General features: G+C 44.6%; 4 protein-coding genes across 5 annotated transcripts; all 4 read left to right on the plus strand.

Moving 5' to 3' along the window:
- The first annotated feature begins 259 nt into the window (after window positions 1-259).
- Window positions 260-101,164, plus strand: tiam1b (TIAM Rac1 associated GEF 1b). 2 transcript variants are annotated; one of them, XM_084328232.1, is made up of 27 exons: window positions 260-400; window positions 51,097-51,204; window positions 52,507-53,440; window positions 54,577-55,039; window positions 55,475-55,647; window positions 56,250-56,474; window positions 58,435-58,620; window positions 62,179-62,325; window positions 63,125-63,199; window positions 63,676-63,846; window positions 66,980-67,084; window positions 67,646-67,727; window positions 69,389-69,475; window positions 72,373-72,585; window positions 75,637-75,737; window positions 89,197-89,391; window positions 90,146-90,214; window positions 90,599-90,724; window positions 91,409-91,517; window positions 92,380-92,559; window positions 93,504-93,622; window positions 94,133-94,241; window positions 94,833-94,891; window positions 95,492-95,597; window positions 96,307-96,394; window positions 97,382-97,554; window positions 99,289-101,164. In XM_084328232.1, the coding sequence occupies exons 3-27, from the start codon at window positions 52,517-52,519 to the stop codon at window positions 99,843-99,845; spliced, it is 4,842 nt and encodes a 1,613-aa protein (XP_084184358.1). In that variant the 5' UTR covers window positions 260-400; window positions 51,097-51,204; window positions 52,507-52,516; the 3' UTR covers window positions 99,846-101,164. The 2 variants fall into 2 exon arrangements, with proteins under 2 accessions (XP_084184358.1, XP_084184357.1); XM_084328231.1 differs by lacking the exon at window positions 260-400 and adding an exon at window positions 24,265-24,404.
- A 27,365-nt stretch (window positions 101,165-128,529) lies between these two features.
- On the plus strand, window positions 128,530-131,263 carry LOC311225215 (tuftelin-interacting protein 11-like; the record flags this gene model as incomplete). Its single annotated transcript, XM_084310425.1, has 2 exons — window positions 128,530-130,617; window positions 130,898-131,263. The coding sequence occupies 2 exons, from the start codon at window positions 128,530-128,532 to the stop codon at window positions 131,261-131,263; spliced, it is 2,454 nt and encodes an 817-aa protein (XP_084166551.1).
- Window positions 131,264-136,374: 5,111 nt separating this feature from the next.
- LOC311225224 (tuftelin-interacting protein 11-like) lies at window positions 136,375-138,906 on the plus strand (the record flags this gene model as incomplete). Its single annotated transcript, XM_084310436.1, has 1 exon — window positions 136,375-138,906. One exon carries the CDS (start codon window positions 136,375-136,377, stop codon window positions 138,904-138,906), a length of 2,532 nt encoding a protein of 843 aa, XP_084166562.1.
- Window positions 138,907-142,165: 3,259 nt separating this feature from the next.
- cldn8.2 (claudin 8.2) lies at window positions 142,166-143,936 on the plus strand. Its single transcript, XM_084328320.1, has one exon. The coding sequence runs from the start codon at window positions 142,225-142,227 to the stop codon at window positions 143,140-143,142; it is 918 nt and encodes a 305-aa protein (XP_084184446.1). The 5' UTR covers window positions 142,166-142,224; the 3' UTR covers window positions 143,143-143,936.
- The last annotated feature ends 243 nt before the right edge of the window (window positions 143,937-144,179 follow it).

Below are 144,179 nucleotides of genomic sequence, written 5' to 3' on the forward strand. Positions count from 1 at the left end.
GGTATATATAGTACTGTTACATTTGTGACATATGATATGCAAATATACAGTACTGTTACCCATAGGTCCTGACAGAGTACATATTACATTATATGAAATTTTACTATACACACACTATGCCCACTTGCACTGTCCATCCAAAACGGTATAGGTGGTGGAGCTGATTGGCTCGCGCCCTAAATAAGTGGCTCCATTCCCGCGCGCTCCGCCCCTCCCTCCCTCCCCGCGCAGCGGCGTGGAACACAACATGGACCGTGTGGACAGACCTCGAGCAGCGGCTGGATTCGTATGCAGACAGTGATGCAATGCACAACAACAACAACTGCGTGTAAAAAATGATTTCATTAATATTATCCGGACAGCGGGAACGGTCTTCTTCTGAAGAAGAACGCAATGACGGGTACGTACGAAGAAAACGATGCGATGTCATTATTATTATTATTAGCTCGATGTTTTCATTCACCCCCCCCTGGGTCCTAGTGCCGTCTGACCGCTCTACCGCGTCCATCATCAATCAGTCAGACAACAAGTTCACAGCGAGGGTCGCACTGTGTGACATTTCAAACTGTCAACATAACGGTAAACGTTACGTTATTGTTATCCTATTATTTATATACATGGAGCACCGGGCAGTGGAAGCTAGCTACTGATGATGACACTGAGTGTCGTCTGTCACAGCCTGTGTCATCAATGATGAGGCCTATTTTCTTTTATTATTATTATTAATAAATGTTTTACTAGTAATGGACATCATGTAATTGACACGACTATAGCAGCCGTGGTGTGTGTTTGTGTTGACGTTATTATTAATCCAGGCAAAGATAACGTGGCCCGCACATCTGATCATTTGATTTTACTAGGCATCATGTCAGTTCTGCACATTGGCTAAACCAGACAGTCGGGCGTGATGATAACCTGTCACCTTACCGAGACTGTCTACTCTGCACTACGGTGAACTGGACCGTGTTTGTACCGGAGAGTTGTCCTGTCTGTGTGCAGTAGGCCTGCTAGTGCTACACTTGATCTCATCGCAGTCCACGATCGAACGAATAATATCGACGGTGTGTAACCTTGTCGTTTGAGCGATGCCCAGTATAGTCATCATCCCGACGTCCAGACACAGTGCAGGTGTTGCTCATCTGTGCAGTGTTGCATTATGTATTGTGGCCTATACACTAAAATGACCTTGCTGGAGCATCCTTTTTTTTACAGCATCACTACTATATTGGATCTTATGGTCTGCTTGTCATATGGTCATATCTGCTGGTGATGATACTATTCAGATAGGCCTATAAAACCCATTGATTAACAGGTAGGTAATGGGGTGACCTTGTATCTTGTAAGGTTTAGGATGATATATTCAAAGAAGTGACAGTGACAGCGTATGGAGTATGCTCTCTAGTCTAGTGCACTGGGGGCTGGGGGACCCCCAGGAGTCATTGAGGAGGTTTCAGGGGCAGGGGTCCCCGGAAAAATGGGGAATTGTAATCTTATTCACAAGCTATATAGCCCAGCGAGAGACTATACTGCATAAGAGAGACTGTTCTGATCGTTTCACTTTCTCCACCGTTGCTCCTCAGCTGCAATACAGACAGTCGAGTGGAATTCGAGACGTAATCGTATGAGCAACAAATGAGAAAAAGTATTTCTGAGAGGGGAGTCCCTGGGACAAAACAGTCTTTATATCTTGGGGTGCTCGACATGAAAACTGTTTGAGAACCACTGCTCCACTGCATCTCTATTAAAAAGTAACAGCAGGCATCACATTCTGTAAATGCTAGTGTAAACTATGGATTAGTCCGTCGCAGTCAACCAGCACCTGCTAACGGGACGGACCCTTTAGCTCCGCCGGTTAGTGTGGCTGCCTGTGGATCCTATGGTCACACAGGTTAATGTCTCTCGGTTACACTAGCTAGCGACAGCAATGTTGTTGTTTTTTTGCCAGAAGAACAACAATGCAAGATAACCAGCAGCCTCTCAAGACTTCAGGTGTCAGGTGGTCGTCCAGAGTACTGTAATGTCTACAGTGTAAAACGGTCGGCAGCAGCTAGACGAGCGATGAGTCATGTTCAATGGTGAATTGTAGTAGTAGAGTACGCTGTACATATTAGGGTGTTGTCTGACGGTGCATGTTTGGAATTACTAGGAACACAACACTGGTGTGAAAATAAGACCGACATGTTGCAATAGGTGGGCAGTATGGGCGCTGCACGTAGTTCAACAGGTTTAGCCGAACTCGTCTTTGCAGCTGCATGGTAGTCACGACGTCACGTGGCCTTGTTCTCAGCACCACTAGAATATTGTTGGACCTCAGATGTGTCATATTGTACTGTTTTATAGGCAAGGGTGTTTCTGGCCTATAGACTGTGAGTTAACTCGACTGAATTCGTACAAACCGCATCCTGCAACAGGTTTGCCTCGAGCACGGACGACCCGGCGCTCTGATGACGTGTCCCCGGGGCTGTAAACTGAGCCCACCTGTGTGACATGCCCATACAGAAAGCTCTCTCGCTCTTTCCCTACCCCCTCTCGCGCTCTCTCTCTCTCTCTCTCTCTCCCTCCTCTCTTTCTCTCTCTCTCTTTCTTTCTTCCTCTTCCTCTGTCTCCCCCCTATTCTCGCTCTCTTTATTTCTTTCTGCCTCTCCCCCTATTCTCTCTCTGTTTTGCTCTCTCCCCTCCCTTTCTTTCGCTGTCCCTTCCCCTCTTCTATCTTTCTCTGTTTCTCTGTCTCTCCCTCCTCTCTCTGTCTCTCTATCTCTCTCTGCCCCCCCCCCCCACACACCTCTATTTTGGTGATCAGGTTGGGACTAGCCAGGCTTCTCTTTGGCTTGTCTTCGTGCCAATTTCACTCCTTCAGAAGGCTTTCTCAGAGTCGACAAACTTCAATGTATAGACCAACTCTCGAGGCGATACAGGGACTCTCTTAACCACACATAAAAGAATGTCTGCACATTCATATGGTGATTTGTTTGGCTTTCTGCACAATACACAACTTTGTTCTTTCTGTGTGTCGAGGCATGTACTACGAAACATACACGAATGTTTGAAATGCACATAATTAAGACCCTTAAAAGTGCTCTCTGTGGATTATTCATACCCATCCCACACTTGCATAACTGTTTATTCATTTGCAAAGTGATGCCAAGTAAATACTGCAGGCGGTCTACTGTTTTGCTAAGTGGCAAGTAAATAGCGCGCGTACTGTCTCTGGTACGGCGTTTGCACTGGCGGTTTAAACACTGGGCAAAGCGAAAGACAAGTGACTTAGTGTGACCGCTGTTTGCTTTGATACGTTCTCTCTCTGGAAGGGGCGAAAGGCCTTCTTCTGAATACAATTAGGTGGAGTTTAGAAGGTAACGTTCGAGATGTCGTCTTTAAATAGAAATGTCTGCCTCGCCACGTTGACGAATAGTCTTAGTTTTATCTCACCATGCTGGCCAGTCGGTCGGCCTGCGTGAGCTTTTCTACATTATAGGGTAATTAGCCCAAGTCTGTGCATTTACATTTAGCTGATGCTTTTATCCAAAGCGACTTACAAGTTCTGTACAACAAGTCAGCAGGAAGGGTACAACATCTGCATACATTTCTTCACCATGGTCCATTGTATTAACTAAGAGTGTCAAAATTACTACTGAAATGAAATTTAAACTCTATTTTTTTTTATGTTGATCTGACCCTTATCTACACAAAGCCCTGTAACGGGAGACAAGCAGCCATATTATGTTCCAGTGGCCTTCTCCGTCCTGACAGTCATGCTGAATGCAGTCCGTACCGGCTAATTGCCAAATCTGTCTTGTGAGAATGATCTGCTACCCCCCCCCCCCCTCCCCCCACACACACACAGAACAAGCAATTTCTTACATCAGAGGAAGGGGAGAACCTTTTGCACTGCTGCTATATGCAAGAAGTAGGCATTATCGAATCGCTTCTCACAGCATGCCCATTCACAAATGGATAATCGCATCACGTCTACAGAACTGGTGGTCTTCATGGGCACACATGGCCATACATGGTCCAGAGATCAAGTCGCCTTTGTCCGCTCCCCCCAGCCGGCCCAAGTTGATGGATGAAGCGCAGGCAGCCCGTCGTTTACATCCACGTTCTATTGAGTTTTGAGTCTTCCACTGTGTCTCCATTATGGCCTACCATCGATGTGCTGATGATGTACAGTCCCTGGACGACTGCAGGCGAAATGAATGTCACATTGTTCTCTACAATCGCCCACGTTACATATACATGTGTCGACGGAGACGGTATCGGCTGGTTTACAACGAGGGAGCAATGCGTATTCAAGTTCAAAGAGCCCGGTCTGCTCCGCAGGTGATTCACAGAGCAGCCTTTGTCTGTATCTCCTAATAATGCAATTACAATGCTATCTTGCTTGCATTTAAAATAGCCCAGTGTGACTCACACAGTGACTATGTCCCATAAACCAGCAAGGTTATTATAGTTAACTAAAACTTACATGAAAATTAAAACGACAGTATGTGTAAAATGCAATTGACCCAAGAGTCGCCCTCTCTTATCTCCCCCACCCACCCAACCCCCTCCAATGTACAGTTTATACCCTTTTGGATGTATACATTTTTTAATGATCTCTTTTAAAAACACTATTTGTATGCCTTGTATTGTCATAAATGTCTTGATGAATTGAAAATGGAGGATCCTTATGTAAACAAGACGAAAGTATTTTTCTGGTCTGCATCCTCTTAGCAGTTTTTTTTTAAATTTTTTTATCCAATTTTTCTCCCAATTTTCAATTTTTCTCCCATCCCAATTTCGTATATCCAATTCTTCCCTGTCTTGAACGTTGCTAGACTATGCCTCCCACAGGTCGGTTGTAGTGAGGACAGAAGCCTTGCATCACGTGTCCCCTCCGGTACACAAGGAGGCAGCCTGTCGCATCTTTTCACCGCAGCAGCTCGAGCTCTCAGTGGCGAGGAGTAACGTGTGGGAGGCTCACGCTGCCCTCGACACTTCCTGCTTCCGTCGCACCGGCGTCACCAAACCGACTTGTAGGAGTCGCTGTCCACAACGTCAAATCCCCACCCACCGGCTTTCCCACCCTCTAACACTTGCCAATTGTGTTAGTATGAACGACCGGCCAGCCGGTAGAAACGCCGAGAGCTGGGCTCGAACCCAGCGTCTCCTGCGTTAGAGACGAGCGCCTTGCCCACTGCACCAATCAGCCGCCCTTAGCAGTTGTTTTTTGTATTGAGCCGTACTGTAGTGTATTGTACCCATTCTGCAATCTGTTAATAGAGTTTTCAATCAATCAATTAAACAGAGGAAAGCTAAGCTTGCGATAGGAAGATCCAGCAAACTAAATGTTGTGACTGGAGGGTCAAGAAAAGAAGGCAGAGCCTGATATGGGTCAATTAACCTCTTCGAGTTCAAGTTTCTTTAATAGTTGTCATACAGAAGTACAGAATACTTTCATACAAAATGCTTCTTACTGTTACGCTCCAGAGACTGTGCTAGACAAGATAGTATCAAATAACATAGTATAGCATGTAATTTAGAAGAAGAAAATGAGGTCAGTGTTCGGTATAGACATATGTACAATGTTCTGAGTTACCATATAATATACAATACTATGCAGTGTACTAATGTACAGTACTATATAGTGCAAAGCAGAAATGGGATGAGGTACAATTTAGGTACAATTTACAGTAAGGTGTACGAGTTGTAGTGCAATCCTTCATCAATAAATATAAAGTGTGGGGAGTGGGTGCTACAGTGTGTTTGTTTAAAGTGGGTGTGTGCTATAAGTGTGTGGAGTGGGTGCTACAGTGTGTTTGTTTAAAGGGGAACTATCTTATAAATGGCCTTTTTGAGTGTTTAGCATTGTTTCCTAGCTATGTGAACTTATATTAATATGATCTATGTCTCAAAATTCTCATATTGGCGCATTCTTCCAATTCTCCTCTCACAATATTCACCCTCACTGAACTGAGTCGTTTGAAAATGTGCCTATATGTGATGTCATATAGTCACTGCTGCATGTTAATGTTGAGATAGACGACGACGCTCCGCAGTGGTTTAGGTGCCGCCCTGCAGCCCAGGCTCAAAACAGCTCGAAATCTTGAGGTAGAAAAATGCTGTTTTTGAGGACTTGATTAGAAATACAAAACAATGAATAAAAAAAATATATATATTACAGAGGTGTTCCATAGACTCACAGGAATTGTGTAAAAGTGCCCAAATAGTGAAAGAAATAGTAAAATAGTTCCCCTTTAAAGTGAGTGTGTGCGTGTGGATGTGTGTGCTATGTGCGTTTGGTGGTTGTTGTTGTGTAGTGTTCATTCATTGTTCGTTTAGCAGCCTGATGGCCTGGGGATAGAAGCTTCTTCTGAGTCTTTCTGTGCTCCCCTTGAGACTCCGGTATCGCTTGCCTGACCGCAGCAGTTCAAAGAGGCAGTTGTTCGGGTGACTGGAGTCTTTAATGATTATCTTAGCCTTGCCCTTGCAACGCTTGTTGTAAATGTTCTGGAGGGTGGGGAGCCCCCCTCCAATTGTGCGTTCGGCTGAACGTGTCACTCTTTGTAGTCTGCTTTGGTCTTGTGCAGTGCTATTCCCAAACCAGGAGGTGATGTTGCCGGTCAAGATGCTCTCTATTGTACATGAGTAGAAGTTCTTAAGGATCTTCTGACTGACTTGGAACTTCCTTAGGCGCCTGAGGAAGTAGAGGCGTTGTCGTGCCTTCTTCACAACACTGTCAATGTGTGTGGTCCATGTCAAGTCCTCGGATATGTAGGCTCCGAGGTACTTAAAGCTGTTGACTCTCTCAACCGGTGCCCCGTCGATGCTGAGGGGGCTGTAGTCCTTGACCCCCGACCTCCTGAAGTCCACAATCATCTCCTTTGTTTTGCTGACGTTCAGGGAGAGGCTGTTTTCCTGGCACCATCCCGCCAGGACCTTGACCTCTTCCAGGTAGGCCCTCTCGTCGTTGGCAGAGATCAGGCCCACCACCACTGTGTCGTCAGCAAATTTGATGATTGTATTGCTACTCCGCTGAGCCACACAGTCGTGTGTGTACAGGGAGTAGAGGAGGGGACTCAGAACACAGCCCTGGGGGGCCCCTATGTTGAGGGTGATGGATGAGGAGGTGCAGTTGCCTGCTCTCACCACCTGGGGTCTGCCAGTCAGGAAGTCCAAGACCCACTGGCAGAGGTCATAGTTCAAGCCCAGGTCCCTGAGCTTGGCTATGAGTATGGAGGGGACTATGGTATTGAATGCCGAGCTGTAGTCGATGAATAGCATTCTCGGGTTGCCATGGAGCCTATCCTAGTGTTGCCATGTAGGTGGAGCCTGTCCGAGGACATTATGCATTCGTTAGTGTCTGTGTGTGGGTGAGTGAGTGTGTCAATTCGCTCAATATCTTGTTAATGTTTACGTTGTGCAAATCCGGAAGGTCTCAAGGAATATATTCTGGTGTCTGCCAGGGATGATTGATTGATTGATCTACTAGATCTTCCCCCCCTAGTAGATAATACGTTTGAATCCTCAGTCCAGTTACAAACAACATACGCAGGCAAGTATGTGAACAATGGCGCTTGCGTTGCAGTCGATTGTCTACGCGTATGCATTGTTTAAATCTAGTATATCTTACCCTTAAAGGTGCTATAGATAGGGCGGCCGCGTAGCGCAGCGGACTAAGCGTCTGTCTACCACCACAGAGCCAGCTGTGGTGCCTCTGGCTTGGCCGACCGTCCATACTAACACAATTGGCAGTGTTAGCGGGTGGGAAGCCGGCGTGGGTGGGTCCTGGTCGTTGTAAACAGCGACTCCTACAGTTCGGTCGGGGCGCCTGCACAGCAAGGGAAGGATCTGGGAGAGGTAGTGTGACCTTCCACACCTTACACTCTCCCAGTGAGAGTCCGCGCTGCCAGGTGAAAAGAAGCGGTGGGCTGGCTACACATGTGTCGGAGGAAGCATGTGATAGTCTCCGACTCTCCGCCCTCCCAGACTGACGGTAGGGGGTAGAGTGTGCAACAACCAGGAAGGGGATTGGGAATTGGCATAACGACTAATATTGGGATGGGAGAAAAACGGAAAAAAGAAGGGGGAAAAAAAGAGTAAAAAAAATAAAAGTGCTATAGATAAAAATGTTATAGAGTAATGCATTTAATTTTTTTTAAATAATAATAATAATACATCTACAGAGCTTTTAGAAAGTTCTGGAAAATAAGATTGATTAACATGTTTCATGAATCCCCTCCCTACTTCCCATTTCCCCACGTGGAATGCACCTGGGGATAAATTACATGCTGGTGCTCTATTGCGACATCTAGCCTAGTTGCTGAATGTTATCTATAGCACCTTTTAATTAGAATAATAATAGAACTTGAGAAAAAAAGAAACTAAACTGAAACTAAATTGTGTATTTCAAAAGATAGGGAAAATGTCTTTAGTTTTAGTCTTTTTCAATTTAGTCAAATGTGTCGACACCGCAAGCTAGAGGAGATAATAATAATAATAATAATAATAATAATAATAATAATAATAATAATAATAATAATAATAATAATAATAATAATAATAATAATAATAATAATAATAATAGCTTCATTTTATATAGCGCCTTTCAAAAGACCCAAGTGGTGCATGCTGTTTATTTAGACTGGGATGTCTACAAAACTGTATGAGTCAATTGCCTTAAAAAGGTGTAGTGTTTGTATTACACGATACCTTTTCTTAACTTATTAAATCTTGCTCTTGGCATACTATGTACCCTATATTACTACAACAAATAGCTACTAAAATTAAACAAAATAAAAGCTCAACTAAAACTAAACATTTTCAAACAACTAAACTGAAGCTAGCAAACCCATTCTGGAAAACTAAAACCAAGCTGAATAAAAAAATAAAATAAAGAATGACAAATACGAAACAATAAGATAACTAACCACTGCCACCTTTTCCCGCTTTTAGCATGCAGGCCTTTAACTATGGTCAGTATAGGCTGTAGTGGATTCATGCTGGCAGGACAGTAATCTGGGAGGACATCTACTGTAAAGGCTTGCTTATAGAGTTCTTCCCAGAGTGCCTCCCTGTAGAGAGACTGCCATGCATTCCACCAGATTTAGGTTGGAGCATGTAATGTGAGAAAAGCCTGGTTGTATTTCAGTAACCTTAGGAAGTGATGACAAAGCGCTGAGTGCTTGTGTGCTCCCAGTTATGTATACTAGGGGTGTAACGGTACACAGAAGCCACGGTTTTGGGGTCACAATTCGATAGGAGTTCGGTATAATGGGGAAAAAAGCAACAAAAATCCCAAATGTATAAGCCTAGATTTCTTTTAATACATTTTGAACTGACAGTAGTACAAGTTATACTTAGTTCCACCTTATTGATTGATTGATTTTGAAAATGTTATTAACAGGGGCGGCTGGGTGGCGCAGTGGACAAGGCGCTCGTCACCAACGCAAGAGACACTGGTATCGAATCCAGCTGTCAGCGTTGCTTCCGGCTTGGCCGGCCGTCATACTGGCTCGATTGGCAGAGTCAGCGGGAGGGAAGCCGGTGGGTGGGTCTGGGTCGTTGTGGACAGCGACTCCTACAGTTCGGTCGGGGCGCCTGCACAGCGAGGGAAGGTGGATCTAAGAGAGGTAGTGTGACCTTCCACACGTTACACTCTCTCAGTGAGAGTCTGCGCTGCCAGGTGAAAAGAAGTGGTGGGCTGGCTGTACATGTGTCGGAGGAAGCATGTGATGGTCTCCGCTCTCCCAGACCGACGGTAGGGGGTAGAGTGCTCAACGACCAGGAAGGGGATTGGGAATTGGCATGCATAACGACTAACATTGGGAGGGGAGAAAAACGGAAAAAGAAGGGGGGAAAAGATAATAATTTTTTTTAAACTTTTTTTTTAATGTTATTAACAGATTGCAGAATGGCATGACATACAGATAGACAGTACTGCTACATCTATACATTTATGACATATCAGATTTACAAATACAGTACTGTTTGTGATACAAAAAGCATCTAAAAAAGAGTATATACATTTGACGTAGAAACTGTACATTGGAGGAGGTGGGGTGGGGGGGAATATCGACGAAGCCTTACTTGGTCCCAAGAAGAGGGTCTCGTGTATTATTGGGTTAGGACATTTACTGTACATTGGAGGGGGTTGGGTTAGGACATTTACAGGGGCCAGTTTCGACCTAGGATACTGGTGTTACTCTGTGTTCAGGCATCCACCAAGTAAATTACTTGCCCACCGCCCCCAGTGTATGCTTTTTAAGTTTCACTTTCACTTCTAGAGTCGATTTAACTTCACGCGAAGCAGAGAACTCTAGAGATGGGACGACATGTTACACAACAATCTATCCATATTTCTAGGGGTGCACCGATATATCGGTCGGGTATCGGTATCGGCCGATAAGTGCCTTGTTGACTGTTATCGGCCTATCGGCCGATAAGCTCAAATGTGCCGATAGCAGTCGCCGATAACTAACCATCCATTTGTGTAGCGTCAAGACAAAAAAAAATAATTCACTCGCGACCTACCTGCACAACGCCCGCCGTCTGCCCCACACACACACAAGCTACTGCATCAAAGTTACTATTTATGATTAACAAGGCATTCGTTTTGTGGCATTAACGTTATATAGTTAGTGTTACACGGACAATAACATCAGCATATTATTATTACCCATAGCAGCAAGGCATTACTCCGAGTCCGTTCATAGCCGGGAGGCAGACGACTAACGTTACTGGTGAAAATGTGATTTACGTTGGAATACTCCTTTGCCAACTTGCTGTACTTTGCTTGCAGGTCTGCAGCCATTATTACTGGATTAAGAATAGCCCCAACTTTAGCCAACGTAACGTTATGGCTAAACCTTTAACATTAGTTAACCCTAGCTTTCGGTTAGCTGTTCAATGCTAATGTAATAACACAACCAAGCGAATCCATCAGAGCTCCCCATCAACACCGCTCTGTCGGGAGGATGGCATTTAAGAAAGTATCTGCTGTTAAAATGACACAAACATTCGTTTTGTGGCATTAACGTTATTATAGTTAGTTACACGTTCAATTACATCAGCATAGTATTTACCCGAAGATAGCAAGCAAGCCGTGCATAGCTCGGTTACATTCCGTTGCTCATTCCGTACCCAACTACACATTCTGCAATCTGTTAATAAAGTTTTCAACCAGACAAATGTATAGAAAGGCTTTGTTTTATTATAACATGTGTTGCAGTAAAATCATTGTGTCTCGTTTGGCCATCCTGTGGAGCGCGCTGGTCGGCGGGCACTGCCGGGCAGCTAACTGATTAGCTTGTTGTGGTTCTGAGTTTGACTCGCATTCTCACAAGCAGATCAATGGCGGCATGCCCCGAAGTAGAAAAATGAATATTCGCTTGGTGGTAAGCAGGAGGTGGGTGCTAGCGGTGTGGCGTAATTGGCCGAATCGACTGTCAATCAAAATGGGTCCATTGCATTGGTTGAAAGCTCTGGTTGAGAGAATAGTATCCCGCTGCAGGCCGCCAGAATGGTTCCATTGCATTGGTTGAAAGCTCTGGTTGAGAAAATAGTATCCCTCTGCAGGCCGCCAGACGATACTGGGAGAGGGATCAGTGATACCATAAACATATTTCTTGATGTTTCCTTTTTTAAGTAAGTAAAGAGGCCTACAAATACAAACACACATACAAATATACAGTAGTTTCATTAAAAAATTTTAAAAAAAATAAAAAAAAAAATTAAAAAAAAAATTAAAAAAAAATATTAAAAAAAATTAAAAATACTTATTTTTTGCCACAATTATCGGTATCGGTATCGGTATCGGCCGATTGTGTTAGTTGAACAATCGGTATCGGTATCGGTGGCCAATTTTCATATCGGTGCACCCCTACATATTTCAGATTTTAACACAGCAGCAGCTCGACTCAGAGGACCAGTCCAGACCAGCAAAAGTATATTCAACGTTAAAGATCAAAGTATTATACCGAACCGTGACTATAGCTCATCAAAATGGAAATTAATTGGCCTAGGTCCTGTATTGTGTGGCCTAGGCCTATTCAACACGTACACGTCCACACCAATAGTGCTTTAGAAGATCTCTCCATCCACACGACAATGTAAAAACGCTTCCATGAAATGACCCGATGGCGTGGGAGGCTGCAGGGAGCTCTCTGTGGTCCTTATTGCAGAGATAATACTACATACGTGGGGATGGGGGCATTAGTCATGATATCAGTGTTTTCCATAAGGTTCGGTTTCAGGAGTTTTCAAAAGGGTCTGGTTTCATTGACCTAAAATACAAACCGTATAGAAAAAGCTACAGTTTCAAAAATACCCATGTATGTGTGGACTAGGCCTTAGGACTAGTCTTAGAAACAAACAAACAAACAAACAAACTGAATGCTCCACCAGAAATAGTCAAGTTGCCAGAGTAGTCGAGTAATTAGTGTTGGACTCTAGACCACCTAGCAAATCAAGTCCGAGTCAAGACTAAGACCAGAGTGAATGAAAGACCAAGACTTTGAGGGGGGAGAGACCCGAGTCAGGACCAAGACCAGACCAATGCGAGTCCAATTCAAAGTCATGACTGTATTATTTAGGAATTTTTGTAAAATTCAAATGGATTACAAAAGTGGGCAGAATGAATCGCCTTACCGCTGCTAAATTAAGATGAGTCACATCACACACTGATGTTATGATACAGTATGGAATAACCTGTATGATGATATAGTATGCTAGAGTATGCAGTTTTTTCTACCCATCACAAATTACTGAAGAAAGTCTCTAACATGACTGCAAAATGCTAAAATAAGAATGAATTACAAAAATAATTCATCGGTAGACTGGTTTCCAGTACTATGACAATATGAGTATTATTGACTTGTGCTGGAAAGTGCCCCTCGGGTTTGTGGTCCTCAAGGCAAAGTGATTTCAGACACTCTGTTCCAATTACAGTGCGCTACTATGCTTAGTGAGTGGCCATGGTGCTGTGGTGCAGCTTTGGTACTTGCTCTCTATTAGGTCTGTCCCCGACTAAGGATTTGTATAGTCGACTTTGATTGGCCAAAATGTGCCGATCGTCGACTGGTAGTCGACTACCCCCCTGAATGCAAAAAAAATAAATGATTCATGGAATCATTTGATCATTCCATTTGGACTGTGGGGGGTGCTTAATGTCTGAAGGAGTCGACTGAAGGCTTCTTGTCCTGTGCGAAAGCATGCAATTGGTCCACTGATGGATACATCTTTTTTTTATCTACTTTTTCTCCCCATTTTTCTATTTTTCTCCCGTCCCCAATTCCGCATTGTCCAATTCTACCCTCCCCTGTCTCGAACGTTGTTAGGCCATGCCTCCCACAAGCCGGATGCAATATGGACAAAGCCTTGCATCACGTGTCCCCTCCGGTACTCGAGGAGGCAGCCGTCGCATCTTTTCACCTGCACAGCGCGATCTCTCAGCGGCGAGGGTCTGCGTGGGAGGGACACGCCGCCCTCATCGCTTCCTGATTCTACTGCGCAGGCGCACCAACCGGCCTGTAGGAGTCGCTGTCCACAACGTCCGATCCCCACCCACCAGCTTCCCACCCCCTAATACTGCCAATTGTATTAGTATGAACGACCAGCCAAGCTGGTAGCAACGCAGAGAGCTGGGCTCGAACCCAGCATCTCCTGCATTAGTGGCGAGCGCCTTGCCCACTGCGCCACCTAGTCGCCCTGATGGATACATCTTGATATTTGTCTAGTGTGTTCATTAGATGGGTGAAATCCTCTTTCAGTGCCTCTGTGCCCGTTTTTTTAGGCAGTTAGCCTCTCCGGTATGCGCGCCATTAGCGTTAGCCACGCTTCTAGTTTCTAGGTCTCTTTGCTTTTGGAAAGAATGATTTAAAAATATATATATATTATCCTTTTTTTTGTGTGCATTCGACTAAGAGGTTGGCAGTCGACTACGGCTCCTTTCGATCGATTAGTCGACTATTCGACTAGTCGAGGTCAGCCCTACTCTATATAATGGTCATGGGGGTTAGGAGAAACTGGGCAGATGAGCAAATAAAAGCCATATCAAACATGGATGGAACTCAAATTAATAGAATGGCCATTACCATTCAAATCCACATTCTTGATTGGTCATGTTACTGGTGCACCTTAACATGGCTTCCATATATAGAATGTTTGGTACGTTGTCATAGAGATTGTTGTGTTGGTTTGACGATTGCGACTAGAAAGCTGATGTGTTGCCATGGCAAAGGTATCATTTGGATTTGGATGAACAGTTCAGTGGCACGCATTTGTGATGAGCATTCCATGTCCACTCCACGCATTAGCCTAAATCATGCTCCTTCCCATGACAACATCCCCTGGTGGCCTGGTGTATCAAACGGAACAGAGCCATTTATTCCCGGGGTTTGGCCAGGTTGGATAGTGTGGACGCCTTGTTGTGGCCACCTTTATCATCGTGAGTCATAAGCCACTGACACTCTAGAACTCTTTAGTAAACTTGCTGTCCAAACCCTGGTAATAAATAGCTCTGGTGCACCATGGGAGATTACCATGAAACACCAGGAAGTGTATTTTCCATGTACAGTATATTCTAGTTCTGTGATATCAAAGCTCAGTTCCTCTGTGTGCCGGGAAACTCACAGGAACTCATGACCAGCTGTCAGAAATGGCACAGGGCGATGATCATCTGGCTCACATGGCTGATGGAGCCTTGTGGTTTGGATGAATAATAGATACTAAGTGCTATAAACCGCTGCTGGGGTTATGACTCACTGTGGGGAGGCTGGAGTTTGGCTCAACTTCACAGTTCCAAATATGATGAGCGTGAACTACTTTGGTTGATGTTAAATTTGGCATGGTTGATGTTAAATTTGGCATCGGAGATGGTTTTTAATTCCTAGCCCCTGAAAACAGAGGGATGCCTGTTCACAACCCCCTGAATGGTCCAGTAAACAGAATGATGGATTTTGGCACCAAAGAACAATTTAAATTTTTCACTATTTAGTAGTAGTATTTCTATTGAGTCATCACACATAATGCAATATGCATAATCATCTCGTCGGTCTTTGATTCTGAGACTGAAAAGGTACAGGCTGAAGCATAATGCTTATACTGTATATGCCTGTCCTATATTCTTATTAAATTAAGCCTCCAAAACAGAAACAAAAAATTACAAAATAAAGATTATTCACTTTTGTAACATTCAAAAATAGCTATACAAACCATTTTTTGGAAAACCAAAAGCGAATTACTCATTCTTAAATGTATTTATTGATATCAGCATTGTTCCACAAGTTTACCCCAGCAATCCAAATACATCTCCTTTTAAGACCTTTCTTAGCTTTTTGAACAGTACATTTACAAACGTCTCTCAAATCATATTTTCTTTCCTGTATTGAAAAAAACCTTTGCACACAGTCTGGGAGTAACTTTGCTTTAGCTCTGTACATTATTTGCATTATTTTATAATAAACCAAATCATTACATTTCATAACATGATACTTTATAAACAGTGGACTTGTGTGGTCATAGTAATCGGCCTTATAAATAGATCATCAACCTTTATTCTCTGAGGTACAATTGAGGGTGGGCTCAATTGAGAACTAATTTAAACTGCCCATAGGTCAATAGAGATCTGATGTAAACTGCCCATAGGTCAATAGAGATCTGATGTAAACTGCCCATAGGTCAATAGAGATCTGATGTAAACTGCCCATAGGTCAATAGAGATCTGATGTAAACTGCCCATAGGTCAATACTAGAGATCTGATGTAAACTGCCCATAGGTCAGAAGAGAACTGATTTAAACTGCCCATAGGTCAGAAGAGAACTGATTTAAACTGCCCATAGGTCAGAAGAGAACTGATTTAAACTGCCCATAGGTCAGAAGAGAACTGATTTAAACTGCCCATAGGTCAGAAGAGAACTGATTTAAACTGCCCATAGGTCAGAAGAGAACTGATTTAAACTGCCCATAGGTCAGAAGAGAACTGATTTTTAGTTTGTGCTGAAGATCGTTCCAAGAAGTTGGTGTAACTCAAATAAAAGGATGACTTTCAGTTCAGAGTGTGCTCAGGGTACCAAGGGGAAGATAAAAGCATGTTCAAGATTGTGAATATGGAAATCTAGGCTATTTGATATACTGTAAATATATAATGATGTAAATATGATAATCCGGGCTATTTGTAGTCTATATTTTTAGCAACCTCCCAAAATCATCTTGCGAGCCCCTGGGGGTCCGGAGCCCTTGGTTGAGCACCACTGATTTAGGTCGCTTTCACACTAGAGCTGTTTGGTCCGGACTATCGGACCAGAATAGACGAGCGCCCTTTTCGACCGCGTGACAATGACATTGTTCATAAAGTTTGGTGCGCCTGACAAATTTCTGTGTGAATGCAGACAAACCAAATGATGAATGCAACAATGTTGCAACTTCACCACCAGACCCGCACAGAGTCCACCAAAACTATATGTGAAAGCACCCAGCTTTGAAAGATGCTAGGTTTTAATGCTATAGTATAGTTAGCCTAAATGTGTGCATAAACCAGGGTAGGAAACTAACTTTTCATATAGGGGCATTTTAGCTCCTGAGAACTGATTATGGGGAGCATTTTGTTTCAGCATTTATTCATCCTGTTTTATTCTTGTTCTTCATTTATATGTTCTTATTTGTCACCCTTGATTTATTTTAGGCTATAGGGGCCTATATTTTGTGAAGTGCTTATTAACACCTGATTAGAAAGGTGTGATACAAATACATTTGTTTATGAATATTATTATTATTATTATTATTAGGCCCCTCTACTGCGTGCAGCCAGTCTTAAAGGAACACGCCAACATTTTGGGAAATTAGCTTATCGTCTTCTCCAGAGAGAGAGAGAGAGAGAGAGACAAGAAGATGGATACCAGTTTCCTCTCTGTGTTCAGTAGAAAGCTATCTGGCTGCACGTTAGCCTAGCTTAGCACAATGAATGGAAGCGGGAGAGGTTGGACAATGCCTAGGCTAACCGGTCATGTCCGCTTCCATTCATTGTGCTAAGCTAGGCTAACGTGCAGCCAGATAGCTTTCTACTGAACACACAGAGAGGGAACTGGTATCTATCTTCTTGTCTCTCTCTTTGAAGGAGATGGTAAGCTAATTTCCCAAAATGCTGGCGTGTTCCTTTAACCAGTTGAGTGCATTTCAGCTTTATCTGCACACATTCTAAGCGATTTTACTAAGTGATTTTAGGTTGTACCGCTGGCTTTGATGTTGTATTTGGAGGGACAGCCCGCTACTGGAAACCATGGATGATCCACTAATGATCTCTACCAGCCCAGGGTCAGTCAGCCCAGGGTCAGTCAGTCCAGGGTCAGTCAGCCCAGGGTCAGTCAGCCCAGGGTCAGTCAGTCCAGGGTCAGTCAGCTCAGGGTCAGTCAGCCCAGAGTCAGTCAGCCCAGAGTCGGTCAGCTCAGGGTCAACCTCTGTGATGATCTCTACCAGCCCAGGGTCAGTCAGCCCAGGGTCAGTCAGCCCAGGGTCAGTCAGTCCAGGGTCAGTCAGCCCAGGGTCAACCTCGGTGCCTCGCTGCTTTCATGTCTCGTGTAACAGTTGCATTTTCCCCTTCAAGATATCGGTGGTACAGAGTGTTCCTTCTCAGCACACAGTGCATCATCTGTCTTTTTGAAGGACGGTGAGGAGCGATGACACATGTTTTGTTTTCATAATATAAACACTTGAGCCCTTGTGGCTGAAGATGTTCCCTTCAAAGCTGTCCACGACTCATGAAAGGCTCTTGTACGTTTTCCTCAGTATTGTGTACAAGGTTCCCCCTTGTTCAATAATGAAATATGCCCTATTGAGATGAAAGCCTCTGCTAAATATAACTTGTGCAGCCTGCTAGCTTTTCCTCCAGCGCTTTCAGAAGAATCCTAACCAGCTGGCAGTTACTGCAGTTACCTGTATGGGGACTATGTTGAGATAGAAGCAGTGCAGAAAACTCCATACATGTTAATTGGGAACTTGATTATGTTAAGACAACTAAAGCTTGTTGGTTGAAGCTGGAGGAGACTGATGATAATATAGCTCCTCCATATAGCTATGGCTCCACTACATTGGTTTGAGATATACAAGATAGGGCTGGGCGATTACTCGTTTAAAAGATTTTGGCTTCCCACGCTCATGAAAACAAGATAAAGAAGAAGACAAAGGGATTATTGTGCCGCATGCCGCGTTGCTCTCATCCTTTACAGCGGTGCGCTCTGCCCTCCACCAAGCCCAAACAGTAGTTTCTCCTGTTATTTTGAAACATCTTTGGTAACTTGTAGAAGATGACCGAAAGGCAGGCTTCTGGTCGACGAGAAGGAAGGTCAAACAAATTCAGTCGTCGTCATATGATGCTCTCAAATCAATGAGTAATCGTGTTTAATAATCAGGATTTCTTTGAAGCCTGATGAAAAGGACTTTTCTTTGGACTGCTTGATAACGGTGCAAATTACTTTCCTATTTATTTCCCCCACTTCATATGTGTCATGTCATTGTGATAAGATACGGTACACTAGTGAATGTCAGATATGACGTGAGTGAGATCAACGCGGCACGGGCCAAGCAAAGCAGTGTTTTCGTCACATAGATAATAATAATAATAATTAACTTGATAAAGTAAAATTGGATACAGCCGAATAACACCACAGCTCGAGTCGAGGTGACTCAAGGATGACCGACTAGCTTTAAAAGCGAAAGTAAATAAAAACATATGGTACAACTGCAGGGTTGATGCAGTTTTATTCCATAAAAACACGATGCAGGTGCAGATAACGCTCTGTTGCATTTGCTTGGAAAAAGTTGAGACATTTGTATTGCCGTGCAGTGAGTGAGTTGTGCTTGATTTCCATCACAGGGCCAGTTGAATTTATAAACTAATTCAGTCTGGGGGCTGGATGAAAACCTTGAGTTTGACACATGTGGCCTAAACCGATGTGTTCACTCTTGAGGTAGAGCCATGTCCTGTAGACCCAAGGAGGCCAAGGAGGGTTTTAAACTGTACTTGATCAACCTCTACTTTTGCACTCGTCCACATTGTCATTGCTACAGCATGAACATGGGTGATGTTGGACGTCGGCCGAAAGGCGCCCACACACACTGTAATTTTGGCCGCGCGTTTGGCTGCCGTGTGTCGTCACACTGGGCGCTACGAGGCCGCGTCCCACGTCAGACGACACGCATCATTTGATCTTGGCTTCCACTTCAACCGCTGGCCCGGCACACGTTCACACGCACATCATATAGAAATGACTTCCATCTGCTCTCGTGTGATCTAGTTCGCTCACCGCGCAGCTCCGCTGTTTCTCCCCCGAGCAGCGGCTGTCGTGGTCAAAGAGTTAGCCTGCGTCTCGGAAGACGCATTAAAAAAAGCCTGTTCACTGGCATGCCATGGAATTACTCACGTCTGGGATGGGAACTAAAGATGGCCAAGATCGCACAGTGTGAAGGGGGGGCTTCTCAACTCTATACTTTAATCATAAATAGTATTGTTTCGGTGTAGGTCTAATCAGTGTTGTAGTACTCCGGTCCGAGTCCTAGACTGATTTTCATGACTCGTGACTCGACTTGGACTTGAGCACTGATGACTCGGACTTGGACTTGGACTCGAGCATTGACTGCATTGACGAGGACTCGGACTTAATTAATAATAAATACAGTTATTTATAATTTAAAAAGAAAAGTGTAATGGACCCTAATCATTTGGGCTTAAGATATTGATGGCTAGTGCATTTGTTTGGCTATTGTGTCACAAAGTAAATAAACTCCCTTTGAAATGGTGACCGCTGTGTCATTTTATGTTTAATGTAGACCTTTTTTTTATTTGTATGTCAGCTCTTTGACTGCCAGAGTGGAGTGGACTCCTCAACTTCGATGACTCGGACTACTAGGGTAATGGTGACTCAGACTTGGACTCGGACTCCAACACTGGGAACTCGAGACTCGGCTCGGACTCGAGATTTAGTGCCTCTACTACAACACTGGGTCTAATTTATTAGATCAGTGGATTTAACAATTGCTCTGTACTGTAGCACGCCTAAATGTAATGGTCCAATTTTGGATTTATTAAGTTGTGATCTTTTTACATCCAGAGTGGCCTAACTGTACTTAGGTTACTTCACAAAAGACAAATTAAAGAGTGGTATTACTAAAGAAAGAAAGAAAGAAAGAAAGGCGTGTGAAAATAATGTGTGAACTCTGCGCATTACCTGGCAAAACAAACCGCTGACTAGAGGGTGATTGGCGGTGATTTGCAACACGTTGTGACACGTTGGCGGCGGCGGTCATAGATCTGTAACCGTAGACTCACCCTGACAACTTCCTCTGAGCAGTATCGAACGGCACGTCAAAGTCTTGGATGTCCATTTCAATCGACCTCCGAACGGAGCGGAGGATGGGCTGTTATTTAGTGGCGGTGTGCTGGTGATGACAAAGCAGGGCATGGTGCAGTAGTATAGCTCCATGTGAGTGGGATGCATTTTTTAAATGCCTGTGGTTGGAGCAGACACAGATTCAGCATTATGCAGCATTTCATTGATGGGCGTATTTACTGTCACTGGCTAAACGGGCCGTCCTCCGTCGATATTCTCAAACCAGAGAGACAAATGAAGAGATCTCAACCTAAAGCTTGAACCAACGGAGGTTTCTTTAAATGTCTCTTAAGTATTTCTTTAAGTAAATTGCTCGCTTTTGTTTATATTCACATCTCCACCAAAATAGAGTTTTCTGTTGTTGTTATTGTTCTATAGTCTACAAGCTGAATACATGTCTAGACGGTTTCAACTGCAACACAAACATTCATAATTCTCAAATTGATTTGCGCAATCGGCGTACCTGTGTGAGAGCCGGTTCAGTCGGTTGATAAGGGCTCTGATTATTACATCTGGTTTGCAGAGCAGACGGTCTTTCCTTTGAAAAATCCATTGGCTTGGTTTCAGTTTGTAGGGGGTCACAGTCTTGGCTTCAGACGAAGTCACTGAGAAGGAGCTAGGCCGACCACAATGCTGAGTCCTTTTTATTTCTGGTCATCATTGTAATCACAAAGTCTAGACATGGGGGTTTTGCTGTTTCGACCTCTGCACTCTTTAAAGATAGACTGAGCTCAGTGTGTGTCTGTCTCTCTCTCTCTCTCTCTCTCTCTCTCTCTCTCTCTCTCTCTCTCTCTCTCTCTCTCTCTCTCTCTCTCTCTCTCTCTCTCTCTCTCTCTCCCTCTCACCCTCTCACCCTCTCTCTCTCTCTCTCTCTCCCTCTCTCACCCTCTCTCTCACCCTCTCTCTCTCTCTCTCTCTCTCTCTCTCTCTCTCTCTCTCTCTCTCTCTCTCTCTCTCTCTCTCTCTCTCTCTCTCACCCTCTCTACTCTCTCTCTACTCTCTCTTCTGCTGTTTTGTTATCAGGGAATCAGGCCTGGAGCTTGTTTTAGTGCTGGTATGTATGCAAAGCTGCTTCTGGAGCACATGACCGAGGCTGTACTAGTGCTCGGCTGAGCAAGCCCTGCTGTACCCCAGGTCCTGTGTCCTCCCCACCTCCTCTCTTCCCTGCTGTACCCCAGGTCCTGTGTCCTCCCACCTCCTCTCTTCCCTGCTGTACCCCAGGTCCTGTGTCCTTCCCACCTCCTCTCTTCCCCGCTGTACCCCAGGTCCTGTGTCCTCCCCACCTCCTCTCTTCCCTGCTGTACCCCAGGTCCTGTGTCCTCCCCACCTCCTCTCTTCCCTGCTGTACCCAGGTCCTGTGTCCTCCCCACCTCCTCTCTTCCCTGCTGTACCCCAGGTCCTGTGTCCTCCCCACCTCCTCTCTTCCCCGCTGTACCCCAGGTCCTGTGTCCTCCCCACCTCCTCTCTTCCCTGCTGTACCCCAGGTCCTGTGTCCCTCCCCTCCCCTCTCTTCCCGCTGTACCCCAGGTCCTGTGTCCTCCCCACCTCCTCTCTTCCCTGCTGTACCCCAGGTCCTGTGTCCTCCCCACCTCCTCTCTTCCCGCTGTACCCAGGTCCTGTGTCCTCCCCACACTCCTCTCTTCCCTGCTGTACCCCAGGTCCTGTGCCCTCTCCTCCCCTCCCACCTCCTCTCTTCCCTGCTGTACCCAGGTCCTGTGCCCTCCCCTCCCCACCTCCTCTCTTCTCTGCTGTACCCCAGGTCCTGTGTCCTCCCCACCTCCTCTCTTCCCTGCTGTACCCCTGGTCCTGTGCCCTCTCCTCCCCTCCCCACCTCCTCTCTTCCCTGCTGTCCCCAGGTCCTGTGCCCTCCCCTCCCCACCTCCTCTCTTCTCCGCTGTACCCCAGGTCCTGTGCCCTCCCCTCCCCACCTCCTCTGCTGTACCCCTGGTCCTGTGCCCTCCCTCCCCACCTCCTCTCTTCCCCGCTGTACCCAGGTCCTGTGCCCTCCCCTCCCCTCCCCACCTCCTCTCTTCCCTGCTGTACCCCAGGTCCTGTGTCCTCCCCCACCTCCTCTCTTCCCTGCTGTACCCCAGGTCCTGTGCCCTCCCCTCCCCTCCCCACCTCCTCTCTTCCCCGCTGTACCCCAGGTCCTGTGCCCTCCCCTCCCCTCCCCACCTCCTCTCTTCCCTGCTGTACCCCAGGTGCTGTGTCCTCCCCTCCCCACCTCCTCTCTTCCCTGCTGTACCCCAGGTGCTGTGTCCTCCCCTCCCCACCTCCTCTCTCTCTGCTGTACCCCAGGTCCCTGTGCCCTCCCCTCCCCACCTCCTCCTCTTCTCTGCTGTACCCCAGGTCCTGTGCCCTCCCCACCTCCTCTCTTCCCCGCTGTACCCCAGGTCCTGTGCCCTCCCCTCCCCACCTCCTCTCTTCTCTGCTGTACCCCAGGTCCTGTGCCCTCCCCTCCCCACCTCCTCTCTTCCCCGCTGTACCCCAGGTGCTGTGCCCTCCCCTACCCACCTCCTCTCTTCCCCGCTGTACCCCAGGTCCTGTGCCCTCCCCTCCCCACCTCCTCTCTTCTCTGCTGTACCCCAGGTCCTGTACCCTCCCCACCTCCTCTCTTCTCTGCTGTACCCCTGGTCCTGTGCCCTCTCCTCCCCTCCCCCACCTCCTCCCTTGTCTGCTGTACCCCAGGTCCTGTGCCCTCCCCTCCCTACCTCCTCTCTTCTCGCTGTACCCCAGGTCCTGTGCCCTCCCCTCCCTACCTCCTCTCTTCTCTGCTGTACCCCTGGTCCTGTGCCCTCTCCTCCCCTCCCCCACCTCCTCCCTTGTCTGCTGTACCCCAGGTCCTGTGCCCTCCCCTCCCTACCTCCTCTCTTCTCTGCTGTGACCCCAGGTCCTGTGCCCCCCCCCCCGCCTCCTCTCTTGCCTGCAGCCCTCCGCTCTGCCATTTCATCATCTCCAAATGGATCCGACCCGGAGACTGTCATTGCTGACGCGATGGCCACACGACATCACCGGTGCTATGACAACAATGCTCCAGCCTCTCAGCCATTCACAGGTCTATTTTGGATCCCAGTTGATTTGAATGTACCGAATTATGCGCGCGCACACACACACACACACACACACACACACACACACACACACACACACACACACACACACACACACACACACACACACACACACACACACACACACACACACACACACACACACACACACACACACACACACACACACACACACACACACCACATTACAAACAACATTACCTCCCTGCTTTAATTGCTTTTGATGTGGTGAGAGCATTTTGAATTTTTTACAACGCTGTTTATTATAAATGCTGTTCTTTTAAAACTACAAAGAAAAACTGAGATGATCATTAAACCTGCCCCCCCCCCCCCCCCCCCCCTATTCATTTTTGGAATCCAGTGATGTTTAGGCCACTATTGATCCTGCTAATTTTATCAGGAGAAAACCCAAGAGACAGACGGGCACCTTGAGTCTGAATGCTGAGGGAGATTGTGTCATTGATCGTATCCTTTTTTTTCCCCCTCCTTAAAGGTGCGTGTGCAGTAGAAGGGAGGGTGAAAGGTGCGTGTGCGCGCCGGTAGCAGGGAGGGGTGTGAGATCTTAGTGTAAATTTGATGCTTCTCGTGGGGGGGGGGAGTGGAGAGAGGGGGAGAGAGAGAGAGGCAATTAAAGAGGAGACAGGGGAGGGAACAGACATTCCTGCTGGCAGTCAGTTTTTAGCAAAGGGGGGTGGAATTAGAGAACGGGAGGAGCAGAGAGTGAGTGTGAGAAGGAGGGAGGAGGGGGAGGAGGAGGGGGGTTACAAACAGGCACACCCCCTTTCTCGCTCACAGTTCCTGAACTCATCCTCACACAGGAGTCTGTTCTGCTGTTGACTTGCAAAGAGAGGGGGAAATATCAGGAAGACTCACTCGCATGGAGCATGACATTTCCCTCGCAGTGATGTTGGAATATCTCTGGATCGTCCGCAGAAAGAGGTGACACACTCTCTCTGGGCTGTAACAGGCGAGGTAAGCTTCCCGGTGCTGCTACTGGGCATTCAGTCTCCTGTTGTTGTAAACCTTGTGTACTGGGCGGTGTGTGCTCAAAGAGATACCAGAGGCAAATGGCTGTTGAGTTTCAGACCCGTTTCCCTCCTAAGAAAAAAGAGGTGTTAAAAGAGACCAGTTGCAGTTTGACCTTTTGTTCTCTTATCCAAATAAAGGCTAACCTGGCAGTGTAGCAATTGTGGATGTGTTTTGTGTTCAAGGTAAGGCAGGCTACTGGAAGCTCCCCCTCTAAAATCTGTAAAGGTGTCTCTCTCTCGTGCAGGATTGATCAGGGATTCAAGGGCTTTTGAACACAACCGACCATTCATTCTGTGTTTTTCTGGCTGCTTCCCTGTTATTATTATTATTTCATTCATTCGATTTCATTTTTTGTGTATCTATAAATCCCTGTCTCTTCACGGACAGGCCATGATGTGTGTGTCTCTTGTTACCGTTCAGGTCATTTATCTTTTACCTGTTGTTCTGTGCCCCATGCAACAACTTTACCTACAACTGCAGACAATACGCTATTGTCTCCCCCTCTCCATTCACTGGCAGACGGCAACAATACGGCTTGTGTCTGTATCATTGTAATGACAAAGCAGAGGTGGCTGTGGGTTTTGTGATGCTGGGAAAGAAAGAAAGAGAGATGATGAATTGCAAATAGGCAAGCTGGTCAAAGTCAAGGAGAATTCCCAGAGCGTGTCCTGGAGGGGGGGGGGGGGGGGGGTGCTTTTTTGGTGTGTGTGAGTTCATTTAAAATCGGGTCTTTGTGTTGGAGCCCCGTGTGTGAGTGCTGTGTTGCGGTGAGCGGGGCGAGAGTTGGTAATCTGGTGTCATAGTTATGGAAATCCGTTGACCGTCCTCTGCTCACACGGGACTGAGGGGTCAGGTTTTTACATCTGGACAATACGCCTGTCACGAGCAGGAGAGAGAAAAGCCAGCGTGAAAAGATTCCCTTTTTGTTTTAGTTGTTTCTCCACTGGGTGATATGAAGTCATGATGTGTGCAAGAGTGGGAGTTTTACATCCCCCAGGTTCATTCATTTGATTGAACGCAGTATTCTCCCCGAGAAGGCTGTATTTATTTAGGCTGTATATTCTCACCGGCTGTCGTAAGCTCGCTTTTGTGATCGAAAGCACTTGTGTTAACAAAGGTTTTTATTGTAGTTTTTATTTAATGACCTCTGTAGTTCACTTGGGATCATGTGGTCTTTCAGATAGCTTCAGTAACTTGTTGTAGAAGTTACACACAGGGGGGTGTTTTTGTAGCCTATTGCATAATGTTACTGACTTATCAGTAGGGTTGGGCATCGTTTGGATTTGCATCGTTTGGATTTGAACGATTCCGGTTCCGATTCTCCATTTCGATTCCTGTTCTAAACGATTCTCGATTCCGATTTTTTTCATACTACCACCATTGTCAGTTGACTTGATGATACAGTTTAATTTGTTGCTGTACTGTAACTAGGGTATCCATTAACAAAGTATATATATATATTTTTTTTTAAGAATCGAAATGCAAATATGTTACTTCCGTTCTGAGTTAGGAACCGGTTCCTATTAGAACCGGTTCTCGGTGCCCCAACCCTACTTATCAGTGTAATATTTAATAATATAATAATATTTTCATTATAATTAAGCCTAGGCCTAACCTACATGATGTAAATTTTTTCACCCTCAGCATAGCTAAACCTAGCGCTCTGGACAAAATGATGATTTATGAGAGGAGCAATGACCCTCAACCCATAGAGGAGGGCAGGGCACACAAACAGATGCACTGTAGTCTGTCTGTAGTCTTTTGATCTGTCCTTGGAGGCTTCTGGGGGGGGGGGGGGGGGGGGACCATGTGGCCTGACATTACATAAGCACATTAATCATTGTAATCACTTGTGTTGCAAGGACTAGTCTGCGTGCACATTTGTTTTGTTTTTGCCATTGCAACGTGTCTTGCCCCAATGCTAATGAGCGGTACTGTGCAGGAGGGAGAGCTCGGAGAAGGACGGTGGTGTGAATTGAACTTGGAATGCCTTTGGCTTGTGGACAGAAAGGAGGTGTCAGCACTCAGTCTGACACCGAGGTTGGTGGTGTTGACGCTCCATCTGCACAATAATGACTACGGCTGTGGCAGGGGAGGGGATGGAGGCGGCCACTCCCGCTCTCCTGGAGCCCTGGAATGCATGTGACCGCCGGGCACGTTTATAATGTTAACACTCGCGGTCAATGGATTGTCGTCATTTTGTCAACGGAGCGATCCAACCAGTTAGAGTTGGCCTACAATGGATTTGGATGGTCTAGTATCTGGCGATGTGGTGACATGAAGATCATTATGTTGGAGAAGAAGTTAGGTCACCTTTTCTTTTTTCCCTGGCTGGAGAAAAAAAATCCTGAATTTGGGGAAGTGCATGAATAATATCGTCACCTTTTTATTTTGAGCTAATTATAAGAGTTAGTTTTATGCAGGTGATATTAGGATAAATCGCGTGGTGGACAGAACAAACTTTGTTTTTGCCATTTTATGCTAGTTTATTGTCAGAAGGATGTAATTGCGCATTAGTTTATTTTGTGGATTTGAGTTTATTATACTGTGAATTTCTCCAGGTGGCCAGCAGTAGCAACCCCTCCTCTCTACCCCTTGAAACCCAATCCACATATTATCGGATTAAAAAAAAAAGTGTAAAGAAAGTGAGTACCCTGTAGGGCTGAAACTAACAACAATGTTTTAAATTATCTTTATTAGCATTTTTCACGGCTTTTTCTGGCCACGCAGGACCGATAGAGGAGAGAGGGAGAACGGGAGGAGAAGCAGGGAGGACATGCGGCAAATGGCCACTGGGAATCGAACCCGGGGCGACCGCTTCGCGATTCAGCGCGCTATATGGTGTGCTACTGGAGCACCCCAACTAACAACAATGTTGATATTTGATTAATCTTTAGATTATTGAAACCTTTAACCAAACCGAAAAAACAACATATTATTCCTCGTGTTGTACAGTGCTCTTTCAAACAACTTGCAAATTGGCGGTTATAAAACAAAAAGCAAACTTAAATGTATCTTTGCAAAAAAACAAAAACCCTGTCTTCAGTTTAAAAGGAGTGGTTTAAATAATAATTAAGAAAATCACAACACAATTGAAAGTGTTAACAGTAGGGGTGGGGGAAAAAATTGATACGTAGTAGTATCGTGATAGTTTGCGTGGCGATACTGTATCGATACAGGGACGCCAAGTATCGATATTTAATTATTCATAAAAATAAAATTCTTGTTCATTGTTCATTTCAATACCTGTAATAGTACAGTAGTCCACACACACATGTGCATTCAGTTAAGTTGGAATATGACTGTAATACAAACAGTTCAGTTTGTCAGGTACATGCAACACAGATTACAGTGTTTACATCTGTCTGCTTGAGAAAATACCATGTTCTGCAATAAAAATTATTGAAGTGAGATGAACAGACTGAACTTTATTTTATTAGATAAAACATGTTGACAAAGTTTTACTTTGCAGTTGAAAAAAGGTAATAAATGAAATCTGATCAAAATAAAAAAAAATCCGCAATAGCCTACTTAGCGTATCGCAATATATTTTGTATCGCGATACTATCGTATTGTGACGCACGTATCGTGACGCAAGTATTGCGATAGTATAGTATCGTGAGGTCTCTGGCGATTCCCACCCCTAGTTAACAGGCTTTATCATATCTGTGTCACCACATTTTTGTTAATCGTGGTACACAGTTCTGTCTATTAATGATCAAAACAAAATATAATCGACTGGATGCTCTAGTCTAGCGTGTGATCTTTTTTTTTTCAATATTTTTATTGCCGTTTTTCGTTTATACATACATACATACATACATACATACATACATACATACATACAGACAATAACACAGGACAAAAAAACACATTTCAACCCCCTCCCTTCCCTAATTATAATTTAAATTGACATTCACGTAAACATACTATAATAACAAAAACGAATACAGTCAAATGAATTATAAGAAATCATAAAAAAATAATTTTTTTTTTTTAAAAACCCTCTTCGGCTTCTCAGCGTGTGATCTTTTTCATACCAAAGCAGATATTGTGACGTATTGTTTATATCTAACTAAAAGTCCTCCTGAATATGGTTTCATTTCTCCGGCCCTACAGGTTACCGTTTATTGTCATCACGAGTCGTGTCCAGCGAGCCGTACATTGGCGGTGTGACAGGTGGTGTGACATCACACATCAGGGTGTGGATCAAACTCTTCCGTTGTGTTTCTGGCAGTGACACGACAAACAATGACTAACACGGATGGAATTGTCCTGTAGGACAGAGGGATACTGAGATGCAGGGCACTGATCCGATAACCACACCTGTGTGCACTTAAATGAACCCTCGCCCTAACGCCCATAGTTCTGTGTCAAGCGAACCGAACAATAACATTGTAAACAAATGTCACACAGTCATGTCGTCGGGGGAACCCTCGCATCACGGCACACACATGTGCCTGTATGTGGACCGTGAGAGGCTTAAAATGGCTGACAGCGTGATCTGAACCAGGTGGATAAAGTAATGATTTTATCCAGATTCTACATTTATGAATCTAGCTACTAAATGAGGAGACTGAGAAATGACCGATAAAGGAATATAGCGAGGGCGATCGGTTACAGTCGTTGAACGGGGATCCCCCATTACGGCTGGGCATGCTCCAGTCCCGTCTCCGCTGTGAAAATAGCTGCTCTATCTCTGAAAACGTTGGAGCACATTTCAAAACAGTCGTTATTTGGGTATACTGACGATTGAACCCCATTGTCACTAAATCATTGAACACTTTGTTGTTTTTTGTGTGTGCCCACAAGCAACTGTGTCATGATGTGATCGTATGGCCATATTTATATCAGGGCTTTCACCTCTTCGTTGGACCACGTCTGTCCATGAGAAAACATTTTACGCCTGCCCAACTCCCATGTTGATTCCCAGTACGCCATAAAAGTGTCCACTCACCTTCAACCCACAATGCACTGTTTTTTGGTTCACTTCCCGTATTTGGGTGGGATCACGTTCTCACCACAAACCGCCCGCACCAGACCGCGTCAATACTTTTACCAACTAACTTGCATTTTTCCGCGATCTGATTGGCCACTGACGTTTCTGGTCATGTGACATCTGCGCCAATCGTGTGACGCCTGTTTCTATCACTGGTTAAGCTTAGGCACTCTTTCAAAGTTGGTTATGGTTAGAGTTTGTCTTAGAGCAGAGCGATAGAACACCAGCCCTGATTCCAAACTCTAACCTTAACCAACTTCGAAAGAGTCGCCTAAGCTTAACCAGCGATATAACTAGGCGTTAGGTAGTTTGCAGGCTGTTAGAGGCGGAAATAGGCGCAGAAAAAGGCGTCACGCGATTGGCGCACATGTCACATGACCAGAAACGTCAGTGGCCAATCAGAACGCGGAACTGGAAGTTTGTTGGTAAAAGTATAGACGCCACCAGACCACCTCTTCAGCAGTCCCGGGCTCCCGGCCCAGTTGTTTTTGTACGATTGCCGTGTTCACACACATGCCCAAACTAATCGCATCCAAGAGGGTTAAAACGAATCGGGGGTTTGATTCAACCAAAACGAGGCAGGTGTGAAAGCGCCCGAGAGTCTCTCCCTCCCAAAATGCCTACCCCCCCCCCCCCCCCCCCAAATGAAACGGCCTCCGTTCAAACGTACCCTCACCGTTTGCAGCTGAAAATGTGACTTGTCATCATAGAGCACGGGTGGTCATTTTAACCGCAGGGCGGTGGAAATTAGTAGCCCGTATCGGAAGACTCTCTGCCTCTCGGAGCGAGCACACTTATTCCTTCCCGGCTCTGTGTAGTCATGTGTGACGGGATCCGGTCTGCTCACGCTCCGGTGCACGAGGCTAGACGCGGCGGGGAGCCCGGGAGCTCCTCGGAGCGCCGAGGTGGCGTTCGGGGACGGGTCCGTACGGTCGGCTCCATCTACACATGTGATATTTCGAGTCTCTTAACTAATCTCCTCGACGGATTTGAGCGGGTGTTTCGCTGATGACGAGAACAGATGGTGGTCAGAGGAGGTTGTTCTTTTGGAAACTCAGGGAGTCATTATGGAAAACTTGTTCTCACACGAAGGATATTGCGGCTACGGTCAGGTGACCGTGAGTTTTATATAGGAAAATACTCCTGTGTTTCCCATCTCACTCTTCTAGGAGGAGGAGGTCTGCGAGGATTAGGGGTTTAATCCTTTGTGCAGAACGACTTTGCATCGGCCACCCAGAACCTTGCAACCTGTTTACTCCTCACATTAATATTGGAGTTCAGAACAGATGACGTCTTTGACCCAGATGTGTTTTTTTTTTCTTTTTTGAGTGGAGCCTTGATTGTGTTCGTCTTTTTCTTTTTGTGTGTTTGTGGCGTTACGTAAAGAGAACACACTTCAGTTGGAGGCGTTCGCTGACCTGGAAGCAATCGATTTGCCTCACAGTGGAAGAAGCTCCTGGCTGAGCCGCGCGGACGTTTTATGAATGCGTCTGTCCCCTCACTGTCCCTGGCATTGTGTCTGTCCCGCTGCCAGCGACGGGGACGTCCGGAGACCAGTCAGCTGTCACGGCTGAGACGGGTCGGTGAATGGCTCAGTCAGCAGCGTCTTGGCCTCTGGTCTAAAAACATCAACACCGACTCAAGGCCTTTATACCAATCTCTTTGACGGCTGGAGCTGACAGAATAAAGGAAGGGGTTCTGCTGCTACACGACCAACTACCTCCATTTTAAGGGATTTGAATTTGTATAAAGGCTCACACACATTGGACAGGGCAACACACCCCCCCACACACACACACTCCATTATGAGATTGAATGGGTGAGAGGAGGACAGTCAACCTATTCACGCAGAGCACTGGCATGAGACGGCCTGTATCGTAATGTCCAAAATATGGTTCCCTCGCACACTTGCCTTGGTTTTGGCTAAAGCATTTGCAAGCAGGGCCACAAGGGAAGGGTACGGGGTTCATGTGGATTCAGACACATGGCAGTTCAATAAGACACACTACAAATACTACAGATATAGGCTATAAGGTGATGTGAGAGCCAGCTGTTAAGTTATATCTCACAGGTTTTGATAAAACGTCTATCTCTATGGATCGAGAGGCCTTTCAACTCTACAATGTTCTTATGCTTTATGGATGCCTCTAAGGCATTCGATAGAATAAACCATAACATACTGTTCCATAAACTGTCCCAAAGAGGGGTTCCTAAGGTCATAGTTAGGATCTTAGCATTTTGGTATGCCCATCAGCTTACACAAGTTAAATGGGGTAACTCAATGTCGGCTCATTTTAATGTGGGTAATGGAGTAAGACAAGGCAGGATTTTGTCTCCCTTCCTGTTCAATGTATATATGGATGACCTCTCCAGTCTCCACTAAACTTAGGGAATGCAAGACTGGATGTATGGTGGGGGAGAGCCTTATCAACCATCTGATTTATGCTGATGACTTAGTCATACTGTCCCCCTATAGTGCTGGTTTACAGCAACTGCTTAAAATCGGCTCTGTGTATGGTATACAACATGATATCAAATTCAACCCTAAAAATAGTGTTGTTATGATAGTGAAAACTAAGGAGGACCAGAAGCAAAAGTTTCCCTCCTTCTTGCTGTCCGACTGTGCTCTAGATGTGGTGAAGAGTATGCGATATTTGGGTCACAATATCACTGATGACATGTGTGATGATGTTGATGTGCAGCGCCAGTGCTGCAAACTATATGCACAGGCCAATATGTTGGCTCGAAGATTTTATATGTGTACAGACCATGTGAAAATAAGCCTGTTCAGACGAGCCTACTGTACTCCATTTATACTGCACACCTCTGGTGTAACTATAGCACAGCAAACATTTTAAAACTGCAGGTAGCATATAATGATGCATTTAGGATCCTCCTTAAGCTCCCAAGACGGACTAGTGCAAGCCATTTGTTTGTGACTACAAATGTCCCCACCTTCCATGCTCTGTTGAGGAACCTGATGTTTAAATTTATGTGTCTTTTATTAGAGTCTAAAAACAAGATAATAGGTGCCATTAGTTATGTTAAACGAAGTGATACATGGTACTCCTCTGAATCAGAATTGTGGAAACATTGGAACCGATGCCTTTATGTATTTTAATCTATGTTGTTGGCCTTGTTGCTTTTGTTATTGTATTCTTGTTGGTGTTTTGTATATGTGTAATATGGACCTTGAGTCTGAAAAATAAAGTCTTCATCATATGGCCACACAGATATCATATCGGATAAACCATCTTAACAGTCATGCTCAACGCCATTTGTGCAACTGCAGAGCACTGGAAGCTGTTGGAGGATCTGTTGGCACTGTTGAATTGGTCAGGTTTATCACAAAGGGGCAACTTATTTGAAGTATATTTGCTTCTGTAGCGTGTGTAATGTATTCATGGCAGGGTTAGAAATAAATTTTTCCCCCATGGCTTTTTTAAATTAATTGGCTTAATTTATTTTAATTTCGAAAAACTACACTACCCAACGGATTCTAGCTTCCTGCAAGCAAATTACTTGTGTATGAATTTCTTTTATTTCTCTGGATTATATTCCACAAAACTGAACGTTATTGCCTGGCATATATTGGAGCTCAGTTAGTTTGTATACTATGTTTGATAACGTAATGTTAATGTCTGTTAATGTTAACTGATTTTCGAGGCCATTTGGTCCAATTTCGAGGGCATTTTGCCCCAAGCCCCCGTTAATTTTGAACACTGATTCATGGGTATGTTGCATATAATTTGCTGTAGGCATGCTGTCCAAAAAGCAACAATTCATCACAAAAACACAGCGGTTTATCTCGAATGAGATCCCAGCCACGGAAATACATCAAGTCGCAGCCCATTTACGTCAAGAGGAAATTGCCAATTGAGTGTCTTTGAAGTGTGCTTGGATGTGGACCGATACATTGTAAGACATGACGGAATGTGAGGCATGTGAAGACGGACTAATGTCGATGCCTTGTGTGGCCTGGGAGGGTCAGAGGAGACCCTTCCTCAGACAGTGACGGTCACAGGCTACGACACGGGTCACCCGGACACATTCTCTGGTGAAGGTGGTCGTGATGTTCTGCAGCGGTCGCAGAGTGTGGCCTCTTTTCGCGAGAGACGTTTTGTTGGCACGACTCTTTGCGTCCACGTCGTCGTCACCAGATGGACACCTCTGTGTCATAACCGTGGTGTATTGATGCAGAGTTTCTAAACCATCCCAGCTGTTGTTGATGTCGTCTATGATTAGGCGCCGGTGAGATGAAATGGCTTAAAAGTAAAACATAACTTTTTTCCTTTTTATCACAGTTTTTGAAGGCGTCTGCCTATTCCGAGTGACTTGATCAAAGGTTGGTAAAATGACTTTGTAAAGCGGGGATTTCGTAAAGGAATAATAAAAGACGAAAGAAAACAGGGATCTCTTTGTTCAGGCACATCCAGCGTTCTCAAAGGTGACAAGAAGACGCAGCTCCGCCATTTATCTCGTTGACAAAATAATGGGGATTCAGTCGTAGCTTAAACCCGCTCTCTTCACATGTGTTGTCAGCAGCTCTTTCATCTGAACAAGAGATGCTTGTCGGGAGGCTCTCGCACGGGGGTGAAGACGTCCCTGCCCGGCTTACCAAAACAGAAGAAGGAAACTTGTTTGGGCCTATTCTGTAAATGCTTTACCAAGTTTTAGGGACGCCTTTTGTTGTTGTTGTTTTGTTGCTGTAGAAATCCCCCCACTCGTCACTCAAGCTGGACGTGCCCCCCCCCCCCCCCCCCCCCCATCCCCCCGCGGCCTTTATCCACCTAGCCTTTTGTCTCGCCACAGAGGTGTCTGTCTCGTCTGTGCTTCCCATTAGCAGTCATTTAAGGACTTCAAAGGTTGCCCCGTGAGAAGCGAAGGCACTGGGTGTGCCCGGTGTGCTTAAGGAACTGGGTGTGTGTGTGTGTGTGTGTGTGTGTGTGTGTCCTTTCCTACTGTGACTGTCTGCGTTAGTCCCGGAGGTATGGTAGTATGGTCATGGTACGCTTTACTCCCCAAAGGAACTCAGCCCCAGTGTCTGCTGCGTACATTACAGCGAGCGCTCCCACTGTAATGGAGTCTTTTCAACAGAGCATCACACATTAGAAGTGAGATTCCAAGTCATCCGGATCCCTTCCTTTCCACATCCCGTCTCGGTGGCATTTTGCACAGATGACGTGGTGCATGATGCGGAAATCACACTCGGCCTGATACATCTCTGCCCAAAGAGGAAGTAAACTAACCTATACTCATATTATTTTCCCTTAACATGTTGAATATATAATATTATATTATTGCCCCCCCCCCCCCCTATATTACATAGTCTCTTTTATAAATAGGAATAGAAAATTTCACAGCGTCTGTGCAGCCTTGTTTATTGTTTATCCACGGTGTCCATGGAAACGGCAATGAAAGAACGCAGCCATAAAGAAGGTATGGTTTCCTTGCTCAGAAAAGGTAGTCTGTTTACTTTTCTGATGGCTACATCACAGCGTGACTCGTAAATGTTCAGACGAACTTAATTCTCGGTTATTTGCGGTTGTCTCTAAGATACACCCAATTCAACGTTTTAACCACATTTTCTTTAAAACTAATTTGATCGCAGATGTCTGCCGTTGGTACGGTTATAAGGCACTTGGGGCGCAGAGCTGTTTTGCGGCCTGTGACGTACAGGCGTAGACTAGAGGCAGCTCTGCGCCGTAGGAGTGTGACACAATAAATGTGTTTAGATGGATAACAGATTTTGGGTTCATTTACATGTCCAAAGGAATAATGAGAACAATATTGACGCCTAGGATCAAATTAATTAAAGACCCTCATTTGAATATTCAAGTTGATAAGACAAAAGCGACGGATGACAGAAACGCCGACAGATGGTTTGTAGACGTATAGAATGAACACGCCATGTTGACCTACGAGACCTGCAGCATCTGCTGGCTGCTTGCCATGCACACAGCTCCCATCTGAGGCCCAGCCTCTGGCCATCGCTCACAGCAGTGCAGCGTAAGGAAGAGAGGGATCAACTAAGCCTTCCAGAATAGGGCTAAAGACCACATATGCCGTTACTCCACGCCGCAGGGTATAAATCAATACACTTTTGTCAGGCATGGGGAAAAAGAAAAACACATAGCGTTTCTTACCTCAATTCAAAGTGGTATTCCTTAACCTCATGAATCTATTTTTATTGATTTTACTTCCATTTCCTCCAGTATGACGCCGAAATAGAAAACCTAGTCCATCACAATGTAGACATGTATGCAGCCGAAACGTATAAGATATTCCTTTATTGATCCACTTGGGGGAAATTCAGGCATCATAGCAGCATGCATGGGGGAGGGGGAGGAGGAGGGGTGGGGGGGGGTACAGGTATGGGCAGGGTAAATAGTAGAAGACATAATACAGGCAATACAATTATATTACGGTAGAAGAGTAAGGAGAGTAGATGCATTCAACAAGCAGGTAAATAACTAGCTATATGTTAGACAGGTAGTCAGAAAGTGTGATCAAATTAAGTTGTGGTGTGTACTCCTCTTGGTATCTATCTGACATTTAAGTCGTCCGCCCCATCACCTCAGGATGCTGAAGGCTTTTGTAATTGCACAGAATTACCAAAACATTTCAGAAACGAATTGGCTAGGGGCACGTTTCATCAAAAGTCTCCGTCTGTACTAGCTCACGCATTCAAAAACGTATTTGCCTAAAACTTCAGATGAATCGCTAAACTACTAGAGACTACCTTGGGACAACTGCACAGGTTTTAGTTGACTTGAAGATTATTTTAGTTGAGTTAGTTTATCCTTTTTGAATGATTCTGCTGCTGTACGAGTTACTACTAGAAAACAAAACAAACGTAAAACAATATTCACAGATGCAGTATAGTAGCCCTGTTGCTTTTAATTTACACTAGATGCAAAGAGGTCATTTCATATTTTACATACATTTTCCCAAGACAACAATATGGGAGAGAGCAATTTTACAGAGGCCTCACACCAATTCTATCAGCACTTTGTATTCATGCAGGAGGGCTCTGTGTGAGTGTATCCATCTCTCTCTGTGGCACACAGCCACCTGGGCCTTTGGCAGCGGGGTCAAGCGGGTCACAGCGCCAGTCATATCCGTGATACTTCTGGAACATGAAATCAATTCTGCACTGCATGAAAATCACTCCGTGGCTAGCTAGACCTGACTGACGGGTGAGTGAGACTCCACCTCACCTCAGTGTTAATAGCTGCTATGTGTGTAGGCTCCTATAGCCTAGAAAGAGACGGCTTGAAATAACAAGAGGACGCGTTGTCCTCGACTAAACACAGGCCGGTGTGCTACGGATTATGTTGAAAAGCAACAACACACACGTGTTTCATTAATAAGGAAAACACATCCTGTTATCGTTTCAACACGTCTCGTTTTGAGAGTGTAGCACGGAGAGAAGAAAACATGGCTCCCAATGGGGGGGACTGTATTTAGTGTTATGATGTCATCAGTCCTCCTAATCTATCCCACAATGCAATGCGTCTAACATCCTCTTTTGATCTTGACAAGTGTTGGCGCTAACATTAGCTACCAGAGATTTGAGCTAATGTCAGCTACCATTAATGTTGCAGATAACGCTAGCTACCGTTAATCAAAGACCGTCATGAGAGGATGTTAGAAGCCTTGCATTGTGGGGTAGATTAGCAATGACATCATAATATGGTACAGTCCCCCATTGGTTAGAATGATACATCAATCAAGGGTAGAGTGTATATTATTGAAGGATTATACTTATTGATAGAAAATACTTTCATATACTATCTTTGTGGTTTCGTTTCATCCTGTGCGAACGGGACAAATGGAAAAAAGCATTTAAGCTTCATAAAACATTTGAAACTCCCGTTGAGCTCAAATACTGTGCTTGTATCAGTCATTTTGTGAAGATGTCATCGTTCAATAGTTTAAACAAAGTGTAAACAAAGCCAGTGGCAGACGGCGCCATACTTCAATGCCAGATGGTGCTTTTAACTTTAAAGTAAAAGAAACAAAGAGGAAAGTCATTTTTTTTTTTTTACTTTTTTTACTTCTAGAGATTCCAGTTTTCTCTTAACTCATTCAACGCCATAGCCAGCGCCCATCTCTGCTCTTTAGCGCCACCTTTCCATTGCCTATTTTCACGACATTTCACAATCTTTGCGGATCTATTGTATATTATAGCTATGGAGAAAATAGTCCCGCTCATTTGACAGACACTATTTGTAGTCCAATATGTAAAAAAGAGTTTAATTTTCTTCATTTGCATGTTATCCCGTGGTGAATATTGTATAGTTTCAGAGTGATCCGGGCTAATTCCTGGAAGCTGAGTTATGGAGCGTTATATGCATTTTGCGAAAGTCGTTTGCGTTGCTCGCCTGGACACGATATTATTTCCAAATCAAAGGTATATAATAGGTATTATGTTTCATCATGAAGGCATCAAAGGGGGGGGTTGTTTTGTGATGCTCTGATCGTCAGCAACGGCATACGTTTTGAATACTAAATATGTTGATCGTTGCGATCTATGTGAAATCATTGTAGGATCAAAGTAGGATTGATGTCATATAGTCCTTACCTTTGCTAGGAGTTATTCCAAAATTAATATTCCAATTAATCTAATTGGTCTGATCGCGATTTCCAGTATTGATGTCCATCGGGTCCCTGACATGAAATGGCACAAAATATGCATCAAGTGTGCTGGACGCATTCCAAGTTGCTCGAATGAAGCGTTTCACTTGCCCGGGTCCAAATTCTCCGCCCGGGCCATATAAAATTTAACTGGTAGGCGATACTGCCACCTAGCAGGATTCGGCCGGCATTGCACTCTCGAGGTCTCAGAATGAGTTCCAATGATAACACTGAGGTCCGTGAGAGTGTATAGAATATGAAAATCGGAAAAAAGTGAAAACGTTCTAATAACGAGTATACTCGTTGAACCGCTGGCGGCCAATAACGAGTATACTTGTGATTGGCGCAGAAAGTGTTAAAAGAACACGCCAACATTTTGGGAAATTGGCTTACAGTCTTCTCCAGAGGGATACAAGAAGATAGATACCAGTTTTCTCTGTGTTCAGTAGAAAGCTATCTGGCTGCTTAGCACAATGAATGGAAGCGGACATGACCGGTTAGCCTTCGGAGAGGTGTTAGTTGGACAATGCCTAGGCTAACCGGTCATGTCTGCTTCCATTCATTGTGCTAAGCTAGGCTAACATGCAGCCAGATAGCTTTCTACTGAACGCACAGAGAGGAAACTGGTATATCTTCTTGTCTCTCTCTGGAGAAGACTGTAAGCTAATTTCCCAAAATGTTGGCGTGTTCCTTTTAAGAGAAGGACACAGGCTTAATGGGTTTTTAATAGAATCACATATTGAGATGTGGTGTGCAGTAAATGGATGGACACTGGCAGCAGGTGTGTGATATTGGTGCTCTATGCAAGACTTTTTATTTTCATAAATCATGTATTAGCATATGAATTCAGTTTTGGGGGGAATCAATTAAACATGCAGACCACGTTCAGTCTGTTTAGGTAGCGGCAGTATTTGTCCAATTGCCACACTGAATCTTCGAAGGTTGAATTATGAATGACGGCATAATGAATGCCATGAATCCAGGCTAGATGGGTTAAATGCATCAGTGGCTACAGAATATTCGACTGGCCTCTCGCTTCATATTCCATTCTATGCCAGCACTCGGCTCGAAGTCATTCAAGGCAACTTGCAGCTCTTTCGTTACCATTGAAGGCCCTATCCAGCTGTTTCGTATTCAAGGTTTCTACGGTTACAGATCAAATACAGAGGAATAATGTCTTTAGCCAGAGACGGTTGTCCCTGACTACTAGCCTAAAGGACAGGAGGACAGGAGAAACTTTATTTTTTCCCTTTTTTCTTTTTAAGATTCATTCAGTGAATAAGCACCCATTCCAAATTAATGCCATTCTGGAGTAACATCATTTTTTCTTTTTCTCTCCCTTTCCCCCCTTTTTTCATTTGAAAGAGTGCAAAAAATGTTTATGTTAATATGAAAATTCCCATAGAACCCATATCGAGATTTTCACACTTTAAAGCAGAACATGGGTCATGAGAACTGAATATAAACTAGGCTACTCTCTCTCGCACACACAACCAGAGAGAGAGAGAGAGACTTTATACTGGTGAGGAAATGCGAATTGTCAACAACCCAGGTAAATTGAGTTTGAGTACTCTCCTCTCCATGGTAACCCACCCCCTCCACACAGCTAACTGTGTTATTATCTCTAGAATCTGGAGTGTTCAGATTACAGGGTTTTGTGTTGGAGCTTGTAACTAGTTGGCCCATGCATTCTTGCCTTTCGCCAGGGTAGTTAAGAGGTGACAGGAATGTCCGTAGGATCCTATACAATAAGTGTCACAATCGCAAATAAAGATTGTGGTAAACCGTATTATCTTTTTGTTGTCGCTGTTGTCATCTGATAATATACCTCAGATTTTTTGCCTTAGTTCTCTTATTTGTTTTCAGTGCAAGGATATGCATGGGGGGATTGGGGGGGGTGGGGTTGAATTTACAATTCTATATCTTTTCATGAAGAATTCTGGTATGTGAGGCCAGGTGTTTCATTCTCTCCGTAAAGCCTCCCGTATTGAAAATCCATAAGTCAGATTTTGGCTGCAGGGCAAGAATCTCCTGATTTCCTCTTGATGGGAGAAGCGCCTTGACATTTTCTGTCCCTGGGGATGTGGAGGCCTGCAAAGGCCAGGTGGGGGTTTGGAACATATTTGCCCAGCTCCTGTTCCTACAGGCCCAAGTATTTGTCAAATATAAGCTGGGCTTCTTTAAGTGGTCTTTAATAACAAAGGGCCTTAAATCTTCCTGTCACATAGTTCCAGGATGAGCAAATCCTGCTGCACATGGAATGGAAGTCTGGAGAAATTACATAACCCCCCCCACCCCCCCATTCTATGATGACGTTTTTCTAGCCGCCGTCTTCAAACGGAAGAAATTCTTAGTCCTATCTAGGACCTTTGTCGAGGAATTTATTGGTTGATTCTTTATCGCCGAATCTGTAAAATGTGAGTTTTCCCACATGCAGTAATGCAGAAGGACCTCGTTAAAACTAGTGCTCTCACCAGATAATATGCTTTTTTTGTGTGGAAATAACTCATTCCGCCTCGGAGAAAACCATGAAAATACACTAATTGACAAACAAAGCCTCGGTTGACTAAGGGTGTGTGTGTGCTGCGCCGTGTTTCGTGTTCTGTTCTGTATTAAAAGCCTAGTGTACATCATCGCACAGCTTCCTGGCCACCATCCAAGGCAAAGATGTCATCTCATGCACTGCAGGCCTGGTCACACCAGTCGCATCCAAAACATAAAGGCTTATATAGGCCTCCTGTACTGATGCAGTCGCAATCCAAAACACAAAGGCCTATGTAGGCCATCTATACAGTTGGCAGCTGGCATCTCCGGACGGTTCAAGCTTGTGAACCCTTGTGTTTGGTTTGGGCGCTGGCTGGGGCCCAGGGGGGTAGCTCCACTGAACTTCCAGCACATCAAACACGGGTCCTGGGGGACATTCCATCACTTTCTCCAGGTGCTGCTCGTCCTGTTACTGATGGGGTTCTTCTAACCCGAGAAAGGGCCTCGGAACACGGTGCTGGAAAAGCTTGTTTGGGGTGGAGTTCTTCTAACGGGTGGGAACGATGTGGAAACATTGAAATATACATAGAATAGAATAGGTAGAGCCTGAGGTGTAGGCGCCAGCAGTAGGCTAGCTGGTCCGCATCCCTTTCCATTCATTTGTTTTGCATCTTCTTCACCGACTCTGGAGAAGATGGTAAGCGCATTTTCCCATAATACTAGCGTGTTCCTTTAATTTAACCCTTTCACTACCACACTACAGAAGGTTAAACCCTTTACTATCACACTACCGACGGTACTCACTTTTTTTAAATATTTTTTTTTAAATCCTCTCTTTCTCCGTTTTTTCTCGCCGTCCCAATTTAGTCGTTGTGCCAAAATTCCGCCCCTCCCCTGCCTGGTTGTTGTGCGCATGGTTGCCTACTGGTCGGTACAAGGGAACCCTGAAGTCATCCGCACGCTTCCTCCGACACGCGCGGCGACAGCCAGTGACTCTTTTTTCACCTGGCAGCGAGGACTCTCATTGGTGAAGCGTAACGCGTGGGAGGTCACGCTGCCTTCATCAAGTCCTGTCTACGATGAGCAAGCGCCCAGACCTGACCTGTAGGCGTCGCTGTCCACAACGCCAGATTCCCACCCATGACTTGCCCTCCCCCTAACTCAGCCAAACGAGTTAGTATGACGATCAGCCCAAGCCAAGGCAATGCTGACTCCGGGAGTCGAGACCGCAGCCTCTTACATTGGTGACGAGCGCAATCTCTGCTACGCCACCTGACCGCCCTCGATACTCACTTTCTTTACAGTTTTTGTTTTTATCTGATATGTGGATTGGATTTCAGTGGGTAGAGGGGAGCGGTTGCTACTGCAGGCTACACCTCAGGCTCTGCCAAGACAGGTCTGGAGAAATTCACACTAAGTTACTAAACTCCAACCCACACGTCAGACCAAAACAAAATAATTAAACGAAGCGCAATACCAAGCGGGGCTCTTTTTGGTTGCTGTTTGACACGACGCTGGAAAAGCTTGTTTGGGGTGGAGTTCTAACGGGTGGGAACGATTTGGAAACATTGAAATATGCAGTACATGGAATAGAATAGAATGGAATGGAAATACTTTATTCATCCCGAGGGAAATTTGGCACTACAGATCGCTCACAGTAAACATTTAGGTAGTCAAAAACAAAAGTCACGAATAAGAATAAAATTCACAGCGCAGGTGATTGATTGAATGAAAATTGTATTAACAGATTGCAGAATGGATACAATACAGTACGGCTCAATACACACAATTGTTAAGGGGATGCAGACCAGAGAGAGACTTTCGTCTTTATACATTCAGGGTCCCCCATTTTCAATTCATAATGAATTGTAAGTAAGGGTGCCATTAGCACCGTGCAATCCATTCTTTGTGGATCTAGCCCTTGGTCCGGGATATACATTTTCTATGTTATGTATATACATTCTAATATAAAATATACAGAAATATACAGTAAGTTAGTGTACAGTAAAACGTGTGGAATTGTACAGTGTCGATTTTAAGAGTAAAGTAAAAGTCCAGGAAGATTTGATAGTACTGTAACCCTGTGCTCAGTGATGCAGTGAGGCACAGTGATGCGTTGTAGAGTCTGATGGCTGTCGGAATGAAGGACTTCCTGAGCCGTTCAGTGTTGCATCTTGGGAGTCTTAGTCTAACCACTCTAGACATGCCTGCATCTCTTCAGTCTGGGCCGCTGTCCTCCCTGCGCCGCGGCCTCCTGGACTTTATGTTGCAGTGTTTGTCGTTCTCTTATCGTTCACGCGTCCTCTCCCTCAACCTCACTGTTCAAACCATGTCTACGTCTCCTACAGCTGCCATTTCAAGACTAATGAGAAATATCTTCAATAGCTTTAATAGCACACTAACACGCACACACACACACACACCTACGCACGCACGCACACACACACGCACGCACGCACGCACGCACGCACGCACGCACGCACGCACGCACGCACACACACACACACACACACACACACACACACACACACACACACACACACACACACACACACACACACACACACACACACACACACACACACACACACCTTTTTCATGTCTGCTTCCCCTGTCTGCCATTTCAGATTGTCATGTAGTAGGTCCAAAATGCTAATCCTGTCATGTCAAATATCTTCAATAGCTTTAATAGCACACTAATGCACACACACCCCTTTTCCACCCCTCTAGTTAATATAATAATTGCCTATTGATCATTTAGCAAACTTAACATTGTAATCTTAGCAGTGGCGTGGGATCAGCTGAATATGAGCACTTCATTTGTTATGCAATGTTACCTAACGTTGGCTAATGGGAGCCCCGGCTGACTGTGAAGCAGCACCCAGATGCCACAGCTGAGGCTACAGCTTCGCTAATCTGACCCCAACAATAATAAAGCTATTCTTCTTCTCTCAGAAGAACTGTGGGTGGCTGGAATTCACCGTGGTTGTGTATTTCATTAAGGGTTTGTAATGGATGACTTGTCTCTCCCAGCCCCGCAGCTATGCGTCTTGACGCAGCCTCAGTCTGTACTGTGTCCTCCTGGAGGGGCGACGGGGAAACACCTCCGCTCTCTCACTCTGTCACGTTACCAACAGCTTTTCTACAATCACTCATTTGACCTTTTGCGCTTCTCCAGAGTCGTACAAGAAGATGGATAGCAATTTCCTCTTGTGTGTTCAGCAGAAAGCTATCCGGCTCAGCTGCAAGATAGCCTAGCTTAGCACAAATGAATGGAAGTGGATACTTAAAACTCCAGGAGAGGTGTTTTTTGCTAGGCTAGCTGGTCCGTATCCCCTTCCATTAATTTGTTTTGCATCTTCTTCACCGACTCTGGAGAAGATGGTGAGCGTATTTACCATAATACTAACGTGTTCCTTTTAAGGGAGATGGTTTAAGAGATAACAATTCATAGTATTTGATTGTAGATATATTAGTCTGCAAACAACAGGTGGTTATAATCAAATAACAGGTACAGGTTGTTTAGAGTTTTAGTTTTGTTGTTTCAATAATCTTTAGATTAATCAACTATCAAAATTGTTTTTAGTTGCAGCCCTGGCTACAGGGTACTCACTTTCTTTACAGTTTTTGTTTCTATCTGATAATATCAGAAAATTGTGTGGATTGGATTTCAGTGGGTAGAGGGGAGTGGTTGCTACTGCTGGCTACACCTCAGGCTCTGCTAAGACAGGTATGGAGAAATTCACACTGTAGTAAGTTACTAAACTCCAACCCACACATCGGACCAAAACAAAATAATTAAACAAAGCGCAATACCAAGCAGGGCTCTTTTTCCTAGAGGTTGCTGTTTGATGGCATTACAGATTATACCTTTCACTGGTGGTATGGTTACTGCAATTAGCATAATGTTTATGGCTCATTTTCATTGTTTACCCAAACCAAGCTGTGTGGTATATCATCTATAGAATTAGAGCTCTTAGTACAAATAGGCCTACTTAACATGTAAAGAATCGGAAAAACCTAAAAATCTGAATTTGTATGTCAAATAATTTGTAAGTTTATTTGGATCCCCATTAACCACAGCAGTGCTGTGGCTATTCTTCCTGGGGTCCATGACACGTAAAATACAGTTACAGACTTTATACACTCACAACATTCACATGGCATACCTGTTAAACAACAATAAATACTCCTTATCAAATTCATAATACAATACAACAATACATACTCCTAATCAATTCATAATACAACAATACCTATTCATAATTATTTCATTATACAATACAGCATAATATACTATTTAGCTTTTACATACATTATCTATGTTCATATCAACCAATTATACAATCTTCTAATAATATATCCATATCAGACACATACCTTTACATCTACGTATTTCCCTATCTCTTTATCAGACACATACATTTTCATTTACGTACACACTATCTATTAGGAAATGTCAATTTCTTTGGTTGAAAATGTTGTTTTACCAAGATTCTGAACTGACATTTACTATTCTCCTGCTTAACATGTCTGGGAAGAGAGTTCCATTCCTGCATACCACGGAACATGACAGTTCGCTTCATTGCATTCGACCTCACTTTTGGAAGTGTAAAACCTCGTGCAGAAGCATGTCTGGTGGAATGGTTGTGTCTGTCAAGACTTATAGATAAATTGTTATATAAAATTGAGGGGATCTTTGTAACAAGAATATTCCTAGTGAATACAAGGAGTGAGCAGATTAACTTATGTTTGACAAGTAACCAAGTTAAACAACTGTGCATCGCTGTGACATTAGTTCTGTACTCACAGCGAAGCGCTATACGTGCTGCTTTGTTTTGTACCATTTGCAATTTTTTTCAGTTTATTCGTTGTTACATTCGACCATACTGCAGGACAATAGTCATGATTTGACAAAACCAGAGCCTGAATGACCAGTTTGATAGAATTTTGTGGTAACAAATGAGCACATCTTTTAACAACAGAAATCCCTCTTCCCATTTATTATTATATTGTTTATGGTGTGACCATGACAATTTACTGTCTAATGTTACTCCTAGGAGTTTAGTCTCCTGGACTTGATTAATTACCACATCACTTATCAAAAGTTTCAAGACTGGGTTCGAGTATGGTTTGAACAGAAAATGATGCTACTTGTCTTTGATATGTTTAGAACTAGTTTGTTATTTTTTATCCATTCCATTACTGATTGCAACTCTGCCTTTAGGACCGTATTTTATTCATTGGCTGTAGAGGCTGATGTGTAAATCGTTGAATCATCCGCATTAGGGGTGTAACGATGCGACCTCACAACGATTCGATTACGATCATTCAGGTAACGATTCAATGCATCATGAAATCTCTTCATTTGACCACGATTCGATACATTTTCGATACATTTTCTATCAGTTAATTCCCCAAAAAATTTTGAATACACAAATGTGGCTGGGGGAACTGATTCACTCAGCATGAATGGACTATAGGTCAATAAAAACAACACACCAAAAAAAACATAATTTTTTTTTAAGATTTTTTGTATTTTGATTCATTTAGATTATAATCTATTATAATTAGTGATGTCCGATATTATCGGCCGATATCGGCATTAAAATGTGATATCGGAAAATATCGGTATCTGTTTTCAAAAAAAATTTAAAATTAAAAATTTTACATTTCTATAACCTTTATTTACCCAGGCAAGCAAGTAAGAACAAATTCTGATTTTATTTATTGTCAAAAGTATGCATAATGTTGTGTTAATTCCACAACAAGAGTATGTAATGTTAATTACTTGAAATTATTCCATTTTTTGGGGGGGGAAACCCTGCATATATCGGTATCGGTTGATATCGGTATCGGAAATTAAGAGTTGGACAATATCGGTATCGGTAAAAAAGCCAATATTGAGCATCCCTAATTATAATCGATTCTAACATTCAAATCGATGCATCGATTCTAACATATTCAAATCGATGCATCGATTCGAACACATTAGAAATTGATTAGATTTGTTTCCGGTTTGCTAAATAAGTTTGAATCCAAGATAATGCAGATAAGGAGAAACCGTAACATTCAAGTTTAAGTAAGAATTTGTGATCAATGATGTCGAATGCTGCAGTAAAATCAAGCAAGACGGCGCCAACCATTTTCTTTTTATCTATCTTTTTCAGCCAATCATCCGTCATTTGGGTTAAAGCAGTCGCTGTTGAATGTCCTTCACGATATGCATGTTGAAAAACAGTGGTTAATGTGTTCAAAGAAAAATAGCATTTAATCTGTTCACTTACTATTCTTTCCATCAGTTTACTTAAAACTGGCAGTAAACTTATGGGACGACTATTAGATCCTGAGAATGGCAATTTCAAATTTTTTGGCAGTGGTATTACTTTGGCAGTTTTCCACTGTTGCGGATACAAACATTCACTAAAGTATTGATTTATAATATGACAGTAATATGTATGTATCGTTTCAAGATTCAAGAGTTTATTCATCACACATACCAGGGCATATAGTGAAATGTGGTTGGCCATGCCCGCTACGATTGTGCAATAAAACAATCATAATAATAATAAAAAGAGAACTAGAATAGACATGGTAAATAGACATGTTAATGAATCGCCTCAAGGCACTGGATCCTATGTACACTCCTATACAATGTGCAGTTTTTCTTCTATGTCCCTATGCTATACTTGCTGTTACTAACTATAGTATGCAACAATCACAACTAAGTTATTTTCTTAAAGTGTCCTTTTCTTGTGTGTTTAAAGTGACCTATGGTGCGTTTGTGTACGTGCGAGTGCAGAGTGTTGTGTTGTGTATGTGTGTGTTCATGTGTGCTTGTGTATGGAGACTGGAGAGATCATTGTTCTGATGGCCTGAGGGAAGAAGCTGCTCTCTCTGTCCTTGTTGCGTGTATACGGAGGTGCTTGCCTGACTGCAGCAGCTTGAACAGGCTGTTGTTGGGGTGGTGACTGAGAACAGGCTGTTGTTGGGGTGGTGACTGAGTCCTTCATTATTCCATTATTCTGCAGGCTCTGGATTTGCACCGTATAACCACCTGTAGAGTGGTAGTGGTGCAATACCCGTAGTCCATTCTGCTGAGCGCACTACTCTCTGTAGGGCCTTCCTATCCTGGGCCGTGCTGTTTCCAAACCAGGCAGTGATGTTCCCAATCAGAATGTTCTCTACAGCCCCGGAATAGAAGGAGTGGAGTATCTTCCCTGATACTCTGAACTTCCCTAATTATCTCAGGTGGTAGAGGCACTGTTTCGCCTTTTTCACCACAGTGTCTATGTGAGTTGACCATGTCAGGTCCTCTGTGATGTGGACTCCCAGGTACTTACTTAAAGCGGCTGACACTGTCTACGATAGCCCCATTTATCCACAATGGCTTGTGTGTCCCCTGCTGTATTCTCCTAAAATCCACGATCAGCTCCTTGGTTTTACTGGTTGGTCCAGGATCTGATGCACTGTGTTCATACTATAGGCTCGTCCAGGATCTGATTCACTGTGTTCATACTACTATAGGCTGGTCCGGGATCTGATGCATTGTGTTCATACTATAGGCTGATCCAGGATCTGATTCACTGTGTTCATACTATAGGCTGGTCCAGGATCTGATGCATTGTGTTCATACTATAGGCTGATCCAGGATCTGATTCACTGTGTTCATACTATAGGCTGGTTCGGGATCTGATGCATTGTGTTCATACTATAGGCTGATCCAGGATCTGATTCACTGTGTTCATACTATAGGCTGGTCCGGGATCTGATGCACTGTATTCATACTATAGGCTGGTCCAGGATCTGATGCACTGGGACACGTTTCTCTCTTCTTCATTCATTAATAAAGTCACTGCACCCCCAGTACTGCAGCTTTAAAAATAGCCCAATTTAAGGTTAGGAGTATAACTTAAAGAGAGAGAGGGTGGAAGACGCAACAAAACATAGTCTAATGGGATTGGCATCACCACATCTTTCTTTGTGGTTATTGATTGAGATGTCGGGGGGGGGGGGGTAAATGAGGCTCTAGCGTTTAATTTTTATGATTTATTTAGCATAATTCGAACATGATCTCGCAGCATTAAAACGAGGGGTAACGAGCATCATATGAATGAGGTTCGACCCATGTAGCACACACTGTGTCATCTGTGAAGTCTCCCTTCTTTTGAATACTATATTACACTATATCAGACCCACTGAGTGTCACAGCGCTGCGACACTCTAAAGCTATTATCTTTACTCAACGTTAACTTAATCCACATCAACCGTCAGAGCCAGAGTTTCTCATACTAGAGATGTGTTTATCTGCGTTCACCGTGTCTCTTAAAGCCTCATATAGGACTCTTGCTGAGTGGTAGTTGGGGCCTATAACACACGGCACACGTGGTTCTTATCTCAGCGGTGGCATATTCAACCATGACAGTTTCCCCTCACATTTTGGAAATCTGCAGAAAAAGGGCAATTGTCCCAGCAGGGGAGATGGGGGATGAAAGAGGGGGGGGGGGGCACAAACACAAGCCTGGAAGCATCCTTTTCCTGTTCTGTCTCTGTCTGGCAGCCTTTCGTAAGGTTTGCAGAGTGTGTTGTGATGAGTGCAGTGGCATTTGTATTATTACTGCCGTCTCTGAACCCCTTTATCCTTCAACTGTGTCAACTCTGTTAAATTATAATAATCATAATTTGCAGAGCGTGCAATTAGTGAACTAAATCATAGGCTACATACACATAATTGTTATATCTTTTATTATCTTATTGTGATCATAAATCAAAAACTAAATCATTGTGAGGCACGTGAACCCAACCTGAGCCTCAGAAGATACATACTTTGGAGTTTGGATAGTAAATGTGTTTGTAAACAAAACCACAGGTCCCGGCCTGCCACTGTAATCAACAACAACAGCCTCCTAGCTTCTAAATGTGCTCATTCACTCGTGGGCAGGAGAGAGCAGGGGGGGGGGGGGGTTATTTCCCCCCACATCTTTCACGACTACATAGTGCGCCTTTAATTCAGAATTGAGGTTCTTTTGGCAGCCAGCCCGTGCAGAACCTGCGAGGGGCTGATGATGACTGATGAGTGTGGGTGGGAAGGAGAGCAAACACGGAGCAGAAATAGCGGGTCAGCTCCAGCTTATGCAAGGCCTCTCTTTAGGGTAAGCTTGACTGCATGCAGCGGCAGCGGCGGAGGCAGAGCTGGGTTCCCACTTGTCTGCTCCGTCTACATGCGAACACCCACTGAGTGCCCCCCAAAGGGTCTGTCCTGAAAGGAGGGGAGAGCGCGCCAGAAGGAGGAACAACAGTGACTGTGTCGCGTTATCCTCCGTCCCATCTGTTTTAACTGTCCCAGGCGTCATGGAACAGGACGTTCTTTTTATTTTTTTTGTTGAGTTGCACGGGTCTGTAAGGCCCAAGGGCAGACGGAAGTGGTCCCAAATGTGCAATAAAGAGTGAAGTTGTGAACCTCACTTGTGGGAGGAAGTGGATGAGGAACAACAACAACAACAACAACAACAACAACAACAACAACAACAACAACAGCAAGGCGACACAGAGGAGTTGATGTTGTTCACTTCAGCTCTAAATAACTCCAGCTCACTCAGGCTTTGTGTTCACTGTCACGGTGCGCTGCTCCTCGTCCTTCCCTCGCCTCCACCTCACTTGACCCGACTTCCTCGTGGGTGGATCACTTCCTCTGTCACTGTTCGCCCAGCTGGCTTGATCAGAGCTGTCTGTTTTTGTGGAGGTGTGGGGGGGGTGTCAGTGATCGGAGGAAGCACCGTCCATAAAGCAGGCCTGTGTTACATTAGCTCCACTCCTCTGCTTTCCTTATATAACCGAAGGTTACCGCTTACCGCTCAGGCACTTCACAGCCATCCTCTCTGACGGGCCTCGAACCCTCGCTCACGTGACCGGGACACTTAAATGTCATTCCGACGCGTGAAGACGATCCAATTCAGATAGCGAGAGAGGTGGAGTTTCAGCTCAGGTGTGAGTTTACTCCCAGGGGGCTGTTATTACTATGTGGTTTCACTGACTTCTGCACTTTTTGAGGCAACATCACTGGTGACCACACTCCACTGGGGCTTTTACCCACAGAGAGATAATTCATTTAGGTCTGATGTAAAGAAGGGATTGATACTCGGGCTGATATCGCTTTACGGTAAACAGGTTTGCGGGCGAGGGCGGCTGTTTACAGGAAGGAAAGCATATTTCAGCTATCGCATGTCCCTCGCCCGGGGGGGGGGCGGCGTACACGTTGTAAGATTTCAGTGCTTATTCAGTTCAGTAGATCGTAAGAACCGAGGCAGGCATACCATACTATACATCAGTAAGGTAGGCTACAGCACAGAACCTACTGCAGACTGCAATCTGTAACAATCTGTCTTTCATTGTTTATCATCTATCATAGAATGAACAATGTCATTAAAGGTCAAGAGATGGAAACTTCAGGGGAAAAGTGCTCACTAACATCACTAACGTCTTTTTCCTTTTTTTTCTTCTTTTTATTTTTAGAGCTTTGTGGATAGTGCCAGAAGCCCCAGGACCATACTGTCTGAAGAACCAGGTCGTACCACAACCAATGACATTCACAATGGGAGTTAAATTAGTATTACTCTGCCCGTAAGTTGATGTTCACTTAGGTCTTTAAGTTGATGTTCAGTTAGGTCTTTAAGTTGATGTTCAGTTAGGTCTTTAAGTTGATGCTCAGTTAGGTATTTAAGTTGATGTTCAGTTTGTTCTTTAACTTGATGTTCAGTTAGGTCCTTAAGTTGATGTTCAGTTGGGTCTTTAAGTTGATGTTCAGTTAGGTCTTTAAGTTGATGTTCAGTTAGGTCTTTAAGTTGATGTTCAGTTAGGTCTTTAAGTTGATGTTCAGTTAGGTCTTTAAGTTGATGTTCAGTTAGGTCTTTAAGTTGATGTTCAGTTAGGTCTTTAAGTTGATGTTCAGTTAGGTCTTCAAGTTGATGTTCAGTTAGGTCTTTAAGTTGATGTTCAGTTAGGTCTTTAAGTTGATGTTCAGTTCAGTTAGGTATTTAAGTTGATGTTCAGTTAGGTCTTTAAGTTGATGTTCAGTTAGGTCCTTAAGTTGATGTTCAGTTAGGTCTTTAAGTTGATGTTCAGTTAGGTCTTTAAGTTGATGTTCAGTTAGGCCTTTAAGTTGATGTTCAGTTAGGTCTTTAAGTTGATGTTCAGTTAGGTCTTCAAGTTGATGTTCAGTTAGGTCTTTAAGTTGATGCTCAGTTAGGTCTTTAAGTTGATGCTCAGTTAGGTCTTTAAGTTGATGTTCAGTTAGGTCTTTAAGTTGATGTTCAGTTTGTTATTTAAGTTGATGTTCAGTTAGGTCTTTAAGTTGATGTTCAGTTAGGTCTTCAAGTTGATGTTCAGTTAGGTCTTTAAGTTGATGTTCAGTTAGGTCTTTAAGTTGATGTTCAGTTAGGTCTTTAAGTTGATGTTCAGTTAGGTCTTCAAGTTGATGTTCAGTTAGGTCTTTAAGTTGATGTTCAGTTAGGTCTTTAAGTTGATGTTCAGTTAGGTCTTTAAGTTGATGTTCAGTTAGGTCTTTAAGTTGATGTTCAGTTAGGTCTTTAAGTTGATGTTCAGTTAGGTCTTTAAGTTGATGTTCAGTTAGGTCTTCAAGTTGATGTTCAGTTAGGTCTTTACGTTGATGTTCAGGTAGGTCTTTAAGTTGATGTTCAGTTAGGTCTTTAAGTTGATGTTCAGTTAGGTCTTTAAGTTAATGTTCAGTTAGGTCTTTAAGTTGATGTTCAGTTAGGTCTTTAAGTTGATGTTCAGTTAGGTCTTTAAGTTGATGTTCAGTTAGGGTATTTCCCCTCATACATTTTCCACACTTCTTGTGGTGTTTGTATATTTGCACAAGGTTATTTGTGAGGTTAGTAAGGTGTCTCTTCTTCTCTCTTTCAGCCTCTGAATCATGGGAAATGTTGAGAGCCAGAACGGGGACCATGCCCTCTACGGTAACGAACATGGCCATTTGTCGCGGAAGCACATGTCCCGCTCTCTTCGCATCTCCAACAAGCAGCAGTCCAGACGCTCTCGACACGCTTCGTCCGGGAAGATAGAGCACCGGAACTCTGAGACGAGCACGCGCTCCAGCAGCACGCCCAGCATCCCACAATCGCTGGCCGACAACGGCCTGGAGCCCTTCAACGAGACTGATGTCCTCTCTGACTTTGGCAGCCCCATATGGGTGGACCGAATGGCCATGAACCTGCGGCCCGTGTCCTTCCACCATGACCTGGCCAATCCCTCGGTACACGTGGACGCCGTGCATAGAACTTTAGCGGGCCCCGTCGGCCAGGGAGCGCAGGACCGAGTGTACACCGGCAAGGTGACCTACCTCCAGAAGACCAGAGACGGCCCCAGGGAGACGGGCGGCTTCAAGAAGAAGAGGTCCAAGTCCGCCGACATGTGGCGAGAGGACAGCCTGGAGTTCTCCATGTCCGACCTCAGCCAGGAGCACCTGACCAGCACCGAGGAGATCATCGATGCGGCGGACGAGAGGGACTTCGTCGACGGCCTGCTACAGTCCAGCCCCCAGGGTCTGGAGGTGCTGGACGCCGTCGACAGGGCCAACTCCCTGGACGAGATCTACAGCCAGAAGAGCCCCCCGCGAAGGCAACCGCACGGCCGCTACGCCAAATGGCACGACGCCAACCGGGCCGCCAGAGAGGGCACGGACGACAAGATGCTCTCGCCCTCGGAGGAGGACGGCGGCAACACCTACAGTGCATACACACTCCCCTGCCGGCGCTCCCACTGCCTGTCTGAGGGCCTGACCAATCACCAAGCTACCATGTGCACCAGTATGCAGGGCAGACGGGCACAGACTATTCAGGTAGGAGGAATAGTCACTCACTTCACACTCCAATTCGTTTTTTTTTAACCGCACCACTTTGACTGTAATCAGGTGGCCCCCGTCTCACCTAAATCACATCAGGGGTTTGGTGTTTTGTTTGAGCCTATTTACTCCCACAGGCTTTAAAACGAACATTGTAGACACATCCATGTTACGCCTGCTCGGTATTCTCCCGAGGTTTGAAATGCGCCGAGCGTACGTCACGGCTGCTTTGTGGTCTGCATCAGCAGCAACATTTTTATTGGGCAGAGGGTACGAAAAGCTGCCCGGAATCCTAATGCACTCTAGCGACATCCACTTCAATAAGACCATCTCCAAAGACCTGCCCCCCCCCCACCCCCCTACTGTGCCTGAGCTAGTTCTAGCGCTGCATTCTCAGCCCAGATAATAAGCTCCAGAAACAGATTAAACGTAGCAAAAGAAAAGCATGCTCCTTGTGCCAGGGGAGCAATGTTCTGTTTCCTGGTGGATCTGTTGTTTTTCTTGGGAGGGAGACAGAGGGGGGGGGGGGGGGGGGGCTTAAAGTCACTCCCTGTTTGAAATGCCTCACCCTTTTGTTATGATAATGAGCGGAGGCCTGTGGAAAAGAGTAACAGTAAAATGTGTACGGTGGCCCTGTCACTGTGGGGCACCGTCGGCTGAATGGAGCTGTGGAGCGCATGATTCGGTCATGTGACCCCCTGACGGAGATACCGGGGCTTGGTGTAACCTCCTTCCTCTCCCAGGCGCCCCCTGCCCCGAGCCTGCAAGAGAGGGCATACCCCTCGGTGCCACGGGAAGGGCAGGCTGTCCTCGCGTCAGGGTAATCACTCTGCTGTGAATAATTAATTGTAAGCAGAACCACCCAGATTAGACAACCTAATGGACACGGTGCGTAGGCTACAGTAGGCCCAGTGTTGAAAACATGTTTACTTTACCAGCATGGCCGTCTCCTCTTCAGCTACAGAGGCGGTGTGGTCTTTACTCAAGGTAGGGGGCGTTATTATCCGTTTGTTGTTTTCATCTTGTTGTGACGTTGAGGCCTTCGGTCTTGTTGCCTGTTTCACCCGTCTTTGTGTCCCGGCCGCGTTTGCCTGTTTCACCCCTGTCTTTGTGTCCCGGCCGCGGCCACGCAGGATGTCACGGCGGGCGAGGGCAGCGAGTACGAGGACAGCGGCATCGACGGGGTGACGGCGGAGGCGGAGCACCAGTCCCGGCGCTACAAGACCATGTCGGCGTCCTTCTCAGTGTGCTCGGCGGCCGGCAGGAGCATGTTCGCCGAGAGCGACAGCGGCAGCAGCAGCGGGGGCGGCGTCAGCGTCAGCGAGTGCGTCCAGGGCGTCTACGAGAACTTCCGCCAGGAGCTGGAGATGAGCTCCTGCCAGACGGAGAGCCTGGAGGAGGCGGGCTCGGCCCTGAGCGACGAGCAGAGCACCCTGAGCTCCGCCTACCAGTCGGACCCGCTGCTCAACGTCGCCCAGGGGACCGTCCGCAAGGCCGGCAGGCTCGCCGTCAAGAACTTCCTGGTTCACAAGAAGAACAAGAAGGTGGAGTCGGCCACTCGCCGCAAGTGGAAGAGTTACTGGGTTTCCTTGAAAGGTTCGTCCTGCCCTGAATCTCTCCATGGTGTTTACATTTCTCACTTTCCGCCATAATCATAGCATCATGACATCCTGCTTTTATTTCTTGTGGTGGTGTTTGTTTTTCTAGGAAATTTCATTTTAAAATACATTCTTTTAATTCGGGCCTAATACAAGCTTCAGTGATGATTCTGTTGCCACTCGACAGAAGCCTGAAATCGAGTCAGTTCTCAGGAAGTGATACATCCGTCCTTGTGAATTCAGCCACGCTGCACTTCTTGGCGTCGGCCACTGGAGAGCAGAATTAAATCGATCAATAAAATAAACTTTTTTTTTCTCCATATATTTTTCAATCTCATAATTTTATGAGAGATGGGAGCAAACAAGCACTTGCTGAATTGAACATAATTATTTTCTTTTAACAATAAATACCGGTTTGGTTTTGGTTTGCCAGGTTGCACGCTGTTCTTCTATGAGACTGATGGCCGTTCGGTGATCGACCACAACAGTATTCCAAAGCACGCCATCTGGGCAGAGAACAGCATCGTCCAGGCCGTCCCCGAACATCCCAAAAAGGACTTTGTCTTCTGTCTCAGCAACTCCCTGGGAGACGCTTTTCTCTTCCAGGTAAGATAATGTCTCACTTCCCACCTTACTTACCCAATACGGAAATTAACCGTAGTTAACGATTAACGATGGTATTACTGGAGTACTGGAAGTAGAGATTTACCACAGAAATATTGTTGTGATTCACTGTAGTGTTTCTGTAGTGGAATATTATAGGAATGTGCTGTGAATTGCTGTAGTGTTCCTATGGATTTTACATGTTTCTATAGTGTTCTCTAGACTATACTATAGTAATTGGTGGAGTGGAAAAACAAACAGGAATCCTATAGTTTTACTCCAGTTCCTCTTCACATGGGTCGTTACATTTCATTACCTTGTAAAACATGAAGTTGCCTTATACTTTCTATCCTGGTACTTCCTTTTACGGACTCTGTTGAACCGGGTCCTGATTTGTTTACTGTAGCTTGTGGTAAAAAAAAGAAGAAGAAGAAAACCACTCAATAAAACGCCTCCACAAAGCAGACGAAAGCCAGCTGTTTTTTGGGGAAACGCGGAAGCGTCTGCAAGCCAGGGCCCTCTTTTTTTATTGAGTGGTCGAGACCCCTCTCGCCTGTCGACCGTTAACCTCTGAACCCTGACCCCCCCCCCCCTCACCCCTGCAGACGAGCAGCCAGACGGAGCTGGAGAACTGGATCACGGCGGTGCACTCGGCCTGCGCCACCACCGTGGCCCGCCAGCACCACCGCGACGACACGGTCCGGCTGCTCCGCGCGGAGATCAAGAAGCTGGAGCAGAAGATCGACATGGACGAGAAGATGAAGAAGATGGGCGACATGCAGCTGGCCGCCGTCACGGACACCAAGAAGAGGAAGACCATCCTGGATCAGGTACTGAGTACTGATGGTTAATTTTCTCTCCCCCTCCGTCTCCCTCCTTCCCCTGGGGTGGCCCGTCGGGAGTCCAGAGCTCGTACATATAGAACTCCAGAGAACACGATCTACACTCCGTGGTCGGGTCACATGACCGTGTGAACTTCACTACGTGTCGAGAGGAGAACTGGCCTCGCCGCTCCTAGTCGGAGTTTTGTGTGCAGGCCCAGCGTTCTTTGCAGTAGCAGACTACTGTATCCCCATCCTCCCGCCCCCCGCCCCCACGTTTCGTTCCAAGCGCTCATCAGCAACCAGCATTATGGCAAGGACTCTGGTGTGTTGGCAGTCTGTTCTAGGAGTGGGCTCTGGCTTTTCTGTTTGAAATTCAGTTTTGTAAAAAAAAAAAAACATGTAGGTGGGGTATTTTAAGAAAGACATCTACTGGCTGGTTCTCATGCCGCTAGCTTAAAGGTCCCACTCTGCAGTCCAAATGTAAACAAAATGGTAGCCCCAGCACCCCGGAGCCAAAACATGGGATAGGAGGAAATCATCGTAATACTAGGACCGTAAGAAGTAACGTGGCCGCTTATTCACATGAAATTTGAGGCTGTAAATGTTACCATTTACCAACCAACATTGGTAATGTTTGTAAATATTGGAATAAAGTGATGGTTCCATGCAGTTTATTTTCCTTCTACATGTTGAACTTGGGTGTGAAAATAGGTGCCCAAAAACCATACATGGCCATTATGAATTCGGGATCGTTTTAAAAGTAGAAGTAGTAGAAAGCTTTATTGTCATTGCACAATACAGTACAACGAGATTGGTTCGTGCAGCACCTAAAATAACGATACCTGCATACCCACTCTACCACACAACACATCCCTGATGTACCTCTAGACACACTACCATACATACATTTGTTGTACCCATACACACCACACATTCATGTACCCACTCATATCCTCTGCTACATACAGTATGCACTTATTCACAGGAACATTAAAAAGGTTTAAAAAAAGAATTGCAAAATCATCACAGTAGAAAAGAATTATTGCACATTGGCGGAAAGTATTGCAGGTGAGGTAGATGTGGTGGCAATCGGGGGGGAGAGGTGATTGTTCAGGATCGTTTTAAAAGTGAAGATGAAGGACAACCGGGAGCAGAGCGGAGTCTCACTGGTGCTCCTGTAGCCGTCGCCCGCCAGAGGCCGCTATTATCAGTGAGCGCCTCAGGTTCGCTCGTTTGTCTTTGTGGAACCATCACGCGGTTGCCAGCGGTACACCAGCTTGGTAATCGCTCAATTAATTGCAACGCTCATATTGTTTTTTTTAATAGGGCTTTTCATAAAAGGGAGATCAAATGCTTTTGTTCCCGGCGGTTCTGCTGGGGCGGTCCGTTTTGCCGGTGTCGGGTTTCATTATTGTGCGGCGCTGAATGGAAGTATAGGCTCTGCTCCTTTAGAAAATCCCAAACGCTCCCATCCCCTGTCTGCCAGTGGAATGCGCAGTATTGTTTCTTTGTCGTCTCTGGGCTACTTGGCAGTGATGCAGAGCCCTCCGCCTGGCTAGCCTCTGCAGGCCGCCTCGTCCAAGAGACCAGGGCAGAACCGTGACTGGGAGGGGAGGCGGGAGGGGGGGGGGGGGGGGGGGGACGCCCCAATGAATAAACACAATGTCCCGCTCTGCTGCCCCTGGCTGTAAACACCAAACCATTAGGCACAGAGTGCAGGTCAGCAGCACTCGAGGCATGATGCTGGAGATGGAGCTTCTGAGAACAGATCTTGACCAGAAGGTCACAAAACAAAAGGGTATTGTCTGTCAGAGAGAGAGGCAGAGAGAGAGAGAGAGGGAGGGAGAGAGAGAGAGACGCACTCACCTGATCCCGTGATATCAGCTTTTAACAACCTGCTCCTGCGTGGTCTTGAATGACTGGTGAACTGGACGTGTCGCTGTGTGCGTGTGTCCCCCTCCAACAGATCTTCTTGTGGGAGCAGAACCTGGAGCAGTTTCACATGGATCTGTTCCGGTTCAGGTGTTACCTGGCCAGCCTGCAGGGTGGAGAGCTGCCCAACCCCAAGCGGCTGCTGGCCTTCGCCTCGCGGCCCACCAAGCTGGCCATGGGCCGCCTGGGCATATTCTCCGTCTCCTCCTTCCACGCGCTGGTAACTATAAACCCCCCGGTCGTGTTCACAGATGTCCTCGTTTCTATTACACGGACACTATTTTTGCATTCCCTTTTTTTTTCTTTTTATTATGCTAAGCCGTTTACACGCGCCATCTTTTAAATGGATTCTGAGGTATTGTTTTGTATTTTGACTCCTAATTTGGATTTGCTCTCAAAATAAGCATGAGGGGTTTTTGTAATCATGTGTGTGTGTGTGTGTGTGTGTGTGTCTTTCTTTCTTTCTGTCCTTAACCACTGCATTTCTTATGCAATTGATCTATCTCAAACCCCGCCTTCTTTTCTTGATCCTCCAAGAAAAGGGAAGCAACAGTTTTGGAAGTTAAAAAAAAGAGGGCGGGTTTGAGACTGGTCAATTTGAAGTTTGAGCCAGAGATCAACGGTGCAGATTAAAGTCAAAGTTTTAGACATTGATAAGGACCAAGATGGCGGCCGAACACAATTTTTTTTTTTTTTTTTTTTTTTTACAAACACAAATAGGCAGTTGATGACAAGGCCCATGTGGCTTCATCTGTGATAGACCACACATATATTAATAATCACAACATAAAATAAATGTAACTTTAAATTTTTAATATCCAGCTTCTCTCTTATATACTCTTAATACCCGGATTCTGAATCTCAAATTGTTCAAATTGAAAGGTGCTGCATCACCTCTCTTAGCCACTGAGTCCAGCTCGGTGCGTGAGGAGACTTCAGTGAAGAAGGATCAATCTCAGGATCAATCACACATTTTGTTATCTGGAGTTTAGTTCCATAGAGATTCATTGAACAGATTTCTGATGGTGGGACGGTACAGTAGGTGAGGATGCAAGCTATGATATTGTAACAACTCTCCTCAGTGTACCTGGTATTCTCACAAAGATTATATATAAAAAAAAAAATTATACATTTGTTTATTGACGTTTAACATTCTTCAAATACAGGCGGTCAGGTGGCGTAGCGGAGATTGTGCTTGTCACCAATGCAAGAGGCTGTGGTCTCGACTCCCGGAGAGTCAGCATTGCCTTGGCTCGGGCTGATCGCTATACTAACTCGTTTGGCTGAGTTAGGGGGAGGGGAGCCGTGGGTGGGTCCTGGGCGTTGTGGACAGTGACCCCTACAGTTCGGTCGGGGCGCCTGCTCAGCGAAGGTAGGATCTGGTGAGAGGTAGTGCGGCCTCCCACACGTTACACTCTCCCAGTGAGAATCTGTGCGGCCAGGCTGGCTGCCGGCTGGCTGCACATGCGTCGGAGGAAAGCATTTGACAGTCTCCGGCCTCTCGGACCAACAGTAGGGGAAAGTGCGCAACAACCAGGAAGAGGTTGGGAATTGGCATAACGACTAACAGTGGGATGGGAGAAAAATCGAAAAAAGAAGGAGGGGGAAAAAGATAATAAAAAAAAAAAACATTCTTCAAAGACAATGAACAGAAAATGTAAACAAACACTCCCGCCCTCCCCCATCCCACCACCCCCCACTGCCCCAGCTCAATCACCCTCCCCACCCAAGACCCCCCCACCCCAACCCCAGGACACCCACCCCCCCAAAACATGAAAAGATAGATAGATTCTGGAGGCCCAGGGCCACGTTGTAGCGCAGCCTGGAGTCTGTTTGTGGAGCTGGCCTCCTCCACAGGGTAACATTTGTTTGATTTGGAGTGCAGTGTTGGCGGATCAATATGGTCCTTTTTCTCACCACCTACGCTGTGCTGCAGAGCAGGTGGGTGTTCTAGCACCCAGACAGCAGGAAGCGATGATTAACAAAAGAGATCTTTGCCATGAATTCTCTCTCTTTATCGGCTCTGCTTGCTGTGCTCAACCTGAATCTCTCTCTCTCTCTCTCTCTCAATCTCTCTGTTTGTGTCTCTTTTTCTCCTCTCTTACAGTCTTTCTGCTTCATCTCTCTCTGTCCGCATCTCACCATATCTCTTTCTCTCTCTCCCTTTTTCTCTTTCCCCTCTTTCTCTCAATCTCTGTCTGTCTTTTTCCTCTCCTTTAAAGTCTCCCTTTCTCTGTTTGACTGCATCTCACGTTCTCTCTGAAATTCCCTCTCTCTCTATCTCTCTTTATCTCTCTGTCTCTTTATCTCTGTCTCTTTATCTCTATCTTTATCTCTATCTAAGATAATATATTCCTTTATTGATCCCATTGGGGGAATTCAGGAATCTCTCGTTCTCTCTCCTCTCTCGTTCTCTCTCCTCTCTCTCGTTCTCTCCTCTGTTTCTCTCTCTCTCTCTCTTTCTCTCTTTCTCTCTCTCTTTCTTTCTCTCTCTCTCTCTCCACCATGTATATCAGCAGTATAGCCTGCAGGGCTCAGGTTTGGTTTAGAACATATTACTTGATGTGGAAAGAGGTCTCTGTCAGTCTTTCATTATCCCACCTTATTATCCCACCTTCTCCCGTATTCATTGGCCTTCAAAGACATCTCATTCATCCTCACCCACTAATGGCTGGCCCTCCTACATGCAGCGCGTAACACAACACCTCTTTATCCCAACAAGTACCTGGGACCAAGAACCATGTGAGTCCGTTTGACGTTTTCAGAGGAACAACGTCTTCAAACTTTGTTATCTAAAGATGGTATTGATGGTATAAGAGTATTGTGTACATTCATAGTTAAAGACAAGTAGAGGTTCTACTCCGAGTACTTTCTGGTGATATCAGAAATGGAATTTCAAAATGGACATATATGGTTCTTCAGCGCAAGGGTTCAATTCATAATTTTTATATTGTGTATCTCCTCTGTTTGGAGTCAGTTGTGTTGTGTCATGTCTGTATGTATGCGTCTGTGGCTGTAGTGTGGGTGTAAGCCCAAGACAAATGTCCCAGCTGATGGGACAATAAAGTTACTCTTGACTCTTGACTCTGATCATACCAGTGCAACATCCATATTTTACTCTATATTCGGCGCACATATGGGAAACATGTTGAGGATAATAATGACTATAAACACAGGAGGCCTCTGTAGTTTTACATGAAGCAACGTGTCACTATGTCCTGCGTGTGTCCTGCTTGTGTCTCATTTCTACTCATTCATTAATCTTTATTTAACCAGGTTAAGACCCATTGAGATTAAAATCTCTTTTCCAAGAGCGACCTGGCCAAGAATGGCAGCAATACATTAGTTTCATACAGAACACACACACACACACACACACACACGCACACACGCACACACACACACACACACACACACACACACACACACACACACACACACACACACACACACATAAAAAACGGATCAGCTCAAAAGTACTTTACAATAAAAGTGCAGGGAATCCATGTGATCCTATTTCAATTAAAACAATTACAAACATCAATAGAGTCAGTGTCTATAGCTTTCACCATGCCTTTAAATGCATTAAGAGTGGCTAGATCCTGAAGTTTAAGTTCATTAACAGTGATTTGATTCTGGAGTTTAAGTTCATTCCATACAGATGGTGCAGAAAACACCACTTCCTTCCTAATTCAGTCCGAACTCTAGGAACAGTCATAAGTATAGTGTCCTGAGATACTAAGTATAGTGTCTAACGCTGTGGGAATGTTCTCTACAGGTGGCGGCGCGCACCGAGAGCGGGGTGAGGCGACGTACACAGGCCATGTCGCGCTCCTCCAGCAAGCGCAAGAGCAGGTTCTCCTCCCTCTGGGTGCTGGACACCAACTCCAAGAAGAAGACCAAAGCCCACCCCAGTATCAACCAGGTCGGCTCTACTCTCATCACAGATGCACATAACTGACACATTTTGGACTTGTTATTAGAACTGTTAGATTAGAGCTTTGTGGCTTTCGCACTATTCTTAAGAAGCCTGATTTTTGTTTTGTATCGACATCCGAGTTGTTATGAATTGGGGGAAGGTATTTGAGTCCAACCCTGAAAAGCACTGTCACACCGTTGGGTGTTCTTAGCAATGCTAGTGGAAGCCAATGGGATATGAAGCATGTCTAAAACAGAATCACAAGTTTGCATCTTTCAAAAAGCCTCTTAACCCTTTCACTGCCACACGACAGAAGGTTAACCCTTTACTATAACACAACCGACGGCGATGCTCCATCATTAGCATCATTAGCTCCGCGGATGCTAATGATGGAGCATCGCCGTCGGTTGTGTGATAGTAAAGGGCTAACCTGTATTGTTACAGTGAAAGGGTTAACCGGCTGTCGTGTGGCAGTGAAAGGGTTAACTGTTTCACAACACTAGCTATCTATACAGACACGCTTCACACTCCATTAACCTCTACTAGCGTGGCTGACGAATGCTAATACTTTCTATTTCCAATATCTCAAAAACCAAAACAAGAGTGCGAGTGCTTTTCGGACGGACTGAGACGAGCCTCTGGGAACGGACGACGTATCCTTCTAAGTTTCAAAAGAAATTAATGGAAACCCCTCAAGCGCAGGAGAAACATTCTCCTTTTTAATGCATATTCCTCTGTTCTCCGTTAGCCTCTCCCCCCTCTGCGTTTACATTTCCATACTGAATGCCGTTCTGTTCTCACATAGGTCTTTGCTGATGGAGAGGAGCCAGTGAAAAAGCCCCTGGATGGCGAATACATGGACCCTGCCAAGGAAACCACGGTAAATGGCCATCATTCATTCTCAGAGTTTGGCAGTGAGTTGATACTTAGGGGCGAGTCAAAGCACAGATAGTACTTAAAAACATATTTGGCCAACGTCGATGTCAGTGAAATATTGGACCACCTTGTGTCCTGACTTTGTAGCGGAGGCTCTGAGGTTATTGCCGTGGTAGTGGTTGGATATGCTGGAGGTATTTGCTAGTGTTCTTTCTTTCTCCTTTATGTAAAAGTGCAGTCAGGAGCTACAGTATCTGAGTAGGACATGGGTACTTTGATGATAGCAGTGGTGAAATTATATAAGTATGCTGGTAGAATTATCATTCACTCATTCATATGATGTAATACGTCATAGGATAATCATTTTAATATAAAACTGACCTATACATGCTTTTCTTTTTGTAAAATTGAATAACGCCGATGATTGAATCTTCTACCCCCGAGATAACAGCCTGAAATCTAATTTCCTTTTTGTTAAAGATAAGTGACGATGGAACAGTGAAAAGCATTCCACAGCACAACGCCGACTCTGAGATCTGGGTCCCCGGCCGCCTCACTCCTTCCTGGGTCTGTCTGCCAAATGACCAGCCTATACTGACCACCATCCAGCCAGGGGAGTCCACGCTCTACGTCCTGGAAACCATCTGCAAGGTAACGGACCTGGCTACTGATCTGACCCACAGCGTCCATTTCACTCCACAGAAATCATTTATAACTGACATTACCTGCTCCAAAGAGATGTTTATGGGAAGATTCGGGATATTTAGAACCCTATCCTAGTGACATATACACATATATACTATACATATATATTGTAGTGGTTAAAATTCAGAGAGCGCTGGAATAAAGACTAAAAACTGAGGCTGATAGTCTTAAGTAAAAGTATAGTTTATTAAATGTTTACTGCAGGGCGGCTAGGTGGTGCAGTGGGCAAGGCGCTCACCACAAATGCAGGAGACGCTGGGTTCGAGCCCAGCTCTCCGCATTGCTATCAGCTTGGCTGGTCGTTCATACTAATACAATTGGTAGTATTAGGGGGTGGGAAGCTGATGGGTGGGGATCGGACGTTGTGGACAGCGACTCCTACAGGTCGGTTGGTGCGCCTGCACAGCAGAATCAGGAAGCGACGGGGGCGGCGTGCCCTCCAAAAACGCAGACCCACGACGCTGAGAGATCGCGCTGTGCAGGTGAAAAGATGCGACTGCTGCTTCCTTGAGTACCGGAGGGGACACGTGATGTAAGGCTTAGTCCACATTGCAGCCGGCTTGTGGGAGGCATGGCCTAACAGAGTTCGAGACAGGGAAGGGTAGAATTGGACGATACGAAATTGGGATGGGAGAAAAATAGAAAATGGGAGAAAAAGTAGATAAAAAAATAAAAAAAAATTTACTGCAGTAAAGAGCACATCCCTAACACAGAGTACACATAGGTAGTCTGTCCAGGGACATGCTGCCCACAGATCACAATACAACACGTTGTATACCCCATTTCTCCCATGTACATATGCCGGGTGCACAACTTAACCGAACAGAATGGCCTTCACCTTTTGACAAATGGAGTGGGATGAAACAAATACCAACATGGAGCAGGATGTTTCTAAGCAATGTCATTGTCCCCTTACCCAAAACCTGCAGACATGACAGGAATAAGCAATGTCATCGTCCCCTTACCCAAAACATGCAGACATGATGGGAATAAGCAATGTCATCATTGCTTTACCATTACCTTGCAGAAATGCCAGGAAGTGATTTGTTGACTAGGCCTGGAGACTAGAGAATACTGTCATTTAAGATGACTAAGCGTAAATTGAAAGAAAGGGTAAGAGAAATTAAATTGGCTATTACAATATATATTATATATATACATGCATACACATAATATATATATATATACTATACTATATATATATATATATATATATATATATATATATATATATATATATATATATATATATATATATATATACTATACATAAACACATTATATGATACATACACATACCAAGCTCCCTCATATAGGACATTGGGGGGAGGAGGATGTACTGTGTTTTGGTTTCTGAGAAATTGGTACCTAAATCTTAGTGTCAATTTAAATCTAAGTCAATGAGGTATGGAATCATTTCTCTTGATATTGCATTTAAACCATTCCATTTATAAGCTCAACGAATAGCAAGAATCGGTAATAAAATACTTTTTGAAGGCGCTATTTTTGTCATACACCCATTTACCTGCACCAGTGTTGCTAACAATTTCTCCCAAATAAACCAAAAAAACACTGGGGAGAAAATATTTAAGGGGCGCTGGCCAGTGATGAATAGAACATGCTTCTACTGAACATTCCCTTAACCCTTTCACTACCACACTACGGTTAACCGTCTGTAGTGTGGTAGTGAAAGGGTTAACCTTCTGCAGTGTGGTTGTGAAAGGGTTAACCCTTTGGTAGTGTGGTAGTGAAAGGGTTAAAAAATTACATTTTGAAAGGGAGAATCGCCATGTGGTCCATTACTGGCCTGATTACAAGCGAGCATAATGGATATAATGGTCCTTCTACTGTGTCTGCCCTTTCAAGCTTAGAATAGTGTGATTGCACTTCAGCATTATAGTCCATGAAATGTCAGGTTTTCTTAATTAACCAGGTGTGAAATGGCAGAGAGACATAATTAGTTGAGTCAGTTACTCTGGAACAGCGGTTCTCAAACTACGGGTCGCGACCCAAAGTGGGGTCGTGGGTAGGTGAAAGTGGGGTCGCACATTGGCAAGTAAAAAATTTAAAATATATATATCGATATTTTTTTTCTTTTTTTATATATGTTCTGGCAACATATTTTGGCTAAATATGCCTCGTTTTATAATAACTGGACTTTGGAGAAGTCTTTATTCGGCATGCAAGCAGACACACACATGCGATGGGCGGCACACACACAGGAACACACACACACATGCAATTAGTTGGGTCGCCGATGCGATTGAGTCTCTGCACTTGACCCATCCCGTCGTCAAGGGCAACCGGGAGCAGATAGGGGCGTCGGTGTTGGTACCTGGGTACCTGGCAACACGGAAACCTGGTCCCCAAGCGGGAATCGAACCCTGGACCTTCTAGCTGTGAGGCGACAGTGTTAACCACTACACCACCGTGCCGCATGTTATTGATAACATAGTGCTGTAATACAATTTTCTAATAAATATGCATGATCAAGTTCAACAACGTGTGCTTTTATTTTGATATTCCTTAATTCCATGTTGAAATTACGTGATGTCGCCCAAAAAACTCCTAAATAAAATGGTCATGGTATAAAAAAAAAATTGAGAACCCCTGCTCTGGAAGGTTCTAACGTTGAAGAGACCGTTCTATAGGGCGTGAGAACATCTGCCTTTTTCACTTGGACTTTTGATACAGTGAAACAGAACCACATTTTATAGCAGAGTTTTTAATGTGGAAGAGAGGGGGGCACTTCGGCATTCTGTAACCCCTCCCGTACCCCCCGTACAGAATGCCGAAGTGCCCCCCTCACTTCCACGTTAAAAACTCTGCTATTAAAATGTGGTTCTGCTTCAAGAACCGACGTAGTCAAAACAACAGGCAGAATGTTTTTTTAAATGAAACATATGGGGATGAATTAGTCATCTGCTCGTCATTCGTTGTGATCCGAGAAGATGACGACGAATCAGGCGGATTATCCCGGTTTGTGTCGCCATCTGAAACACGTTTACTTAAGTTAATAAAATGACTGTAAAGATGCTTTCAAGTTAATAACCCGTTTCATCTCCTCCACCCCCCATAGGCCCACCACTTGGACCCCACCAAACTCTATCTTCGGCTCAAGTTCCTCATCGACAACCAAGTGCAATTCTACATCCCTAAGCCAGAAGAGGACGTGTGCGACTTGGTACGATTTATCTCCCCTCTCACTCTTCTCACTCTTCAGCATAATAAACACTCACTCCAAAAACGTAGGGGCCTTGTGTAATAATCTCCCCAGGTGGATTTGATATGGGAGCCACATTGCAAAACATGTGTGAGGAATCACGAGAGCGAGAGCACCGTGGGCTGTAAATCCCAGATGATGGCGTGAAGCGTCACGTTATGAATTATTAACAGGCTTGTATTTTTGTCCATTCACTTCCATATGTTTTCCGCAGAGGGATGGCTTGGTTTATTTACCAGCGTCTTCATCAAAGCAGCCCCCCTACCAGGCAAACACCTGTAATGAATCTAGATTTGTATTATTTTTCATTAGACAGGTCACTATCCTGCATAGAGTATTTAGAGGTTTATCATAATACCTATCCTGTAAGTATCCTATACATTGTCCTTGAATACGGAATATACAGAATATACTTGCTCCCTTTCCTTTGCTGGTAACGCACCCACCAGAATATGAACAAGTTAAAGCTGTTGTTAAAGTTTGATTTTTAATAATAAATTAATGTTGTTTTTTTCTTTGCAGCTTTACAAAGAAATTGAGGTCTGCTCCAAAATCACAAAAGTTATCCAGTTTGACCGTGATGAATCCTGCATGATTGGATACGGTATGAGCCATTTTCATGTTTCATTTAGCTTTCTGTATTAACACTTTCAGCGCCAGCAGTGGGCGCACGATTTAGTGCTTGAATGCCCAGCATCCACTTCAATGTTAGCGTTAATAACGCCTAATCTATGTTTTAAATTATGGCTAACTTCAATGTTGCTTATCAATGACTCATTTTCCAGTCAACATTGTCGAAGCGGATTGTTTTTTTATCGGTTCATTTCCGTTTTATAGCATTTTGAAAAGCCCTCGTTTTCAAGGAAAATAAAAAAGATTCTGTGATAAACGCCCTGTACTGGAATATTCTAAACGTTGTCATTTTTCGGCCTATTTATTTGTATTTGTAAATCTGGTATGTCATAAATGTCTAGATGTAACAGTACTGTCTATCTGTATGTCATGTATGTTATATATGTTATGATGTATTGAAAATGGGGGACCCTGATGTAAACAAGACGAAAGTCTTTCTCTGGTCTGCATCCCCTTAACAACTGTGTGTATTGAGCTGTACTGTATTGTACCCATTCTGCAATCTGTTAATAAAATGTTCAATCAATCAATCAAATAACAACCGGTAACCTCACTGTGCTTCTTAAACAATGATTGGTGTAAATCGTGTCGGTGCCCGCGGCTTTACATATTCGAGGTAACATCATACATGTACATAGATCAAAATGTACAATGATAAGTTCGTTTTTGCGCGACGGACACCGACACAGAGAGCACTCAGCCTCTGAACCCCCCTCCGCGATTTATATTTTGTTTTACAATGGGTCATGACAAACCAATTACATAATCCAACATTGTGTAAACAACTAACATATTCCAGGTGAGTATCTTTTGTGAATGAGTCGTTATGACGAAATTAATACATCCATTCATAAAGATTATTGTCCGCCATCTTGGTTTCATTCGGAAAAGACGAACGGCGGATTCATTCGGAAAAAAAGTTATTCGTTTGTGGGCGGGTTCTGGGGTCACGTGGAGTGTGTTATACTAAATAACAACCGGCAACTTCACTGTTTCAGCCATCAGAATCAAGAAATGTGCATGCCATTGTATAAGTAAGGGATAATGTATAGCTACGAGGTCATTGTCGCAAAATAATTGACCGACACAGAGTTTAGTTTTAAACGTCAGTGAAGGTCAATTATTTTGCGACAATGACCTCGTAGCTATACATTATCCCTTACTTATACAATGGCATGCAAATTTCTTGATTCTGATGGCTGAAACAGTGAAGTTGCCGGTTGTTATTTATAGGCTATACATTATCCCGCTTATTACATGGCTAACTTACTAACAATATACCTAATTCATCAACAAGACGAGATCAAATGCAGACGCAGTTGTTGTGTGGCTCTGTCAGCCCAAATAAAGTGATTATTATTATCGGCAGCCGGCAGGTCTGTGGTCTGATTGCATGACTGAGTGCAGCTGTGCATATGCTGAGCACCACTGATAGTGTGTGTAGTGGGCTTGATTGGTCCAGCTGCGCACAGCGGCCATTATTGTTCGGCAGAGGTCCGTTATCGAGTAATATCGGACCTCTGACAAGCGCTATTGACCAATCACAAGCAAGCATTTCGGCGAATGTGAAAACGCCATGTAATAATGTTTTATATAACACAGCCCTCCCCCTTCCCTCCTCTCCTCCTCCAGGTTTCTCCATCTCCGTGGTGGAGGAGGACGGCGTGCAGCAGCTCTACATCACCGACGTGAAGGCGGGAGGATTAGCCTTTGCCAAAGGTTCATTACCCTTCATTTCCAATCAGACGAGGTCCTTTCCAAGACCCTCAATCTCTTCTCCGTGAACTGAACTGACGAGGGATAGGAAGCGAGGGGAGAAAATTTGATTTATGGGATTATTTTCCACAAGCCATCTTCCATCCTGTACGAAGGAGAAGTCATACGATAGAAAGGGGAGGCTGTCGATGTATGGGTGGGACCCCCAGCGCAGGACAGAACTGGTAGAATGCAGGTGACGTGTTGAACCCAAGACCGGGCGTAGGGCAGGGGACAGGCCAACAGTCCAGCTGACTAACCAACAAGAACGGAGAATGGAAATAATAACTAAACGGGAAGAGAATGATAACACGACAGATACCGCAGGAATTACCATAGAGATAACCTGAGGGGGAAAACATGAGGAGACAACTTCACATCAGACACCAAACAATGATCCAACAAACTATGCAGGGGGGAGCAAACAGATAGACACGTGGGGATGATTACAAGTGGAAACACCTGGGATGATGGAGAATGAAGAACAGCTGGTGAGGAACAGAAACAAGATGAGGAAGAATACTGAGCACAGAACTACAGGACCTAGACAGTGAAACACAGAACTACAGGACATAGACAGTGAAACACAGAACTACATGACATAGACAGCAAAACACAGAACTACAGGACCTAGACAGTGAAACACAGAACTACAGGACATAGACAGTGAAACACAGAACTACAGGACATAGACAGCAAAACACAGAACTACAGGACATAGACAGCAAAACACAGAACTACAGGACCTAGACAGTGAAACACAGAACTACAGGACCTAGAGAGTGAAACACAGACATACAGGACCTAGACAGTGAAACACAGAACTACAGGACCTAGACAGCAAAACACAGACCTACAGGACCTAGACAGTGAAACACAGACCTACAGGACCTAGACAGTGAAACACAGAACTACAGGACCTAGACAGTGAAACACTGAACTACAGGACCTAGACAGTGAAACACAGACATACAGGACCTAGACAGTGAAACACAGAACTACAGGACCTAGACAGTGAAACACAGACATACAGGACCTAGACAGTGAAACACAGACCTACAGGACCTAGACAGTGAAACACAGACATACAGAACATAGACAGTGAAAGACAGACCTACAGGACATAGACAGTGAAACACAATACATTGGAACTGAGCTAAGACAAAAACAGCGAACATGACAAGTAAATAACTAGACTGAACAGGGAAACATAAACACACTAGACAAGAGAGAACCTGATGCATAGAAATAATAAACATTAAACTAACAGGGGAATGTGAACGAGAGAGGGAGAGAGAGAGGAGAGCAAGAGATAGAACAGAGGGAGAGAGCGGAGAGCAAGAGATAGAACACAGAGAGAGGGAGAGAGGGGGAATGTTTTTGCACACATTCATTTAGTTTGACAGTTATTGAGAGTAAATGAGTTTGAATATGGCCACCAGTGATGTCATTGAGTCCTTGTGTTGTTGTTAATTACAGCTCCATGAAATGATAAGGTAGCGGTCCCTATTTAAATTTTTTCGCCCACATTATTTCACGGTGCCGTCATTAACTATTTACTCTCGGACAACCGTCAAAATAAATGGAACCTGTGTAAAACTGTTCATAGTTCTTGGACGTGTGTGAGATTATGTGCAAGAATAAATAGTTTTTTGGTGAAGTGGCCCTTTTTTTTAATGCATGTTTATCCCTCCTGCGATGAGGGCCCTCGGAGAGCACAGCAGCCTCTCGAGAGCATCAATGACTAAAACCTCCACCGTGTTGCTGCTGCTTGAGCTCAGTGAAGCGGGTCATTGAGCGTGACACCTCAACGAAACCAGACATGTCATTGGTGGTACACATGCCGGGGAGGTCAGAATGTGGGCTTTGGTGCAGCGGAGGGATTGTACACAGCGCTCTATGTGACACGCATTCAGAGAGCTCAAATCTAATACCACTGTAGACGAGCAGCGTGGCTGCAGGCCGAGGCATGTTAGCCAGCAGGGACATGTCTGTGTGCCTCCTCTGCCCCCTAGCTGACAGTCCACAGAGCCTGGAGAACTGGGTTACACTTGTGGGTTTGAAATGGAAGATTAAACCAAATAGCTCCACACACACACACACACACACACAAGAGCAGTCAGATGCAGGGCTGACCGTCGCAATTGGATACATTTAAGTTTATTTTTTATTTTTTTTACCCAGGGACAGTGCACATTAATCTACATCTTCAGTTTCCACATCAATGTAAATGTGCCAGAATTAGCTAATGAGCTCGTTTTCATCTGTAGTCCCTGCCTAACATGCGTGTCTTTATGGTCTTTATTTATGGTATCGATCGAATTGCTTCAGTACCATCGAATGTAGAAAAATGCTGTGTCATCCGATACCAAAGTAGTTAATCTCATCAGTGTCCCTGAGCCAATAAGAATGTTTGTTCCAAGATATGAGGCTGGTGATGATTGGTCGTTTCTTCTGTTCAACCAATCCAAAATGTAACAAAGCCTTTGATTGGATCATGCAGCACCCTCTGCAAAGTAAGGTATTGAGAGAAAAAAGTACCGTTATCAAAACATTTCAAAATCTACCCAGCCCTAGTCAGCTATTATTGTTCCACAGCATAATGCAGTCCTACAGGAAGACCCATTAAGAGTTATTGCAGTGGGTTACTTTTCTAAACTGCGTTTTGATTTCTCATCTTTCATCTCACACAAGTCTTGACATTCTCTTATGGTCATTCATCATCTTAATACGGTTTTAAATGGGTATAATCAATCTAAGCTGAACAATGAGGTTCAGTATTAGAACAATCTAATTGTTAATACAGTAAGGGGAAATGGAGTAAGTCAGACTGATGGTGTGTGTGTGTGTGTGTGTTCCAGGTCTCAACGCGGGGGATGAGATACTGCAGCTGAACGGGAAGGGCTCCAGCAGTCTGAACTTCTCGGACATGAAGGCGGCGTTCTCGCAGTCCTCGCTGGCCTTGACCGTCAACACGCTGCCCTCGGGGGACCGTCGCCAGCTCTGCTACCTGCCTCCGCGCCGCTCCGACGCAGGGGAAGACCTCTACACGGACATCTTCTCCCAGAGTCAAGGTGAGCGTCACCGCCGAGGTTCCGGCCGGGCCTGGGTGACTGGCAGGGTGGGACATTTAAAGGGAAAGCCCGGACATTTTGGACCTTATGTGTTAGTTTGTTGTTTTCGTGCCGATTGCTTCCCGACAACGTTGGCTGTGTTTAGCAACCGAGAGATGCAAACAGCATCGGTAAGATTACAACCCGCCTCTGGTGTTCTCGCATCTCTTGGTTGCCAACGCAGACAACGCAGATGATTGCAAGCGGAAATCAGACGAAGCTGCTCCAACAGTACTATTCGTAGGGTCCACCCTCTACTGGGCTCGCTACTCTAGAGTGACTTACTACTCTTAATTTCTTCACCTTTTAGGTCCAAAATTGCCAAACCTTCCCTTTAACCTTTTTTGTAAAGGACATGTTTGAGCATTAAAATATTACCCTTGTTTCTGATGCAGTGTATTAAAAAGACCATCTCACAATTGACCGACACATCATTCCCAATGTCTATTCAGGGTAACGTTTTTTGGAAACCAATTTCAGGGAAATCTTTATGGATTTTCAGGGGCATTCTTGCACTGAGCCCCTGTTAACATGCTGCTCTGGTTTTATCTTATTGGGAGGGGAAACCCTTGAGAGCACGGGGAGAACATGCAAACTCCACACAGGAAGGCCCGGGAGATACCCCACCTGGGTACCTGGCAACGCGGCAACCTGGTCCCCAAGCGGGAAGCGAAACCAGGACCTTCTAGCTGTGAGGCGACAGTGTTAACCACTACCCCACCGTGCGATTATCTAGGTTATGATCAGGATAGAATTCTGACTATCACAGATTGAAGATTGAGATGAACGATCCACAGGAAATCTGCTGCCTACCTTATGTCCACTAAAGATGTCCTGTAGGAAGTTATAACTTCATTCAGACTCTTAAAATGATTTTAATAGGCAAACTATACAACCAATTAATTTATTATTTCTGCAAAAGAAACCTCCATTAATTTATTATTCTTGCATAAAACCTCTTTAATAATAATTTAATAATAATTTAGGACCTGCTCAGAGGTCATCAATCGGCACGCATGCGATGCATGCGATTCGTCTGCGATTAACCCATCCCATCGTCCTTCCCCCCCCAAGGGCAGCCGGGAGCAGACGGGCGTCAACGTGAGCCGCGCCAGGGGACCAATCCAAGTGCTCCTGTCCGTCTTCGTCAGGGACGCAACAGCATTAGCGATCTGTTCTGCATGTTTTTCCATTGGGTTTATCTTATCGGGGGGGAAACCCTTGCGAGCACGGGGGGAGAACATGCAAACTCCACACAGAAAGGCCTGGGAGATACCCCACCTGGGTAACTGGCATCATAGAAACCTGGTCCCCAAGCGGGAATCGAACCCTGGACCTTCTTGCTGTGAGGTGACAGTGTTTGACCACTACACCACCGTGCCGCTTTACCGTTGTGGGCAAACAGTGATTGCTTACACCTAATAAGCTGGTTGACTAGATGCCCAGATTTACATAGTTTAATAGTTAGGTAAACAACTCATAAACAATAACTTCATTATTTACATACATTTTGTGCACTTTACAATGACAAGAGCACTGGTCATTGAGGTGTCGTATTTTGTTGATTTCCATTAATTCATTCATTCAGTCAATCTTTATTTAATCTCGAAAGATCATTGAGAGCAGGCTCTCATTTACAATGACATCGAGAGGAACAATACATAAAACAGAAAGGTTAATCAATTAAACTGTTCAAATCAATCAAAACTGTTACAGACTGAGGTGAAATGGTTGGCCGTTATAGATTTAAGCTGACCAATGGATATTAAAGTATTGAGTTTTAAGGTGCTTTGCAAAACATTCCACGTGTCTGGGGCACAGAAGCTAAAAGCAGATTTTCCTAATTCAGTGCAAACTCTGGGAACCTTAAGTGTAAGCCAATCCCCAGAGGGAGTATGATATCATCCAGAGTTCCAGTCCAGCAATGAAGTGATGTAGGGAGGAAGATCATCAATAATGGCTCCATACAGAAACAGATGCCAGTGCAGGTCATGTCTCTCTGCCCAGAGAGGACCACCCAACCTTATCATACAGGACACAATGATGAGTACCAGTATCACTGTCACCAGTGATGAACCTTAGGTCGGTTTCACATATAGTTTGGTGGACCCGGTGTGATTCAGGGGGGTGAAGTTGCAACATTGTTGCATTCTTCATTTGGTTCGGTTTGCTTTCACACTGCAATTTGTCAAGTGCACCAAACTTTCTGAACAATGTCACACGATCGAAAAGGGCGCTCGTCTATTGGATATATAGAATCCCAAAAACAGGCTTCGGGGACAGCTCTACAGCGCACATACACACACACACCACATTATTCTGCGAAGCAGCCCAGCGCACACACACACCACATTATTCTGCGAAGCCACAAGCAGCTGTTTAATTAGCTCATCTGACCATATTTCTATCGGGACTTTTACCTCCTCATTCGCCCACGTCTGTCCATGAGACATGTTCCACGCGTGCTTGTTTTGCAGTGCGCGCCGCGGTGTTTGTTTTGTTTCCTTCTACTCAAGATGCACAGTTTATCGGGTCACTTCCTATATTTGGTCTTGCATTTGGTCCGATGAGCATTCACACCACAAAAGTACGCACCAGGGTTCACTTGGAAGCGAACCGAGACCTACGTTTTCAGGCGGACCAGAGTTCGCTTTTTTGGTCCGCACCAGAGTTTGAATGAGCTTTCACACTACCCCAAACCAAGCGGACTATCCGAGGAAACGAACTCTGGTGCATTTTAAAGCGGACCAAACAGCTCTGGTGTGAATGCAACCTAAGGGCAAATCCAAAACAGACAGAAAAATAGCTTCAACGACCCTCCTTCTATACAACTTCATTGTAAGTGTCCTGCTTACAAACATGTGGTGGGATTTCATGAAACGGATGAGATCTCTTTCTTTGAGGTATTGACAGAGGCTGACTCGGAATACAACAAAGCCATGAGATGAGACCATGATGCCAGAGCCTGCTGGACGAGAGGCTCATCGTGGCACGTTTTGTTGTTTGTTACAGAGGACATCCTGGACGACGGGGTGGGACTGCTGTGTGAGAGCTCCGGGGACAGTCTGGACGACGACTCCGAGATGTTCAGTGAAGCTGATGAATGCAGAAAGGTAAAGTGATAGTTTTATTTATTATATAATATATATTATATATTTACAGTGTTTCTCACTTGTTCTTCTTAGGTTATTTGTGGTGCTGGTAGCTGGCCAGGGTGCATTAGACAGCCTGTATATATACCCCACAAGAAGCACTGTTTATGTTATTGTGTCACTTTTGCTAAATCTATCTGTGGTGGATCTCTATGGGATATTGTGCAGAGCCACCACAAATAAATCTGTATGAGAATGTAAGGGAAACACTGTTGTTATATATATTTATTTGACCAGTGTGTGTCAGGATCTCACTCGCCTCCAGAATGCCTGATTGTCTTTTGATCTGTAGTCTCTTCTAGTTGCTTTTTAGCCTTTTAGAGGCCTAAAGGTCTCTCCATTATTTTATTATGAAGGCAATAATTAAGCCTAGTTCCCTAGTATCTACTAGTCCACTAGGAATCCACTATATATATATCTATTAATTTACTCTTGCCCAGGGAAACGGTGTAGACATTTACTTTACCCAATTTCTACCCCCAACCCCCCTTGATATAAATCTGCATCAGGGTCTCCACTTAACCATGACCTGCTCCTACTGTAATTACATGTACCAGCTTCAAACATGATGGCCGTGCAAATTGGCTGATCTCAGTGCTTCAGGCAATTGAATTGCCTGAAGCAATTCAAGTGGACTGTCTTTGTATATGTTGTAACGTTGCCTTTCTGTTGGCTAAAACGCACACCTTGTGAAGTCTGCTTTGGCAGCCTCCAAACTGCTAACACATGGCTAGATGAAAGGAATCCACGGCTCTCATGGAACAGGCTGCAGCGCGGGGGATAGAGGCGGATTATTCACTTTGAATGCAAGAGCTGAGAGATGGATGCCTCTTTCATTAAGCTTGCATGCTAATTGCTCATTTATGTGCAATGATTAAGATCATTTAATGGAGGCGTATTCGTATGGACTCAGGGGGGGGGGGGGTCCAAAATAAATTAAAAGACAAAATAAAGAACGACATTGGCTGCAACAAGGGTATTGGAGCAACTCGTGAAAACATGACTTGATTGAAATTGAAATGCTACAAGGGTTCCATGTTTGGAGTGAAGTAGCTCACCCAACACCAGGGCTAATGAGCTGCGTCACAGAGTTAGCCTGAGAGAAGTAATTAGCTAAATGAGCAACAGTCATACTCTCCTCACGGCATCTGGCAGACTGACAAACCGCACACTCCTGCCCTCCTGAAAGACTGCCGGTGTCTTGCGCATTCTCTCGTAGTTCGCTGTATCTGTCCGTCCCCGAGCCTCGCATGCCTTCCCCAACCCATGGCTCGGAGGTAGGGGCTCTGCCCAGCATTTGCATCTGTGAAATCAGCCGTCGGCTCAAGGAAATGTGCCTGGTTCCGACGATCACTCCCAAAGTCAAATTCACGCCGTGTGGTGGACCGAACAGTTTTGGCTTCAACCTCCCACTCTTACTTAGATTATTTTGGTCTCATCTTCTTTGGCTTGAAGGTAGGAACACAATGTTCTACGGAAGTCCCCAAATTAATTGGTTTCATAGTTTATAGTAAAGAAATGCCGACGTGAAGACCCACCATGGAGAAATATTCCGGTGGTGTTCTCCTGCGGCGATGTGGGGGTGGCTTTCCTGGCACAGAATCGACTCCGTCGTCCTTAAGCCGTCCCAGTGGTTCTGAATGGTCACCCTCGTTCCATAATGCATGTCCTCCTCGTCGGGAACACTGTCCTCCAGGCGGGCCAAACACCCCGTCAATAAGAGACACGTTCATTTGAATGAGAAACCATGCCTTGCATTTTGTAAGCGGAATAAAACAGCGTTCCAGATTCTCCCGCAGCCTGAAACCTTTTGTCGTTCATGTTCTGCGTATGTATTGTGTGTATGTCACCATGAGGCGGTTAGTGTGATCCGTCTCCCGTGACAATATTCTGCTCTTTCTGTGGGACTGAATGAAGCCAGTGAACTGTGTGTGGTGCTGGTTTGCAGGCTCCCTCTGCCTGTTTACACCCCCTACACCGGTACTCCCGCTTTGAATGATCTCTTGTCGTCCTTTTTATTACTGAAGTTACTGTCCGTGCGTTACCTATTGTCTGACTCCCACCATGTTCTACTGGAGTGGATTTTACAACAGCATGCTATTGTTGCATGTGCAAGTATTGTTATAAGGTGTCACAGGGTAAGTGATTTAATAGCAGGAGGTGACTCAGTGAATCAGGAGATTGAAATGAAATGCGCATTGACAGCTGGCAGTTGCCAACAGTTGAAGGGCCTGGGTGTGGGTGTGGGTGTGTGTGGGTGGGGTATGGAACAGCATTGCTCTCACGCTCCTTGAAAGAGGCACATATCAATCCAAGACAGGGCATTGATACTAAAGACACTGCAGTTAGACCTTCAATAGCCACAAAACATCACCAGTGAAAAGAAACTAAATGCATGCATATCCACTCCAGCGCTCGGTCGATAAAACCCCTAGCCATTTACAATTATGTGAGTTGTCCTTAAAGGAGAACATTAGTGAATGTTAAGGATATTTACAGTGCATTACCCTGGAGGGCAGTGTGGTCGCCAGCAGTGTGCAGATGTCTCTGGTTGGCAGTGTCGTCATGGTATAATCACTACAGTATGTGTAGTGTATAACACCATGTGAGCTCGTCCCTGTTGGCATGTATCACTCTTTCCCCTCCCGGACGCTTTTCATGTGATATTTACCTGCTGCAAGGGATTCCATTCCATAGATTACAGTCGACAGTCGCAGATTAAAAGGCTACTGTTTATAAAAGCAACACTAGCATCATTTGCTCATAATGTTGCAGCTAATTTCACAGTGACGCATTACAGAGAAAAAACCTACACATAGACTCTTTAATCTCGTCAATAAATCAAGTACATTTGTGTCTTTTCTTTTATTTCTTTCTTTCATGTTCACTTCTTTCATGTTCCTAATGATCACCCCGCTTGAGGTTAAGCTTCCTGAATAGGAATCATCAAGTTATATACCTAGTTTGTAGTTTTCCTCTTTCTCCTGCATCAAAAGTATTCAAGAACCAATTGATGAGGTTTGTGGGGGGGGGGGGGGGGGGGGGGTGAACTTCAAAGTTCTGAGATGAGTGAAGATGAGTAAGATGACTGAGGTGCCGTAACGACCTCTGTGGCTTTGTGCATTTATCTCATGATAACGGGGTTTGCTAACGACAAAATTTTTTGGTCGGTTTTAACAAGTCTCCATTGTATGCCCTTGAAGTGTTCACTTTGATTTTGTAGCTAAATTGATTCGCTTTGATTGTGTGGGGTGGCTGCGGGTCCACAAAAAGTCTTCAAATGTCTTAAATTCACATTTACAGATAAAAGACCTGAAAAAGCATTAAATTGTTTTAAATTCTGTTTGGGAAGGTCTTAACACTTTGGTTGCCACTTGTTAACATGGTAAAACGTGGTTGGATACCAGCACCCACTTCAATGATAGCGTTGTGAACGCATAATCTCTGTCTTAAATTATGGCTATGTGTCTAATCTGCCCGTCGTTTATCAATGACTTGTTTGCAGTCAACATTGTCGAAACGGATTGTTTTTTAATCGGTTCATTTCTGTTTTATAGCATTTTGAAAATCCCTCGTTTTTCAGGAAAATATATAGATTCCGTGATAAACGGCATTTACAGGAATATTCTGGCATACAAAAAAAAATGTCATTTTTCGGCCTATTTATGAATCGTTTTCAAATAAACGCTAGATTATCGATAGTATATGTGTACTTATGCACGCTATATAAGCGATCTGAAAAATATATTCTCATTTCCTGATCAGCGCGCACACACACGCACACAATCCCACGGGACAATGCATTGTTTCAAATGACAATATATACCCCTGTGAATATTATTGCACGGATCGGAATACGGGCGCGCGTGTGGGAACTGGGAACGTGCGCTATGATATTTTGCAACAGGTTGATGGTGATACAGCGAGTGCTGATACGAGAGAGCGAGAGAGAGGGCGAGAGAGCGAGCGAGCAAGCTCCCCCCAGTCCCATTCCCTCCCACCCGTTTTATCTAGGGGTGTGTGTGTGTGTGTGTGTGTGTGTGTGTGTGTGTGTGTGTGTGTGTGTGTGTGTGTGTGTGTGTGTGTGTGTGTGTGTGTGTGTGTGTGTGTGTGTGTGTGTGTGTGTGTGTGTGTGTGTGTGTGTGTGTGTGTGTGTGTGTGTGTGTGTGTGTGTGTGTGTGTGTGTGTGTGTGTGTGTGTGTGTGTGTGTGTGTGTGTGTGTGTACAGCTGAAGGTCTCTGCTGTCCAAACCGTTTCCGCATTATTTCCACTCGCTGCTCATATAAACGCATCACAGTTGATTGTGGGCGTGCGGTGGCAGATCAGAATTCTTACACGTCACAGATCCGCGTAAAATTCGAATGGCTTGGTTTAGTGGGGGAGGATCTTGTCTCAGCTGAACTGGAGGAATGGGACTGAATGAGAATTTCACATCTAGTCAGTTGTTGGTACAACCCCACATTGCTAGAAAACAATGCAAACTACTGGAAAAGGCCATTTATAAGATAGTTCCCCTTTTAAATATGCATTTGTTGAATGCTACAAGCAGGGTCCAAAAATAAGAGTTCAATTCGAAAGCCTTGGTTATCACGTTTTCAGTCTTTGGTTTTTGTTCTCAAACATTGTCCTTCATGACCACCATCCACTCTCACATGATTGGCTGGTGCCTGTAACGTCAGTGTCTGTTTGGAGCTAGCTAGTTAATCTCCCGTATTTCAGAGCAAGTCTTCAGTCATGATGGCTGAAGAGATTCACTGCAGCCAGCATCAGGTGATTTGCATCGTGCTTCCCTCAGCCATTCCCTATTCAGAATATAATTGCGAGGAACGATACGGGCCAAAAAATAGGTAGGAAATATTGCCAGAATATTTGCATGGATCGATGACCGTAGAGCTTAATATTCAGTATACCTCCCAGCCCTATTATATGAGGAACAAGGACACGGTGTCATAGGTGCAAAGCATCCTTGCATAGAGTGAACCGGAAGGTGCCATGCCTCCTAGTCGCCACTAGGGGCAGAGCAGCTAAGTGTGAGTGAATGACTGAATCAGTGACTAAATGAGTGAGCGAATGAGTTAGTGACATTGCCGGTCGTAGAGGTGCTTCACATCTAAAAACAACTCTGTTGGCATCATCTTATCTATACCGGTCCCCATTCCTTCACCCTCCCCTGTCGTTTCTCTTTTCTTCTCTTCCTTCCCTGAGGGGTGTTCCGTTTCTCCATAAAAAGCCTCCTTCTTTCCTCCACTACCCCCTCCCACCACCTATCCTCCCTTCCTTCTCTCATCTCCTCCGAGTCACTTCCTGGGTAGGAGACGAGTGAGTAGCAAAGGGAGGGGAGGAAATGAGCACCAGTGAAGTGTGTAATTGTGGCGCAGCCGTCGTCTCCCCTTCAAGTCACTTCCTGGGTAGGTAGCGAGGAGGCTTAATGGAGGAGAGGATACGGCTGTCGTATGCTGTGAGAGATTGGGGTACGGAGCGTGTGCCGTTGAATTCTGTCAGCATTTCCATTCGACACGCAGCATTACCATTGGCACGGTAGGAGTCTGCACACCATCTGACCGGCGCATACGCCCAGATACACCAGAACCCCCCCCCCCCCCGCTAAATGGACCTATCTCAGACCCTGCCCTCTTTTCTCGATCCTCAAGGGAAGCGACGGTTGCGATTGGAGGATCAAGAAGAACTTGAGTGTAGCATCGCCGAGACCACATGGCCTACATGCGACAAACGCAAACACTCCAAGGGAGATTGATGACACAGACAACTGATGCATTCCGTTCACACTTACACAAAACCATTATTGGGAATATTACAGTCCATGATGGCATTTATTCGTCAACTAGGAGAGTTACCACAGCATTTTGTCCCATAAGCCGATGTTGTTTTTGTCAGCTAACAAGTACATACCTGCTGCCTCTGGCTGACGGGTTTAAGCAGTTTTCTCCGTCCTCGCCGTTGCGTGTTAAGCGCTGCACCGGCACACACACATGGGAGGGGCCTGAGTGGGTGCTCCAGTTGTACCGGCTGGGTGAAGTTTGCACTCGATTTAAAAGGGGCCCGACCTGGCCCCCTCTGAATCCAGAGAGAGGCGGCCGTCTCGACACAAAGAGGACAAACGATGGAGGACCAATCACAGAGTGAATAAACCACTGAAATAGAATAATGCAGACTCGTGGAATAAACACTCCACAATTAAATGGCCAAAGGTAGCCTAATCAAAAGAAACATTTGTAGTCAGTCGATCAATGTGTTTGAGATGTTACATAAAATGGGCCTATGTTTTCTTTGAAGAGTTAATTATAGAAAAGAAAAACATGGAAAATGTTTTTGGATGGTAGTAATGTTTTTGGTGCGCATCATGTAGGCTTAAATTAGGTCACGTTTAGATGGGTAATGTCATATGACCACTCACTCAGGAGGTAGAGCGGTCATCTGGCAATCGGAAGGTTCTCGGTTCAATTCCAGCTCCTCCCGGCAGTGCGTCGAAGTGTCCTTGAGCAACACAGTTAACCCCTAACTGCTCCCGATGAGCAGGTTGGCACCTTGCATGGTCGCCTCCGCCGTCTTGTGTGTGAGTGAGTGAGTGGGTGAATGTGAGCCATAAGTTGTAAAGCGTTTTGTATAAAAGCGCTATATAAATACAGTCCATTTTACCACATCTGTCAAGTTGATAGACGGGTCAGTGGTCATAGGACCAGGAGGGGGGTCCTCAAGCGAGCGCAGCCAGTGTGAGAAGCCTTGGGAGGCACAGGCAGGGCTTGCAAGAGGAAGCTGATCAGCGTTAACCCTTTCACTGCCGCACTACCAAAACGGTTAACCCTTTCACTGCGACAATTCACATAAGGTTAATTGGCCTATCTCAAGCCCCGCCCTCTTTTCTTGATCCTCCAATCACACCGGTCGTTTCCCCTCTGACAAACAAAGCGTGTCAGATTGCTGCAACCTCCTACGAGAACCGTCTGTTCAATCTCTTCCCGTTGATGACGGCGGTAATGATGAAATACCCACACAGACATAAAGTTGAGACAGGCGGTGAGTTTTCAGGTGCACTTTCAAACTTTACCGGAGGCACTTTGAGCCGTGAGATGAGCGAGTTCGGGAACGCTGGATGAACTATGCATCAAGATGCCGGACTGAATTCTTAAAATCCAGCTATTGCTTGAAAAGGCACTTTTGTTGTGAATTCATCAAGGATTCCAGTATCCGAGCTCCTCGGGGTAGAGCCCCATGATAGCGTGGTGTTTGGAGTCTGTAGGAACACCACTCATTGTGAAGAGCAAGCACATTGGCCGACCTCTTTATGTAAGGGATAGAAGGCTGATAATGTGACGGAAATATTATCATGACATATAGTTCTGTGTTAAAATACATATTCTATCTCTGATAGACTAGTTAATATGATCAACTAGTATACTAGGCAAAGACACTAGGCGACAGTCTGACTGTTCTTATGGCAACGACCAAGGTTGAGGAGATATGACATTTGGCCTGGACTCCAGTTCTAGTGTGAAGACATAACAAAGCCCCTAGACCTGTCTTTTGTTTTCATTCTTCTCACCTTTATTATCATATCTGGGATCTTATGTACGTCATGTAAATTATGTATTTAATGTAAGTTCTGACCAGAGCTCTTTCTCACTTTCTGGTCAGACGTGCGTGTGTCTGATTGTAAACTGAGCTCTGTTGGCCGCAGAAATAAACTATGTTCTATATTTTTATAATACAAATTGACTCGTCTTAATTTCTACAGTTCACTGTCATGGCTCATTTGAATATTCCACAACAATAGTCATGCTGGAAGATATGTGCTTCAGAAGAGGGTGAACAAGCACATCAGCATCTGTCTGCTTTTAAAACGTCGGCTCTCCTTACATAAGGCCTCTCATGCTTCTGTTGTGGTTGATACGACAGATGGAGAACTGGCAGAATCGGTGTTGGCCAGTGAATTAGGGGAGCTGGTCTGCCAAGCGGTCTGATCAGGGATATTTTAAGGCTTGCGTCGCATTTTCATGTATATTTCTACAGTAAACTCATTGCACTAAAAGTATCACCCATGTCCAATCTGTCTGGAGGTTGGAAGGAAGGTTCTGCTAGCTTGGTAGCCAGACACTTTTGCTACTGCAAATTGAGCCTGGACTCCAGGGCCACCCATTTCAGTGTTCAGTTTCAGTGGGAATTATTCTACCAACATTGACGTCGCCATTCGTCGTGTTTATTCTACCGACGTTGATGTTACCACTCATTGCTTCAGGGGACGCCATTACTGTTTCTGCCAGCAGCGGCCTGTGTTTCACGTCATCGCCGACTACGGGAATCGGAATGCCACGGCAATCAGAATGCGTTCCAGCGGGGGGACAGAACACAGTCCCTGATTGGCTCTGATTCCATTGCAATTTCTGGAAATCGATGTGGATACGAGGAAGACCAGTTTGTCTAAAAATAATTTGCGAGAATGCGACAAAGACTGGCTTCCTGGCCACTGTTCTGCAACCATCTCACTTATAAACACACATACACACAACCCACACACTCCCCCTCCCCTCCTCTTCTTTCCTCATCACCCCCCCCCCCCCACTCGTGCCATCATTCAAATAATTCATTAATATTCCACTGCAGTGTGGCTCATCTAGCCAATCCTGCTTCTCCGTAACCTTGAAGAGGAGAGACTCCATCCGACCTGCTCCTTTTAACCGCCCCACAACCCCCCCCATCCCTGCCGCGCGCCCTGCTCTCCCCCAGATTCCTTTACAATGTTACCGGAGCCCACTCACTCCACTCACTCACTCACTCACTCACTCCATACGTGAGCTCGGCCAGCCTGTAGAGGCGGGAGAGGGCTGGAGACCAATAACAAGCGTTGCTGTGAAAGAGATGCACATTCTGAAGGCACAGGAGCAGAGCTGTGAGGCTACGAGAGCTGGTGGGTGGGCAGGAAGGAGGAGGAGGAGAAAGAAGAGCGGCTCCACTTGGCTTTTCTTCTTCATCACGTCCGCCACACAACCTTCGTTCTCTCTCTTTTATTTTTTTCCCTCTTCTCTTTAATTGTCTCTCCTCCCCTTTTAAACAAGATATGGTTGAGAGATGTGTTGCAGAGGCACAGTGTAGAGGGGACGCTTTCCACGAGCCTGGGATCTCTCCTGTGTGACACTCTGTGTGACTGCATCCACCTGCCTACCTTCTTTAGCCATGGCGGGTCTGAAGGGGAACAGGCAGGGCAAGCGCTCCTCAGAATCCATCTATGACATGCTTCACCTGGTGAGCCTCTTCTGGTGTTGTTGTGCTTGTCGAACTCTATGTATATTGCTTGTTTGACCCTATGTGTTGTTGTTGTCGTTGTTGTGGTGATTTACTGTAAGACATAGCAGTAGGTTGATTTGACAGCGTCTGTGATTGCTGGCTGCTGTTGTCAGTCGGGTCAGGCTTAACGCCTCTCCCCTCTTTAGCACTTGATTGACACCTCGTCCAGGCTGCCTGGACACAACGGGAAGCTGTGAATCACCGCCAAGCACAGCTGTCCCGTTTATCACTGGCGCGCTCCGTATGGACGTCAACGCTCGAAAAAGCGCGTGTAGGAGCTGTTTTGTGAGAGGAGCGACTCCACCGATGCGCTCCGTATGGACGCCCTGGAAGTTAGAGACGCCTGGTTTTCAACTGATGGACTCACCGCAAAGGACCCCACTGGGGCTTTAGATCCTGCAGGCAGGTAGGGAGGCGTGCAGGGTGGCAGTGGCTCACTCCCGATTCTGCTTTCTTCCTGGGCATGCCGGGCTGTGATCTCAGGCTTATCTCCCCCCCCCCTTGCAGACACTCTGTCTCTCTCTCTCCCTCTCTCCCTGTTCTGGCACAGGAGATTGCGCTGTTGTGCTGTGAAACTTTTTGCCTTTAATCTCTTATTCCAGGGGAAACGCCTGACTCTCCTCCTGTCTCGTTCCACGGAAGTCCCTGTTTCTTCCCCCTCGCTCTTATCACTTGTTACCAGCTGTCGGAGCGTCTGGAACAGGAGCAAAGGCTTTGGTTTTCATTTTCTCTCCTTTCTCTTCCATTTACAAAGAGACTATGTCCTGTTTTTGTTGACTGTCCGTGTCGCCCATTAGTCAAGACGGTGATTCAGCTCATTACTTTGGGACGGGAGACCCCAACCCTTAGTCATTCTGTCTCATTCAGCAAAATGCTCGACTGGTCTCAGTTGGCCAAATTAGCAATGAGCCGTGCTGTATTTATATACGGGTTTATGTATGTCTTTTTAATGGGGCCGTGTGAACAGATACAGAACGGCTACGTTGAGAGAGACGTCGTGTGATTGGTGAACACCTGGACGGCCAGATGTGGAGCCATCCTTGCCGTGGTGTGATTTTTCCCGCTGGCCTTGGCACGTCATTCTCTCAAACAAGTGTCACTAAAAGCCATGTCTGTTTACCAAACCGCCGATGCAGGTTTAATACATATAGCCTACATATATATTGTCAGATTTCTTTCTTTTATCATTGTATTATCTATTTTTTGTAATGGATACATATGATTCTATTGATTCCCCCCAGCCTTTGTAGATTGAAGAGATCCAAAATATCTGTCCGGAGAAGGATCCAAAACATCTGTATCAGAGATTCAAAACATCTGTATCAGAGATTCAAAACATCTGTATCAGATCCAAAACATCTGTATCAGATCCAAAACATCTGTATTAGATCCAAAACATCTGTATCAGATATCCAAAACATCTGTATCAGATCCAAAACATCTGTATCAGATCCAAAACATCTGTATCAGAGATCCAAAACATCTGTATCAGAGATCCAAAACATCTGTATCAGAGATCCAAAACAGAGAGATCCAAAACATCTGTATCAGAGATTCAAAAATATCTGTCAGAGAGAGATCCAAAACATCTGTATCGGAGATCCAAAACATCTGTATCAGAGATCCAAAATATCTGTCGGAGATCCAAAACATCTATCAGAAATCCAAAACATCTGTATCCGAGATCCAAAACATCTGTATCCGAGATCCAAAATATCTGTATCAGAGATCCAAAATATCTGTATCAGAGATCCTAAGGATCAGACCCAGTAGCTCTCTCACTATGATGAGGATTATTCATCTCCGAATGATAATAATAATAATAATACATCAGATTTATATAGCGCTTTTCCAAATGCTCAAAGACACTTTACTTATGATGTTGTCCTATTTTCCCTGAGCTGTACAGGAGGTAACATTAATATTTCCTAGATGAGCTTGGGGTTTGCTACTACGACGTTATCAGACACATGCTCCTTGGGGTTTCCTCTGTAATCAATTATTTCTGCTGTACAGTAAGGTGAGGATGTGATGATGACGATGACCAAGAGCTTTCTGTTTTGCCTCCTCCGTTGTGTTTGCGTTTCAGTCAAGAGCCGAAATAACCCAAAGGCCAACAGTCTCTTGTTGATAGCCGATAGTTGGGTTTGCTCCTCGTCGCTTGCTAAGTAAGTACAGCTCCAGTCTATTTCTATCCAGAATGCGAGTCCAATGCACATCGGTGCCGGTTTCCAAGGCAACCGTACAGTATTGTGGACAGGCAGACACTCTTGTCTTGGTTTTGATTCTCTGAGAAAGATCATTACACCATTCGGTTGTCAGTGGGAGGAAAATGCGAGGGAAGAGAGGGATAAGTGAAGGAATAAGGCTTTGTTCGAACTGCAGGCCACCACGAAATCTGATTTTGTATTTTTTTTTTTTTTTTTTTAACAGTGAACAGCACCGATCACATGGAATCTAATCTTTTCAATTCAGTTTTGGGCCACTTTCATATGTGATCCTAAATCAGATACAGGTCGGATTTTCTTTTGCAACGCGACCTCAGTCATATTGGAATTCACTTTTACATCACTCTGCGCTGGCGGGAGTCACTGCCGGGTGACAGCTGTGATGGAGGTGGTCAGTGGAGGGCTAGTGAGGTGTTTACCTTACTTCTATACAAGCAAAACATCTTCTCTTCTTTTTCTATTGAAAGAAGAAATGGCTCTTTTTCGCCTCCTCCTCATCATTTGGTCACAAACATAGCTGACCTCCACTGCACCAACAACAACCTTGTAAATGAAACCCTAATCTGTGACTTCAGTGTCCTCCATGTTTATGTCCATCTTAGTGATGGTTTATTTACGCACACAGGTTAGTTCAGGAGCGTGACCACTTCACACTGGAATCTGATATTGGCCACATATAAAAAATAATGTGAACAGCCAAACAAAAGAAGTCTGATTTTGAGTACTAAGGCTTGCAGTGTGAATGTAGCCTTAATAGGAGAGCCAAGACACACTGAAAATACCATAGACCAAATTGGTGCTGATATATATATTTATATATTTATATTTATATATATTTTAGAACTTCTCTCTCTCTCTCTCTCTCTCTCTCCCCCCCTCTCTCTCTCTCTCTCTCTCCATACCGTCATGAATTGTAAGGCTCATGAATACATATTTGGAGTTGGAGGAAGGTGATGCCAGCAACTTCCTGCCTCTGATTGACTGTCGATCAAGGGAGGTGGGCTGCTAATCTGAGCAGATGACGATTACCATCACGAAAACCAAAGGGATGTTGATAGATTTTAGACAAAGAAATGGTGATAGGAATTAGTGCAGTTTATTGTTTGTTTCCAGATGCGAAGCACCTCTTGTGATCAGCAGTGTCACCGACTCATTCGGTCATTCACTCACAATTAGCCGCTCTGCCCTCTAGTGGCGTCCCACAAGCATTCGCTTGACATCGCATCAATAACAATCGTACTTCCATGTCGTACAACACTCGCAGACCGCGCCGGCACAGGGCTCCCCCGACCTAACCGTTTCTCCTGTTAGAAACCAATTACATTCCTAACCGTCTAAAGACCACGATGTGACCGCTCCTGGTAGAAAACCATTGCATTCTTAACCGTTTAAAGACCACGATGTGACAGCTCCTGGTAGAAACCCATTACATTTAGTAGAACACCATGACATTTTTACTGACATTCTGTGACGGTTACAATCACTGCTACGCTGGTCGCCTTGACATAGTGTTGTGTAGATGAGCCTATTGTCTTTTTGATTCAATGTGTGTGAGTGTGTTGGGGGGGGGGGGGGTGAGTGTGTTGGGGGAGGTATGGCTGGGGGGGGGGGGGTGAGTGTGTTGCTTTGTGTCTTTTACATGATGGTGTATTGTTGTTCTGCACTGACTGAACACATGAGTGTCCTTGTGGGGATACTAAGGTTTACATAATGATGATGAAACAGTCCTGTTTAGATGACAATTGGATCCTTTTTGATGGCTGTACATATTGTATCACTTATTCTGACATCTGATTTCTTCCTCCTGCTCTCTCCTTCCTTCTCCCTCCCTTCCTCTCCCCCCCCCCCCTCTCTTCTCTCTCTCTCTCTCTCTCTGGTTATGTGTTCCATAGAGTACGGAGCAGGTGGCCGCTTTCTGTCGCAGTCTCCATGACATGAATCCGTCGGATTCGTGCGTGTCGTCCTCCTCGCCCAGCCCGGACTCGCCCGTCCCGCCGCCTTCCACCACCCCTCGCCAGCTCTCCGACGCCGACAAGCTCCGCAAAGTCATCTGCGAACTGGTGGAGACGGAGCGCACCTATGTCAAAGTGAGTACCTGTGTGTGTGTGTGTGTGTGTGTCAGTCGGTAGTCGTTTTATGTGTAGGGGTGTGTGTGTGTGCAGCCTGCCTGTGGGTGTGTGTACGTACGTACGTACGTGCGCGTTTCTGCCTCTTCAAGCCGCCTCTCCCTCAGCCTGTCCGCCCCGTACATGTTCCTGTTCCTCGTGAGCCTCCTCCATATTTATCTCTCCCTGCCACAGGAGAGCGGGCAGGACACAGCTGTGCCCTTGGCTGTATGAAGATATACTGGCTAATTGTATTCTGGCCGGTATGAATGTGTCTGACTGGAATAACTGGGTTACAGAGGCCATAAAACGGTTTAATATCCAAGTCCATCTATAATGTTATACCTCAGAGTCCGTGCCAATTATATAATATATATTACGGCCATATGGCTGCTGATTTGAGGCAAGTGCCATACATCCCGGAACACAATGCAAGGCACAGAATGAATAATTGAAAGGGGGCTGTGTAAAACATTGAACTCTGTATTCATTCAACGTTTGAAATCATGCAACCTTTGAAGCGTAAAGTGGTTGCACGTGACAGATGGCATTATGTAAAAAAGGCTTAATGTTTTCATGCAACCCTTGAAGAATATGTGGTTGTGCATATGTAAAAGACATAATTAACGAGTGCCAAGCCTGATGTAAGTCAGTACATATTCGTTCTGCCCTACATTGCGTGCGTAAGTTGACACGAGCAACCCCCAGTCAAACATGAACTCCTCTTGTCTCGCAGGATCTAAATGGCCTCATTGGGAGGTACTTAACCCCGCTGCAGAAGGAAACCTTTCTCACCCAGGATGAGGTGAGTCAAAATGTCACCTGCAGCCATTTGAAAGGCACCGTTGCTCAAATGTTCCCAATATGTCCGGGGGGGGAACGTAGGTTGCATAATCATGTGAACAGTGGTGGGTGTGAGGGAGGGAGGGAGGGAGGGAGGGAGGGAGAAGATGAATGGGAATGGGGAGGAGAGAGGGGATGTTTCAGAGGTACACTTAATGAAAAACACATGGTCCCTTGTCTCCATCAGGATCTCCATGTTCCACGTCTCCACCAGCTGTAGTAATGGCACAAGCATTTGGATGCAGATGCAATAGAAATGCTGTGAAATTCTACAGAAAAAAACTATGTATTGCGGAACCGCAATGTATTGTACGTGTGGCCCTTAACGGTGTCTTTCTTCCTCCAGCTGGACGTGCTGTTCGGCAACTTGCCGGAGATGGTGGAGTTCCAGGTGGAGTTTCTCAAGACTCTGGAAGACGGAACCAGATTGGTCCCAGACCTGGAGAAGCTGGAGAGAGTGGACCAGTTTAAGGTAGAACCGCCTTCCGGGAATATGTAACCAAAGATATATGACCGTTGATAACATCTGGGATTTTTTTTAGGAGGGATACACCCTCCGGAAGGCCACAGGGTTTAAGACTCATTTCTCTGCAAAATCGCGTTTAACGTTCTTCTATATAGTTGTACCATGTTATTTATTTTTTATTTTATTTAGCCTTTATTTAACCAGGTTTGTCCCAATTGAGATCCAGGATCTCTTTTACAAGGGAGACCTGGCCAAGAAACAGCAGCAACACAACGTTTCAACATACACACATAGACACTACACAGACAAAAGCAACGTTACAAAATGGTCAAACAAAACATCTGCACACAGAATAAAAAGATATTAAAAACAAACACTGAACAGAGACACAGGGCAAAACACACTTGCTGCCATCTTGGATTGGGTTATCTTGGGATACGGTTAAAAAGCTTTTTGCAGATGGTGTCGTGTTACATGCGATTGTTCAAAGAAATGGTTTGAATCCCCTTGACTTTCACTGTTCATTCGTGGCTTACAGACCTGGTGTGAAATCCTTTTTTTAGGAGGACGGAAATAACTTGTGCCTATTCGCAGCAAATCAGATCAGGCTTTTAGAACATGCGCTGCATCCTCTTTTCAAGATGCCCTTTCTCAGAACCACCGATTGAGTAACAACTCTCCCTTTCCTAGAAGATCCTCTTCTCCCTGGGTGGCTCCTTCCTGTACTACGCAGACCGCTTCAAGATCTACAGCGCTTTCTGCGCCAGCCACACCAAAGTCCCCAAGGTTCTCGTAAAAGGTGAGCTAAGCGCTAAATCTTGTTTTAGGACGGCATTCCTCCTCTTGACGCCCACAACGCGGGACGCATCTATCCATAAAGCGCCATAGGCTCTTCCGAAAGGCTCCGTAAATCTGCCGCGCAGAGCTGTCAGGCAGACAGCTGTCCGGTTGACCTCTTGCATACTTCAAACGGACCCCGTGGCTGAAGGGTCCTGCGGTACTACAGTTCAATCTAGGGATATAGATGGGATTGCAGCGCCGAACCCCAGACACGCTCAGTTCTGTTGTTGACACGTCTAGCTACCCTGCGCTTGCATTCACACGGTTTTCCCGTTGTGCAGGATTTCTGTTTTGATCTTTCCGAAATAAATTGTATAGCGTACAGGCATTAGATTATCACCGCTGGGCGGTGGTGGTAATGCACCTTAAAGGGTGCGTTAAGAATTGTATTTTCTACCTACCGATGATGATGTTGATCTTTCTCAGCACAGTCCTTACTGGATACTGGATACCCACCACAGCTTTGCAGAGTTAGCCACAAACCAATGCAATGTCTACCGGGCCACCCTCAAGCCTCGAAATCAACTGTGAAGTGGATTTCAGCATTATTTTTCTGGGCTTGTACAGATAGGAGCTTGGCCCCATTGATTTTGCATTAGTTTGTGGCTAGCTAGCTGGGGCAGTGGGTATCCAGTATGAAGAACAGCATGGATTGTGCTGGGAAAGGACAATCTACAACATCACTGGTACGTAGAAAATAGGGTAAGGGTTCAAAAATAAAAACTAACAAACTAACTTTAATGTTCGATTCCAACCACTGTAAAATGTATAAGTTGGCAATTGTTGAATAGTTGAATACATTTATGAATTACTCATTCCAGCTAAGACGGATGCTGATTTCAAAGCCTTCCTGGACGAGCGTAACCCCAAGCAGCAGCACTCGTCCACCCTGGAGTCCTACCTGATCAAACCCATCCAGAGGGTGCTCAAGTACCCCCTGCTGCTCAAGGAACTGTACTCGCTGACAGACCCCGACAGTGAGGAACACTACCATCTGGATGGTGAGGCCCTGACAGTGTTGATGGAGGGAGGGAGGGAGGGAGGGAGGGAGAGAGGGGGAAAGGGGGAGAGAGACATCTGGATGGTGAGGCCCTGACACAGTGTTGATAGCCTGACTGCTGAGAGGCAGGGAGGGAGGGAGGGAGGGAGTGAGAGAGAGGGAGGGGGAGAGAGAGAGAGAGAGAGAGAGAGACCCTGACACAGTGTTAATAGCCTGACTGCTGAGAGGGAGGGAGCGTGAGAGAGAGGCAGTGTTGCTAGCCGGACGGCTGAGGGAGGGAGGGAGGGAGGGAGGGAGGGAGGGAGGGAGGGAGGGTGAGAGAGAGGCAGTGTTGCTAGCCTGACGGCTGAGAGAGGTAGGGGGAGGGAGGGAGAGAGGGTGAGAGAGAGGCAGTGTTGCTAGCCTGACGGCTGAGAGAGAGAGGGAGGGAGGTAGGGGGGGAGAGAGGGTGAGAGAGAGACGGAGGGAGGTAGGGGGGAGCGAGCGAGGGAGAGAGAGAGAGGCAGTGTTGCTAGCCTGACGGCTGAGAGAGACCCAGACGCAATGTTGCTAGCTTGACAGCTGAGATGGAGAGGCCCAGACACATTGTTGCTAGCCTGACAGCTGAGAGAGAGAGAGAAAGTGAGACAAATGGAGAGAGACAGACAGAGAGCGAGAGGGAGAGAACGAGAAAAGGAGAACAAAATAAAGTGAGATGCGGACAAACGGGAAAGAGAGAGAAAACGAATCTCCTAATCTCGCTAGGGTGCAAATGTCACTGTGTGATATATAGAGAGAGGGGGGCAGAGAGAGAGACTAATAAGCCTCATGTTGAGAAAATGAATTCACTCTCACAAGGGATCATTTTTGTGAACACACACAGTGTCATTTAAACCAATTAATTTGTCATTTAAATTAATTAATTTGTTATCACCCGTTGTGTTTTCCGACCGCGCGCGTGTGCAGTCGCCATGAAGGCCATGAACAAGGTCGCCAGCCACATCAACGAGATGCAGAAGATCCACGAGGAGTTCGGGGCCGTGTTCGACCAGCTCATCGCCGAGCAGACCGGCGACAAGAAGGAGGTAGGCTGGAGGATGTAGTGTCCTACTAGGGGCTTCATTTGGTGGTCAGTCAGTGAGAAGAAGGAGGTAGGCTGGAGGTAGTAGTGTCCTACTAGGGGCTTAATTTGGTGGTCAGTCAGTGAGAAGAAGGAGGTAGGCTGGAGGATGTAGTGTCCTACTAGGGGCTTCATTTGGTGGTCAGTCAGTAAGTAAGAAGAAGGAGGTAGGATGGAGGATGTAGTGTCCTACTAGGCCAGTAGGGCTTAATTTGGTGGTCAGTCAGTGAGAAGAAGGAGGTAGGATGGAGGATGTAGTGTCCTACTAACTAGGGGCTTCATTTGGTGGTCAGTCAGTCAGTGAGAAGAAGGAGGTAGGCTGGAGGATGTAGTGTCCTACTAACTAGGGGCTTCATTTGGTGGTCAGTCAGTGGGAAGAAGGAGGTAGGCTGGCGGTAGTAGTGTCCTACTAGGGGCTTCATTTGGTCAGTAACAAGGAGTTTTGTGTTGTATTGACGATAACGTGCGTTGGCAGGTTGCTGATCTGTCCATGGGTGACCTGCTGCTCCACACCAGCGTGTCGTGGATCAACCCCCCGACCTCCCTGGGGAAGTGGAAGAAAGAACCCCAACTAGCTACCTTTGGTACGTCAGTGGCATTTTAGTAAATATGGATCAGCGCGAAACATGGAATATAGCGACCAGAATATGGAGAAATCACATGCGACCAAATTCAAACATATCCCGGGGGGGTTGATCTCGATAGATAAGCCATTCGAACAGAAACAAATATACTAGAATACAGATCGACTGTAATGCTAAAGCATGTAAACAATACATTTTTCTTAGCTAGCGTGGTAACATAGCTAATATTGAAACTGCTACATTAAATGGTAATATTATTTTGTTGATATCCTAATGGTTTACAGTAGGATGGATGGCGGAAGTGTGTTACCATGGCAAAATTATCCTATTTCACGCTGGTCCATATTTAATATCAAACTGGGCTGAATTTACCTATCTCAAACCTGCCCTCTTTTCTTTGCAACTGTTGGAGGGTAAAGAAATGAGGGCAGGGTTTGCGATAGGTCAATTCCCTGTGGTTATGTAACGATGTATTTTTTTTTTGTCGTTTATTTTTATTTCTGCATCAACTAAGCATTGTTATTGGAACCATCTAGAATGTTCTAAAGGACTTGTGGATAATCCTCTTTTTGTTTTTCCATTCTGTCTCAGTGTTCAAAACGGCAGTGGTCTTTGTGTGCAAGGAGGGAACCAAACAGAAGAGGAAAATCGTGAGTTCTTTCTCTCTTAAGCAGCCCGTTCCATTACTCCCGAATATAGATTCAGCTGTGCTTTTAGGGCCACTTTCAGAAATAGCCCAGTGGGTCACCTCATTATTGTACCAGGATTCAGCTCATATTTTGTCTGCTTTTACTTTTAAAACAACATTGTTAAATATTACACTTACTGTAGACTTCTGTATATTTTACTGTATATTTTATATTATAATTTGTATACATAACAACACTGTTCAATATTACACTTACTGTAGATTTCTGTATATTTTACTGTATATTTTATATTAGAATGTATATACATAACATAGGAAATGTATATCCCGGAGCTGGGTATTTAAATTATTTTATTTTATTCTTTATTCGTGACTTGTTTTGTCTCCCTAAATGTTTACTGTGAGCGATTTGTAGTCCCAAATTTCCCTCGGGATGAATAAAGTATTTCTATTCTATTCTACGGTATTCATATCAATCACACAAGTGTGTTGTTTGTTTTCTCTGACTGACGTTTAAATGGCAAAAGTATTGTACATGGGTCATCAATGTCTGTTGGGAGTTTTGTATCTGATATCGGTCTCTATAATATTGACCCTATAGGGTGGTTCCCATCGAGCATCTGTGTCTTCTGAAGACAAGGACCCATTCCGCTTCCGTCACATGATTTCAACAGATACACTACAAGTCAGATCCCAGGCCAATGCAGGTAGGCCACTGGTTAAATGCAATGGGGTTTTTGTAAGTGTGTGTGGTGTGTGTGTGTGTGTGTGTGTGTGTGTGTGTGTGTGTACCTTTTAGGCCTTGAACTACAGTGGAGTTTAACATATAATAATGATAGGCCTATGTATCAAACACAGCACTTTATTTACAACGTGTTTTGAGATTAGGTTAATTGTGTGCCTACAATAAAATAATATATATACATATTTGGAATGAAATGTTGTGGAACAGAATTTTTTAGAACAGTGTGAATCTGGAGAGAAGGGAGAGAAAAGGGTTTTTCCTCAATATATCTGCAATACCTGCAAGTTACGAAACTCCACTGGTTCTCCGTTACCAGATACCGGGCCGTGGAGAAAACAAACCCGCAATAAGGAGCGTGTTCGCCGTCAAAAGATACCTAAAGATACCTAAAGTTACCTCTTGATTTGGCACAGTGGAAATAGTTGGAATAATTTTTCAAATACATTTTGTGCAGAAGAGAGGTAGGAAAAAGCGACACGCGATTCAGCATATTTCCTCAAAGGCAAAGGTGTCATGTCAAATTCCGCAAAAACCAAATAGGCCTTTGTCCGTCACAGCAGTGACAACTCTCATCAAGTGCCCTTCTCGACATGGGTGTCTGATCAGAGTGTTCTGTACTTGGAAGTGGCGTGTGAGAATGTGTGTGATTTCTCCCCCCCTCTCCCCCTCAGATGGCGAGAGCACGGCGGTGTGCGAGATTGTCCATGTGAAGTCGGAGTCGGAGGGCAGGCCGGAGAGAACGTTCCATCTGTGTTGTAGGTGAGGGTCCCTTCTGGAAGTTATCTTATCACCATGGATACAGTCGCCGCCATCATTAAAGGCTGATGTATACGAGGGACACTTTCGCCAGGGAAGAGAAGTGTCGTTTTTCTCTTTTCACGTCGCGCACTTCCAGGACGCTGTTGTATATCATCACACAGTGCGGTTAAATTAAATGCCAACCTTGCCCTGGATATACCTGTGGTTTCACTTTGGTTTTGGCTGTAGATAACATAAGACGTGGAGACAGACATTCGGGAGCTCTGCTAGGGGTGACGGAAACTCCCCCAAAGCATGGATGGTAAACGTTGAGCGACACTTTGGTTTCTGTTGAGTGTTGAGCACCCCGAGCATAAAGCCTCTGCACACTGTGGAAGTTCCTTTCAAGGCCTTTTGTTCACACCTCCCCCTCTCCTCGTAGCCACCTTTTCCTCTCCCCCTCACCTGGTCGTCGCTCCCCCACCCCCCTTTCTCCTAGAAAGCTTAAGGCCCCATGAAATCAAAATAAGATGTTTATGTCCTTTTATCACACAATGTCTTGCACTGATTGTCACTTGTAAGCCAGTATCTGTCCCAACAAGGACAAACGTTGTTTTGTAGGTATTCTTAATGGTATTTTAGAGTTTATTTCCTGCAGTCATCCTGCATACTAATTTAGCATCCAATGAAATGCTTTCTAGAATGACATTTACAGCACATTGTAAGCTAGCACTTGGCCTCTTTAACTAAATTGAATATTTTTTTTTTGCTTTCTAGCTACATGGATGTTGCTAACATAAGCTTGCTAGCTAATGGGTTGATCATAATGCACATTCAGCGCTATTGGCTACTGTAAACACCAATCAACATCCATGACAACTCTATGACAAGTCCCTCCACCATAGCTTCCTGTTTTACTGTCATTTGTGTCAACCATGAAGATTTGACCATTATGATTAACATCTCCGGTTCCACCACAACACACACTGACAAACTTGTCCTTTTCAGTTCCCCTGAGAGCAGGAAGGACTTCCTGAAGACCGTCCACTCCATTCTGCGGGAAAAACAGCGGCGGCAGCTCCTGAAGACGGAGAGTTTACCCCTCAGCCAACAGTATGTGCCCTTCGGAGGAAAGCGCCTCTGTGCCCTGAAAGGGGCCCGTCCCGCCATAAACAGAGCAGGTAAAGACAAATCTATGTCTTGGTTATCACTGGGGTCATATTGCTTATTATCTCCAGATCATACGTTTGTTGGGTTGTGCATGCGTGTCTGTATGTCTGTCTCTCTGCGTCTGTTCGCAGCCAAAACTCGCAAATTACAGGGCAGATTTCCATTAAACGTTGCACATAGGCTGACAGCAGGCCAAGGACCTGAATTCTCAAATATCTTTCAAATAGGTCAACAACAAGTATTTTATATGAATAAATGTTCCATTGAAATGCATTATTCAGTGTGAAGTTACACCTTTTGAACGCAAGAGGGCGATACTGTAGGATCCCTAATAAAATCAAATCAAATCACTGGTCATCAGCTCTCTGGCACAGAACATGGTCAGATTGGCTGATAATTCATTACAGTGAAGTCACTGGACAGAACGTGGTCAGATTGATAATTCCTTCTGCTTTCTGGGCTACAACGCTATCATTGAAGTGGGTGCTGGCATTCAACCATGTTTTACCATCTTAACCAGTGGCACTGATAGTGTTAATGACACTTTTTTATGGGGCTCAAAAGCGCAGGTGCTCGAGCACCCCTTGGGCTCTGTGTGCACGTGCCTGGCCCACAGCGACCTCCGGCGGTCAATGTGTTAAGTGAGAGTCAGAGGTCCTGTAACCTGGTGTAGTTTGAGAAAATGTTAAAGTTATTTAATAGTCAAGAAGGGAGATCCCCCCTTGAATGGTCCTTCTAAGAAGGTATTTTTGGAAGAATGAATGAAAAAGTATAACGTTTCAACATCCTGAACGATAGATAATCGATGTTGAATGGGCCATAGTAATGTCAATTTAGCAATACAATTTAAAAAGTTATAGCCCTGCAAAGAAGGTGAACATCTCCATAGGCTTAAGTGGTGGCAGTAAGCCTACATTGATGGATATAACCGTGGCAGGGAATGTGTTAAAGAAGACGTGTCCGGCCCATGGGGACATTAACGTGTGTTGTCGGGCCTTACAAATAAATTTGATTTGATTTATTGAACATACAATTGAATTATCCATTAAAGAAATGTTACAAAAAAATGTATCCATTTTTGTACATCTGTCTGTTGGTCGATAGATATGTAAGGGATAATGTATAGCCTATACTCGATCATTGTCGCAAAATAATTGACCGACACGGAGTTTAGAACACAGAGGCGCCGCGCCGCAGTGAAGGTAAATTATTTTGCGACAATGATCGAGTATAGGCTATACATTATCCCGCTTATTACATGGCTAACTTACTAACAATATACCGAATTCATTTTACACCATCGACAAGACGAGATCAAATGCAGACGCAGTTGTTCTGTGGCTCCGCTGTCAGCCCAAATAAAGTTATTATTATTATCGCCAGCAGCCGGCAGGTCTGTGGTCTGATTGCACTGGTGAGTGCAGCTGTGCATATGCTGAGCTTAGCTTTCGTGACTGCGATCTAAATGCTTGATTGTGATTGGTCAATAGCGCTAGTTACCCGTATCACCGGTGATTATTGCGCGTTGCCCATGGCAGCGGGCAGTTATCGAAAAATAACTGACCGCTATCAGGGGCAACCGAGCGCTATTGACCAATCACAATCAAGCATTTTGGTGAATGTTAAAACGCGATGTAATAAAACTTTATATTAACCATCAGTTACATTAGTAGAAGATTCTCTTCCCTTCCGCTCTGTGTCTGTATGGACAGAGCTCTTAGTAACCTCCAGTCTTCTTGTTTCAGTGTCTGCTCCAACCAGGACTCTGGGCAGGAGGAAGCTGGTACGTAACCGCTTCACCATCGACACCGACATCGTTTTCGACGGCGAGCCAGACCAGGACCCCACTTCACCTCAGGACCCTGAGCAGCCACAGCAGCAGCATCAACAACAACAACAACAACAACAACAGTCTGAGTTAGCAGGCGACACGGACCGCTGGGTGGAGGAACAGTTCGACCTGGAGGAGTACGAGGACCAGCAGGAGGAGGAGGTGAAGGAAACGGACATCCTGAGCGACGAAGACGACGACGTCTGCCGACCACCCGGGGGGGCGTCCGATGAGCCCGACCTGGAGGCCCCCGTCATGGCGCTGTCCCTGGAGGGAGGGGGCGAGGAGGGGGACGAGTCGCCGAAGTCCCTGCCAAGCAGCGAGGCGATGGCCAACACCAGGAAGCTGTCCGACGTGGGGAAGCAACATGCTACGACCGGGGAGAGCGCGGAGGACCGGGGACAGGCGGGGGGGGACGTGATCTGGGTGCGCAGAGAGGACTTGGACGCGCCTCCGGACTGTGGCTCATAAACGCAGGACGGTACAGAACAGTGACGACAGAGACTAAACCCAGAAAGCTTTACGTGGGCTTCACCAGAAGAGATTTGTGAACTCTCCTCCAGTATCCCCTCCCTCCACCACCAACAATGCATGAGCATTGACACGCAATCGCACAGCTATCAAAGATATACGTATCCTTAAACGACAAGTTTTGTTGAATGCTTTTCTTTTTTGTACAGTTAAAAGTGAAAGGTTCATCAGTGGAGCAATACTGGAATCCAGAACGAGGAGGATCTGAATCAAATGCTGTTATATCAAGGCCAATTGTAAGCTTTGAGAGGAGGAACAATGGTACAATCATGAAATCTAGTCAACTGTTTTGATTGGCATGGTTTGCACATATTTTGGGCAGCATTCTAGGATTCTGCCCGCTGTTGCCAAATCTGGATATTGTGAACACATTAATCCTTGTCTGTGTAACTCAGAGATATTATCATAGTTAAGGGCTGTATATTATTTGGGATTTGTTCTTCACAAAATAGAATAAATAAAGGTAAAGGACAGTCTAGTTATGTCTCGCAAAGTTTACTGTACTTGTACATTTTCACATGAATATACACTGATATGTTTTGTTTTTTGGAGCAGATCTCTTGGTCATGTACAGTATATAATTTTGGTTTCCTGTTTTATGAACTGAAAGCTTATCTTTTTAGCCTGGAAATATTTTTTGTTTGTTGTTTTTATTTCATAGAAGCAGAATGATGTAATAACCACCTCTTCACAGAGGCTAAGGGACTTTCATTTATCTTAACTTAACAAAATCCTGTTTTACTTGAATTAGCATTTGCTGTTTCATTGTTGTTGTTTTTTTTAACGTTTTACTGTGAAGTCATTTTTGTCAAAAATGGTCCCTAACTGCTCTTCAGTATTGCCGTTCGAATCACGCGCTACATGACGTTTATTACTAACACTAGATGTGCACACTCCTCCAGAGAACGTGCACGACGACATCGAAAGGTCTTGTAAGAATAAAAAAGAAAAGAAAAAAAGAGTTGTTCACTTGTAATGCATCACAAAACAATGTATTTTTTATTTTATTTATTCATATTCATTAGGTCAATACATTTTTGCTGTGATTCATTAATGCCACAACAAATCCACAAATTTCTCACAAAGAAAGTCCAAACTTGCTGAAAGCAATCAAGGGGAAATACTTATAGTACGTCTGAACCGTGAAAGAAATCCTTATCATTCTTGTAAAAGGACCCATTGTGCTATTAAGACTGCATTTTTCTTACTCTGTATGTATATAGAAAAATGTATTGATATCATAATAAATTGGTTTCCTACTTATAATTGACAACTAGTCTTTATGTGAATCTCACTCATCTTCACTCCGCTTCTGTGACTGTTGCCTGGCGATCTGCAGATCAGTGTTTTTTTTTTCTTCAACTGGTGGTAAGAAGCACTGAGGGAACCTGACCCATCGCACACATCAATTGACCTATCTCAAACCCCGCCCCTGGGAAGCGACAGTTGTGATTGGAGGATCAAGAAAAGAGGGTGGGATTTGAGATGGGTCAATTGTTTAGTTAGGAGTTAATTAGGCAAAAATCCTGACCTTTGATCATGTCAATTTTAATTGTAGAATTGTTACAGGACCGGTCATCTGGCTGCTTGATACACTGGGAGACCAACGTTTGAGACTGAAATACAATAACCTTTAACCCTTTCACTACCCCTACCAAAGGGTTAACCCTCTCACTGCGACAATGCAGAAGGTTAACCCTTTCACTGCCACACGACAAATGGTTAACCGTCTGTAGTGTCACTGTGTACTAGTGAAAGGTTAACCTTCTGTAGTGTGGTAGTGAAAGGGTTAATAGAAAACCTGTAGCGTGGTAGTGAAAGGGTTAATATAATTTTCTATGTTGTTTGTGAAGATGGTGGGAAACACTGGTGCACTGCAGGCTGGAGAGAACAATTTTTATGGCATGAGAGACTCACGTTAATTACCCAATATGCCCAGACATGTCTGAGAATGACTGAAGCAAGCGGCTGCTCGGTGCTGTGCTGCGACCTCTGGGCGGTCTGGGAAGACGGGCTACGATTTCAGAACGTGAGTGAAAAACAAAAAGCGAATAACTGGTAGATCTCTATTTAGACGTGTCATGACACAGGAGGTAAGAACCTATCCCCAGGCCATCAGGTTGCTCGACGAACAATAACACTATGCAACAACCATCAAATGCACTCACAGCACACATCCGCACACACTTGCACACACTCACTTTAAACAATCAACCCACTGCAGCACCCACTCTACACACTTTAGAACACCTAGACACACTTTATATTTATTGGCAAAGAATTTGCACTACAACCCATACCTCAGGACACCTTACTGTAAATTGTACCTAAATTGTACCTCATCCCATTTCTGCTCTGCACTATATTGTATATTAGTATATTGCATAGTATATTGTATGGTAACTCAGTTACTGCTATCCTGCATTGAACATTGTACATATGTACATACTGAACACTTGTGTCTACGTATGTGACTTCTATTTTTTACTTTTACTTGCTATACTTATTTTATTTCATACTTATCTTTTGTCTAGCACAGTCTCTGGAGCGTAACAGAAAGAAGCATTTTAAAGAAACTTGAAACTTGAACTTGAACTTGTATATAATAACCAATTATATGTTGGTTCCACCCACATTAACCATTTCAAGGGGAAATGTGGGATTTCCACCCAGATTTGCCATCTGGTCGGGGGAATGTGCCCAATAACTGGTTGAAGGAAAAACAACACTGATTTGTTTTGCACATAATATCACGCATATCCCAAGGCTCTAAACAGTTTTGCACACATTCATTTAGTTTGACAGTTAATGAGTTTGAATATTGCCTCCCGTGATGCCATCAGGGGACACTGGATTCTTGTGTTGTGTTAATTACAGCTCAATGAAATGATGTGGAGATAAGGATTGCAATAGGGATTGCTATTTTTTCATCTACATAATTTCATTGAGCTGTAATTAACGTAAGGATTCTGTGTCCTCTAATGACATCACTGGAGGAGATATTCAAACTCATCAGAATGGAGGGATTGACAGTGTCGATTGTCGAAGGCCTTTTGTAGGTCCAGCATGACCATGCCGCAGTATTTGCCTGTGTCCACCTCTTGTTTGATGTGGTCGTTCAAATAGAGAAGGCATGTGTCAGTGGAGTGGGATGTTCTGAAGCCAGATTGGAATTCGTAGATTCGATTTTTTTCCCGCGAGGTACTTTTCGACCTGTTCGTATACTATTTTTTCCATGACGTTTGAGATGGAGGTAAGGATAGAAACAGGGCAGTAGTTGCCTGGGTCTAATTGTCTGCCCTTTTTGTGCAGGGGTGTTACTCTCGCAATTTTGAAGTCTTTGGGTACGTGTCCCTGTTTTATGGAGAGGTTTATTATGTGTGTGATGACTGGGGTGATGGCGGCTGCTGAGTCTCTGAGGAATTTGGAGGGGATGTTGTCATGGCCAGTGGCCTTGTTAGGTTGGAGGGCGCTCAGTTTGTGTGAGTGAGTACCTCAGCTGTTGTTACCATTTCTAGTTTGAAATCGTCTTTGCGGACCCCTAGGTTATTGTAGTAGGCTATGATGTGTTCTACCCCCAAATGCCCTGAGTGGGAGGGCAGTTTGTTTACCAGTGTTGTGGCTATGTTTGTGAAGAAAATGTTTAAGTAATTGGCTACATCCAGCTTGTCTGTGATGAGCGTGTTGTCCGTCTTTATGTTTATGTTTGAAAATCTGGTTTTAAGTTTTTTACTGCAGCCTAGTTGATTATTGAGTAATTTCCAAGTTCACGTGGTTTGTTTTTGTTTTCCTCAGTTTTGTCATTGATGAAATTCTTTTTTGCAGTTTTGATCATGGAGTTTAAGTCATTTCTTAGTCTGTTTCTTTCCAGTTTGAGTTCAGTCACGTGGGCTTGGAGTTCACTGCTCAAGCTTTTGGTAAGCTTTGACTGACTTGACTTAGGAAACTCAGAGCATTTTTTGTCTCTGGTTTTCATAGCGGCCAATATTTCGGAGTGCATCCACGGCTCAGCACGATTTTTTACCCTGGTGCCAGTGGTTCTAAACATGTCGTTTAGTATTGTTGAAAATTTGGTTTTGAAACCAAGCCATGTTTCTTCAACCAGTGTACCATTGAGCTCATCTGACCAGTCCAGGCTCTCCAGTCCAAGGTTAAAGGCCTCGCTAGAGTAGGTTTTGAGGTCTCTAGATGTGACTGTTTTGTGACAGCCTGCCTTTTGTTTTAGCTTTTTGCGGGTACAGAATATCATATAATGATCACTTAACCCGCATGCTATAACCCCTTTATTGGAGATCTTGGACTTGTCAGAGGTCAGGATGAGGTCAATGGTAGTCTGAGTTGATTCACATACACGTGTGGGTTGGGTGATCAGCTGGCTGAGGCCGTGCAAATCACAAAACCTATTGAAGGATTTGAAGACTGATGCATCTTTTTGTTGCATATCCGTGTTCCAATCCCCAATTATAATCTTTTCTGCATCCTCAGCTCCAGCTAAGCACACATCCAGCCAGCGTATCATAAAAGCCATTTTGATCTGGCGGCCTGTAGATGTCACCAAATATAAAGTCTGGAGCTGCTCCATAGACAGTGAACTGGGAAAGATGTTATAGGGTGACACTGAAAACAACCAGGGTGAATATTGGTACGGATACATTTTTTGTTTCAGAGCTGAAAACAGGACCATAGAATAAAGATAATTTGGGTATAAAAACTCTGTCTCCCATTCACTGTCAATGGAGCAGCTCCAGACTTTATACCTGATGACATCACAAGTTTGAGTCTTACTTCTCTGGTTTCTGGCTTCATGAGAGAGTAGCTCATGCTCCCAAATATTAATTGAACTGTTCTGGGCCATGGGAATTAAATATTTGAGTCATTCATTTGGGTGGTGCTCCCCTTTAAAAACAGTATAGATTGAGTCCTTTTCGGGTGATTGTATCCATCCAGCTGGATTCACTTTACTACTGTAATCACATGGGCTGTTGCAAAGGGTTCACTGTAGGCCGTGGCTCGAACAGGTTTGTTTACGTTGGTAATGTTTGTAAACATGAGAGTAAAACATGATTTAACAGTGGGTTAAGAAAGTTCCAAATACCTGTATCTTATTTTCTATCTGCAGATTAAACACTTCCAGAACGTATGTGAATATACCCTGCAATGATATGGTCAAGAACATCATGGATTGGGCCTTGAACATACATAATAAGTTAATAACTAATAAACGCATTTATCAATCCCCAGTTTGTAAATATATATACAGATATACTGTCGTTGGCCGACAGCGGATATATCCCTGAAATGGCCTGAGGACCAGAAGAAATACCCAGATAAATGAGTACTCTGGTAAAAGTCCTCCATTCAAATTCTACTTAAGTAAAAGTAGAGAAGTATTTGCTGTATTAAGTATCTAAAGTAAAAGTATGCATTCTACATGACGTTTGTGTATTCAAATGCTTGCGAGCGTTCAAACCTCCATCCACTGACGTCTAAAGGTTAATGTTAAAGCGGTACATGGTCCAGTTCTGCTGCCCTGATTACGTCCTCTTGAAGTTGACATGCTTCAGATTTGAAAGTACATAATCTTCATTATCTTTTTGCCATGTTTTCTATGCTAAATCTTTTAGAGTAAAAGTATAAAGTTCCATAAAAATAAAAGTACAAGTAGCTCGAAATTGTACTTAAGTAGGCTACAGTACCTACCAACTGCCTTTATGAGTCTTTTTTAACCCTTTCACTACCACACTACCAAAGGGTTAACCCTTTCACTGTGACAATACAGAAGGTTAACCCTTTCACTGCCACGTGACAACGGGTTAACCCTTTCACAACAACACTACAGAAGGTTAACCCTTTCACTACCACACTACAAACAGTTAACCGTCGGTAGTGTGGTAGTGAAAGGTTAACCTTCTGTAGTTAACGGGTTAAATGATAGTCACTAAGACACATCACATGAATGGCTTAGGAGGAGTAGAGGGAGGGAAATCTATTTTTGAGAAATATACTGTAGTAAATGGTCATAATAGCCAACTTGTACATCGCACAATGCTAGGATATCGCAACATGAACGCACATTTTTTTTTTTGATCCACTTTTTCTCCATTTTTTCTATATTTTCTCCCATCCCAATTTCGTATCATCCAATTCAACCCTCCCCTGTCACGAACGCTGTTTCTTGCCTCCCACAAGCCGGCTGCAGTGAGGACTAAGTCATACATAGCACAAGTCCCCTCCGGTACTTGAGGTAACAGCAGTCGCATCTTTTCACCTGCGCAGCTCGACCTCTCAGTGTCGAGGAGTAACGCGTGGGAGGCTCACGCTGCCCCCGACACTTCCTGATTCTACTGCGCAGGCGCACCAACCGACTTGTAGGAGTCGCTTGTTCACAACGTTCGATCCCCACCCTTCAGTTTTTCCCTCCCCGTAATACGGCCAATGTGTATTACTGCGGACGACCAGCCAAACTGAAAAACAATGTGGAGAGCTGGATTCGAACACGCGAATCCTAGCGTCTCCACACTGGTGGCGAGTGCCTTAGACCACTACGCCACCTAGCCGCCTACATGAACGCACATTTAAAATATCATCACGATTGGACAAGCCCTTGAGGAATAGTTAACATTTTTAGTTTGGTCAGAATAGCGCCACCATGAGGCAAGATTACTCAAAACTGCACAGGCATGTTCAGAGGGCATGCCTTCTCATGGAATTACGGTTGAAATTCAAAACTTAATTTTCAGACTCTGGGTCCAGATACAAGTGAAGACAACACATGTAATAAATGACATACAATCACAATTAAATATCATGGTTTAAAAAAAAAGGAAGAAATATATATTAATATCTTAAAAAAAGACAACTGTATCAATGTCTCCACAGCTGGGGTTGGTAGCTAGTATTAACCTACTAAACCTTATGCTTGTTAAAACAAAGAGGATTTCACTTTCAGAGTCATACAAATACATTTATACATATGAACATATTGGAAAGTATTTACTCCTGCAGCCACAAACACCTCACTACACCATCTAGGTCTCTTAAGCAATATTCTCATGACATCACTATAAGCTAGTTGAAGTTTCTTCAAGTGTGCAGTATAGAGTGGTGTACAATATGCTCTGAACAGAGACATCTTCACTCCCTCTGTATACATACTAAACTAACTGAGAGAATGTTAGCTTATGCATACATCATGGCCTATGGTCTTATGCATACATCATGGCCATGCCGTGGGGCGGCGTGGCTCAGGGGTAGAGCGGAGCGTCCAATGATCAAAGGGTTGGTGGTTCGAATCCCGCTCAAGCCCATGTCCATCCCATTGCCGTTGTGTCCTTGGGCAAGACACTTAACCTACTTGCCTCGTATGAATGTGTATGCATGTGAATGAATGTTGGTGGTGGTCGGAGGGGCCGTAGGCGATGATTATTTGCCACGCTTCCGTGAGTCTGCCTCAGGGCAGCTCTGGCTGCAATTGTAGCTTACCACCACTGGTATGACTGTGTATGAACGAATAATGGACTCTGTGAATCGCTCTGAGTCAGAGAAGAGCGCTATATAAATCCAATCCATTATTATTATTATTATTATCATCTGTCATGTGTTCTGTAATCAAATGTCTGTAAAGATATTTGACCTTATACAGACAATTTGTTAAATGATTATTAGACATTTGTCCTCTTTGGTTCTACAGATCATGACAACACTCTTACTGGCATTATATTTGATGTCATGTTCCACACCAGACACAGAACATATAGTAAGGAGCTGCTTGATTCATCATCAATCATCTGTGTGATTATATGGTTCATTAGAGTATTACCAATCATGCACCCAGTATTTCAATAGGCTTTCGATTGCTTGGACACATAATCAATATATCAAATAAATCAAATCAAATCAAAATTATTTGTAAGGCCTGACCGCACATGTTAATGTCCCCATGGGCCGGACACGTCTTCTTTAAACAATTCAAGAAGAAACATCACAATAAATCAAGAACAAAACAAAAACACCATAAAGTCCAAAGAATTTTAAATAAATGAATGCAACACTCCCAGACATACCCCACGAGGTAAGGAAAAACTCACTAAAACCTAGCAATAGGAAAAAATGCACCACAGGCAATGTAGAGGAGAGAAACCTTAGAAGGGCCGTTCAAGGGGGGGTCTACCTTTTTAGATGTCGGTGATAGTAGTTGTAACTGAGGGGTACAATTCCCTGACTGTATTGTTAGATATGATATTTAATACCACTACCTCATGTACTTTAACTTCTGGCCACCCAGTACAAGATATAAGTATGATGAACACTTTCCCACCTGATGAAACGAATCCACACAAATGTACCAAATCGAAGGTTTAATACAGCAAAAGGTGTATACAACGATCACTTAATTACATTTATGATTTGAAATATGAAATATGCACTTTTATGGCAAATGAGTATTCGTAGGTAAATCAACATTGAATGTCCAATCTCTGGTTACGCAGGGAGTAAGTATACAACCTGGAATATTTAGGAAAACGATAGCGATGGTACTTAGATGATTAGAGCTGGATACACTAAGGGGGGGGGGGGTCCCGCTGGTTTTAAGACAGTAGGAGGGGGGGGTTAGAGAAGCCGCTGGCGGTATCCCATCTGGCCGACGGTGTCTTGGGAGAATCCAAAGTCTTGGACACGGTGCCCACAGAACCTCGGGCCGCAGACGAATACAGCTGGACCCTCTGTGGACGGTAGCTGCCGGTCCACAACGGAGAGACGTGAGGCGACCTCACTGGTGTAGAGCGCCGTCTCACCTGGAGTCCTCTCCGGGGGGTAGTTCCAACACTCCGCAGTGTTGGCCTTTATCCATGGAATAATCAAAGCACACAAAGCATAATCCAAGCCGTGGAAGGCTCGCCGTCGTCCGGGTAGAGTAATCCAATATACAGGTCCAGTCGCTCTTGGCCCGGAGCTCCTCGGATGCAATCACCACTAGGGGTCTGACCAGCCTGGTTAAGCGTCCAGATAACGTCAGGAACGATGGGGGTACTGATAACTCTAGAACTCTAACCGAACGATGCACCACACATAAATAGACCATCACTAGCCCAACAGAATACGTCCAACTCGACGGCACAGTGCCAAACTATGACTATTCAACCATTAATCTACACGATATCTCAATGCCTATTCTGGGGCCAAGTAGGCCCTACTACACCGCACGTGCGTCGTGGGGAGGCTTTGCGTCTGTCACTCTGTTGGAGGGTAAAGAACTGGACTAGAAGAAAGTTCTACTTTACTTGCGCCATATATATATGCGCTATGAACAAATAGTACCATTCGTATTTCGCCCGACATATTCCTGCGCGGAACCGGGGCTTGCCACGACATGTTAGGCGGCACGATTGAACTTGGACCTAGGGGTATGGCAACCTGGCGCCAGGTTCTCGTCCAATGGTAGAATGAAACTATTATGGGCTGTTTAGTAGACTAAAGGGATATTCAATGCATATTGTACAAGGAATATACAGGGGATATCAAACGATATACAAATACAATTAAATATATATATATAAATAAATATACATATTCGGTTTAATCTGATCCTTCACAACAGTAGTGTTAGTGATAGTAGGTAGGATTTCGCAAAGGTCGAGGTTGTATCGATCAGATCTTTACCTTACGCAACATCATCGAACAGTGTATTGAGTGGAACGCCCCCTTGTATATTAACTTTATCGATTTTAAGAAGGCATTTGACAGTATTCATCTAAGGGCATATGGAATACCTTCCAAAATGGTCAACATCATTGGAAAATTCTATGAACACTTTGAATGCAGTGTCATCCTTGATAACACCTTGACAGTGTCATTTCCCATTAAATCTGGAGTAAGACAAGGCTGCATCCTCTCCCCTATTCTGTTCCTGATTACCATCGACTGGGTTATGCGTCAAACTACATCAGACCGTCCCCGTGGAATCCAATGGACCCTGTTCTCCTTTATGGAAGACCTTGACTTTGCAGACGATCTGGCAGTCATGTCATCCATGTCATCCACTCATAGCCACCTCCAGGAGAAGTCTGACCGACTAAGCAATTATGCAAAGCGAACTGGTCTCTACATCAACCAGAAAAAGACCCAGGTGATGTGCATCAATGCCCCAACAGCACCTCCAATCACCATCGATGGAGAGGAGTTGGAATGTGTAGAAGACTTTACATACCTCGGAAGCCTCATAAGCAGTGAAAGTGGAACGCAAAAAGACATCAAGACACGTCTCAACAAAGCAAGAGGTGCTTTCAGCCAACTTCGCAACATCTGGAAGTCTAAACAATATAGCTTTAAAACCAAACTCAGGCTCTACAACAGCAATGTTAAGTCTGTCCTGCTATATGGCCCTGAGTGCTGGAGAGTAACAAAACAGATTATGAGAAAGGTTGACGTCTTCCACAATAGCTGCTTACGTAGGATCTGCAACATCTTTTGGCCATCTCGAATGAGGAACTTTATAAGAAGACAGGCAGCTTGCATATGTCCCTTGAGATAAGGAGACGGAGGTTAAGATGGCTTGGTCATGTATTGAGGATGCCCAATGAAAGGTTACCCAAAGTTGCCTTGAGATGGACCCCAGTTGGGAAGAGAAAGAGGGGTAGACCAAAGAACACCTGGCGAAGGACAGTGATGATGGAGCTGAAGGAGATGGGTCTTTCCTGGGACGAAGCGCAGGCCAAAGCACGAGACAGGATTCAGTGTCAGTGTATGATTGCGGCCTTATGCCCCAACCGGGACGAAGAGGATAAGTAAGTAAGATAGTAGTGTTGCAATAAATAAAGAACTGGGGACAAAACTCCTCCTCGTCTCACCATTACTAGAGACATTATTTCCCCATTTAACTTGCATTATTCTGATGGGCAAACCAGTAAGCCAGAAACCTCAGTGTATTTGGGAACCCCAGTTTAACAAATAGCTTATTTATAGCGCGGTATACTTCATGTGACATAATTGCCATTGGATCATTACTTTCAATATTGTCTGCCTTGTACAAATCACTTTGGACACAGTTGAATAAGGTACTATAATGCCGTCGCTGTAACTCAATAATATTGCCAGTTCCAGAGATCCCATTTACAGTGCACGGTAGAGATGTCTTGCAGTTTTTAAGAATTCTCATTTCTTACTACTTAGCAGCCTCTTATGCATGCAAATTTTTTACAAGTGAATGACCTATACTTATATCTTGCATTAGTGAGCTTCTTGTTCTCGAGCACAGGCCCTTGTCTTGGTCTACCTGCCATAGCTGTGGACATAGCCCATGATTTAATAGATTCACTGGCATCAGCATGATACTCAGCTACAGTGCATATTTGTTCTAACCAGGCCTGACGTTTTGTGTCTTATTTTTTATGCTTGTAGGGCTTCTAGGGCTCACTGCCTTCATACAATCACTTATCATATCATTATCTTATCATATCACACTTTACATTTTTACACTTGTTACTGTACATTTGACTGTATATTTCTGTATATTTTTGGCTGGATAGTTGTATATTTAAGATTTTAGAATGTATATCCCGTACCGTATTTTATTCTTTATTATATTATATTCTTATTTTTTTATATTATATATTCTTATTTTAGTCCTATTGACTACCTAAATGTTTATTGTTGTTCAATGTGAGCGATCTGTAGTGCCGAATTTCCCTCTGGATTATTAAAGGATTTCTATTCTATTCTATTATAGGCCTACATGGAGCAGAGATGTCTCCTGTGCTTCACATCCTTACAATTAACATCACTATCATCTAGATTAATGTTACCTAAAACTTTAAAGATGTGTCTGTATGAGCATAATATAAGATGTCTTCTTTTGTTAGAGTTGACCAGTCCAGTTTTTCCTCTGTTGACACTATTTCCATTTCTAGATAGCACAGGTCAAATTCAATTAAATGAAGAGTATGTGTTCAGCGTTTACTGACATAGAAAAAGGTATATGATCAGTCATTGCTGCCCCATACAGAATCGGATGTGTTAATACAATGGTCCAACCATGGCATAGTGTGCCAGGCCTCACTAATCTAAGTATAGCTATTGTTAGGCAGAATCATATTGCTTGACGATATAAAATGATTATCTTGACAGAACTGAGCCATATGTAAGGGATAATGTATAGCTACAAGGTCATTGTCGCAAAATAATTGACCGACACTGCGTTCTGGAACACAGAGGCGCAGCCGAGGTGTTCTAAACGCAGTGAAGGTCAATTATTTTGCGACAATGACAGAGTATTGCTATACATTATCCCGCTTATTACAGGGCTAACTTACTAACAAAGTAACAATAATAATTCATTTTACACCATCGACGAGACGAGATCAAATGCAGACGCAGTTGTTCTGTTGCTCCTCTGTCATCGGCAGACGGCAGGTGTGTGGTCTGATTGCACCTGATGTAGTGCAGCTGTGCATATGCTGAGTTTAGCTTTCGTGACTGCGATCAAAATGCTTGATTGTGATTGGTCAATAGCGCTATGTTGCCCCTAATATTGAATCAGACACTATTGAATACTGAATGTTAATATTGAATCAGACAATATTGAATACTGAATGGAAAAAGACTCATTTAATCAGATGAATCACTTTATTTGAGGATATTAAAAAAATTATACTTTTATTTTTATTGAATTTTTTATTAAAAACGAAGGTTCGAACGTCTGTTCTAAAAACCCTGACGAAGTTTGAATCCCAAAAACAGGCTTCGGGGACAGCCTTACCAAACATTATTATTTATATTATTCAAATAGAACGCAAACATGTTCCGTTGTGATGTCACAGTATGATGTCATAATAGAACATTCTAGAACATTTGTATCTATTCAACAATTCTCTCAGAAGTTCTCATTGTGCATCTTGAAACACAGATAGACTAAACAACACATAGACTGAAGCCTGCATTTCTCAAACAAGATGCCTAAGGTGAGTGTCCACAACGGTTAGCTAGCTGTCCGCGCTGGGAAAGTGTGGGTGATGCCTGTGCACCGCCGGCCAACGGGAGAGGGTCTATGAATTGTTGAATAGATACACAAATGTTCTAGAATGTTCTATTATGACATCATACTGCGACAGCACAAATGTTCTAGAATGTTCTATTATGACATCATACTGTGACATGACAAGTACATCACAAATGTTCTAGAATGTTCTATTATGACATCATACTGTGACATCACAAATGTTCTAGAATGTTTGGTTATGACATACTGTATCATACTGTGACATCACAAATGTTCTAGAATGTTCTATTATGACATCATACTGTGACATCACAAATGTTCTAGAATGTACTGCCATTTATTCCTTATGACCAACATTTCCCGCTTAAAGTCGATTTGTAGCCAAACGGTGCGGTGAAACTTTCCAAAAGGTTATAGCAACTCGAGTTGGACCAAGCCGGTTGTTTCCTTTTTTTTATCCACTTTTTCTCCCATTTAGTTTCTATTTTTCTCCCATCCCAATTTCGCCTCGCCAATTCTCCCTTCAATTCACCCCTCCCCTGTCGCGAACGTTGCCAGACCATGCCTCCCACTGGTCGGCTGCAGTGATGACGAAGCCTTGCATCACGTGTCCCCTCCGGTACACAAGGAGGCAGCCGTCACATCTTTTCACCTGTACAGCACGATCTCTCAGTGGCGAGGAGTAACGCGTGGGAGGCTCACGCTGCCCCCGTTACTTCCTGATTCTGCTGTGCAGGCGCACCAACCGACCTGTAGGAGTCGCTGTCCACAACGTCCGATCCCCACCGGCTTTCCCACCCCCTAATACTGCCAATTGTATTAGTATGAACGACCAGCCAAGCCGGAACCCAGCATCTCCTGCGTTAGTGGCGAGCGCCTTGCCCACTGCGTCACTTAGCCGCCCTCAAGCCGGTCGTTTTGATACCTTACACTTGTGTGTGGTGTGAAAGCTCTGGCAGGAGTTACTGGACAAAAATCGGCAGAATAAATAATAAATAAATACAAATAATGGGGGCGGCTAGGTGGTGTAGTGGGCAAGGCACTCGCCACCAGTGTGGAGACGCTAGGATTCGCGTGTTCGAATCCAGCTCTCCACATTGTTTTCAGTTTAGCTGGTCGTCCGCAGTAATACACATTGGCCGTATTACGGGGAGGGAAAACTGAAGGGTGGGGATCGAACGTTGTGAACAAGCGACTCCTACAAGTCGGTTGGTGCGCCTGCGCAGTAGAATCAGGAAGTGTCTGGGGCAGCGTGAGCCTCCCACGCGTTACTCCTCGACACTGAGAGATCGAGCTGCGCAGGTGAAAAGATGCGACTGCTGTTACCTCAAGTACCGGAGGGGACTTGTGCTATGTATGACTTAGTCCACATTGCAGCCGGCTTGTGGGAGGCAAGAAACAGCGTTCGTGACAGGGGAGGGTTGAATTGGATGATACGAAATTGGGATGGGAGAAAATATAGAAAAATGGGAGAAAAAGTGGATAAAAAAAAAAAATACAAATAAATAGTATAGATTACAATAGTGTGGGTGGTGACCTCACTGTAATCAATGTGGACGGCCACCTCTTTCTCAGTAAGGTTCTCCTTGAGTGACTTCAGCCTCTGGAACTGGTGCTGGATGTTATACACATGAATGGCCAGTATATTTACATGGTCCTGAGTGAGGTCAACAAGTTTGTCGATAGATGTGTGTGTCTTCTCCAGTGCTGTGTTTTTGACATTCGTCTCCTCCAGTGCACCATCTTTTCCCTTTTTTGTGATTTTACCTGTCCGGGTAACCCACTGGTCCCTGGAAATTATGGTTCCCTTGGTTGATGGATCAATAGTTGTAGGGAAGGTTTTGCCTTGGCATTGAATGCACCTTCTTTACATGCATTCCATATCACTTGAGCTGCAGACACAGGACTCAACTATTTCAGTTGTGGATGGTGTGGTAACAATCCCAAGCTGGTGAAGCTTCTTGATTTTGAATTGGAAATTCTCTTGGATTTTGCAGGCACAGGTTTCTCTTTGGGAAACGTTGGGTCTCATTGGGTCGCCATTGTGAGGGTTGTGTTGTCATCCTGGTGCAAGAAACTACTCACAACATGTCCCATCAATCGTCTCTGGCTGTTGGGCAGGGTATTGGGCTCTCTCCGGTGGGTGGCTCTCTTCTCAATGGTGCCTATCAAAGGTGCTGGTCCTTTTTTGTTTTTTCTTGTAGCCTTCTAAGCTGCTTCGTTAGGTTAGAGTATTTTCGGGACTGGATTTCCTGTTGATCTTTTGTCGCCCTCAGTTTTGACCTCAGTGAGGTTATGGTTGCCTTCCTTTTTCTTCCTGCTTTGGGGGTGGAGGTCTGCTCTGGTGTTGGGCAGTTCAAAGGTGGCTCGGGAGGGCTTGGTACTACCTGGACATCCTGCATCCTCCTTTTTCTTCTTGCTTTGGGGGTGGACGTCTGCTCTGGTGTTGGGCAGTTTGATGGCAGTTCTGGGGGGCTTGGTGGTACCGGTAGGCCTCCATCTTGCTCCGGTACCTGTGCGGCATTTGGCTCATTGATGGAGGGAGGGGTCAAATCCAAGATGGCATTCAGTGTTTTCTTTTTAGCATAATGCCTGTTAGAATTTTCTCTCCATTGTTTTTGTTTCGTTTCATATTGTTTGGAGGTAAGATCTTCCATTTTCTTGATCTTTTTTTTTTATCCACTTTTTCTCCCATTTTTCCATATTTTCTCCCATCCCAATTTCGTATCATCCAATTCAACCCTCCCCTGTCACGAACGCTGTTTCTTGCCTCCCACAAGCCGGCTGCAATGTGGACTAAGTCATACATAGCACAAGTCCCCTCCGGTACTTGAGGTAACAGCAGTCGCATCTTTTCACCTGCGCAGCTCGATCTCTGTGTCGAGGAGTAACGCGTGGGAGGCTCACGCTGCCCCCGACACTTCCTGATTCTACTGTGCAGGCGCACCAACCGACTTGTAGGAGTCGCTTGTTCACAACGTTCGATCCCCACCCTTCAGTTTTCCCTCCCCGTAATACGGCCAATGTGTATTACTGCGGACGACCAGCCAAACTGAAAAACAATGTGGAGAGCTGAATTCGAACACGCGAATCCTAGCGTCTCCACACTGGTGGCGAGTGCCTTGCCCACTACACCACCTAGCCGCCTCCATTTTCTTGATCTTACCATTTCCTTTCGTTTTTGATATCTAGAAATGTGTTACGTTCCAAGGCCCGGTCCTGGCTGGAACTGCGGGTTTTCAGCCTCTCTCCTGGAGCTTAAGGGGGAGCCGCGCTCTGCCAATCAGAGAAACGCGGAAGGCGCTCGGCCAATCAGAGAAACGCGGAAGCGCATGTTGGTTGCCTAAAGTGTTCACGCATCCTGGGCCATCCCTGTCTGTGTTTGATGTCACCCCCCTGTTGAGTTGTTGTGTGTCATTGCCTTAGTGTCTAGTTGTGTTTATGGTGTCATTGCTTTTGTGTCTAGGTTGTGTTTGTGATTCTGTGTTTTGGCCAGGTGTTGATCATTGTTAATTAGTGTGGATATTTAGGTGTCTGTCTGTCCTCATTTCCTTGTGGTGTCATTTCCTCCAGTACCCCGTGTTGTCCCCGTCTTCCCCGTTGATGTCTAGTGAGTCCTTGCCTGTATACTTCTGTCGTTTTCTTGTTTTCCTTCGTTGTTTTGTTAGTAGTAGTGTCTTTTATTTGTATTGTATATTGGATCAGTAGTAAACACCCCTTCTTCAAGCATCGCTCCCTTTTCTGCCTCCGTTCCTTCTCCCTTGTCTGTAAACTGTGTTCTCACCTTCATCATCACCCCCAATCGTTACAGAAATGGAAAGGAAGCATACCATAAAATTAGGAAAAACATATATGGACAGACCCTACACTAGTGTGTGTGCATATGTGTGTCCTACAGTAGGGTTCTCCCTGTGTGTGTGTGTGTGTGTGTGTGTGTGCGCGTGTGTCCGTCCGTCCGTCCGTCCTACAGTAGGGCCTGAATGGCTTACAAAGTGCGAGTGTGTACACATCCTCTAGTAAGGGCCAGAAAGCTGGACATCCTATCAACTAAATGGCTTGTATGAGGCTTCCTATAAACTAGCATGTTTGCTAATGACTGTACCATTTCCAACCCCCCTAACCTCTCTCTCTCCTTCCTTCTGTACTCGTCCAGCAGGTCAGGGTTGTTGTAAACTTTTTCTCTGAATTTTGCTAGCCTAGCCTTTGCTAACGCTTTCTTTTTCTCAGTGGCTGACTGTCTGCAATGAAACAGGAAAGTTAGTAAATTACATCAAATGATGATACACATTTTATTATTACTATGTAATTACAACCTTATGAACACTTAATGTTGAAGTGTTACCAACTATTACTATTTAATGACAAAGTTATGTGATGTGTTACCGAATTCTCATTGCCGAAAGAGAAGTTCTCATTACCGAAACACCCATTAAAATGTTGCGGTATATGAGAAGTGTGTTGCGGAGGATGAGATGAGTTAGCATTTTTTGCTAACGATGGAGAAGCCATGATGACATTGGCAAAGAAATGTCATGGTACATGTTAGGAATGGATTAACCTTTGTATTGATCAAATATTGATGATCAAAACTTTTTTCAAACAAGTAATACTTAATGTTTCAGTAATGAGAATCAATTTTGTCATGTACAAGGGCTGAAGCGGGAAGTTAGAACTTTTAAGTGTTAACCATTGAGGTGACTTCACTTACCTTGTAGCCATCTTCTAGCTTGTCTTCTTTGTGATGCATCATGGGACAATAAAACTTTATTTAAAGAATATTGTAGTCTTAACAGGAAGGTGAAAACTGTTGCAGAGAATGAGAACTGCATCCATGGACATTATGTTTTCCACAAAAAAATCATTAATTTGTGAATTTTATTGTATAATTCATCAGAATTTCCTTGATGACACAAATAATTAAACAATATTAATAAAGTTTTAGAGAAACATTTTGAGTTTATTAAATATAAAATGAAGTCAATGGTCCATAGAAATCAATGTGGACGCATTGCGCTAATGAGAATTTAAGCACAAAATGTACTAAAATATTAAAATAATTAATTGTTATGAGTAAACAACTCATTGTACAAGAAAGAGCACATTTTTATTATGTTTTGTTTACTTGAATAAATGGTAACCTTTATTTAGAAAAGATCACAGCCATGGTAAATCATTGATTTAATGAGAATGACACAGGCGTGTTCAGGCGCCTTCTCGTATAATTGAGGTTGAAAGGCTTGGCTTCGTGTGCATGCTGCCAAAATAGGCACGCCTAGCTGGACGACGTTCCGCTGTCAAACCAAACCGTTTCGCAGGCTCTGCGTATAGGTGTGCGGCCGAATTAGCGGCCCTGTTTAAATCGAAAATGAAACCACCCAAACCACAGACGTGTAAATGATTTTAAAAATGTGTGTATTGGTCCAACCGAGATACACGAGGAGCATTCAGCACTACCAGTCTGTCAATTGAGACAGTTTTATCATTATTATTTAACAGCATTGAATAAGTGATATGTTTTGAAGACCCCTAGTCAACTTGACAAACCCTATTGCCTATACTTCCCTTCCCATTCCACTGTCTTCAAGAGGACTGTCTCTCCCCTCACCTAGCTATCATTGAACTCACCATATGCCGACAATGGATGGATGTCTCAGCAGTAGTTCAGCAGCTGGGAAGCACAGAATGGAGTGTATTCCGTGATAACACAGCCAATATTAACGAATACACCGAAACGGTGATTGACTATGTCTGTACTCAGGTAGAAGTAATAATCCCCACCACCAAAATTAATATCTACCCAAATCAAAAGCCCTGGGTAGACAAATCCGTCCGTGAGGCTCTGAAAGTGCGCACATCAGCATACAACACCGGGCTGGTGACAGGCAACATGGAAGAACACAAGATGGCAAGATACAACGTCAGGAGAGCAGTAATAGAGGCAAAACGGCGTTACAGGGATAAAGTTGAACTTCAGTTTGAACAGGCTGACTCTAGAGGCATGTGGCAGGGCCTCAGAACAATGACAGACTACAAAGGAACCCCCCTCAAACTGAACAGTGACATCTCCTTAGCAAATGATCTCAACTCCTTCTATGCGAGGTTTGAGGCTGTGAATAACAACACCAGCCTACAAACCACGGCAATGGGGGGGGGGGGGGGTCTGCTGATGGAGACTCAGTGTTCAGGGTAACAGAGCATGAGGTGAGACGGATCTTTAAAAAAGTGGATATCAGGAAGGCAGCAGGACCGGACGGCATCCCCGGCCGCGTCCTAAAAGTCTGTGCCGACCAACTGGCCCCGGTATTCACTGACATCTTCAACCTGTCCTTGGAACAGGCCGTCATCCCCACCTGTCTGAAGAAGTCCACCATCATCCCTGTACCCAAAAAATCTACGCCCGCTTGCCTCAACGACTACCGCCCTGTAGCCCTCACCTCCATAGCCATGAAGTGCTTTGAGAAGCTAGTGAAGGGCTACATCTGTTCCTCCCTCCCCATCAAGCTGGACCCTCTGCAATTTGCATATCGCCCCAACAGGTCCACGGAGGACGCCATAGCCCATGTGCTGCACACAGCAGCATCACATCTGGACAAGAGGCAGGGGAACTATGTGAGAATGCTGTTCATCGACTACAGCTCAGCATTCAATACCATAGTCCCCTCCAAACTCATAGCCAAGCTCAGGGACCTGGGCTTGAACTATGACCTGTGCCAGTGGGTCCTGGACTTCCTGACGGGCAGACCCCAGGTGGTAAGAGCCGGCAACTGCACCTCCTCATCCATCACGCTCAACATAGGGGCCCCCCAGGGCTGTGTTCTGAGCCCCCTCCTCTACTCCCTGTACACACATGACTGCGTAGCACAGCGGAACAACAACACCATCATCAAATTTGCTGATGACACAGTAGTGGTGGGCCTGATCTCTGCCAACGACGAAAGGGCCTACCTGGAAGAGGTAGAGAACCTGTCACAGTGGTGTCAGGAGAACTGCCTCTCCCTGAACGTCAGCAAAACAAAAGAGATGATTGTGGACTTCAGGAGGTCGGGGGTCAAGGACTACAGCCCCCTCAGCATCGACGGGGCACCAGTTGAGAGAGTGAACAGTTTCAAGTACCTCGGAGCCCACATATCCGAGGACTTGACATGGACCACACACATTGACAGTGTTGTGAAGAAGGCACGACAACGCCTCTACTTCCTCAGGCGCCTAAGGAAGTTCCAAGTCAGTCAGAAGATCCTTAGGAACTTCTACTCATGTACAATAGAGAGCATCCTGACCGGCAACATCACCTCCTGGTTTGGGAATAGCACTGCACAAGACCGTAGCAGACTACAAAGAGTGACACGTTCAGCCGAACGCACAATTAGAGGGGGGCTTCCCACCCTCCAGAACATTTACAACAAGCGGTGCAAGGGGAAGGCTAAGAGAATTATTAAGGACTCGAGCCACCCGAACAACTGCCTCTTTGAACTGCTGCCGTCAGGCAAGCGATACCGGAGTCTTATGGCGAGCACAGAAAGACTCAGAAGGAGCTTCTATCCCCAGGCCATCAGGCTGCTAAACGAACAATAATCGCTAAACGAACAATAATCACTATGCAACAACCATCAAATGCACACAGCACACACACCCACACGCACACACTCACTCAAACAAACAACACACTGCAGCACCCACTCTCCACACTTTAGATCACACAAACACACTTACACTTTATATTTATTGATAAAGGATTTGCACTACAACTCGTACACCTACTGTGAATTGTACCTAAACTGCACCTCGTCCATTTATGCCTTGCACTATATAGTATTGTATATTAGTACACTGCACAGTATTGTATATTGTATGGTAACTACGTCTACGAACATTGTACATATGTCTAAACTGAACACTGTGACCTCTTTTTTTACTTCTAATTTTTACTATGTCTTTATTTCATACTTATCTTGTCATGCACAGTCTCTGGAGCGCAACAGTAAGAAGCATTTTGTACAAAAGTATTCTGTACTTCTGTATGACAACTATTAAAGAAACTTGAAACTTGAACTTGAACTTGAGTTTGAGACTGATCCCGTGTCAGTCCCTGTGGCTGCTCAGGCCCCCTTTAGACACATTCTGCTGCTCTCTTATCTGTTCCACTACTCTGGTCGTGCCCATCCCCCCCCCTCTCTCCCTCTCTCCCCCCCCCCCCCCCCCCCCCCCCTTCACATGGCAGCCCGCCCCCTGTCACTCTTTATCACACATCGTCTCCACCATAATGGGCCTGGCACTCCATCGGGGGGAGCTGTGCTGTATTGCTGCGTTGTGCGCCAGCGGTGAGTGAGTGACAGGGTGCTTAAGTCGGCCAGGCTCACACTGTCAGGCCTTCAGATAACAAACATCTCACAGATTCATATCTCATTCCTAGATAAGGGGCATAGGCAGAATTTAGGGGGGGGGGGGGGTGTAATTGGCCACATATAGTGAGAGGGGGTATGGCAGGAGGAATATAAATATTGAAAATATTTGTGAAATGCCACACAGCGTTTGCATTGAAACGAGTAACCATCCCAAGGTTTCCTTTTTCTTTTTCTTTGTTTCAATAAAAAAGTTTGAAGGACAATAATATTGTATACAGACCAAGTCATTCTTCTTTTTTCACAATATTTTACCGTCACAGAAAAACGTTGTAGTTATTTTCGATTAACCACTGTCGTTGGCTTCCAGTGTATCTGAAAATATGTCTTAAACAAGAGAGTGGCCTGAACACAGTCGCCACATTTGACAAAAATGTCATGCTGACATCTTATGTGTCACTTGTTCTCTGAACGGTTTGCCATTATGATGTAATACAGATCTGAGGAATGATTCACCTTCCTTTTTAGACACTGTATTAATTTAAGGAAAATAACAACTTTTCAGGAAAATAAATGAAACTCAGATGTTAGCATGGCATTTTAGCCATGTGACTTTCATGGTTTTAAGTGGTGTTTGAATAAAACACATGTATTCGATATAAAGGAACAGCAGTGGTGAATTGTCAGATAATAACCTTTTCAGTAACAATAATAAACAGTAAATTATGATTTTCCTAGATTTTTGGTAAATTGTAATAGCAATTTTGTCCAGCAGGAGGCACACAGTCTATTCTTTTCACCTTATTTCCTATGTACGTGTGTGCGTGTGTGTGTCTGTCTGTGCGTGCTTCTGATCACACAAACATCTACACAAACATCCTGCTATCAAATTGTGTAAATCCCTATGGTTGGTTTCATTTGATATACTCGTATACTGTGTCATTTTGATTAGTCCAATTCTTCAAAACGAAATTGACACATTTCCTGTTCTGGCTCATTATTATGGACATTTCTGTACTTCTCAATTGAGTCTGGGTCATGTCACAATAAAGAACGTGTGTCTGTCTAACAATGTGTGAATTATACCAAGACGTTTGGCAGGGGCTCCTTTTGGGGGAGGGGTCATTCAGGGGGGGCTAAGGACCCTCCCTAGCCCCTCAAATATTCACACTATAAGATAAGATATTCCTTTATTTATCCCCTTGGGGAAATTCAGGCCATAGCAGCATGGGGGGAGGGTACAGGTATGGGCATGGTAATAGTAGAATATAGGCACATAAATATAGGCAATACAATTATAGTACAGATACAAATAAGCAGTGTAAACAATATAATTAACACTGAATATAAGCATATGAGCAAGTAGGTAGTGTAATCAAAGGTGCAGATGAGGGTCTGTATTCCATTATTCCATTCCTGTATCAGTTATATTATATGTTACAATATACAGTATATGGTCAATAACACTTAGAATCTGTAAAGTATACAGTATACACAGACAGTATACATAAGGATAAGGTACACATACATCATACATTATACGCTATATGCTGTCTAACCTGTATATACACTTTCATTATGTTATAATGTTATGTTACAGCTAGGATAATGATAAGAGGATGGGTCAGTGGCATCATAGAAACCTATAGCTTCTAGGTTCATAGTCAAGTTTGTTTCTATTGGAAGCCGATGCAACTGTTTACATATGAACTAAGTAAGGATGTGAGGATGGCGTCACTCAGCAAACCTGTTCCACTGGTCGCTCAGTTTCTGTTCCTGGTCTCTCATCTTTCTCCCTTCCCCCACCCCTCCCTCCCCCTCTCTCTCTCTCTCTCTCTCTCTCTCTCTCTCTCTCTCTCTCTCTCTCTCTCTCTCTCTCTCTCTCTCTCTCTCTCTCTCTCTCTCTCTCTCTCTCTCTCTCCTGTCTCTCTTCCTGTCTCTCTACCATCTATTCATTATAATCAGATGACACAGGGTGTTTCCCTACCAACAACTTCAGGTCATAACTCTCCTGCCATTTTAATTTTAATCTCTCACCATTCTTCTTTCTGTTGCTGTTAACCCTGTCATCTGCAGTCAGACAATTAGCACCCTAGTCATTCATCTGAAAAGGTACATCCTACTTTCAGTCAATCTTAGAAGTATAATATGGTCCACTTGGTGCCAATAAAATAATTGTTCCTATACTAAATAAAGTTAGGAGCTCTTCCTTTGTTCTCTGGCTTTAAAGGAGCATACCAGTCTTTTTGACTGTCACTTTCTTCAGTTTAGGAAGACAATTATTAAGGGTGCCTTAATTTTTGTATCAAGGCAGGAATGACTTGGAACCCACATGTATAAAATACTGGTGAGAAAGAGCAGGATGGCTAATGGGCCACACAGTGCCATGCCAATAACAAAGCCTTGGCTACTGGAGGACATGTTATTTTGGCCACTACCATCCAAACAATGGCATTATACCATCAGCACCACGGTTTAAATGGCCTGCGCCCCTCTCTATTCCCACGGTTCCACCTATGCAGCTGAACCGAACCCATTCACCAAATCCACCATTCAGCTCTGCCTATGCTGTTCTGGTGGCGGCTTGCCTTTCTCCCAATTCTCCCACACTGCCCCCCCCCCAGTCTCATCTCTAAGGAAACTAAGAAGGTACTTGTGTTAAATTCTTTGTTTATTTATCGATCATTCATTCAGTCACGTATGCCGTGCATTAACCAAATCCCACTGGTTGTATCCCGAACATAAGTATAGGTAAGTATATTGTTATTGCAATGCCCCCTCCGGAGGCCACTCTGTCGGGAGGCTGGTCTCATCCCTCTTTCATAGGTTATAGAGGTGAGCACTCTTTTTTTTTCACTTTTTTTTTAAACAATATGTTTATTGTTTTTTTTCTATTTTTTTTTCAGTTTTACAGCATCAGTTCAACAGTTCAACAACCATACAAAAGGAAATGATGCCAACTGCCCCCCCTCCCCGAGTTACAAACAAATAGATACAAAATAAAAATCAAAAAAAAAAAAAAAAAAAAAAAACTCTAGGCCAGACCCCCCTCCCCTCCCCCAGACTAGGACCTCAACAAATTAATTTTTTTTTTTACACATTTTGAGAATTTAGTAAACCCAGTTACACCCGTCTAACAGGTGCCCATACTTCTACACCAAACAAATAAATATCTACCGTTACGAGGTGAGCACTCTTGAAAGGTCCTCTTTCTCGTTCCTTCCCCCAGCCCTTCCCCGCTGAGTGCACCTGACCAGGAGTCAGTGTTGTAGTCGAGTCACTAAATCTCGAGTCTGAGTCGAGTCCCCAGTGTCCGAGTCCAAGTCCGAGTCATCAAGGTTGAGTCCACTCCACTCTGGCAGTCAAAGAGCTGACATACAAATAAAAAAAGGTCTACATTAAACATAAATGACACAGCGGTCACCATTTCAAAGGGAGTTTATTTACTTTGCGACACAATAGCACAACTGAACATGAGGGTATCGTCATGAATCCGCATGTTGGTGGAACACACGTGTCTGCCCTTGCACAAAATTAAATAATGTTACAGTATTAATATAGCCATCAATATCTTATGACAAATGATTAGGGCCTATTACAGAAAAATAAAATAAAATAAATGGTATTTATCAATTAACAAGTCCTCGTCTGCACCTTCCGAGTCTGAATGCAGTCAATGCTGGTCCGAGTCATCAGTGCTCAAGTCCAAGTCGAGTCATGAGTCCTGAAAATCAACACTGCCAGGAGTGCAGGGCTCCAAGTGTGTCCAACTCATATCTTGCGACTGATGTCATCATTGGTGTCGGCTGAAACACTATTAGGGCGGAGCTGAAGTCATTGATACGTAGAAGGTCCTCCTTGACCTTCAGAAAAAACAAGAATGAAAGGAAGACCAGTCGAAAGTAGTTGATTTGTAGAGGAAATACAACATCAAGGTTAGATAAGCTCTCTTTGCCTAAACTAGCACGATGGCATAGCAGACATGCTATCTTGCGTCTCCGGACAGAGTGACAACACTAAACATCCATCTGAGCGATGAGATCCAAGCTGGAGGAACTGGCCGTGATCCTGGGCTTCTTCAGCCAGACTGGCGCGGTAACAGTCCCCACCCTGCCCATATGGCGTATAGGTTCACAGCCTACAATGGCGCCAACCTCATTGTCGCAGAGAGTGGAGAGACAATTGGGAGGGCTTGTGGATGAATCAGTACTACAGACGGGCTAACATCAGGATGCAGTACAAGGTGTACGACTCCCTGCTCAGCTGTCAAAGGAGCTGCCGGCTGCCAGGAGGCCGACGTGTCCGTCCGTAGCCCCTGGCCTTGTTCGCCTTGGTCATCGCAGGATGTACGTATGATCCGTGGGCACCAGCTGTTGCAGAGAACATCACCCTGGTGTCTGTACCTGCTCTCCTGCGTGACCATGACCACACTCATCATCCCGTGTCCTGGACAGCGCACACCATCATTAAGGACGTCTACAGCCTCAATCGGGCGGACCCACAGAGACGAGAGCTGGGGGGGGGGGGGGGAGGGGGGCTCTACATCGGCTGGGTCACGGCCGCGCTGCTGCTCATCACTGGGGTCATCCTCCTGTACCGCTTCCCTCCAGAGAAGGACGTAAGGAAGGAGGACACTGATACTGGCGTGGACAGACACCCCTCCAGCTTTTAGAAAAGCAGTCACTACAGTGTGATGACTACAGTGTGATGGAGCTGAATCTTTGGCATCATCCCATTTGGTCATATTTTGTGAGCTATTGCAATAGTCCTATAATGTGATACTTGTACTTTATTATAGGTTCATCTGAGTTGGTTGATTAAAGCTTTGGTATAGAGTGTATGCTTTTAAATTAACAATATAGACAAAAGAGCAACAACCTAGTACAATAAAAAATATACTTGTATACACCTACATACACATGACACATCACATTACACATTACACTTATAACGTTATATAACACACAGATACACTTATAACGTTATATCACACAACATCACACACACGTACACACATACACTTATCACATTATATCACACACACGTATACACATACAGTTATAACGTTATATCACACACATGTACACACACACTTATAACGTTATATCACACACATGTACACACACACAGTCACACACACTTATACGTTATATCACACACATGTACACACACACAGTCACACACACTTATAACGTTATATCACACAACATCACACACACATACACTTATAACGTTATATCACACACACATACACTTATAACGTTATATCACACAACATCACACACATGTACACACATACTCTTATCACATTATATCACACAACATCACACACACATACACTTATGTTATATCACACACATGATATACACACAAATGATGGGGACGTTGTGTGTGATTGTGTCACTGAAACACAGACCATGCAGCTTGCAGCACCTCCTGATATGCCCCCTGCTAGAACAGCCCTGCACAGCATTGGACTTGGCAGATGAGTACACTATGAATTGAAAATGGGGGACCCTGATGTAAACAAGACAAACGTCTTTCTCTGGTCTGCATCCCCTTCACAATTGTGTGTATTGAGCCGTACTGTATTGTACCCATTCTGCAATCTTTTAAATAAAGTTTTCATTCATTCATTCAATGAGAAGGGACAGCAATGTGTTCAGCTATGGTTGAACCACATCTAGCCAAGCCTTGTAATTGACTGTCTTGTTGACACGTAAGATAAAAGTTAGCAGTGTAAACAATATAATTAACTCTGAATATAAGCATAATGAGCAAGTAAACAGTGTAATCAAAAGTGCAGATAAGGGTCTGTATGTATCAGTTTATGTTACAATAAATAGTGTCAATAACACTTAGACTATAAATGAGTATATACTTGAATATATACTATGAGTAAGTTAAGTATACAGTATACACAGGTGCAGTATACATACAGTATACATATTATAGACCGATTCCAATGTGTGAGGGTGCCATCCAACATGGCAACATACAAAGAATGTTACTGGGAAAATATGTCCTTGCACAGTCATAGTAAAACGATGTATACTTGCTATATGATTAAGAAATGTGTCTAGGTTAAAAATAACAGGAATTATGGTATTTGTAGGAGCCAAAGCTATATAGGTTATTGTATTATGAATGTTTATTGGATTTAGATAAAGTCATTGAACTGTCTTATTTGTCATAATAGAACACTCTAGAACATTTGTGATGTCACAGTATGATGTCATAACCAAACATTCTAGAACATTTGTGATGATGTCATAACCAAACATTCTAGAACCTTTGTGATGTCACTGTATGATGTCATAACCAAACATTCTAGAACATTTGGGTATCTATATAGTCAACAATTCTCTCAGAGCAGCGGTGTGCATCTTGAAACAGTACTGAACAGAACTTGTAAGAGCCAAAGCTATATGTGTTTAGGTTATTGTATTATATGAATGTTTAATATTGATGGGATTTAGAGAGAGTCATTGAACCGTCGTATTTGTCATAATAGAGCATTCTAGAACATAGAATCTTCTAGAATGTTTGTGGTGATGTCATAATAGATCTTTCTAGAACATAAAACAGTCCGGAACGTTTGGGGTGATGTCATAGTATAACTTTCTAGAACGTAAAACATTCTAGAACCACCGTATGACGTCATGATAGAAAGTTCTGGAACCTTCGTGATGTCACCGTATGATGTCATAACCGAACATTCTAGAACCTTTGGGTCTCTATATAAGCGGGTGTTTCCTCAGAACGGGTCTTTTTGCATCTTCGACCAGACTGAATAGGACAGAACGGATGGACTCAACCATGGACTGAAGCCAGAAGCCAACAAGTGGATTTACGGCTTTCACATTACGAAGGAATTTTCATGTGTCGAGTCGGCGGTGATTTTGGAGACTGGGAAAATACAGTTTTCTTACCTTGTAGTAGTACTTGTAGCTTGTATTAGTACTTGTAGCTAGTAGGAGCCACTTGTAGTAGTATTTGTAGTAGTGACAGGAATATTTATGAAAGTAGATTTCAAGGACCACTTCTGTAAAGAGAGACTTTGCAAATAAACCATTTGGATATCTTTACTTTGCACTGGAGCGGCTGTGGACATTGCTTTTCTTTATCAACGGACGTACTACTTACGAGTAAGTAATTTGACCAGTGGAGTGGATCGTCTGCCCTCACTGTACTGAACAGATAGACTAAACAACATAGATTGAAGCCTGCATTTCTCAACCAAGGTGCCTTGCCTACCGTTTTGCTGTGGAAAGGATTTCCAACCATATCAATGTCCCACCTGTGGGAGGAGGTGGAGGTGGAGGTGGTGGAGAAGTTTGAGATAACATGGTACCTGGCCAATGAGTTCAACCCGGAACGTCGCAAATTCAGACAGACCAAGGATCAGGCCATTTATGGCATCTGGGCTGACAGAGTTTCCAGTTTCAAGAGGAAGAGGGCTAAGGACTTCACGGCTCCAGTGAGCTTCGTCAGTGCAGGTCTCCGTAAGACGGCAGTGGAGGAGAAGCAGCAGCAGAAAGGGGAGGGAAGATCTGACGACTCGGATGAAGACGAAGCTCCCGCTGCGCCGCCGCCGCCTCCTCCTCCCGCCACCTCATCCAAGAAACTCCAAACGGGTGAAAATTTCCGTCCCAGTCAATCCATGACGTTTGCGGCTGGTATCCGGTCGGGACAAGACATAGGCACCTGGGAGAAACACACGAGGGGCATCGGACAGAAGCTGCTACAGAAGATGGGCTACCAGCCAGGCAAAGGCCTGGGCAAGAATGCTCAAGGTATTATTAACCCCATTGAGGCGAAGGTTCGTAAGGGCAAGGGAGCCGTGGGCACTTACGGCCCGGAGCGAACCCAACAGAGTCTCAAGGACTTCCCCACAGTGGACTCGGAGGAAGAGGACGAGAAGGAGTTCCGGAAGGAGCTGGGCCAGTGGCGTAGAGACCCAGGTGGCACCGCAAGAAAGAAGAAGCCTAAGTACTCATTCAGGACCGTGGACGAGCTGAAGGCCAAAGGCAAGCTGGCTGGTGGACGGTCTGCACAGACGCCTGCCGGAGAGTTGTCACAGGTTAAGGTAATAGACATGACCGGCCGGGAGCAGAAGGTTTACTACAGTTACAGTCAGATGACCAACAAGCACAGCGTCCCGGACGAAGCGCCGCCCAGCATGTCCGCGCGGGATTCCAAGGCACACAGCTTCGCTCTCCCCGAGCTGGAACACAACCTGCAGCTTCTCATAGACCTCACTGAACAGGACATATTACAGTCCGCCCGGCGCCTGCAGCACCTGCAGCGCCTGCAGCATGAGAGGGATGTCGTCGTGTCTCTGAGTCACGAGTCGTCCGCCCTGCAGACCAGACTAGCAGATGAACAAGACTCCATCGCGAGGCTGAAGTCTGTGCTGAACCTGGTGGAGCGCTTCCAGTCTGGAGAGACCGCGCCCGGGGTGGGGCCCAGCCTGCAGGAGTGTGCCCGGGTATTCGAGACCCTACAGGCAGAGTATTACAAGGAATACAAGATCATGGGGTTGGGAGACTTGGCTGCAGCTGTAGTTCACCCACTACTCAAAGAGAAACTACGTACATGGGACCCGCTCAAGGACAGCGCATATGGTCTGGAGGAGGTCGGTCAGTGGAAAGCCATCCTTGAATCTAGTGCCCCAGATTCAAACATGGACCCATACCACAGGCTGCTGTGGGAGGTGTGGGTCCCAGTGATGAGGTCGTGTGTGACGGCCTGGCAACCTCGCATGGTGGGGCCCATGGTGGACTGTGTGGAGCTGTGGGCGTCGCTGCTCCCTCTGTGGCTCCTGGACCACCTGCTGGAGCAGCTTGTCTTCCCCCGACTGCAACGAGAGGTGGACAGCTGGAACCCCTTGACTGACACGGTGCCCATCCACTCCTGGCTGCACCCGTGGCTCCCTCGGCTCCAGTCCCGCCTGGAGCCTCTGTACCCGCCCATCCGCAGTAAACTAGCCAACGCCCTGCAGCGCTGGCACCCCAGAGACGTCTCGGCCTGTATCGTCCTGCAGCCGTGGAAAGAGGTATTCTCCCCGGGAGCCTGGGAGGCCTTCATGTTGAAGAACATAACCCCTAAACTAGCTCTATGTCTGGGGGAGCTGCTTATTAACCCTCACCAGCAGCAGATGGAGCCTTTCCACTGGGTGATGGACTGGGAGGGCATGCTGGCCCCCTCCACCCTCGTCTCCCTGCTGGACAAATACTTCTTACAGGTTCTGCGTTCGTGGCTCAGCATCAACAGTCCTAACTATGAGATCATCACAAAGTGGTACCTGGGCTGGAAGACGATGTTCAGCGACATGCTGTTATCTCAGCCACTCGTTAAGGATAAATTCAATGAAGCTGTGGTAATATTGACATTGAATTTCATAACTAATATGTGTGAATAATTAGAGAATCCATAATTCCTGGACGTAACTGATGCATTATCCACTCTTGGCTGCCGAGGCAAATAAATGAGTTTGGACCATAAGTTCCTCTGTTGTCTGGCTATACAAGTTATTTCTCATCTGACTAAGTCAGATGAGGACCATGTTTCTATCACTCTGTCCTTCTTCCCTCTAGTTAGCAACCTGTATGCACTGCAAATGACCTTAGATATTGTATAGAATATACGACAAAGCACTGGACATTATGAACCGAGCAGTGTCCTCTGGGCCCGGCGCGAGGGAGAACATTGCGTACCTCACGCAGACGGAGAGGCGTAAGCACGTACAGCACAAGGCGCTGCACGAGCGCCGGGACGCGGAGAGCCTGGCGCAGAGGGGCCACGGAACCGGCCTGCCCACCAACTTCAAGGACCTGATCCAGACCAAGGCGGAGGAGAACAACATTGTCTTCATGCCCCTGGTGACCAAGCGCCACGAGGGCAAGCAGCTGTACACGTTCGGACGCATCATCATCTACATAGACCGGGGGGTGGTGTTCGTCCAGGGGGAGAAGACCTGGGTCCCCACATTGTTACAGAGTCTCATAGACATGGCCAAGTGAGGGTTCTGGACAGGAAGATGGTCCTTTGTCTATACCGGTGGTTTAAACTATGGGTCGAGTCGGGGCCTACTGGTGATACTTAGTATTATTTGGTGGGTCCTGAGCGGGGAAAGAAACACCTCTTGTGGTGTGTCCTACCATGTTTTGGAACCCCTTGTCTATATGATGTACCTAGTAGTAGGGAAAGAGAGAGGTGAGAGAAGAGGTAACGATGAGTCTGAATTTTATAGGAAAGCTGTACCTTTTGTCACTTACAGTATGTCTTTGTTATTATTGTATATTATTATTGGCATCACAAATTAAAAAAATGTTAACGTCAAAAAAGATTTTTTTGAAACGGGGTCACATGAGCAAGAAGACAAGAAGAAGAACACACATACACTTATAACGTTATATCACACAACATCACACACATGTACACACACACACACACACTTATAACGTTATATCACACAACATCATCACACACACGTACACTCATACACTTATCACATTATATCACACAACATCACACACATACACTTATAACGTTATATAACACACATACACTCATAACGTTATATCACACAACATCACACACCTGTACACACATACACTTATAACATTATATCACACATCACACGCACGTACACACATACACTTATATAATGTTATATCACACAACAACAACAGAGAATCAGTAACATTTCAGGTAGCTCTTTAGCTTCTAACAATTTCCCTCTGAGGACAGTGTGTTTGTTCAGTGATACAAATTATACCTCAGATTATTCCCCCCACTTCTCTGTCTCTCCCAAAACGACATAGTGCACCTTTAACTAATTACAGCAGAATGGAATCACTGAGTATCAGCTTGTGGTATCAGCTTGTGGTATCACCCAATGGTGTCCTGGACGCGTGAATACTTTCAACAACAAAAGTTTGTTTCCGCGTGCGAGTTTTGCGCTCTGATTGGCCAGGTCATGTGACATGTGCGCCAATCGTGGGACAGCAAGTTCTGCGCCTATTTCCGGGTCTAACAGCCTGCAAACTACCTGGCGTTCTATCGCCATGCTCTAAGACAAACTCTAACCTTAACCAACTTCGAAAGAGTGCCTAAGCTTAACCGTCGAAAGAAGGGCAGGCGTTCTATCGCCATGCGAGTCTAAGACAAACTCTAACCTTAACCAACTTCGAAAGAGCGCCTAAGCTTAACCGGTGTAGACACTTGCGGTCCCACGATTGGGCGTACATGTCACATGACCAGAAATTACCTGGCCAATCAGAGACGCGGAAACAAACATTTGTTGTCAAAAGTATTCAGGCGTCCTGGACGTCTACAGCCTCAATCGGGCGGACCCACAGATACGAGAGCTGGGGGGGGGGCTCTACATCGGCTGGGTCACGGCCGCGCTGCTGCTCATCACTGGGGTCATCCTCCTGTACCGCTTCCCTCCAGAGAAGGACGTAAGGAAGGAGGACACTGATACTGGCGTGGACAGACACCCCTCCAGCTTTTAGAAAAGCAGTCACTACAGTGTGATGGAGCTGAATCTTTGGCATCATCCCATTTGGTCAAATTTTGTGAGCTATTGCAATAGTCCTATAATGTGGTACTTGTACTTTATTATAGATTCATCTGAGTTGGTTGATTAAAGCTTTGGTATAGAGTGTATGCTTTTAAATTAACAATATAGACAAAAGAGCAACAACCTAGTACAACAAAAATATACTTGTATACACCTACATACACATGACACATCACATTATACATACACTTATAACGTTATATAACACACAGATACACTTATAACGTTATATCACACAACATCACACACACGTACACACATACACTTATCACATTATATCACACACACACACATACACTTATAACGTTATATCACACACATGTACACACACAGTCACACACACTTATAACGTTATATCACACACATGTGCACACACACAGTCACACACACTTATAACGTTATATCACACAACATCACACACACATACACTTATAACGTTATATCACACAACATCACACACATGTACACACATACACATACTCTTATCACATTATATCACACAACATCACACACATGTACAAACATACACTGATAACGTTATATCACACATCACACACATACACTTATAATGTTATATCACACATCACACACGTGTACACACATACTGTACACTTATAACGTTATATCACACAACATCACACACACATACACTTATGTTATATCACACACATGATATACACACAGATGATGGGGACGTTGTGTGTGATTGTGTCACTGAAACACAGACCATGCAGCTTGCAGCACCTCCTGATATGCCCCCTGCTAGAACAGCCCTGCACAGCATTGGACTTGGCAGATGAGTTCACTATGAATTGAAAATGGGGGACCCTGATGTAAACAAGACAAACGTCTTTCTCTGGTCTGCATCCCCTTCACAATTGTGTGTATTGAGCCGTACTGTATTGTACCCATTCTGCAATCTTTTAAATAAAGTTTTCATTCATTCATTCAATGAGAAGGGACAGCAATGTGTTCAGCTATGGTTGAACCACATCTAGCCAAGCCTTGTAATTGACTGTCTTGTGGACACGTAAGATAAAAAATGAGCAGTGTAAACAATATAATTAACTCTGAATATAAGCATGAGCAAGTAAACAGTGTAATCAAAAGTGCAGATAAGGGTCTGTATGTATCAGTTTATGTTACAATAAATAGTGTCAATAACACTTAGACTATAAATGAGTATATACTTGAATATATACTATGAGTAAGTAAAGTATACAGTATACACAGGTGCAGTATACATACAGTATACATATTATAGACCGATTCCAATGTGTGAGGGTGCCATCCAACATGGCAACATACAAAGAATGTTACTGGAAAAATATGTCCCTGCACAGTCATAGTAAAACGATGTATTCTTGCTATATGATTAAGAAAATGTGTCTAGGTTAAAAATAACAGGAATTATGGTATTTGTAGGAGCCAAAGCTATATAGGTTATTGTATTATGAATGTTTATTGGATTTAGATAAAGTCATTGAACTGTCTTATTTGTCATAATAGAAGGGCTGGCGGAGGATGGTAAATTATGAATTTAAGCATGGCGATCAAAGTGTTAATATCAGACCATATTGAATACTGAATGTTAATTCAGGTTGACAGTTGACATCATTTGACAGTTGACAGGGGGCTGGAAAGTTGATTTAATAAAAGAAAAAACTAATTTAATCAGATTAATCACTTTATTCAAATTGAGGATTTAGTTTGAGCATAAAAAAAAATGATAAAAAAAAGATTAGAATATTTTTCTTATTTTATTTTTTTTTAATTAAAAACGAAGGTTCGAACGTCCGTTCGAAGAACCCTGACGAAGTTTGAATCCCAAAAACAGGCTTCGTGGACAGCCTTACCAAACATTATTTACATTATTCAAATAGAACTCAAACATGGTCCGTTGTGATGTCACAGTATGACGTCATAGAACATTCTAGAGCATTTGTGATGTCACAGTATGATGTCATAATAGGACATTCTAGAGCATTTGTGATGTCACAGTATGATGTCATAATAGAACATGCTAGAACATTTGTGATGTCACAGTATGATGTCATAATCAAACATTCTAGAACATTTGTGCTGTCACAGTATGATGTCATAATCAAACATTCTAGAACATTTGTGATGTCACAGTATGATGTCATAATAGAACATTCTAGAACATTTGTGATGTCACAGTATGATGTCATAATCAAACATTCTAGAACATTTGTGATGTCACAGTATGATGTCATAATAGAACATTCTAGAACATTTGTGATGTCACAGTATGATGTCATAATAGAACATTCTAGAACATTTGTGATGTCACACTCATAATCAAACATTCTAGAACATTTGTGATGTCACAGTATGATGACATAATAGAACATTCTAGAACATTTGTGATGTCACAGTATGATGTCATAATAGAACATTCTAGAACATTTGTGTTCTATATATATTCAACAATTCTCTCATTATGCATCTTGAACCAGTGAACAGGACTCAACAGATAGACTAAACAACATAGATTGAAGCCTGCATTTCTCAACCAAGGTGCCTTGCCTACCGTTTTGCTGTGGAAAGGTGAGTGTCCACAACGGCTAGCTAGCTGTTCTACTTGAATACTGAATGTTAATATTGAATCAGACAATATTGAATACTGAATGTTAATATCAGACCATATTGAATACTGAATGTTAATTCAGGTTGACAGTTGACATCATTTAACAGTTGACAGGGGGCGGAAAGTTGATTTAATAAAAGAAAAAAACTCATTTAATCAGATTCATTCTAGAACATAGAACCTTCTAGAACGTTTGTGGTGATGTCATAATAGATCTTTCTAGAACATAAAACAGTCTGTAACGTTTGGGTGATGTCGGACTTTCTAGAACGTAAAACATTCTAGAACCACCGTATGACGTCTTGATAGAAAGTTCTGGAACCTTCGTGATGTCACCGTATGATGTCATAACCGAACATTCTAGAATCTTTGGGTCTCTATATAAGCGGGTGTTTCCTCAGAACGGGTCTTTTTGCATCTTCGACCAGACTGAATAGGACCGAACGGATGGACTCAACCATGGACTGAAGCCAGAAGCCAGAAGCCAACAAGTGGATTTACGGCTCTCACATTATGAAGGAATTTTCATGTGTCGAGTCGGCGGTGATTTTGGAGACTGGGAAATACAGTTTTCTTACCTTGTAGTAGTACTTGTAGCTTGTATTAGTACGTGTAGCTAGTAGGAGCCACTTGTAGTAGTATTTGTAGTAGTGACAGGAATATTTAGGAATGTAGATTTAGGACCACTTCTGTAAAGAGAGACTTTGCAAATAAACCATTTGGATATCTTTACTTTGCACTGGAGCGGCTGTGGACATTGCTTTTCTTCATCAACGGACGTACTACTCACGAGTAAGTAATTTGACCAGTGGAGTGGATCGTCTGCCCTCACTGTACTGAACAGATAGACTAAACAACATAGATTGAAGCCTGCATTTCTCAACCAAGGTGCCTTGCCTACCGTTTTGCTGTGGAAAGGATTTCCAACCATATCAATGTCCCACCTGTGGGAGGAGGTGGAGGTGGAGGTGGAGGAGGTGGAGAAGTTTGAGATAACAGAATGGGACCTGGCCAATGAGTTCAACCCGGAACGTTGCAAATTCAGACAGACCAAGGATCAGGCCATTTATGGCATCTGGGCCGACAGAGTTTCCAGTTTCAAGGGGAAGAGGGCTAAGGACTTCACGGCTCCAGTGAGCTTCGTCAGTGCAGGTCTCCGTAAGACGGCAGTGGAGGAGAAGCAGCAGCAGAAAGGGGAGAAAGGGGAGGGAAGTTCTGACGACTCGGATGAAGACGAAGCTCCCGCTGCGCCGCCGCCGCCTCCTACGCACGCCACCTCATCCAAGAAACTCCAAACGGGTGGACATTTCCGTCCCAGTCAATCCATGACGTTTGCGGCTGGTATCCGGTCGGGACAAGACATAGGCACCTGGGAGAAACACACGAGGGGCATCGGACAGAAGCTGCTACAGAAGATGGGCTACCAGCCAGGCAAAGGCCTGGGCAAGAATGCTCAAGGTATTATTAACCCCATTGAGGCGAAGGTTCGTAAGGGAAAGGGAGCCGTGGGCACTTACGGCCTGGAGCGAACCCAACAGAGTCTCAAGGACTTCCCCACAGTGGACTCGGAGGAAGAGGACGAGAAGGAGTTCCAGAAGGAGCTGGGCCAGTGGCGTAGAGACCCAGGCGGCACCGCAAGAAAGAAGAAGCCTAAGTACTCCTTCAGGACCGTGGACGAGCTGAAGGCCAAAGGCAAGCTGGCTGGTGGACGGTCTGCACAGACGCCTGCCGGAGAGTTGTCACAGGTTAAGGTAATAGACATGACCGGCCGGGAGCAGAAGGTTTACTACAGTTACAGTCAGATGACCAACAAGCACAGCGTCCCGGATGAAGCGCCGTCCAGCATGTCCGCGCGGGATTCCAAGGCACACAGCTTCGCTCTCCCCGAGCTGGAACACAACCTGCAGCTGCTCATAGACCTCACTGAACAGGACATATTACAGTCCGCCCGGCGCCTGCAGCACCTGCGGCGCCTGCAGCATGAGAGGGACGTCGTCGTGTCTCTGAGTCACGAGTTGTCCGCCCTGCAGACCAGACTGGCAGAGGAACAAGACTCCATCGCGAGGCTGGAGTCTGTGCTGAACCTGGTGGAGCGCTTCCAGTCTGGAGAGACCGCGCCCGGGGTGGGGCCCAGCCTGCAGGAGTGTGCCCGGGTATTCGACACCCTACAGGCAGAGTATTACGAGGAATACAAGATCATGGGGTTGGGAGACTTGGCTGCAGCTGTAGTTCACCCACTACTCAAAGAGAAACTACGTACATGGGACCCGCTCAAGGACAGCGCATATGGTCTGGAGGAGGTCGGTCAGTGGAAAGCCATCCTTGAATCTAGTGCCCCAGATTCAAACATGGACCCATACCACAGGCTGCTGTGGGAGGTGTGGGTCCCAGTGATGAGGTCGTGTGTGATGGCCTGGCAACCTCGCATGGTGGGGCCCATGGTGGACTGTGTGGAGCTGTGGGCGTCGCTGCTCCCTCTGTGGCTCCTGGACCACCTGCTGGAGCAGCTCGTCTTCCCCCGACTGCAACGAGAGGTGGACAGCTGGAACCCCTTGACTGACACGGTGCCCATCCACTCCTGGCTGCACCCGTGGCTCCCTCGGCTCCAGTCCCGCCTGGAGCCTCTGTACCCGCCCATCCGCAGTAAACTAGCCAACGCCCTGCAGCGCTGGCACCCCAGAGACGTCTCGGCCCGTATCATCCTGCAGCCGTGGAAAGAGGTATTCTCCCCGGGAGCCTGGGAGGCCTTCATGTTGAAGAACATCACCCCTAAACTAGCTCTATGTCTGGGGGAGATGTTTATTAAAGGTTGTGGGGGGGGAAAAGTCAGCACACCGTTGCTGCTTATTAACCCTCACCAGCAGCAGATGGAGCCCTTCCACTGGGTGATGGACTGGGAGGGCATGCTGGCCCCCTCCACCCTCGTCTTCCTGCTGGACAAAAACTTCTTCCCCGAATGGTTACAGGGTCTGCGTTCGTGGCTCAGAAACAGTCCTAACTATGAGAAGATCACAAAGTGGTACCTGGACTGGAAGACGATGTTCAGCGACATGCTGTTATCTCAGCCACTCGTTAAGGATAAATTCAATGAAGCACTGGACATTATGAACCGAGCAGTGTCCTCTGGGTTGCAGCCCGGCGCGAGGGAGAACATTGCGTACCTCACGCAGACGGAGAGGCGTAAGCCCTTACAGCACGAGGCGCTGCAGGAGCGCCGGGACGCGGAGAGCCTGGCGCAGAGGGGCCACGGAACCGGCCTGCCCACCAACTTCAAGGACCTGATCCAGACCAAAGCGGAGAAGAACAACATCGTCTTCATGCCCCTGGTGACCAGGCGCCACGAGGGCAAGCAGCTGTACACGTTCGGACGCATCGTCATCTACATAGACCGGGGGGTGGTGTTCGTCCAGGGGGAGAAGACCTGGGTCCCCACATCGTTAGAGAGTCTCATAGACATGGCCAAGTGAGGGTTCTGGACAGGAAGATGGTCCTTTGTCTATACCGGTGGTTTAAACTATGGGTCGAGTCGGGGCCTACTGATGATACTTAGTATTATTTGGTGGGTCCTGAGCGGGGAAAGAAACACCTCTTGTGGTGTGTCCTACCATGTTTTGGAACCCCTTGTCTATATGATGTACCAAGTAGTAGGGAAAGAGAGAGGTGAGAGAAGAGGTAACGATGAGTCTGAATTTTTATGGGAAAGCTGTACCTTTTGTCACTTATGTCTTTGTTATTGTATAAATCGTGTCTCTGGCATCACAAATTTAAAAAAATTTAACGTTATATCACACAACATCACACACATGTACACACACACACATACACTTATAACGTTATATCACACAACATCATCACACACATGTACACACATACACTTATCACATTATATCACACAACATCACACACATACACTTATAACGTTATATAACACACACACATACACTCATACCGTTATATCACACAACATCACACACCTGTACACACATACACTTATAACATTATATCACACATCACACGCACGTACACACATACACTTATATAATGTTATATCACACAACAACAACAACAACAACAACAACAACAACAACAACAACAACAACAACAACAACAGAGAATCAGTAACATTTCAGGTAGCTCTTTAGCTTCTAACAATTTCCCTCTGAGGACAGTGTGTTTGTTCAGTGATAAAAATTATACCTCAGATTATTCCCCCCACTTCTCTGTCTCTCCCAAAACGACATAGTGCACCTTTAACTAATTACAGCAGAATGGAATCACTGAGTATCAGCTTGTGGTATCACCCAATGGTATCACCTTGTGTACAAACTCGAACAGGCAAACCAGTGTTGTGTGTGTTATTCTAATATTAAAGAAGGTGGTGCGACAGCAGCGAGGTCAGGAGACAGTATGGTGTTACACTGAAACTAACCCTTCTCAGGTTACCTCTTTTCAACACCTTTCTCATATCAGCCAGGAGACATTTTAACATCAGTGTTCACCCTGTCTGCTTTCAGAGTGAGGGCAACCAGAAGATCCCAAAGTTTAGTGATACAAAACGCTTTTTGGAATCAAAAGATTATGTGCTGGGTTGGGATCAATTCACTTTCAATTCAGTGAATTTTGGGAAGTAGATTTTATTTAACATTTCTAAATACTGACAAACTTTTGGCACATAAAAGGTTGTGTTATTCAACCTATAGCACGTAAATAGCAACTTTGGTTGACATGTTTTACTGATTGGATTGAAAGTGAATTGATCCCCAACCCTCGTGTTGAGATGTATTTGTCTTGTTTCATAATGTATATAAGGGTTAAAGAATAAATACTATTATTTTCTACCTCAACCGAATTATTTTCTATTGTCTGGCATCATGTAAGATAAGATCAGATATTATTTTATTGATCCTCTTGGGGAAATTCAGGCGTGATAGCAGCATGGGGGAGGGGGGGGGGTACATGTATTGGCATGGTAATAGTAGAAGACATAAATATAGGCAATAAAGTTATAGTAAAGATAAAAATGAGCAGTGTAAACAATATAATTAACTCTGAATATAAGCATAATGAGCAAGTAAACAGTGTAATCAAAAGTGCAGATAAGGGTCTGTATGTATCAGTTATATTATGTTACAATAAATAGTGTCAATAACACTTAGACTATAAATGAGTATCTACTTGAATATATACTATGAGTAAGTAAAGTATACAGTATACACAGGTGCAGTAGTATACATACATTATAGACCGATTCCTATGTGTGAGGGTGCCATCCAACATGGCAACATACAAAGACTGTTACTGGAAAAATATGTCCCTGCACAGTCATAGTAAAACGATGTATTCTTGCCATATGATTAAAAAAAATGGTCTAGATTATAAATAACAGGAATTATGGTATTCTTTAAAGGTAAAATCTGTAATGTTGTCGAAATTGGTATCGGGCCTGCCTTGTTTACTTACATCTTTTGTCTTTGTCTGATGTGTGGTTTGGATTTCAGTGGGTATAGGGGGAGGAGTTGCTACTGCTGGGCACACCTCAGTTCTGCCAAAAGACGTCTGGAGAAATTCACAGTATAATAAGTTACTAAACTCCAAGCCACATGTCAGACCAAAACCAAACAAATTTACAAAGCGCAGTACCAAGTGGGGCTCTTTTGTCTAGATGTCGTCATTTGTTGGCACTACAGATTCTACATTAAAACAATATATAATGGGTTTTTCATTATGTCATGAGGGACATAATGAAAGAGGACACTGCTGGGGTTTGACAGGCAGTCTGAACAGTCAATGACGTGTGATCACTTTATCATTTCAATCACATTTCAATTTAATCCCATTTTATTTGTTTGACTTTTTGCTTTTAGTTATCAGTGATAATAAGTACAGTTTTATTTATTTATGTATTTATTTGTGTCTTTTATTTGAATATTGCTCCCAAACATATTTTAACCTGGCTGTACTGACTACAGTCTACTGTGAGTGAGTTCCATTGATCAGTGGAGCAGCAGTGATAGCAGATATTCCATTCTAAAGTCTCACATAGAGAGGCTCGCCCTTCTAATCAATCAGAGAGGCTCAATGGGAATTCAGTTGGAATTAACACTTTTAGTGGTTGAATTTACATGGTCCTCAGTCAACACAGTCCATCAATGAGGACCACGTGGACTGACTTAAATAACCACTAAATAACCACTAAATTCTGTGCTTATTCCAACGGAATTCCATTTGAGTTTCTAGGGTGAGCAGAGTGTCTCTCTCACTGCTGCCATTGAAACTCACTCACAGTAGACTGAGTCGGTGTGTTCATATTCATATGTTTTGGAGCAAAATCCTAACCTAAAGATCTCACATGTTGTAGCCTGTGTGTTGCACTGACATTATTGAATTTGCCTTATAATTACAGAATGATACAATTTTACACATTTCATTCAACAAATTAACCCCCTTCACAGAGTACCACAAGTGGCGGGAAATGCATTTTTTTCAAACGAGTAAACAATTGCCTTAATTCAATTAGGTTTTTGATGAAAGGGTTCTTGATCACATCACTAAACGTGTGAACAATGTGTTGTTTGTGTGTTTAAATCAAGTATCACCAGTCTGTGAGTGCTCGTCTATCTGATGGCCGTGAAGCAGCTCGACCAGTAAGGCAGCATTGCATCGTTAGCATATTTTCCAGGGTGTATAAGCTCTCGTCTTGTTCCTCTCCCTTCACTTAGATATTTCCTCAGCTGTGAGCAGACAAGCCAAGGGTCCTACCTTAGGCTTCCAGTCTGAGAGCCACCATGGCCTCCTACTACACCGGTTACAGCGGCTACACCGGCAAGCCTCCTCAGTCGTATGTTGCCCCTTCATCCTACGCCGAGAAGGACCCCCAGGCTTACGCGGACTCTGTGAACGACGAGATGGTGAGAAAGGAGAAAAAGGACCGCAAGGAGGCCATCTACTGTGAGATGATCGCCCTGGTCATCGGCTTCCTTGGACTTATCGGCGTGGCCGCTGTGACCGGCCTGCCCATGTGGAAGGTGACGGCCTTCATCGAGGAGAACATCATCGTCATGGAGACACGTTGGGAAGGGCTGTGGATGAATTGCTACAGACAGGCCAACATCAGAATGCAGTGCAAGGTGTACGACTCCCTGCTGTTCCTCCCCGCGGACCTGCAGGCCGCCAGGGGTCTGATGTGCGCCTCCGTGGCCCTGACCGCCATCGCCCTCATCACCTCCGCCGTGGGCATGAAGTGCACCAAAGTGGTGGACCACCGGCCCAAGACCAAGCACATAGTCCTGGTGTCCGGGGGATGCCTGTTCCTCATGGGCTGCCTCACCACCATCATCCCCGTGTCCTGGACGGGTCACGTCATCATCCGGGACTTCTACAACCCGCTGCTGCTCGACGCCCAGCGCCGGGAGCTGGGAGAGGCCCTCTACATCGGCTGGATGACCTCGGCGTTGCTCTTCGTCGCCGGCGTGATACTGCTGTGCCGCCACGCTCCTCATACCGGGGAGGAAGACGAGAAGCTCACGTACAACCCGGCGGCGAATATCTACCAGCCGGGATACCAGCCGGGATACCAGCCGGTGTACCAGCCGGGATACCAGCCGGGATACCAACCAGGGTACACGTATCAGCCGGCTTATTCCTACGCTACGCCGCCGCCGCCGGGCTCTGTGGTGTACACTTCAAACGGTTACCACCAGTGACGGGGGAATGGAACACAGAGAACGAGCCGGACCTCATAGCTAACTTTGAGTGCCAGGATTGTTGTTTGTTTCTGATTTCAAACGAGGAGAATCAAATGATGACTGATGTGACCACGGTCTGTTGCTGGCCCCAGTCTATCATCACTTCCTTCCTCAAGGACAGCCAAGTGTTCTACTACAGAGCCGTTTGAAATCCACTGGACTGAGTGTCTTCTTTTGAGCTGGTTTCAGTGCCTTGCCTTAAAAGAACACGCCAACATTTTGGGAATGCATGCTAGCCTAGCTTAGCACAATGAATGGAAGCGGACATGACCGGTTAGCCTTCGGGAGAGGTGTTAGTTGGACAATGCCTAGGCTAACCGGTCATGTCCGCTTCCATTCATTGTGCTAAGCTAGGCTAACGTGCAGCCAGATAGCTTTCTACTGAACGCACAGAGAGGAAACTGGTATCTATCTTCTTGTCTCTCTCTGGAGAATACGGTGAGCTCATTTCAAATGTTGGCGTATTCCTTTAATTCCTCTGTATACTTTCATTTTCTTGCTAATATAATCTCTAGAGTACTGTTTTTATTTGGAAAAAGCACAACATTTTGCACATCGCCGTCTTACTTCCCAGTACCTTTGAGAGCAAACGGTGCCCTAGGCCTTATTGATATTAGTGAGGAAGGTTCATGCGTATTGTATGAAGAACGCATTATTTGTACATTATTGTATTAACGTTTATCTTTTTTTACAGCACTGACTCTGAATCTGAGCTATAATGTGATTTAAAATAAAGGGGAAAATTAATGAAACGTGGTTTCCTTTACTTCGTAATCAACAACAATTAAACAGTAAATAGTAATGTACTGTTGACTATAGTTTGTGTATCCAACGTGTACAGTGCAAACCCCTCTCCTCAGAGGCGGATATTTCCCACTCAAATTGTTCTTGTTTTTCGCCCACTGGTTTATAGCCTACACACAGTGGAATGTTTTTCTAATGTCTCTATTGTTGTCAGTGCAAATGTACCTGAACCAGTGGAACCAGACTGGCCT

Source organism: Notolepis coatsorum (genome assembly GCF_963971535.1).
Source record: "Notolepis coatsorum genome assembly, chromosome: 1".
Classification (NCBI taxonomy): domain Eukaryota; kingdom Metazoa; phylum Chordata; class Actinopteri; order Aulopiformes; family Paralepididae; genus Notolepis; species Notolepis coatsorum.

Coding starts and splice junctions, on each gene's coding strand:
- tiam1b (XM_084328232.1), top strand. CDS start 52,517: ATGGGAAATGTTGAGAGCCAGAACGGGGACCATGCCCTCTACGGTAAC. Junction 91,518..92,379: donor CCCCAAGGTTCTCGTAAAAG/GTGAGCTAAGCG, acceptor TACTCATTCCAG/CTAAGACGGATGCTGATTTC. Junction 95,598..96,306: donor CAGATCCCAGGCCAATGCAG/GTAGGCCACTGG, acceptor TCTCCCCCTCAG/ATGGCGAGAGCACGGCGGTG.
- cldn8.2 (XM_084328320.1), top strand. CDS start 142,225: ATGGCCTCCTACTACACCGGTTACAGCGGCTACACCGGCAAGCCTCCT.